The sequence below is a fragment of the Oncorhynchus tshawytscha genome, linkage group LG12 (genome assembly GCF_018296145.1).
Source record: "Oncorhynchus tshawytscha isolate Ot180627B linkage group LG12, Otsh_v2.0, whole genome shotgun sequence".
NCBI lineage: Eukaryota > Metazoa > Chordata > Actinopteri > Salmoniformes > Salmonidae > Oncorhynchus > Oncorhynchus tshawytscha.
Window position 1 is genome coordinate 27,230,142 of NC_056440.1, and position 124,584 is coordinate 27,354,725.

The 124,584-nt window shown below is 45.5% G+C and overlaps 2 protein-coding genes across 4 annotated transcripts; one reads left to right on the top strand and one right to left on the bottom strand.

The window, feature by feature from the left end:
- The first annotated feature begins 18,488 nt into the window (after positions 1-18,488).
- On the top strand, positions 18,489-116,836 carry LOC112248529 (EMI domain-containing protein 1). 3 transcript variants are annotated; one of them, XM_024417650.2, is made up of 17 exons: positions 18,489-18,933; positions 19,105-19,301; positions 33,882-33,995; positions 34,145-34,248; positions 84,673-84,783; positions 85,023-85,084; positions 85,366-85,498; positions 91,488-91,532; positions 91,642-91,731; positions 100,395-100,511; positions 105,768-105,857; positions 106,714-106,766; positions 106,913-106,975; positions 107,088-107,132; positions 107,441-107,485; positions 112,305-112,395; positions 115,245-116,836. In XM_024417650.2, the coding sequence occupies exons 2-17, from the start codon at positions 19,114-19,116 to the stop codon at positions 115,382-115,384; spliced, it is 1,491 nt and encodes a 496-aa protein (XP_024273418.1). In that variant the 5' UTR covers positions 18,489-18,933; positions 19,105-19,113; the 3' UTR covers positions 115,385-116,836. The 3 variants fall into 3 exon arrangements, with proteins under 3 accessions (XP_024273418.1, XP_024273417.1, XP_024273419.1); XM_024417649.2 differs by having other exon boundaries at positions 18,490-19,301; XM_024417651.2 differs by lacking the exon at positions 112,305-112,395 and adding an exon at positions 112,034-112,118 and having other exon boundaries at positions 18,493-19,301.
- On the bottom strand, positions 116,155-121,210 carry rhbdd3 (rhomboid domain containing 3). Its single transcript, XM_024417652.2, has 5 exons — positions 120,583-121,210; positions 120,097-120,480; positions 119,859-119,985; positions 119,438-119,683; positions 116,155-117,194 (listed from the first exon to the last, which is right to left on the bottom strand). Exons 1-5 carry the CDS (start codon positions 120,743-120,745, stop codon positions 117,026-117,028), a joined length of 1,089 nt encoding a protein of 362 aa, XP_024273420.1. The 5' UTR covers positions 120,746-121,210; the 3' UTR covers positions 116,155-117,025.
- Between the last annotated feature and the right edge of the window lie 3,374 nt (positions 121,211-124,584).

Genomic DNA, 124,584 nt, shown 5'->3' on the forward strand with positions numbered 1-124,584 from the left:
TTGCCCTGCTGAAGGAGGAACGAGGTGGGCACTCACTTAATTTCCCTCTTCAGTGTCTTCAACATCCCCTTTCCAGAGGAGTACTTCCATCTCATCTACTCCTCCATCCTCAAGACACACCAGGGTGAGACTGTCACAGCTTTTAAAATACAGCTGTTACCACCAAAAACAGCATTACCACACGTGAACTAAGAAGATGTTAGTAACACCAACAAGCTCATGTTAAGTGTTGTGTCATGTTAAGTGTCTGTCTCTGAACGTTTCTCGCCTACATTTACATTTTAGTCATTTAGCACGTCTTACAGTAGTGAGTGTATACATGTTCATACTGCAGGTTTCTGACGGTCACCCAGTTTGTGCGTGTGTGGAGGAACGAGTGCCTGAGGGTGTTCCTTGACAGACTCATCAATTAAATTGACAAAGCTCTGGTAAATTAATCTGCATGGTTCTGTTCTGCTTAATATTGAAAGTGATTTCAACATGAACATGTAACAACATGAATTGAGGTATTTAGATGACACTGAACAAAAATATAAACAAAATAGGTAGTTGGTCCCATGTTTCATGAGCTGAAATAAAAGATCCCAGAAATTTGCCTTCTGCAAAAAAAAGCTTATTTCTGTAACATGTTGTGTTGGTTTACATCTCTGTTAGTGAGCTTTTCTCCTTTGCCAAGATAATCCATCCACCTGACAGGTGTGGCATATCAAAAAGCTGATTAAACAGCGTGATCATTGCACAAGTGCACCTTGTGCTGAGGACACCTTGTGCTGAGGGTCACTCTAATGTGCAGTTTGTCACACAACACAATGCCACAGATGTCTCAAGTTTTGAGGGAGCGTGCAATAACATGCTGACTGCAGGAATATCCACCAGAGTTGTTGCCAGAGAATTTAATGTTCTGTTCTCTACTATTTGCCTCCTTCAACGTTTTAGCGAATTTGGCAGTACTTCCAACTGGGCTCACAACCACAGACCACGTGTATGGCGTTGTGTGGGTGAATGGTTTGCTTATGTCAACGTTGTGAACAGAGTTCCCCATGGTGGCGGTGGGGTTATGGTATGGACAGGCATAAGCTACAGATAACAAACACAATTGCATTTTAGCGATGGCAATTTGAATGCACAGAAATACCGTAATGAGATCCTGAGGCCCATTTTTTTATTGTATCTGTGACCAGATGCATATCTGTATTCCCAGTCAAGTGAAAGTCATTGATTGATTAGGGCCTAATGAATTTATTTAAATTGACTTATTTCCTCATATGAACTGTAACTTAGTAAAATCTTTGAAATTGTTGCATGTTGTGTTTTATATTTTTGTTCAGTATATACAGTGCATTTGGAAAGTATTCAGACCCCTTGACTTTTTCCACATTTTGTTAGGTTACAGCCTTATTCTAAAATGGATTAAATTAATATTTTCCTTGTCAATCTACACACAATACACCATAATGACAAAGCGAAAACAGATTTTGGGAAGTTTTTGCAAAATTATTTTTAAAAAATCAAAAAACATAAATACCTTATTTACATACACTACCGTTCAAAAGTTTGGGGTCACTTAGAAATGTCTTTGTTTTTGAAAGAAAAGCACATTTCTTTGTACATTAAAATAACATCAAATTGATCAGAAATACAGTGTAGACATTGTTAATGTTGTAAATGACTGTTGTAGCTGGAAACGGCTGATCGGAATATCTACATAGGCGAACAGAGGCCCATTATCAGCAAACATCACTCCTGTGTTCCAATGGCACTTTGTGTTATCAAATCCAAATGTATCATTTTAAAAGGCTAATTGATCATTAGAAAACCCTTTTGCAATTATTTTAGCTCAGCTGAAAACTGTTGTTCTGATTAAAGAAGCAATAAAACTGGCCTTCTTTAGACTATTTGAGTATCTGGAGCATCAGTATTTGTAGGTTTGATTAGAGGCTCAATAAGGCCAGAAACAAATAACTTTCTTCTGAAACTCATCAGTCTATTCTTGTTCTGACAAATCAAGGCTATTCCATGCGAGAAATTGCCAAGAAACTGAAGATCTTGTACAATGCTGTGTACTACTCCCTTCACAGAACAGCGCAAACTGGCCCTAACCAGAATAGAAAGAGGAGTGGGAGGCCCCGGTGCACAAGTGAGCAAGAGGACAAGTACATTAGAGTGTCTAGTTTGAGAAACAGATGCCTCACAAGTCCTCAACTGGCAGCTTCTTTAAATAGTACCCTCAAAACACCAGTCTCAACGTCAACAGTGAAGAGGCGACTCTGGGATGCTGGCCTTCTAAGCAGAGTTCCTCTGTCCAGTATCTGTGTTCTTTTGCCCATCTTAATCTTTTCTTTTTATTGGCCAGTCTGAGATATGGCTTTTTCTTTGCAATTCTGCCAATTCACCAATCAGACCTCTATGGTAGAGTGGCCAGACGGAAGCCACTTCTCAGTAAAAGGCACATGACAGCCCACTTGGAGTTTGCCAAAAGGCACCTAAAGGACTCTCAGTGTCACGAATCCCGCTTCCTGAGTCTGTGTTTGCCTGTGTTTCTGTCCTGGAGTGTGTTTCCGGTGTCCTGGAACGCACCCTGTCTGGTTGCCGGGCGAATTAGCTTGTTGGGAGATCATGTTCACCCGCACCTGTATCCCATCAGTAATCTGCACACCTGTCCTGATCATCACCTCTCCCCTTCAAAAGCTCTGACCTGACATCCATTCCCTGCCGGATCGTTAGCCATGAACAGTATGTTGTGCCCACGAACCAGCCTCCAGTTTATAGAGTTTGTTTTGTTTTGTTTTATTGTTTTGTACGTCTTGCTTGCCTTTAACTTACCGCCGTTTGTTTTGTCTACAGCCATTCACCCGGAACCCATACCCCATCCATGTCTGCTCGTCGCCAGTGTGTTGTTATCCATTGGATCTGCCTATCCACTCCCATCAACCCACCTCCGCTGCCCGCTCCTCCACCCGGAACTATCTACCTCCACGTTCTCATTAATTAATAAATACTCACCATCTTTATACTCACCTTGTCCTGGTCTGCTTCTGGGTCCAATTCTGGTAAACCCTGACACTCAGATCATGAGAAACAAGATTCTCTGGTCTGATGAAACCAAGATTGAACTCTTTGGCCTGAATGCCAAGTGTCAAATCTGGAGGAAACCTGGCACCATCCCTACAGTGAAGCATGTTGGTGGCAGCATCAAATCAAATCAAAATGTATTTGTCACATACACATGGTTAGCAGATGTTAATGCGAGTGTAGCGAAATGCTTGTGCTTCTAGTTCTGACCATGCAGTAATATCTAACAAGTAATCTAACAATTTCACAACAAACACCTTATACCCACAAGTGTAAAGGAATGAATAAGTATACGTACATAAAAATATATATGGATGAGCGATGGCCGAATGTCATAGGAAAGATGCAGTAGATGGTATAGAGTACTGGATATACATATGAGTGTAGGGTATGTAAGCATCGTATAAAGTGGCATAGTTTTAAGTGACTAGTGATTTATCCAATTTTTTATTACATCCTTATTACATCCAATTTTTAATTATTAAAGTGGCTAGAGATTGAGTAAGTATGTTGGCAGCAGCCACTCAATGTTAGTGATGGCTGTTTAATAGTCTGATGGTCTTGAGATAGAAGCTGTTTTTCAGTCTCTCGGTCCCAGCTTTGATGCACCTGTACTGACCTCGCCTTCTGGATGATAGCAGGGTGAACAGGCAGTGGCTCGGGTGGTTGTTGTCCTTGATGATCTTTTTGGCCTTCCTGTGACATCGGGTGGTGTAGGTGTCCTGGAGAGCAAGTAGTTTGCCCCCGGTGATGCGTTGTGCAGACCTCACTACCCTCTGGAGAGCCTTACGGTTGTGGGTGGAGCAGTTGCTGTACCAGGCGGGGATACAGTCCGACAGGATGCTCTCGTTTGTGCATCTGTAAAGGTTTGTGAGTGCTTTTGGTGACAAGCCAATTTCTTCAGCCTCCTGAGGTTGAAGAGGTGCTGTTGCGCCTTCTTCACCACGCTGTCTATGTGGGTGGACCATTTCAGTTTGTCTGTGATGTGTACGCAGAGGAACTTAAAAATTCCACTTTCTCCATTACTGTCCCGTCAATGTGGATAGGGGGGTGCTCCCTCTGCTGTTTCCTGAAGCCCACAACCATTTCCTTTGTTTTGTTAACGTTGAGTGTGAGGCTATTTTCCTGACACCACACTCCGAGAGCCCTCACCTCCTCCCTGTAGGCCGTATAATCGTTGTTGGTAATCAAGCCTACCACTGTAGTGTCGTCTGCAAACTTGATGATTGAGTTGGAGGCGTGCAAGACCACGCAGTCATGGGTGAACAGGGAGTACAGGAGAGGGCTGAGAACGCACCCTTGTGGGGCCCCAGTGTTAAGGATCAGCAGGGTGGAGATGTTGTTTCCTACCCTCACCACCTGGGGCGGTCCGTCAGGAAGTCCAGGACCCAGTTGCACAGTGCGGGGTCGAGACCCAGGGTCCCGAGCTTAATGAATAGTTTGGAGGGTACTATGGTGTTGAACGCTGAGCTGTAGTCGATGAACAGCATTCTCACATAGGTATTTCTCTTGTCCAGATGGGTTTGGGCAGTGTGATTGTGATTGCGTCGTCTGTGGACCTATTGGGGTGGTAAGCAAATTGGAGTGGGTGTCAAGTAGGGTGGAGGTGATATGATCCTTGACTAGTCTCTCAAAGCACTTCATGATGACGGAGGTGAGTGCTATGTGGCGATAGTCATTTAGCTCAGTTACCTTAGCTTTCTTGGGAACTGGAACAATGGTGGCCATCTTGAAGCATGTGGGAACAGCAGACTGGGATAAGGATAGATTGAATATGTCCGTAAACACACCAGCCAGCTGGTCTGTGCATGCTCTGAGGACGCGGCTGGGGATGCTGTCTGGGCCAGCAGCCTCGCGAGGGTTAAGACGTTTAAATTCTTTACTCACGTTGGCTAAAGGAGAGCCCGCAGGTTTTGGTAGCGAGCAAAGAAGTTGTTTAGTTTGTCTGGGAGCAGGACATCGTGGTCCGCGACAGGGCTGGTTTTCTTTTTGTAGTCCTTGATTGACTGTAGACCCTGCCACATACCTCTCGTGTCTGAGCCGTTGAATTGAGACTCTACTTTGTCTCTATACTGATGCTTAGCTTGTTTGATTGCCTTGCGGAGTGAATAGCTACACTGTTTGTATTCGGTCATGTTTCCGGTCACCTTGCCCTGATTAAAAGCATTGGTTCGCACTTTCAGTTTTGCACGAATGCTGCCATCAATTCACGGTTTCTGGTTGGGGAAGGTTTTAATAGTTGCTGTGGGTACAACATCACCGATGCACTTGCTAATAAACTCGCTCACCGAATCAGCGTATTCATCAATGTTATTGTCCGAAGACTATGCGGAACATATCCCAGTCCACGTGATCGAAGCAATCTTGAAGCGTGGAATCAGATTGGTCGGACCAGCGTTGAACAGACAGTCGTCTCAAATAAAACTTTGAAGGACCTCGGCGTTACTCTGGACCCTGTTCTCTCTTTTGACGAACATATCAAGACTGTTTCAAGGACAGCTTTTTTCCATCTACGTAACATTGCAAAAATCAGAAACTTTATGTCCAAAAATGATGCAGAAAAATGTATCTATGCTTTTGTTACTTCTAAGTTAGACTACTGCAATGCTCTACTACCCGGATAAAGCACTAAATGAACTTCAGTTAGTGCTAAATACGGCTGCTAGAATCCTGACTATAACCAAAAAATGTGATCATATTACTCCAGTGCTAGCCTCCCGACACTGACTTCCTGTCAAGGCAAGGGCTGATTTGAAGGTTTTACTGCTTTTCCTACAAAGCATTACATGGGCTTGCTCCTACCTATCTCTCTGATTTGGTCCTGCCGCACATACCTACATGTACGCTACGGTCACAAGACGCAGGCCTCCTAATTGTCCCTAGAATTTCTAAGCAAACAGCTGGAGGCAGGGCTTTCTCCTATAGAGCTCCATTTTTATGGAATGGTCTGCCTGTGAGAGACGCAAACTCGGTCTCAACCTTTAAGTCTTTACTGAAGACTCATCTCTTCAGTGGGTCATATGATTGAGTGTAGTCTGGCCCAGGAGTGTGAAGGTGAACGGAAAGGCTCTGGAGCAACGAACCGCCCTTGCTGTCTCTGCCTGGCCGGTTCCCCTCTTTCCACTGTGATTCTCTGCCTCTAACCCTATTACAGGGGCTGAGTCACTGGCTTACTGGTGCTCTTTCATGCTGTCCCTAGGAGGGGTGCGTCACTTGGGTGGGTTGACTCACTGATGTGATCTTCCTGTCTGGGTTGGCGCCCCCCCTTGGGTTGTGCCATGGCGGAGATCTTTGTGGGCTATACTCGGCCTTGTCTCTCGATGGTAAGTTGGTGGTTGAAGATATCCCTCTAGTGGTGTGGGTACTGTGCTTGGCAAAGTGGGTGGGGTTATATCCTTCCTGTTTGGCCCTGTCTGGGGGTATCATCGGATGGGGCCACAGTGTCTCCTGACCCCTCCTGTCTCAGCCTCCAGTATTTATGCTGCAGTAGTTTATGTGTCGGGGGGCTAGGGTCAGTTTGTTATATCTGGAGTACTTCTCCTGTCTTATCTGGTGTCCTGTGGGAATTTAAGTATGCTCTCTAATTCTCTTTTTCTCTCTCTCTTTCTTTCTCTCGGAGGACCTGAGCCCTAGGACCATGCCTCAGGACTACCTGGCATGATGACTCCTTGCTGTCCCCAGTCCACCTGGCCGTGCTGCTGTTCCAGTTTCAACTGACCTGAGCCCTAGGACCATGCCCCAGGACTACCTGACATGATGACTCCTTGCTGTCCCCAGTCCACCTGGCCATGCTGCTGCTCCAGTTTCAACTTCCACCTGACTGTGCTGCTGCTCCAGTTTCAACTGTTCTGCCTTATTATTATTCGACCATGCTGGTCATTTATGAACATTTGAACATCTTGGCCATGTTCTGTTATAATCTCCATCCGGCACAGCCAGAAGAGGACTGGCCACCCCTCATAGCCTGGTTCCTCTCTAGGTTTCTTCCTAGGTTTTGGCCTTTCTAGGGAGTTTTTCCTAGCCACCGTGCTTCAACACCTGCATTGTTTGCTGTTTGGGGTTTTAGGCTGTGTTTCACTTTGAGATATCAGCTGATGTAAGAAGGGCTATATAAATACATTTGATTTGATTTGAGTCTGAATACTTTCCAAATGCACTGTATGCTGTAGGTAGAGAACATTGAACAGCACAAGGCTATGTCAATAACTACATTTTGACAAAATAGATAGAACCTTATAGTCCCCAGCTCTCGAATTGTCCCCCATCTCTACTTGGCATAATTAAACAGCACCGTCAGCTGTCAGAACTTCATTGTGTGTCCAGTCTGGATCCTTGTCTTTGTGTCAGTGCTGACCTTTCCCTGTCACTGTTCTGTAGGAGATCCTGGAGGAGTACATTGAGAACAAGTCCAGAATGAATCTGGTTCTGTTTGATGACGCCGTGGAGCACCTGACCATGTGGAGGACAAAGCCAAGGATATCGAGGAGCAGAACAAGGTGATTGCTGTGGGGAAGAGGGATGCTGACTTGCTGAGAGCACATTGGCTGAGGCTCTGCCTGCCTGCCCTGGGCCGCCTGTGCCCCCCCCGCTCCCTAGTTCTGTGTTCCACAAGTTCAACACAGGCTGAATTCCAAATAGCACCCTGTTCCCTATGGTGCACTACTTTAGACTGTACACTATATTGGGAATAGAGTGTCATTTGGGAGGCACCCATAATGTACTGGTGACACTCATATCAGATAGCCGGGCCCAGAGTCTGCAGTCTAGTCCTGATGAAGTGTTACGTTGTCATCTGGCCCGTTCCCCTGCTCTTGGTCCTCAGGAAAATAGGAAAATTGTGTCATAGGAAAATTACAGATGATTTGGGGAAATGTCTGATGTTGATTAATGGAACAAGTTGCTCAGTGGCTTTAACTTACACAAAGCATAGCAGACCTCCAGGAGCAGGACTAAACTGAACTAAACACACCTGGTTCAGACCCCTAACCTCCTAGATAGAGGAGGCAGCTGTGGTTAGACACAAAACAATAAAAACATATTATAATTAAACACAAATCAAATGCACTCCCACACATTAAAAACATTAGCTGGGAATACGTTTTGTTTTTATGCCATCTGTTGAAGGAGGATGTAAGTACGAACCTAGTGTGACCTATGCTTTTTTCAGTTATCCTTATCCTAATTCGTTGAAAACTCCATTTCAACAGTGCTCCAAAGAACATAAATCCTGTTTTACAGATCTTGCATTGTTGTTTTTAGAGGCTGTATATTCCTCCCTTGGGGGGGGGGGTGTAGGATTTGCAAATCCTATTCATTGTACACTTAAATGATGGATAAAAACAAAACAAATATTTTCTGGTTTAGATCGTTTTCCAGCTCGACTCCTTTAAAGCTGGAATCCATGCTTGGTGAAACTGCCACGTCCGTTTGGGATATTATAACAACCTACTATAACAACAAATAACTTACTCCCGAGTGGTGCAGAGGTCTAAGTCACTGCATCTCAGTGCAAGAGGCGTCACTACAGTCCCTGGTTCGAATCCAGGCTGTATCACATCCGGCCATGATTAGGAGTCCCATAGGGCGGCCCCAGCGTTGTCCAGGTTTGGCCAGGGTAGGCTGTCATTGTAAATAAGAATTTGTTCTTAACTGACTTGCCAGGTTAAATATTATTATTATTTTTTAATTCTTCAAACAACGAACACTGTTTTTCCCCTCAGACATCATTGCTTACGCAATAGAACAGCAGAGTATGTACTGTGATTTCTTTTACCATGATGCCGGACTTTCCTCTCCTCCATTTCATCAGCAAAACAAAATAATAACAAATGTGCTGTGGCGAAACAGTGGCACTGTTTTACCTTATCCAAATTGCCTTAGAGCTCCATTCATGTCCATTGATTGTTGTTTTCCTGTCTTGTCTCTCTAGTTGTGCTTCTGTTTACTCGTCTGGCACGACACCGCTGTGCAAATCGTTTGTCAAGCCATCCAAGCAGGTCCAGGGGGTGTGTGAGTGCATCCTGGTTATGTGAGGCCAGGAGATCAGTTGGAAGTCAGCCAAGAGCATGATGGAAATGTACTGGGATGCCATCAACACCAGCCAGGTCAAGACTGTCAGAGGTAGGTCACTTCTGTTCTGTGGTGTTCACACCAAACAGGACAACAATAGGTCTAAGAAATCCATATTGCAAGTTTAACATGAGCCATAAAATAGCAAATATACCATTTTACATTAGTCTGACATATGTTCACTCTATTCGCCATGTGTTTCCCCTTGGCCAAGCTTCTTGGAGAACCTGAACACCAGCTTTGAGGAAATGCAGACTATCAGTAAGGCTGGTTCTGGGATATTCAAGTTTGTGGAGGCTGTCATGGGCTACTGTGACGTCGCCAGGGAGATCAAGCCCAAGAGAGAGAAGGTAACATGACCCAGGCAATATGATCGAGATAGTATAAACAGTGTACATTACTTTGACCGGCATTGGGGACCTTCCATAGTTATGAATCTCTTCTGTTTACGTAGGCATAACACTAGCCTGCACATGGCCCATGGCAGTTATATGGCACCAGCCAATGAGAATTAGCAGTGTTGTGTTAGTGGTTTTTCACTCCCCCTGGCTGTCTGTTGCAGGTGAGGTGCCCAGAGAAGAACGTCTTCCAGAGCAAGCGTGAGCTGGTGTGTATTCTGAACCATCCATAAGGAGCTGGGGGCGCTGGGGGACAAGTACAATACTGCCATGGGGAGATGCAGTTGCTGCACAAAGAGGCTGAGGTCATGGAGAGGAGGCTGATCGCTGCTGACAAACTCATCTCAGGCCTGGGCTCAGAGAACAAGTGGAGTGGATATATTCACACACAGAGAAGACAGCATGGCTTACAGACAGTTGAAAGGCTGAGGACCATGTTGACATGTTCCATTTTCTGACTACCTTTTCTGTATCTTCCAGCCCTTCCACTTCTTCCACAACAAGGAGATGGACTACAAGATCCCTCCTGACGGGCCCAAGGAAAATGATGTTGGTCAGTGGATTAAGTTCATCACTGATCTGATATGCAAACGACAAATGTAGCTTTTTACACACGAGCTCTGCGGCACGACCATTGTTGTTATTAACTTGTCATCATCTTCCATGTTCTCTGATTGACTTGTTATGTGTCACTGGGGAGACTGAGACCCTGCCACTGGCCAATACTACAGAGGCTCATGATCTCATACGTTCTTTCTAACACACATTTCATAGAATATGCAATGAGTGTACAAAGCATTTGGAACACCTGCTCTTTCCATGACATAGACTGACCAGGTGAATCCAGGTGAAAGCTATGATCCCTTATTGATGTCACTTGTTAAATCCACTTCAATCAATGTAGGTGAAAGGGAGGAGACATGTTAAAGAAGGATTTTAAACCTTTAGATAATTGAGACATGGATTGTGTATGTGTGCCATTTAGAGGGTAAATGGCCAAGACAAAATATTGTGCCTTTGAACAGGGTATAGTAGTAGGTGCCAGGCGCACCGGTTTGAGTGTGTCAAGAACTACAACGCTGCAGGGTTTTTCACGCTCAACAGTTTCCTGTGTGTATCAAGAATGGTCCATCACCTAAAGAGCATCCAGCCAACTTTGCACAACTGTGGGAAGCATTGGAGTCAACATGGGCCACCATCCCTTGTAGAGTCCATGCCCCAACGAATTAAGGCTGTTCTAAGAGTGAAAACGGGTGCAACTCAATATTAGGAAGGTGTTCCTAATGTTTGGTATAGTCAGTGTATATTATTAAAAGTTGCACTGTCTCAGTATCAAAGCAGCCATGAATATGCATGTCTCGTCATAAACAGATACAAAATACAACACTGTGTATACAGTATGTGCATGCATGCATGTTGTGTCTGTACTGTGTGTGTAGTTATGTTGTACTGAATGGTTCTTCTTCCAGGTGGATGAAGTGGAGGCCCAATGGGATGTGGTTATCTGGGTTGCAGGTCCCAGAGTCCTACCTGACTGCTCTGGTTCAGGCCACCTGCAGGAGGAACAGCTAGACTGCTCCACACTCTACACACAGGTCACCAAGTACAGCACTGAGCAGGAGGTCAACGTGAGACCTGGACAGGGTGAGAATCCTTTAACAGACACACACACACACTGTCACACCCTGGCCATAGAGACGCTTTTATTCTCTATTCTCTATTCTATGAAATGTGTGTTAGAAAGAACGTATGAGATCATGAGCCTCTGTAGTATTGGCCAGTGGCAGGTTCTCAGTCTCCCCAGTGACACATAACAAGTCAATCAGAGAACATGGAAGATGATGACAAGTTAATAACAACAATGGTCGTGCCGCAGAGCTCGTGTGTAAAAAGCTACATTTGTCGTTTGCATATCAGATCAGTGATGAACTTAATCCACTGACCAACATCATTTTCCTTGGGCCCGTCAGGAGGGATCTTGTAGTCCATCTCCTTGTTGTGGAAGAAGTGGAAGGGCTGGAAGATACAGAAAAGGTAGTCAGAAAATGGAACATGTCAACATGGTCCTCAGCTTTTCAACTGTCTGTAAGCCATGCTGTCTTCTCTGTGTGTGAATATATCCACTCCACTTGTTCTCTGAGCCCAGGCCTGAGATGAGTTTGTCAGCAGCGATCAGCCTCCTCTCCATGACCTCAGCCTCTTTGTGCAGCAACTGCATCTCCCCATGGCAGTATTGTACTTGTCCCCCAGCGCCCCCAGCTCCCTATGGATGGTTCAGAATACGCACCAGCTCACGCTTGCTCTGGAAGACGTTCTTCTCTGGGCACCTCACCTGCAACAGACAGCCAGGGGGAGTGAAAAACCACTAACACAACACTGCTAATTCTCATTGGCTGGTGCCATATAACTGCCATGGGCCATGTGCAGGCTAGTGTTATGCCTACGTAAACAGAAGAGATTCATAACTATGGAAGGTCCCCAATGCCGGTCAAAGTAATGTCCTATGGCATGTTCTATATTCTTACTTCTCCTACGTCCCATCCGTGTGTGATGTATCGAACCATGCAATAATAATGTCCTCCTGTAACTGTGAAAGGGGGAAATCTGGATGTAATAGGCACATGGGGATACAGATAATGCAGATCAATGCAACTGTCATTGTCTGGCTTCCCTGCCTTCCTGAACAGCTTTACCATACAGGCCACTTCCCCTGGGTCTATCAATTCCAACAAATGGAAAGGGAATGGTTGTCAAGTTAGGTTTTGCTGTGGCGCAGGCCTAACATTCTTCTTTCGCTACTGATCTGGCTGTATACTGAATCCATTCTAACCATAGGTTAGAATCCCCATAACCCGTGGCACTTTCTCATAACAGTCTGTATCAAATATGGGGTGGTGCCAAATCTTGACTAAGTGTCTCACTGTCTGAACTCATAGATTTTGGAAAAATGACCTGTCTATGGTGGCCACCTTCAAAGCAATTACATAGGTTGATTAAGGTTATCTATATCTTCTCATTGGTTCAAATTACCCCTATGGCAAAGAACTATAAACTCGTTCATAATTATCAATTACTCAATTTACCTTAAAATCCGTATCACAAATTACCTTAAATCATTATCCAAATGGCCCTCCCCTGAGGCTGATCAGACCCCAAAGGAAAAAGCCATGATAGAGGTCAAGAGTCATACCACCCTTTTACAGTCGTGTTACTCAATTGATATATTCCCAGAACATTCCCTTATCAAAATAATTCACGTTTAATTACAACTCAGAAAATTTAACGTCTCATATTCCACGTGTGTACGTACCCCTTTAAGATTTCGTGTCTATAGAAAAATGGAAATCTCCACAAACCCTCAAGCTAAAAACAAATAAAATCAAATGTATTTATATAGCCCTTCGTACATCAGCTGATATCTCAAAGTGCTGTACAGAAACCCAGTCTAAAACCCCAAACTGCAAGCAATACAGGTGTTGAAGCACGGTGGCTAGGAAAAACTCCCTAGAAAGGCCAAAACCTAGGAAGAAACCTAGAGCGGAACCAGCCTATGAGGGGTGGCCAGTCCTCTTCTGGCTGTGCCGGATGGAGATTATAACAGAACATGGCCAAGATGTTAAAATGTTCATAAATGACCAGCATGGTCAATTAATAGGTCTGGGACAGGTAGCACATCCGGTGAACAGGTCAGGATTCCATAGCCGCAGGCAGAACAGTTGAAACTGGAGCAGCAGCACGGAAGGTGGATTGGGGACAGCAAGGAGTCATCATGCCAGGTAGTCCTGAGGCATGGTCCTAGGGCTCAGGTCCTCCGAGAGAGAATTAGAGAGAGCATACTTATATTCACACAGGACACCGGATAAGATAGGAGAAGTACTCCAGATATAACAGACTGACCCTAGCCCCCCGACACATAAACTACTTCAGCATAAATACTGGAGGCTGAGATGGGAGGGGTCAGGAGGCACTGTGGCCCCATCCGGTGATACCCCCGGACAGGGCCAAACAGGAAGGATATAACCCCACCCACTTTGCCAAAGCACAGCCCCCACACCACTAGAGGGATATCTTCAACCACCAACTTACCATCCTGAGACAAGGCCAAGTATAGCCCACAAAGATCTCCGCCACGGCACAACCCACAACATATCCAGGACTTTTCAATTTTGGTAGAACCATGCCTCTATCTCACTCACTCGCTCCCTTCAAGATTACAGCCCCGGAAAACATTTCCACAGAAAGACAATGAAGCATTACTTTTCCCCCCCAAAAACCTTTGTCAAACTACCCCGATTCAGTAACCCAAACGTTAACTACAACCAAAACCTAATGATCATTCCATTTTACTCCTTCCAATCATTAGTTTTAAATGTCCTCAATGGTCATATATGAAACCCATTCAGTCCGTCTGCAGACAGTCTCCTAAAATTCTTAACAGGAATATGCTGCCATTAGATACCCACAACTGTGATTAATTTGCACTGTCCCTTTAAAATAAAATTAACTCAACCTGCAATCCCCTTTACCGACTGGACATGGTTCCACGTAATGGAAACAGATTATAATGTTTAGAATACGAATGTCTGATCTTGAACAGAACTTACAACATCAGTCAACATCTCTCAATCAAAATTGTACTGCCAGAAGTACAGAAAAGAGTCTGTACCTGAACAACTGTCAAATCAATTTGAGTACCGTTATTGTGTATTCTACTTTATGACACAGCTTTACGTTATTCCTCCTGCAACTCTACTCAAACTGAGCTCCGTTTTAAGTCTATCGCAAGAGCAAAAACAAACTTTCCAACTTTCTCTACTCCAAATGTTAAAAGTACCATGTACGGGCCTCCCGGGTGCAGGTTCTCAATCAGAGTCTATCGTTGTCTCTAATTGAGAACCATACTTAGGTAGCTTTTTCCCACATGGGTTTTGTGGATCGTTGTTTTCTGTTTTTGTGTCTGCACCAGAACTGTTTCGGTTTCATTTATTCTGTTGTTGTTTTTGTTCATCAGTGTTCAAATAATAAAGATGAACACGTACCACGCTGCGCTTTGGTCCACTCCTTCCAACAGCCATTACACACACACACAGTGATGCTTTGATACTGAGGGTGCTGTTTGTGTTCCCCCAGGCTGCTTTGTGTCAGGCCTGTATCTGGAGGGAGCAGACTGGGACTAAACCCATCCTCAAGGTCATTCCCATAGAGGCACATAACCTCAAACTACAGTTATTGGGCAGCACCACCTTATCTGTTTAGAATCTGGATATCTCGGATATCTGGCTGAGCTACTGTTCTCTCTAACTACTGTCCTCTCAAGCTACTGTCCTCTCTAGCTACTGTCCTCTAGCTACTCTCCTCTCTAGCTACTGTCCTCTCTAGCTACTGTCCTCTCTAGCTGCTGTCCTCTCTAGCTACTGTCCTCTCTAGCTACTGTCCTCTCTAGCTGCTGTCCTCTCTAGCTGCTCTCCTCTCTAGCTACTGTCCTCTCTAGCTACTGTCCTCTCTAGCTGCTGTCCTCTCTAGCTTCTGTCCTCTCTAGCTACTGTCCTCTCTAGCTGCTGTCCTCTCTAGCTACTGTCCTCTCTGGCTGCTGTCCTCTCTAGCTGCTGTCCTCTCTAGCTGCTGTCCTCTCTAGCAAATGTCTCTTTTGTCATTTTCTAACTGTGTCCATGATGTCAGTGTATATGTCTCTTAGAACACTCGGAGGACTCCAGTGTACAGTGTATATGTCTCTTAGAACACTCGGAGGACTCCAGTGTACAGTGTATATGTCTCTTAGAACACTCGGAGGACTCCAGTGTACAGTGTATATGTCTCTTAGAACACTCGGAGGCCTCCAGTGTACACCACGTTCATGAGGACGAATGTTTTGGGTCTGAGGCTTGTGTTTGAGGCAGACCTCTTCACCACTAAGCACATCCCCCACTGGGTTCTGCTGGAAGTCTGTCTGTGCATCAACGTCGACTGTCTCTGTTTTTGTTTTATATTTATATGTAGATCATTTAAAGACACATTTTAAAGTCTGATTTTATTATATCACTACAACACAAATAAATGTTTTGGAAACTATCACATATCACATTCGATGACATGCTTATAAACATACATAGTTATACATATATAGTACATAGTTATAAACATACTGTTACATAAATAGAAATCTTTCAGAAAATGGATTACTCCACAGGTGTTCTTATTATCGCTCTAACACTAGGTGGCAGCCCACCCCAGTCCCTGGTCCTCTCAGGGTAGTGTAGTAGAGCCCCACAGCAGAACTCCTGTCTCCAGTCAGTCCTCTGGAGAGGTGCCAGTGGATCTCAGAGCCTCTAACCCCTGCTATTTTTAATCTCTGAAGACAGATTTCTTTATTAAGTCCTCTGTCTGCTTTATTCCTTGTGACATTTCTAACGCCCAAGCATCTGTGCTCAGGTCACCCCGACCAACTGACGGGGGAGATAAATCCACAAGGAGAAGAAAGTCTACTTTGTATTCGTTTTAATTAAAATCTTAACATTATTTCTCCAGGTTATATTTCATTCTCCCTCCTCCTTTTCCCTGACTACATAGATCTGGCGTATTGGGGGAGGAGGCCCTCAATTCTGATTCAGACTGAAGGGAGACTTTTTAAAATAGATATCCCCACAGATTAAAAGTAGGTCTGAATCTGATCGTATAGGTCAGATGTGTACGTGCTGTCTCCATATGTTTGTACTTGAGTTCTTAGAAACATTTCATTTTTTTCATACATAATCCAAAATGTCTCAAAAGGAATTCAGTCAATGTTTAAAGATTAATGGATTATAGCTGTCGCATTGGGAAAACCAGGAGTCTGGAAAATGTGTATCTGAGTGAAACATTGACTAAAGTGCGCACTGTGAAACTTTTCCACAAACTTATCCTAGACCTCCTATATTCTTATCCTTTTTCATTATTTGACTAAGCTCTGGCTATAATCTTTGCCTTTGTTCTCTCCCTTAAAGCTATTCAGAGTGAGCAAATAGACTTTATGATATTGACTAATCTCAGGTAGTGAGGTGAGACAGCAGTCTGGGTCACAGAGGGGCTCCAGGGTGACCATGACATCAACATACAGCACATGTACAGGCAGTTCGGTCTGGAATTAATTGGCTAATTCACCCAGCTCAAGCTCTGTACTGTATAATCCCACAGCAGTGAACAGTGAGCAATGTGACTTTAGTCCTCCTGACAGTGTGGGGCAATGGTAAGAGAGTGGGAGCCAGGCCAGAGAGCACTCACTGGTTTCACTGGTACGCTGTCATAAAGCAGACAGCACTGTGGAGAGGAGCCGAGCAAGAAACACTTTTATTAGCCTACTCAGGAAGGGGGGGGCAGTAAAAAGTCTGTGTTGCCACTCCATAGAATAGGGAGTGGGAAAGGTCTACCTTTTAGTATATGTGCACAGCAAATTAGTCAAAGGAACTTCAGTAATTCAACCTTAGGGAGACAATAGGTAAAGGAACTCTTTATGTTTGATTGCACAGTGGAGAGAAGAAAAAAGGGTAGGAAAAAAAATGAAAACGACTCCCACCTCCCCCTTCAGAGGCCAAGATTATTTTCAGCTGCGAGGGACTGGAGGGATTTACATTAACCCTAAACTCTTCCAGTTCCTTCTTGGCACCGCTCTGCACCGGCCTGCTGCCTTATAATATGCCACCAGTGCCCTGAATCAAAAAATACCGCCACATCACTAGCCCCCCCGCTCCCGGTGTGATTGGGAGCAGGTGAGCCTAGGAGAGAGTAGACCAGAGCTCCTACTGCACTGCGAGGAGAGCCCTGCGCCAGTCCTAAACCATGCCCATCTGTGCCAGGGTGTCTCTGAGTCTGCACCCACCCTGTTACAGGCACAACTACAGACACTACATTAGGGAAGCTTGGCCAGTGGCCACCTAATGTGTGTAAGTGCTACCTAATCGCATCATCACCAATGCAGGAGTGAACCACCACACAACATAATGTGTGCCCTCAGGAGGACAGGATGCCAAGATGTCTGTCCTGTGTTGTGGTGTAACTGTGTGCTGGTATGAATCATGCTCTTAGATAGCCTCTCTTCCTATTTGGCGTCATGCCTGCCTGCAGTGGTGAACGCTACTGTGCTGCCCATTGGGAGACCTGAGAAGTGTAGTCACTCTGACCACAGATATAGATTACTGGTTTCCAGGCTGCCAGGTGTTTTGCTTGGAGCCGTCCCACAGCCCTGTGGTTAGTGGCTGTTTGGACAGAAACCCTCCAAGTTCCACCTCCACTGGGTACGGGAAAGAGGTTACAGAGAGCTAACCTCCCCTGCTGTCTGGCTCTGTCTGCCTGGACCATGCCCAAACATTGGTGTTTGCCCGCACGGGCTGCTGAGTTATGATGCTAATGGCAACCACATAGCTCAAGGCTGGACAAAGGCCAAGATTAGGTGGGAGGAAGAAGGATACAGAGAAAAGTGAGAACAAATAGCATCTCTAAAAGGGTTGGGGTCAATTTAATTTCAATTACAGTCAATTCAGGAAGTACGCTGACATTCCAATTCCAATTAAAGTCAATGCTTTTCAATTAGGAAAATGTGTAATTGGAATTTGGTTTACTTTCTGAATTGACTGGAATTTAAATGGAATTGACCCCAACCCCGGTCAATATAAACCAGATGACACAATGCAAAAGTGTGTCTGGCATATGGGTCTTTTGTCCTACAGTAAAGGATGCACATTAATATGACACTCAATGACAATCAATAGCAAAGACTTTAATTTAAGGTCATCAACACCACCATAATATTAAACTACAGTATGTGTATGTATTCATGTTTTATTATCATCAGTTTATTATCATCAGAATGCATGATCCTACTCACTTCTTTATTTCACAATCATGTGCACGTGATTCCCACGTGTACCATAGTAGACTTTCTAAACTAAATGATTACTGAGGAATATCAGTCACTCTGGGGTAGTTCAGTGTTTAGTGTAATGACGTGATGACAGATGCGTAAAGCGAATCCGTGTTGTTGTAGGCATGCCTTGTCCGCGGTGAAAGGTTGAAACGGGGAATGGGCAGGGTAAAAGACTGCAGGCTCTGCTTTTAAAAGACTCACGTAGAGTATAAAACTATAGTTTCTTGCCCATTGTGAGACGCTCGACACGAGACAGGCTACATTACGCACAGACGGGGGGAGGGAGAGTTGATATTGAAAAGAAAAGAGACTGACCAGTCACAATTCCAAGTTTACTTCGTCTGGTTGCTTCGGAACACTGCTGATAGATTTGGGCATGTGGGGAACTTTCGGCTAAGTCCGTGATTTTGGTTTTTGTGCGACATCACGGGGTGTCATTGTCACCTTTCTTTTCGTGGCATTTAAAAGACATCCACTTTATTTTTTGCTATTATAACGGTACGTGTAATTTATATATTTACATTTTATGTATTTGGTTGATGATGGAATGCGCTCCCTCTCGGTGACGCGAAAACCTGGACTTTAAGGCATATAAATATTTCACTCACTAGCTCTGCTTTCCAGTCAGCCTGAGCTTTTTAGGAACTTTTCTGCCTGTGCTTTTTTGAGGCCGCGGAAATGGGAGCGTGTCAACGGGACGTTGTGTCCGCGCTTTGCCGAAAAAGTTTCCGTTGGATTGTGCTGCTGCTGTGGCTGACCTCTGCAGCTCATGCCACCTGGAGGACGGGGCTTTACAAATATTCAGCTGGGACCCAACTCAACAGAGAGTCGTCCGCAGCGTCTCAAACCTCTATTTATCAAAAAAGGTATGGATACATGCATGATCATGTATTGTTGTTTATCTTCTAATTTCGTGTATTAGAGGCTAATTATAACATTTCATGGAAATGATGATGATACTGTAAGTAGGCTAGATCATCATAAGGCATAATAAATAAAACAAACGTGTCAAAGTCTCACTCAAAGGTTCTGTGTCCTTGAAGCATCCGTTCAGATGAACTACCTGCTTTAGTGAATAATGCATATTCACAATGTGACACATTCATAGACTGTGCTACATTTAATGTCCCTAAATAAATACTCTATCCACAACTCATTTTAGTTGACTAAAATGCTATTATTTATTTTCCAATATACTTATAATTAACCTCCTATTGTTATCAATTCCATCCATCTCCTCAAAGTCCCCTTTTCTGCCTGTTTATACAACCAACAATGACAGAGCTTCCCCATCCCTATCCTATCCATCTAGCAGGTCTCATTGTCTTCTTCACACTGGATTTTCCTTTTTCCTGTCCAAGCAGCACACTGTCCCATCCTCATTGTCTCTGCGTTCCTGCCTGGCCTGCCCACTGTCGCTCTGGGTGGCCTATTGGCTCCTGTCCTGTGAGAGAAGCGCTGTCTCTAAACTGTGCTCTAGTCTGTCCAGCAGCACCTCTCTCTTCTCTCCAACATCTGCTGCCGCTCAGCTGTCAGGAACCTCCTCACATCTGACCAGGCACAGTCCTCAGTCCTTTGAGGCTCTTCCACTAAGCCCCATACACATCCTTAACGACAGGCACAAACCACAAACTCAACACTCTCATCTGGGGAGTTCTACAATGGGAATGGGTAGTGAATGGATAATACTGGTCTGTTTTATGTTATAATAAAGTGGATCTGCTGAATAAAGGTACTATTTATCATTCTTTGCACAAATATACAAATATTTTGTGTGAACTCATAAGATCTCTGTTTAGTACTCTCTCTGTCAGTGTTTTGTATTTCACCCTTTGTGTGTTCCTCCCCTGTGATCCTCAGAGGTGAGTGTTCCACATGACAGCAGGGTTGTTGATGAGGGTGGTTCTGTGAGCAAAGTCCTCAGACTAAACACAGAGGGGGAAAACACCAGCTTCCCTTTAGAACAAGTTTTTCACAGAGCCCAGACAGCCAATGTGGATGTGATTAAGTTCCCCATCACACTAATATTTATGCTCTCAGGTTCTGAGTGGTGGGGGGCAGTGGGTGGAGGATCCTCCTGATGGGTGAAGTGTCCCTGGGAAGTGTCCAGATGGTGCAGAGAGATCCTGGTTTTGGTCCGCTGGTGCTGTGTTCACTACCCCACCCTGAGCCTCTCTCTGTCATTCATGTGCCGTGGTTGGTGGACATGTTTACTAAGAACATGCAGCTGCAGCCCTAATGCATCTGGACTTGGAAGAGGTGAAGTTTACAGTTTACTCGGCTGCTGTTTGAAGGTTACTTGGGCTAGTGGGGAAGGGAGGGCGCATGGAGGGTGGAGAGGGGGGTATTCTAGTGAGTCAGCCCTGGTCTGAGGATGGGATCAGTGGGTTTGACATGACATTAGAGGAGCTGCATAACTAATCTCCCTCCACCTGCTGTCTGTCTAGGCTGCTTTATGTAGACAGGCATGTTTATGGTGTGTGTCAACAAGACCAGTTGGGGGCATTACCATTAGCTCTGTGTAGGACAGAGGGCTGTCCTCTCCGCTCACATGGCCATAGTAGGAGCACTGTAACATTCCTAAAGGCCCAAGTCCTTTGTCCACATACAAGGCATTGAACAATGTATTGACAACAGAGGTACTGAGAGAGATAAAAGTTGATTTCAACAAGGGAAGGGTGGTCAAGAGATAATGAGTATTGGTCAAGAGATAACAATGACTGAAAGAAGTCTCCAGTCATACCTACCTAGTGCTAGATTCAGACCAGCAACCAGAACGGCATAAAAAGGAATCAAAATAAAGAGAGACCTGGACCAAGACCGCATCATGAACACGTCAGCAGTTGTGTAAAGCACATAAGTAAAAATACTTTAAAGTACTGCTTAAGTAGTTTTTTGGGGAGCTGTACTTTACTTTACTATTTATATTTTTTACAACTTTTACTTCACTACATTCCTAAAGAAAATGATGTACTTTTTACTCCATACATTTTCCCTAACAGCCAAAAGTACTTGTTACATTTTGAATGCTTAACAGGACAGTAAAATGGTCCATTTCACGCACTTATCAAGAGAACATCCCTGGTCATCCAAACTGCCTCTGATCTGGCAGACTCACTAAACACAAATGCTTTGTTTATAAATTATGTCTGAGTGTTGGAGTGTGCCCCTGGCTATTCATAAATTTAAAAAATTCCTAATATAAGGATTTTTAAATTATTCGTACTGTTTCTTTTACTTATGATACATAAGTATATTTAAAACAAAATACTTTTTGACCTTTACTCAAGTAGTATTTTACTAGGTGACTTTCACATTTACATGAATCCTTTTCTATTAAGGTATCTTTACTTGTACTCAAGTAGGACTATTGGGTACTTTTTCCACCACTGCACATCAGTATCACACAAACAGGTACATGACATACAATCAGGCCAAAATTACATGTACACGACACAAGCCAGAAAAATATCAGAGTGCAATACGTCAAGCATCAGAGCTTGCAAAAAAATCACATGGCTATTACATTTTTCCAAAATATTTTTGAAGTAAACCACTATGCATTCTTACAATAGAGGCATGCTGACTAGTGACAGCCAGTGGCAAGTAGAAACACTAAAGTATTAAAGCCATTACAGTATCAAAAATAATCGTACTAAACAACTATGCTTTCTTACAATAAGGCAATGCAACTAAATGACATTGGATAATAGCTAGAAACAACTGCATGCCCCAACAACCTGTTCAATAGAAATAGTACCACCTATGCAAATGGAAGGGGTTAACTGTACTTGAGTGAGCTCTTGACTTGTACCGTCCCTCTGTTGAGTAGCCAGCCCAATGCAGCAGTTTTTTCAACCGTGGCCTTAATGAGGGCTATTGGAGCCAAGCAGAGGGAAGGGTTAAGACAGCAGCTATTTCCTATGCTGCCTGAGGAGGGGAAGTCATAGTCTGACTGCCAGACAGCCTACTCCCTGTGGGACCTTTAGAACCTGACCCATCACCACCACCACTCAGCCTCACCACGCATTCTCCTGAACTACCCCCAACAGAGGAGCTGACAGTCACACACACACACACACACACACACACACACACACACACACACACACACACACACACACACACACACACACACACACACACACACACACACACACACACACACACAGGTGAACTCCAACCTGTTGTCTTGGCCACAGCTGGGCTGGATGAGGATGGGTCCATTCAGGCTCACTGTGTCAGACTGCTGTGTGATACCCACTTGTCTTCCAAAACGTTCACTGACCCAGGGCAGGGACGTTTATCCAGTATGGGAAGCCCTTTTGCCGGCTCTGCTTGGCCCCCTCCTCTCATTCACCTTGGCCTGACTGGCCCCTGACATGTCCTTTGAACCTGATTGAACCAGCAGCACAATAGGCCACCCCTAATGTCCCCAATTAAACTCTCTCATTCAACACCTCCTCTACACCACTGCAGTATTTCAACCCACAGAGCAGTGCCGTGAAGACCATGAAACTCTCTATATTAGTATTACTTATATCATCTTTACTTTTCTTTGCCGTTATCTTTTTCTATTGATCTCTTTTGCGTTTCTCTATCTCTATTAGTGTGGTTTTCTAAAAGAAAATACCCTTCTTATCTAACTCTGTGTTGTATTCTCTGATATCCTTGATAAAAAATCAGTCCTTCTAACTTTCCCTCTAGCTTTGTGCAGAATAATGTATTTCATTTGTCGACTAGATAGTCTAGAAGCTCGCTCTCATTCTTTCCAGCTCGTTCTCTCCAGTATCAAAAGTATCACAAGCTAAAATATACTTAACTATCAAAAGTAAAAGTGAAAATAATTTCAAATTCCTTATATTAAGCAAACCAGACAGCATCATTTTCTTGTTTTTTATTTATTTACGGATAGCCAGGTGCACGCTCCAACACTCAGACATAATTTACAAATGTGTTTAGTGAGTCCATCAGATAAGAGGCTGCAGGGATGACCAGGTATGTTCTTTTGGTAAGTGTGTGAATTAGACCATTATCAATGTCCTGCTAAGTATTTGTGCATACTTTTGGGTGTAAGGGAAAATGTATGGAATAAATATACATTAATTTCTTTAGGAATGTAGTGAAGTAAAAGTAAAAGTTGTCAGAAATATAAATAGAAAGTACAGATACCCCAAAAATCAACTTAAGTAGTACTTTCAAGTATTTTTACTTAAGTATTTTACACCACTGTTAATAAGGCTAGGGGTTCCTCGACAACATCCGCTGAAAAGGCAGGGCGCGAAATTCAAAAATATTGAAGTAAATGTTGGTTAATGCAACCGCTGTGTCAGATTTCAAAAAAGCTTTACGAAAAAAGCACACCATGCGAGTACGGTGCTCAGACACAAAAACAAGCCAGACAGATACCCGCCATGTTGTGGAGTCAACAGAAGTCAGAAATAGCATTATAAATATTCACTTACCTTTGATGATCTTCATCAGAATGCACTCCCAGGAATCCCAGTTCCACAATAAATGTTTGTTTTGTTCGATAAAGTCCATCATTTATGTCCAAATACCTCATTTATGTTAGCGCGTTTAGTTCACAAATCCAAACTCACAAGGCGCGGGCAAGTCCAGACGAAAGTTCAGACGAAAAGTCCAAAAAGTTACATTACAGGTCGTGGAAACATGTCAAACAATGTATAGAATCAATCTTTAGGATGTTTTTAACATAAATCTTCAATAATGTTTCAACTGGAGAATTCCTTTGTCTTTAGAAAGGAAAAGGAACGCACCTACCTCTCACGGGCGCATGCGAGACTGAGCTCATGGCACTCTGCCAGACCTCTTACTCAATCAGCTCTTATTCTCTCCTCCTTCACAGTAGAAGCCTGAAACAAGGTTCTAAAGACTGTTGACATCTAGTGGAAGCCTTAGGAAGTGCAATATGACCCCATTTACACTGTATATTTGATAGGCAATGAGTTGAAAACCTACAAACCTCAGATTTCCCACTTACCTGTGCCTTTGGACCAACAGTGCATCCTAATTGGTCCATCCTCTAACCCCTTGTCTGTCCTACTGGGGGCTTCCTTTGTGAATTCTATGGTAAAATGACCTCTGCCTCCTCCTCTCCTCTCCTCTCGTCTGGCTGTCTGCCAAATCTGTCTATTGTAATTTGTTCTCCACAAGCGCTTTTCAGAAATCTAGAGAAATTCTGTGAGATTTTTTATCATACTAAATTTCATATTTTTTTGCATTCTACCCTCCTCACACAGCATAGGGGTGGAGAAAGAGGGGAAGAAGGGGGGCTGGGATTCTTCAACTCTGTCCCAAAGGCAGAGAGTTATTGAGAGGGAGAGGGACTGAAACAGGAAGCTCAGTGGCGAACGCACCTGGACGTTATTCACCCTAACCTGGCCTTCTTCTGTACTCTGTGAGCCTGCTTGCCTCAACTACTTTTTCTTTCTCTTTGTATCTGAGGGCTTGGCTCTGGGGTTGTTCCTCTCTTTTATCTCTCTCACTCTCTCTGTTGTTGTTAATCTCTTTCCAATGTCTCTCTTAAAGCTTAAAGTGTTATTACCTAACTATATATGGTCTCGAAGGAGCCTCCTTGTGTTAACAGTCCCCAGCCACACTGCAGTGAGGGGACAACAGCAGCAAATCTCTTTTTGAAGAGTAGAATCTTGTCATCAGCATCACGCTCCCCCCTCTATTTTACTGTCTTGGCGAGATCTTTCTCCCTTATGGATTTCTATTTTCTTTCTCCTTCTAAACATTGGCTGTGATCTGTTTGAGTGCTCATGGTGCTTTGTGATTTACATGGTTTTGGCCCGGCATCAGGAGTAAAGGAGGGAGGCAGGGAGGGAAGCTGGCAGGAAGGGAGGGAGTGTGGGGTGTTTGCAGAGAGACCTGATACCCACTGTGGGCCTGCCTGCCTGCCTGGTGCCAGTGCCAGTTAAACACAGCCGTGCTGTTGGGTTTCACACCTTGTACCCTTGGGAACAGCTCAACGCTGTAGAAGGTTTGCACTAGAGGTCTTCACAGGTCCAAAAAGTTGGACCTGTTTCGAAATAGATCTGTAGCTTTCCCACCCGACCTAATGTGCATAAATATACTGTATATATTTTTAAACATAGACCCGTTCCGAAAAAGGCCCATTGGAAAAACAGACCCAAACAGACACGTGCAGGTTTGGATCCAAGAGAGCAGTAAACTTAGGTATGACATGTAAACAACAAATGCTGAGTGTTCATATTCATGTTTAAAGGACCAAATAATGAAAGACAAGCGCTGTAGTTTTAAGTTCCACAAAGTGGCTGTCGAAGAGGTGAAAACATTGCTGCTGTGTCACGCCCTGGTCTTAGTATTTTGTGTTTATATAATTATTTGGTCAGGCCAGGGTGTGACATGGGGTTATTTTGTGTTGTGTTGTGGTATTGGGGGTTTTAGTAGGTATTGGGATTGTGGCTGAGTAGGGGTGTCTAGCATAGTCTATGGCTGCCTGAGGTTCTCAATCAGTCAGGTGATTCTCGTTGTCTCTGATTGGGAACCATATTTAGGTAGCCTGGGTTTCACTGTGTGTTTGTGGGTGATTGTTCCTGTCTTTGTGTTTGCACCAGATAGGGCTGTTTCGGTTTTCATTATTTCATTTCGTTAGTTCAGTAGTTTGTGTTATGTATAGGTTTTCTTTCATTAAAATATATCATGAATCATCATCACGCTGCATTTTGGTCCGATCCTTGTTCTACCTCTTCGTCAGAGGAGGAGATAGAAGAGAGCCGTTACATGCTGTCTATAAATAAGTACAAACCACCTGTTACCGACACCTGGATGGTAAATTGCTAAACGTTGGTATCGGAATACATTTTGACTACATATTGTGTGTATGTACTGATATGTAGGCTATGTTTGATGTTTTAAATGTATGTATTTCAGTCCTGGACTAATACTATTCTGTACTATGTATTGTGTCGTGTTTCATGTGGACCCCAGGAAGAGTAGCGGCTGATGGGGATCCTTATAAATACCAAATATCCATTCATTTCTGAGAGTAGAAAGAGAGAGAAAGAAATCTCCCACCGGGCACTGCCAGCGCCATCAAATGACTGAAAATGGCCAAATGATCCAGTTACTTGTCCTTAAAACCCGCCTAAAACAAATGACAAAATATTTGTTGTGTTTCGTTGTGTAGGATATTCAAAACTTTATAGCCTATTGTTTTATTCATTTTTACTTTCCTAAAACAATAATTGTCCACCTCACGGTTCAGCTGTCAGAGATTTGAGCACTAAATGCATCAGGGCACTACATACAGATTTGCCTATAGGCTTAGGCATCTCCACTCTACAGTATATTTATATATTTTAAAAACAATTCTTAGGCATCTCCACTCTACAGTATATTTTAAAAATATAATGCTTAGGCGTCTCCACTCTACAGTATATTTATATATTTTTAAAATATAATGCTTAGGCATCTCTACTCTACAGTATATTTATATATTTTATAAATATAATGCTTAGGCATCTCTACTCTACAGTATATTTATATATTTTATAAATATAATGCTTAGGCGTCTCTACTCTACAGTATATTTATATATTTTATAAATATAATGCTTAGGCGTCTCCACTCTACAGTATATTTATTTTATAAATATAATGCTTAGGCATCTCTACTCTACAGTATATTTATATATTTTATAAATATAATGCTTAGGCATCTCTACTCTACAGTATATTTATATATTTTATAAATATAATGCTTAGGCATCTCTACTCTACAGTATATTTATATATTTTATAAATATAATGCTTAGGCATCTCTACTCTACAGTATATTTATATATTTTATAAATATAATGCTTAGGCATCTCTACTCTACAGTATATTTATATATTTTATAAATATAATGCTTAGGCATCTCTACTCTACAGTATATTTATATATTTTATAAATATAATGCTTAGGCCTAGCCCTAGAGAGATCGAGAGAAATATAGACATGCCGGCGCCATGTTCCTGACACCGACATGCATTTATACTTGTCAGATAGGCTACTATTGCTATAGAGATATAGGCGTACAGAAGGATAAGCATTATTGTTAGATTAAAGTCTGGTAGGCCTAAAACCTTCTTCCTCAGCTCAAGTTCAACTGTCGGAGTCAGTTGAAACACTGGTGCGCATTGCCTTCATAAGCCTGCATTAGTCAAACCTAATAATAGCCATACCACACCAAACCTTCACAAAAGTTTCTTAACTTTATTAGTGTAATACCAAAAGTAGACCTAAGTCAAGTCATACAAGCAAGTTATTATATTGCAGCATTAAATAAAGTTTTGCATCTCGCCCTCTTTGGTTTTTCCTTTTTATGGTTTTGAGTGCGAGTAGCCCCAGGCCTACCAGTAATTCTGTTATATTGCGGCAACATAACATGAACATAACATGAACAAAGAAAATGGCATTAGACACGTGTACCTTGTGCTGGGGACAATAAAAGTCCACTAGAATGTGCAGTTTTGTCACACAACCCAATGCCACACGTTTTGAGGGAGAGGGCAATTGGCATCCTGACGGCAGAAATGTCCACCAGAGCTGTTGCTAGAGAATTTTATGTTCATTACGCTACCATAAGCGTGTGAATTCCAATTGGTAGTTACGAACTTGTAACTCATCGCAGCAACTCCCCAACGGACTCGGGAGAGGCGAAGGTCGAGAGTCATGCGTCCCCCGGAAACATGACCTGCCAAGCCGCGCTGCTTCTTAACCCGAAAGCCAGCTGCACCAATGTGTCGGAGGAAACACTGTCCAACTGACAACCGAAGTCAGGTTGCAGGCACCCGACCTTTCACAAGGAGTCGCTAGAGAATGATGAGCCAAGAAAATCCCACCGGCCAAACCCTCCCCTAACTCGGATGACACTGGGCCAAGCATACGCCGCCCAAGGGGCTCCCAGTCATGGTTGGCTGTGACAGAGTCTGGTATCGAACCTGAGGCTGTAGTGGCACCTCAGCAGTACAATACAGTGCCTTAGACCGCTGCGCCAGTTGGGAGGCCATTTTAGAGAATTTGGTAGTATGTCCAATCGGCCTCACAACCGCAGACCACGTGTGACCACGTGTAACCACGCCAGCCCAGGACCTGCACATCCGGCTTCTTCACCTGTGGGATCGTCTGAGACCAGCCACCCAGACAGCTAATGAAACTGTGGGTTTGCACATCTGAAGAATTTCTGCACAAACTGTCAGAAACTGTCTCAGAGAAGCTCATCTGTGTGCTTGATGTCCTCACCAGGGTCTTGATCTGACTGCAGTTCGGCGTTGTAACCTACTTCAGTTGGCAAATGGCCACTGGCACGCTGGAGAAGTGTCCTCCTCATGAATGAATCCCAGTTTCAACTGTACCGGGCAGATGGCAGACACCGTGTATGGCATTGTGTGGGCAAGCAGTTTGCCGATGTCAATGTTGTGAACTTGGTGCTCCATGGTGGCGGTGGGGTTAGGGTATGAGCAGGTATGAGCTACGTACAACGAAAACAATTACATTTTATCAAAGGCAATTGGAATGCACAGAGATACTGTGAGATGCTGAGGCCCATTGTTATGCCATTAGTCCACCACAATTGCCTCATGTTTCAGCATTATAATGCATGTCCCGATGCTGCAAGGCTCTGTACATGATTCCTGGAAGATGAAAATGTCCCATTTCTTCCATGGCCTGCATACTCATCAGACATGTCAACCATTGAGCATGTTTGGGTTGCTCTGGATTGACGTGTACGACAGCGTTTCCAGTTCCCACCAATATCCAGCAACTTTGCACAGCCATTGAAGAGGAGTAGGACAACATTCCACAGGCCACGTTTCCTAGACGTTTCCACTTCACAATAACAGCACTTACAGTTGACCGGGGCATCGCTAGCATGGCAGAACTTTGACGAACTGATTTGTTGGAAAGGTGGCATCCTAAGACTGTGCCATGTTGAAAGTCCCTGTGCTCTTCAGTACGGGCCATTCTACTGCCAATGTCTGTCTATGGAGATTTCATGGCTGTGTGGTAATTTGGTAAATCTGACCACAATCCTATCCTCCTGATTCCTGTTTACCAGCAAAAATTAAAGCAGAAAGCACCACAGTCTATAAAAAAGTGGTCAGATGAAGCAGATGCTAGACTACAGGACTGTTTTGCTATCACAGAATGGAATATGTTCTGGGATTCTTCCGATTGCATTGAGGAGTACACCACATCAGTCACTGGCTTTATCAATAAGTGCATCGAGGACATCATCCTCACAGTGACTGTACGTACCTACCCCAACCAGAAGCCATGGATTACAGGCAACATTCGCCCTGAGCTAAAGGGTAGAGCTGCCGCTTTCAAGATGCGGGACTCTAACCCAGAAGCTTATAAGAAATCCTGCTATGCCCTCCGACGAACCATCAAACAGGCAAAGCACCAATACAGGGCTAAGATTGAATCGTACAACACCGGCTCCGATGCTTGTCTTTTCTGGCAGGGCTTGCAAACTATTACACACTACAAATGGGAAGCACGGTCGCGAGCTGCCCAGTGACACGAGCCTACCAGACGAGCTAAATCACTTCTATGCTTGCTTCGAGGCAAGCAACACAGAAGCATGCATGAAAGCATCAGCTGTTCAGGACGACTGTGTGATCACGCTCTCCATAGCCGAAGCCGACGTGAGTAAGACCTTTAAACAGGTCAACATTCACAAGGCCGCGAGGTCAGACGGATTACCAGGACGTGTGCTCCAGGCATGTGCTGACCAACTGGCAGGTGTCTTCACTGACATTTTCAACATGACGCAATCTCTGTTGCACTCCACACTGCCCTTTCCCACCTGGACATAAGGAACACCTATGTGAGAGTGCTATTCATTGACTTCAGCTCAGTGTTCAACACCATAGTACACTCAAAGCTCATCACTAAGCTAAGGAACCTAGGACTAAACACCTCCCTCTGCAACTGGATCCTAGACTTCCTGACGGGCCGCCCCCAGGTGGTGAGGGTAGGTAGCAACACATCTGTCACGTTGATCCCAAACACTGGTGCCCCTCAGTGGTGCGTGCTTAGTCCCCTCCTGTACTCCCTGTTCACCCATGACTGCACGGCCAGGCACGACTCCAACACCATCATTAAGTTTGCAGACGACACAACAGTGGTAGGCCTGATCACTGACAACGATGAGACAACCTATAGGGAGGAGGTCAGAGACCTGGCCGGGTTGTGCCAGGATAGCAACATATCCCTCAACGTAACCAAGACTAAGGAGATGATTGTGGACTACAGGAAAAGGAGGACCGAGCATCGCCCCCATTCTCATCGACGGGGCTGTAGTGGAGCAGGTTGAGAGCTTCAAGTTCCTTGGTGTCCACATCACCAACAAACTAGAATGATACAAACACACCAAGACAGTCATGAAGAGGGCACAACAAAGCCTATTCCCCCTCAGGAAACAAAACATATTTGGCATGGGTCCTCAGATCCTCAAAAGGTTTTACAGCTGCAACATCGAGAACATGGTTGCATCACTGCCTGGTACGGCAACTGCTCGGCCTCTGACCGCAAGGCACTACAGAGGGTAGTGCGTATGGCCCAGTACATCACTAGGGATAAGCTACCTGCCATCCAGGACCTCTACACCAGGCGGTGTCAGAGGAAGGCCCTAAAAATGGTCAAAGACCCCAGCTACCCCAGTCATAGACTGTTTTCTCTACTACCGGATAGCAAGCGGTACCGGAGCGCCAAATCTAGGACCAAAGGCTTCTCAACAGCTCAACCCCCAAGCCATAAGACTCCTGAACTGGTAATCAAACGGTTACCCAGACTATTTGCATTGTGTGTGTCCCCAACCCCTCTTTTACGTTGTTGCTACTCTCTGTTTATCATATATGCATAGTCACTTTAAGTATACATTCATGTACATACTACCTCAATTAGCCCGACTAGACACATTGGCTACCCGGACTATCTGCATTGTGTCCCGCCACCGACCACCCGCCAACCCCTCTTTTACGCTACTGCTACTTTCTCTTTATCATATATGAATTGTCACTTTAACCATACCTACATGTACATACTACCTCAATTGGCCTGACTCACTAGTGCCTGTATAGAGCCTCGCTACTGTATATAGCCTCGCCACTTTTATATCTTTTTACTCTGTTTTTTAATTTCTTTACTTGTCTATTGTTCACCTAATACCTATTTTTTACTTAGAAATGGCACTGTTGGTTAGGGCCTGTAAGTAAGCATTTCACTGTTTTACCTGCTGTATTCAGCGCACGTGACAAATAAACTTTGATTTCATTTGATTTGCATTGGACCTTTAACCCTACTTGACCACGGCTCTGTCGAGGCTGAATGGTACTACTGTGTGACTTCACCTGGCTTCGGGAAGGTGGAGGCTCTGACAGTGTTAAATAGGTAGGGAAAAGTGACAGTAGCTGTTGTCGTGGTCTGTGTCAGGTGGATCAGTGTTTCCCCTAGGATTTTTTTCAGCAGCGGTGGCAGAGTTAGCAGGGGTGGGTGTTTTCCTGGGGCATACGTCTCTATAGCTACACAGTAGATGGTGCGCCACTGACTCTGCTTAAAGCATATTGGGAAACCTCTGGGTGGATGAATAAGAAGCAAGAGTTTAGCACTAGCATCCAGAAGTATGTTAGTTAGACGAAAAACATGGAAAGAAAGACTTCATTGTTCTGCTTGTGCTAATTCACCATGAAAGAGATCATTGTGTTTGCACAATTACGCATATTAAGTGTGTAGGTGGGAGGAAGACCTGTGCTCACGCATGGCCACTAGGAGCTGCCAACAGTGTCCTGCTGCATCCCACCTCCCCTCGTCTGTCTTCTAACGCCAATAAGTTGCATTTAGGATTTTATGCCCTTGGAAATTGCTCAAATAGTTCAAACTGGTTCCCTATATCATACAGCCCTACTAGGGGCTTGTGTACGGACACCACAGCATGTGTGGATTGTTACTGTGAGCTGTTTTAGGGCTGCTCAGCATCTTATGCCCTTGGCATTGTCCAGCAGTGTACACACACACACAGTCTCACACACATTCAGTACAGTCATTGGTTGAAACATTGTGACTCCAGTGTTACTGTATCACATCTATTCAGCCCTAGCCATATGAGGGTAATCAGGGTATTTGTGCACTTCATTGTTAATAAAAGACTGCTAACACATGTTTTGTGGAATAGCCTCCGTATGTTCCTCATACATTACATTTCTCTAAGTTCCGCTCCATGTTTCCTTGATTTATGGTTGTCGGGATGGGGGATGAGGAAAAAATATGATTTAATCCATTTTAGATTAAGGCTGTAACGTAACAAAATCTGGAAAAAGTGAAGGGTTCTGAATCCTTTCCGAATGCACTGTAGGACATGTTTAACGAATACCATGGAGAGGTTTTCCCCTTTATTTCTGAGTATTGTTTCCCTTGTTAGCATTTTCTTCCGACCAATAATGCAGTGATTGAAACCATCCCATAGCTCCTCTCCTAATCCGACTCAAATATCTATTCTACACGGCACAGCCCAGGGAAACAGATCTAGTCCTGGTTGACTAACATGGACAAGAGCTGGTCCAGGCTAACTGATACACTACTGCACTGACTCCCTGTTCTTTGTCCTTGGCTGCATATGGTTCAAAAGAGGTCCGAAAACCAAGAGCTTCGCTAGTAGTGAGAGCTTAAATGTGTATAACTTATTCTTAAAAGACACATTTTGACTAATGAGGGCTTCAGCATCTGGTGTTGACCTGTGACCTCTGGGTAAGCTGTTTTCCTGGCAGGTCATCCCGCTCTCAGCCTTTCCAGCTGTGCAAAGCAATTCCTGATAACGTATTACGAAAGGAGTCGTCTTGGAAAAGGAGTGGGCCTATGACCTACTATTAGCCTGTGTTTGAAAACTCACTCTATTCTCTGTGTGAGACCCTGCCCCCTCTGGTCCCCCTCAGTGACTCTGCCTCTTCTGAGACCCAGGCGGGAAAAAGCCAGCGGATGTGTATTGATAGGGGAAAGACCGCAATATAAACACAGCCTACAATGCACTCCCGCAAGTGTCACGGCTGATTGAACTCATGTAAACACCATAAGGGCTTTGAAAAGAAAGAGGGCAGAGAATGAGAAAAGAGATTCAAATCCCAGAGTAGACGGCTTACTGAGTGCGAGGGCACGGCTATTTCCCTTTGTGTGTGTGTGTGTGTGTGTGTGTGTGTGTGTGTTTGAGAGAGGGAGAGAGAGATTGCAGGGTGTGTGTGTTTTTATCAGATAATGATATGACCACCTGTGGCTTGTATTTTTTCTTTGTACAGGTGTGGAGCCAATAGTGTGTTTCTGTTACCCTTTGTCTTGTTGAATTTGAGTGTGCATGCTAAACCTGCTCTGTGTGTCCCACTTTCTCCCTCTCTCTTCCTCTTTCCTCTCTCTCAGGAACTGGTGTCCCCATACGGTCACTAAGACGGTGACTTGCCAGGTGCAGAATGGGACAACCCTGCAGCGTGTCTACCAGACATGTCGCTGGCCACAGGGATGCACAGGGGGCAGGTGAGTCTGGGACCTCTTATCCAAAACACTGCATGTCAAAACCTCACCAAACACACCTGACATCTACACCTTGATGAATGAGCCACAAGATCAGAGGAACTGTTTCCTCCATACACTGTTTGTGATGTTGGCCTGTGTGTGTTCCCCAGCTACCGGACAGTGGTCAGACCCTCCTATAAGGTGGTGTACCGTACCATCAACTCTCTGGAGTGGAAGTGCTGTCCAGGCTACAGCGGCACGGCCTGTGAAGAAGGTAAGAGGGCAACAGAGGTCAACATCTTCTGGGATTTATGTACTTACCGATTTCTCTGTTCTTCTCCAGCTGAGCACATCTCTGTACTTATCTGTACATCTCTGTACTTCTCTGTACATCTCCGTACTTTTCTGTACATCTCTGTACTTCTCTGTACTTCTCTGTACATCTATGTACTTCTCTGTACATCTCTGTACATCTCTGTAAATCTCTGTACTTCTCTAGTTTCTGATCCCTGTAGTGCCTTTCTCTCCTCTCTCTGCATCTCCCTCCCCCCTCAATGCTCACAACTGAAAACACATGAATGTGAACAGAACAATGAGGACATGAGATTTTGGTGCGAGGAGAGAGAGAGACCAGAGGAGGTGATGGTGATTAAGGGCTGAGGTAGTGAATCCTAGGCATGTGATATGTAGTTCTGGAGCCTGGTTCTGACGCAGCTCTGAGCGGGGGCCAGCCCCTCAGCCATGTTGTGGTCGGAGAAACCATGAAGACCAGACGGCTGCCAGGACTGCCTTAGCTCTCCCCCACTTCCTCCTTCTTTCCACTCTCACTTCCCCTTCTCACTCTCTCTCGTATGGTTCACTTTCTCACTCTCAAGTTTGATATCTCTCATTTCTCTCTTTTTTTGTCATCCCTTTCTTCCTGTCTGTAAGTTATCTTTTCTCACTTATCTCAAGTTCAATAATGTATCTTTGTCTTCGTTCCATTCCCCATTTCAACATATCTCTCTATCTATATTTTCCTCTGTGTTATCCAGTATCCCCAGTTCCTCACTGTTAGCCTCTTAGGGGTTCCTCAAAACTAATAAATGAGTAACATGGATAAACACTAGGATATCCCTCTGTTTGCCTGCATATCAATACACTCACTCGCCAGTGGTCTAGAGAAACCTCACATCAGCATTTTAGGGCAGAGCCAACAGCCTCCAGTTTATTAATCTTTTAGGTTTTTTAAGTGTCCAACTTGACTGTTATTGAATTGCATAAGGTCAATTATTTTGTATGGTTTTGCGTTTTATGGTCCATCTGCAAGTATGGTTTCATCCCCTTAAAATGCCAACACTCTGTTATTGCTATTCTGATCCTTTCAACTCCAGTAACTCCCCCTGCCTACACTCCACACACACTTCTCTTCACACCACTCACCCAGAACAGAGCCTAATAATTTCCCTTGGCGCTGGCTGGCCCCCTGTCTGGTGTAGAGGGTGGAGTGACTGTTTGCCCCAGGACCCAGGGCTGATTACAATAACCCTTTACTGTGATAAAACGTTGAGTTCTCAGTGGTGTTGACATGGGACTACTGTTTCCCTCACCAGCCAGCCCACTCCTTCCAGGTGAGCTAACAGTCTCTCTGGGGGGCTCACAGGGGCCCACTACCTGCTGAAGGGTGCTTTAATAGGGCCTCATTTGGGAGAAATTACCCCACTTTTCCCACCAGCAACCCCTTTACACATGTGCCTAGGGCTGTGGTGGTCACGAAATATAGTCAGCTGGTGATTGTCAAGCAAATAACTGTCGGTCTCACAGTAATTGACCGTTAATTAACATAACACATTTAGCATCTCCTGGCTTCCACACAGTGGCCTACAAGCCACTGAAGCAGACCTTTGGAACATCTACATTTTGAAAAGTCTAATAAATCCATATAATATAGCCTACACCTTCACAATAAATCCATTCTTTATTTTAGACAGGTCAAAAGAAGCATGATATGAAGAAAATGTAGTCTATTTCAGAAGAACAAAATAGCATACTCTGAGATGTCCTTATGTTAGGTCCTGATCTGGCTATGCCAAATGGCTTTGGGCTATACTAGTTCATTTAGCAGACAAGATTTGCTTAGTATCTTGTGGCATTATTTGATATTATTTTATAGTATGAAGAATACAATTGAACAAAGCTGAATGAGATATAAAGGATATTTTCTCCAAAAGATTTGAGGGAGTGCGCACATGCAGCTATTCTGGGTTGAGTGGTTAACGAAGATATACGTACTTCTATATGCTTAATTTTTTGTTATAAATGTAATTTTAGTTGTTCTACATACGTTGGGCTATATGTTTTGATTTTCAATACACTGTAATGCTGCGTGATGCGACTCTAATGATTATTTGAAAAAAGTTGCTTGAAGGGCATGTGCTCTGCTTTGTTTTTTTGCGCAGGCGGTACACACTCAGTCTCTCATTCACAATTTGGCAAGCACTTGATAATGCCTCGGATTTCACAGCGGCATCCCCTATGTGTGGATGTAATGCACCCTACAAAATCCATGCTTTTTTAAGGCCAATGGCTGCGGTGCCTGGGCCCGGAGTGCTGCATTGTGCCCTTCTCCATGAGTGCTGCACGCTTTGAAGCACCTCTCACTCACATGGCTCTCCATCCGTCTTTCTCACAGGCTACAAGTGAAGACAGGCACATCAGGGATGCAACTGCATGCGTCCTTATCCAATTCCGAGGTACATATTGAAGATATTGGAAGAATTGTCCACATTTACTTTCCGTCAGCCGACAAGATAAGTAGGCCTAATGAACAGCAAAAGCACTAGCCTTTGTCAATCTACTATCCCCCAAAGTACAAAAGTCGACCCATTCTTTTCTGTGCGAGAAATAAAAATTACATACATAGTCTGGGACAGTTGTGGGATGCGATGGATCCCAAATGAATACCACTAGCATCAAAAATACTTTTTTACGCAATGTGGCTGACACAATATCAGAACGTTTAGCTTGAAATGTTGATAAACTATTTCTTCACATTATAAGCGTAGCAATGCGCACATGGCAGGAGGCTATAAGCGCAAATGTTCCATTAGCGGGAAAACACTATTGTCAAAAGTGACCACAAATGTGATTATGCATGGAATGGTGCATTTTTATGGTGAAAATGATCTTCCCCAAACGTGAAACTCACATGCTGCTTATATACTGTATATACACACACACCAGTTAGGCTCTATTGTACACCCCTTGTATTGTAAAGCAGATGAATGTGCTTAATTTTAAGAAGTGTTTTGGCCACTTTAGTTGTGATACAAACCTTTTCAAAAAATATAGTCCTACACTCTACATGAGGTGTGCCACTATGATTAGAAAAAAATGCAAAAAAAGGCATTGTTTCTTTTGCTGGGCATCATTCATTCTAGATTCAATCTTGTCTTTACATATACTAAATAATATATGTGTGAAATTTGTTTTGATTTAGAATGGACCATTATCATGCACCTGTCTTGAAATACATGCCCTCTATGCACTTAAATAGCGAATGGAGGATGCTTTTCCCATGGTTTATTTTCATGCCAGCCAGGTAGCCTGTATTCCTGTTGTAAAGATACGCAATGTGCTTAATATTAGGAAAGTTGAGAAATAAAAATAGTAGGCCTAGCCTATAGAAAGCTGATGGGAGCCTCCTCTTTTTAGTAGAGGCCATCCCTCTGTTTTCTCATACAATTGCATAGCCTACAGAAATGTTGCACAACATGAGGTCATGGGCTCTCATGAAGTGTTTGAATCGATTACATTTGCATTGATGACAGAGTTATTAGAGGGACAATATAGTGCTGAGTACGAGGCAGTTAGCAAGATTGGTAGGCTATTAATAACCATCAGCAGCATCAGAGCTTGGAGAAGCCTAATTACCGTGACTACCTTCATGAGTCGTGACAGCCGGTGTGGCGGTAACATGGTCACCGCAACTGCCCTACATGTGCCTACACATGTTGACACAAGATGTACCGGTGGAGGCTCCTCAGAGGAGGAAGGAGAGGACCATCCTCAGTGAATTTCATAAAAACACAATTTTTAAAACATTGAAAAAGTTATACTTTTTAGATAAAACTATACTAAATAGAATCACGTCACCAAATAATTGATTAAAACACACTATTTGGCAATGAACGTCTACAGTAGCCTCAACAGCACTCTGTAGGGTAGCACCATGGCGTAGCCGGAGGACAACTAGCTTCCGTCCTGCTCTGGGTACATTGCCTCAATACAAAACCTAGAAGGCTCATGGTTCTCACCCCCTTCCATAGACTTACACAGTAATTATGACAACTTCCAGAGGAGGTCTTGCATCATGAATATGTTGTCCACCCAATCAAAGGATCAGAGAATTAATATAGTACTGAAAGCATAAGCTACAGCTAGCTAGCACTACAGTGCAGTGCATACAATGTGGTAAGTAGTTGATTCAAAGAGAGAGAAAGATAAAAGTTGAACAGTTTTGAACAAATCCATTTCTTCCAAAATGAAGGAGAAGCAAGTGAAAGATAGATACATCATTTATTTTTTTACTTTCAGTTTCACTTACTTAGCTAGCAAATGCAGCTAGCTTGTTTAACCTACTCAAACACCCTGCTCAAAAATAAGGATGCTATATTAGCTAGCTGGCGATGACTATCCAACAAAACACGAGAACTCTTCAAAATCAAGGTAAGCTTTTGGTTTTACTAATTTATTGCTACCGGGGCCTGCCGGTGTAAGAGCTAAACTGCTTACTGACTGTAGACTGTAACGTTACTGTAACGTCTATTAGCTATGTTGACTATGACGTTACTTTAGGTAATATGGTGACAACGATGTAGGCTGTGTGTAGTGGTTATGATATGGTTTGGCTTGGAAAGATTTTTTTCACCTGGTCACATACAGCTGATGTGTTGTGCATTGAAGTCTACAAGCGAAGGGACAAGGTGATAGGAGGAGAGAAGGAATACAACTCTGCTATGAAAGTGAACTGTGAAATGTGATCAGAGGTGTATTCATTCTGCCGATTCTGTTGAAAAGAGTTTCTTAAACGGAAGCAAACGGAACAAAACGGGGATAAACGTACCTACATTTGTCGAATAGAAACTCTCGTTTGCAACTGTTGGACTACACCTTATATCAGCTAGATGCAGGCAAGACTGTGCAAGGCTGTGTTTAATGTGTCACTGTCTGTCCATGTGTCACTGTCTTTTACCTTAAATGTATCTCTCGACCTGTGTGCACCTACTTTGTAAACTTTCATTCATAGGCTAGGTTGTAGCAACCTCGTGATGACTATAGGGACATTTTTAGTATCATGTAGGAGGCTAAACCTCTCGCTGTTACATTGAACTGGGTGAATGGGATATGAATGACAGTCATCCAATATGCTATAAATATAGGCCATTCTCATGAAAAAATAAATCTTAAATGTCACTGACCACCACTGAGGTGTACATATGTCAGAAGCCCTTTGATACAGCATATGAGACACTCAAAAACTCCCACACACGCATGGACAGACTACCGAGATACACACACACACACAGACAACACACGCACGCACGCACGCACGCACACGCGCACACACACACACACACACACACACACACACACACACACACACACACACACTGTCAAAAGACCTAGAATTATCCAGTTAAGTAGTACTAGAGGGCCATGGTGGGGGTTTGTCTGGGGGGGTTGAGACAGAGACAGGGATGCTGAGATTAGACACTTATGAGAGCGCCGTTCCGGGTGTCTCAGATCACAAGCAGCGCTGAGTGGAAGTGTCAGCTCCTATTCAGAGAGCCCTACCATGCAGCGGGTGGATAGCATCCAGGACCGCCGTCGGGACTGTGTAGGAGAGGCCCCTGCCAGCACCCAACCTGATACCCCTCCTCTCAGCCCCCTCTTCAACTACCGTAAGGACAAATAAAAACCAGCGACACTGGATGACTGGAGATGGGACAGCACATGCACATAGTGTTGCCAAGGGAAGTTAGTGCAGCATTCTCAGTTGATGCAGCATTCGAGTGCGAGGTCAAAGATGAGCTGTGTGTGACGTTGTTGTGATTGTTAGGCTCTAGCTTTGCGGATACATGGCCTAGAGAATGTATTTCTGTGTTTTAGAAACATAACATAGATGTATGTTATTAATTATTAGTTGAAGTGGACATACGGGATATATCTTTGGTCTGAATTTGAACTAATGTGATGTCCTGTTCTCTTGATCTATGACCCATTCAAAGTTCCAGTTAAGAGTAGTCTTAGGTGTTCCCCCCTTCCTTCCATCTACACACTCCCTCTGCTGCCTGTCTGCTGTCTGCCTCTCACAGACTGTGGAAAATGTGCATGATCCTTTGATTTACTTTACCTCCCCTAACTTCTCTGTACTGTACCACTACCCTGACTGACCCCCCTCCCAGGGCTGGTCTGCATTACTGCAGCCATCACCACAGCAGACAGGCCAGCTGCAAACTGGGACTGGGACTGGGACTGGGGACTGGGACTGGGATTCTCACTGGGAGGGTGAGACTGAATGATGACAATCCTCCTCACTCAGAAAAGCCAGAGCGGTGAGGGTGCTGTATTCGTAGCGTTGATTGTTGAGGGTTGTTTTCACTTTTGTTCCTTCACTCACTTAGCTGAGTTCTTTCCCTTAAATGTGTGTACTCTCTGACCTTGTTAGGTGCTTTGGAGTTTGGTCCCCTGCCTGTTGTCAGAGTGGCTGACTAGGGTCCAGTCTGTCTGGTGTGTCTGACCTAGAGATAACACGTCTCTGTTTTAGTTTAGAACCTCTTGAAGTGTTTCCCCCAGTCCCAATGGCCCGGGTGCAGAGTGCCCAGACCCAGGATGAGTGAGTGAATACTATTGGATGGGTTCAAGTCACTCAAGTCACTCCAATCAGAGGATCCCGTGGGATCCTGTGGCCCGTTGGCTTCACCACATCCAGCCCATGGGCTCCAAAAACAAAACATTACATCACACACAGGCTGATAACAGACAAACCCACTGAGTCAGAGAGAGTCTACGTGGAGTAAGATAACACTGTATTAAGACAGCCACCCCTCATATTTCTCTCTGTTTCTCAAGCCCCCAACCAAATCTCGAGCCTTGGCTGAAATTCCAAACCAGTGGTGTAATTACCTCATCGTAATTGTTTTCTATGAGGTTGGGGAGATATTGTCTTACTGCTGGACCTGCAACACAATGGTCTTTATCTCTGATTGAGCTTGAAAAAACATTTAAGTATTTGCAGATGGAGGCACTTTTATAAACTGCGAGAGAACATGGATATAATGTATGCCTGGATCACATCACCCTTCCAAGCAACACAACTCTTGTTTTCACTGGGGATATCCCAAGTTACAATACATCAAATAACGCTATCAAAATTATACCCCATTTTATTACAACAGAATATCAAACATATTCTGTATTCCTTATATTTGATTATGACATTGGAGTTTATGGTTGACTTCAGGAAGCATAGAAGGGAACATACCCCGATCCACATCAATGGGACTATAGTAGAGAGAGTCACGAGTTTTAAATTGTTCGGCGTCCACATCACCGAGGACTTTCATGGACCAACATCACCACCTCCCCTGTCAAGGCGCAACAGCGTCTCTACTTCCTATGGCGGCTGAAGAAATACGGCATTCTGCCCCGGGTCCTCTCAAAATACTACGGCTGCATCATCGAGAGCGTCCTGACCGGTTGCATCACAGCCTGGTACGGGACTTGCTCTGTCCACGAAAACAAGACCCTCCAGCGGGTGGTGAAGATGGCCTAGTACACCCCTGGGATCGTGCTTCCACCCATCCAGGAAATCTACTGGAAACGGTGCCCGAAGAAGGCCGCAGCATCATCAAGGACCCCACACCCCAGCCACAAGCTGTTCACTTCTTTACCATTGGGCAGAAAGTATTGGAGGTCTGATACCAACAGGCTCAGAGACAGTTTCTATCTACAAGCCATCAGACTGCTGAACACTTGAACTGGACTGACCACCTGCTCTGATTCTCCGCATCTTAGCACACATCACAGCTGCTGCTACCAGACTCTTATTTTACTGCTCAATTTATACTTTTGCCCCCCATCCCCTCTTCTCCAATACACCTGGAAATATTGGACTTTAACCTGTTGCGACGAGCAATCCCGTATCCGGGATCCTATTTATAGCCTCAAGCTCATTACCATAACGCAACGTTAACTATTCATGAAAATCGCAAATGAAATGAAATAAATATATTTGCTCTCAAGCTTAGCCTTTTGTTAACAACACTGTCATCTCGGATTTTCAAAATATGCTTTTGAACCATAGCTAAACAAGCATTTGTGTAAGAGTATTGATAGCCTAGCATAGCATTAAGCCTAGCATTCAGCATGCAACATTTTCACAAAAACAAGAAAAGCATTCAAATAAAATCATTTACCTTTGAAGAACTTCAGATGTTTTCAATGAGGAGACTCTCAGTTAGATAGCAAATGTTCAGTTTTTCCAAAAAGATTATTTGTGTAGGACAAATCGCTCCGTTTTGTTCATCACGTTTGGGTAAGAAAAAAAACGAAAATTAAGTCTTTACAACGTGAACTTTTTTTCCAAATGAACTCCATAATATCGACAGAAACATGGCAAACGCATGGACCTGGAGATTACGCAATAATTTCGACGGAGGACACCGGGCAGACACCTGGTAAATGTAGTCTCTTATGGTCAATCTTCCAATGATATGCCTACAAATACGTCACAATGCTGCAGACACCTTGGGGAAACGACAGAAAGTGCAGGCTCATTCCTGGCGCATTCACAGCCATATAAGGAGACATTGGAACACAGGGCATTCAAACTCTGGACCATTTCCGGTATGAAATTTCATCTTGGTTTCGCCTGTAGCATTAGTTCTGGGGCTCTCACAGATAATATCTTTGCAGTTTTGGAAACGTCAGAGTGTTTTCTTTCCAAAGCTGTCAATTACATGCATAGTCGAGCATCTTTTCGTGACAAAATATCTTGTTTAAAACGTGAACGTTTTTTTATCCAAAAATTAAAAGAGCGCCCCCTATCTTGAAGAAGTTAAATTGTGCCTTCCTGTATTATACTGATGCTAAAATGTTTATTCTATTCTACTGCCATTTACTTTATGTTAGTATTCTTATGTTGTACTATTTCGTATTGCTGTTACATTGTTGAGAAGGAACCTGCAAGTAAGCATTTTGTTGGACGATGTACACCATACGTATCCCGTACATACAACTAATAAACTTTGGAACTTGTAATGGAGGTCATAGTCTCCCTGGCATATACTCTGTGATAGTATTCCTGTCTCCCTGGCATATACACTGTGATAGTATTCCTGTCTCCCTGGCATATACACTGTGATAGTATTCCTGTCTCCCTGGCATATACACTGTGATAATATTCCTGTCTCCCTGGCATATACGCTGTGATAGTATTCCTGTCTCCCTGGCATATACGCTGTGATAGTATTCCTGTCTCCCTGACATATACGCTGTGATAGTATTCCTGTCTCTCTGGCATATACGCTGTGATAGTATTCCTGTCTCCCTAGCATATACGCTGTGATAGTATTCCTGTCTCCCTGGCATATACGCTGTGATAGTATTCCTGTCTCCCTGGCATATACGCTGTGATAGTATTCCTGTCTCCCTGGCATATACGCTGTGATAGTATTCCTGTCTCCCTGGCATATACGCTGTGATAGTATTCCTGTCTCCCTGGCATATACGCTGTGATAGTATTCCTGTCTCCCTCAGGTCAGGTGTGTTAGTTGGCCTCCTGCCCGTTTCCCCTGCTGTGATTGAGTTATGTGAGGATAGAGTGTGAGAAAGAGAGGATGACAATGGGAGGTTCCAGTTGATATCACAGACTGAACATGATTTATAAAGACAGACACGTGAAACAACACAACACCGGGCAGCTTACTTCAGGAGGGGGCCGCAGGCAGCACATTGAGACATTAGGGAGGCAGTGGAGGCTGCTGAGACACATAATAATGTCTGGAAATGAGTTAATGGAATAGCATCAAACACATGGAACCCATGTGTTTGACATATTTGATACCATTCCACTCCAGCCATTACCAGGAGCTCCAGCCATAACCAACCTCCTGTAAAGGGAGGAGGTTTTGCTGAATTAGTGCGGCTGAAAGAGCCCCATCAAGCCATGTTTCTCAGCCAAGCGGAGGCTGCGGTTTCTGGGCTGCAATTACGGCGTGGCCGAGAGGCAGAGGCTCGGCATCTTTAATAAGCCGCCAAAATGTAATCTGTGTTTTCACAGCTCAGCTCGGCTTATCAGAGGCCTACACTCTAAGCCCCTCACTTTAAACATCGCTGGGCTGCAGCTTGCCATTAGCAAGGGGAGTGTGAGAGTACGTGGGGGCTGGTGTGTTCAGGGTGTGTGTGTGTGTGTGTGTGTGTGTGTGTGTGTGCGTGTGTATACATGAGTGTATATGTGTGGGTGGGAGAGTGAGGTGTTGAGCATTTGTATGATGAAGGATGCAGCTGTTAAGCGTGATTAGCCGTTTTAATGACTGTAGTTTTTAGTAGCTGTAAGTGGAAAGACCCCAGTGTGAGGTCACGGGTGTGGGAGCCGCACGAGACCAGTTCCTCTCTCTCTGAGTGCTGACCACTCCCACTCCTCTTGGATCACACAAAGGAACACTGTCAAAAACAACATATTATGACCCAACATAAAGCCACCACTTTCCAGAGCTGTCTCTGAAGTGGCCCTTCTCTCTCCTCTCAACCACCCCCCTGGTCCCACAGTCGCCTTGTTTGCATTAAACAGGTTTTAAAACCACTGGAACACTGACACGTGACATACACATACACATACACCCAAACACACTCACACATACACATACACCCAAACACACTCACACATACACATACACCCAAACACACTCACACATACACCCAAACACACTCACACATACACACTCACACATACACATACACCCAAACACACTCACACATACACCCAAACACACTCACACATACACATACACCCAAACACACTCACACATACACGCAAACACACTCACACATACACACTGATTTATTTAGAAGGAAACGTAGACACACACGTCACGAATTACACACATAAGCACTTTCAGATGCACACACACACTCCTGCACGTACACGAACACACACTCACCGTCAGCCACAAAACACTATTAGCACAGACACACATAGCCATGAAGGCATCCTATACATCCACACAGACAGGCATGCTCCCAGCCGTATGCAGACAGGCCTGTGCTGCGGAGATTCATGGCTGTGTAAATGGCAAGCGACAGCAGCACAAGTGCTGAGCCCAAATTGGAAGCAGCTGAAGCCAGGCAAGGCAAGGGGAGGAGAGCAAAGGGTCCCAGATGAGATTAGAGACGAGAGAGTCCAGCCCCTGGCACCTCGCTTCTCCACTCAGAGGGGATTAGTCACAACAGTCATTCATTACCATACGACACCAGCCGATTTATTAGTGAGACCAGCCATCAATTAACTAAAGCAAACAGGGGAAAGGAAGCTATTTTTCTCTCTCTGTCTGTTTTGCGCGCTACTCTGTTGTTGTGTGTTTGTGCTCATTTGTTAAGATGGAAATGGTAAAGAGTTGTTTTTGACTATTTCAAAGTATATCTTAGAGGAAACCAACTATTGCCACAGGTCAGATGAAGGTTGAGATTCCCTGTGCTGCAGGACAGTTTATTTATGGTTTCCCTGGCTTCCCTGGAGTCCCAAGGCATCGTGGATGATTGAAAAGCATGCTTCTTCTTCTGGGGAAATGGACCCAGCAGGCAGAAATAGAACTGTGTGCATGCCTGCCCTCTCCAACACACACACACACACACACACACACACACACACACACACACACACACACACACACACACACACACACACACACACACACACACACACACACACACACACACACACACACACACACACACACACACACACACACACACACACACACACACACACACACACACACACACACACACACACACACACACACACACACACACACACACACACACACACACACACACACACACACACACACACACACACACACACACACACACACACACACACACACACACACACACACACACACACACACACACACACACACACACACACACACACACACACACACACACACACACACACACACACACACACACACACACACACACACACACACACACACACACACACACACACACACACACACACACACACACACACACACACACACACACACACACACACACACACACACACACACACACACACACACACACACACACACACACACACACACACACACACACACACACACACACACACACACACACACACACACACACACACACACACACACACACACACACACACACACACACACACACACACACACACACACACACACACACACACACACACACACACACACACACACACACACACACACACACACACACACACACACACACACACACACACACACACACACACACACACACACACACACACACACACACATACCACACACACACACACACACACACACACACACACACACACACACACACACACACACACACACACACACACACTCACACTCACACTCACACTCAATGAAAACACTGGGGGAACAAACATAAATTGGGTTTAAACATCACAGATATCCACACTCACACCATCTCCCTCTCTCTCTCTCTCTGTGCTGTACATCCCTGATGAGTTCACCTAGCCCAGCGCTGGCTCCCAATGGGATTGCCCTCCCTTCGTCTGTGGATCTCTTTCATTTCGTCTGTGGACCTCCACTCATTCCCTCAAGTTGGGGCGGGGTAGGCCGTCATTGTAAATACGAATATGTTCTTAACTGACTTGCCTAGTTAAATAAATTAAACCTAAACTATCTTTTCTCTTTTCTCAATCTATCTTCTACCTCTCTCCTCACCTTACCCTGTCAGTCTCTGCACTCACTTCTTCTCTCCTGTCTTCTTGCATCCTCATTCCTCGCCTCTCCTCGTTCCTCTTATCCTTTCGTCTGTTCCTCTCTTATCTCTACTTCTCTCTTCCCTCGCGCTGTGCAGTGCGTCAGTCCTGGCTGCCTCTCAATCCTCCACACTGCCAACTCTCTCTCTCTGACTGATCCCTTTATTATTTTATTACAGCCCTGGGCAGCTGCAGATATTAATCCAAATTAAATCGAATTATGCCCCTCCCTCCTCCTCTCCTCTTTCCTCCCTCCCTCCTGCAGTTGTCCAGATGCTGCAAAGCAAAATGTTTAGTATGAAACCAGCATGGAAACTATGCTAGCAGTTGCTATGCTGGTGTTGTGTATCATAGTGTATATGCAGTATCTGTTTGAGGTTTTGCATACTCCCAGAAGTCTTAATTGTCTGATTGCACATTCGTCATCTTTACATGAGTTCATAAACATATACAACGCCACATGAAAGGGACTCAAAGAATTGTGGTCCAATTGGTGTGGATTGAGAAAGCAGCCATCTAAACCAAACCATGCCTCCCACTACTACACTCCCCTATCCCAAACCACAGACAGACAGACAACCACAACAAAGCATTGGGCTGCGGTGGATGGATGGGTGGTGTTCAAGGATCATTTCAAGGACCTCCCAAAACCCATCGTCTTGCTGTTCCTCTAAAACCCAGTCCTTCAAACCTGCAGCCACTGGATATAGGTAGACTCCGGTTGCAGTCGCATTGCTATCCCCACTCTGCCCTTTGTGAACACTATTTACTGCTCCTCTCGCCTGCGTATGTGGTGGACTGAGGTGGTGCTGAGTCAGAAAGAGAGAGGTTTGGTGATGTTAGTGATTCATTATGGGTTGGAGCTGGAGAAGGGGTTTTGGATGAGCTGCACTTGCACACAGGCTAATTAGAGACAAGCCTGGTTCTGTGAGCAGCAACCAGAGACTACAAAGGACAATACTTCCCTCTGGCCTCTGTGGAATCAATCGCCTTGACTGGGGGAAAATGACTTCACCTCATAGGCTGGAACAGGGAACAGTGGAAGGTATAGGAGTGTCTCTAACGATCCGATTACTGGAATACAGTATGAGGCCAAATTAGGGGTGTGAACATTTAAACGTTTAAATGAAGTTGGGATCCTTAAAGCTGCAATATGTAACTTTCTGGGCGACCTGACCAAATTCACATAGAAATCAGTGGAGGCTGCTCAGGGGAGAACGACACATATTAATGGCTGGTATGGAGTAAATGGAAGGGTATCAAAAACATTGTTTTCATTTGTTTGATACCATTACATTTAGTCCATTCCATCCAGTAAACTCCATTCCAGCCATTATTATGAGCCGTCCTCCCAAGTCTAAGAAGCGGTAGATATGCTCTAATGGCGATATTTCTATGCTTCTTGTGCTTAAATTTTGTTTTTTGTGCATCTTTTACTTTCGGTTTTGTTCACCAGCTTCAAACAGCTGAAAATATAATACTTTTTTAAATGGAAACTCTGTTTCACAGAGGTTTAGATGGTACAATGATTCTCTACGCTATAATTGCTTGTTTTGTCACATAAACTGAAATTAGGTGAACTATTCACATTTTTGAAACCAGGAAATGGCGATTTCTGCATTGGGCATCTTTAACGTTAAGAAAACTCCCTAGCCGACAATATGCTATAAAGGGTAAAGTTGTGTAATTTCAATAAAAAGAGAGGAAGAGCTAAACTAAGCTACTTTGGTGACTCACTCTCCCTCGCGCTGGCTCGCCTGCTTTTGCTCGCCTGCTTTTGCTCGCCTGCTTTTGCTCGCCTGCTTTTGCTCGCCTGCTTTTGCTCGCCTGCTTTTGCTCGCCTGCTTTTGCTCGCCTGCTTTTGCTCGCCTGCTTTTGCTCGCCTGCTTTTGCTCTTCGCCAATGATTGCAAGTGTGTATTCAGTCTTCAGTCTGTTGCGTGTAAAATATCTTCTCCTATTAATTGATGTTAGGCCCTGCTTTACTGAAATTGCACGATACAGCATTCCATTGTGAGATACAGCTTTTGATTGCCGATAGATAGGCCTAATGCACGTGACTGTCTGCCTGGTGGCCGACCTGCTTATACTGTGCCCCTCACCTCTCTTTCCATCCCTCGCTAGCTCGCTATGAAAAGATGTGGGTTCTCGGAAGTATGGCAACTAATCAGTGTTAGGGTTAGAATTAAGCTTAGAGTTAGGGTTAGTTTTAGAGTTAATGTTAGGGTTAGAATTAAGCTTAGAGTTAGGGTTAGTTTTAGAGTTAATGTTAGGGTTAGAATTAAGCTTAGGGTTAGGGTTCGTTTTAGAGTTAATGTTAGGGTTAGAATTAAGCTTAGGGTTAGGGTTCAGACGTAGAGTTAGTTTTAGAGTTAATGTTAGGGTTAGAATTAAGCTTAGGGTTAGGGTTCAGACGTAGAGTTAGTTTTAGAGTTAATGTTAGGGTTAGGGGTAGGGAAAATAGGATTTTGAATGTGACTGAATTGTGTGTCCCCACAAGGTTAGTTATACAAGACTGTGTGTGTGTGTGTGTTGTCAGGCCCTGGCTGTGAGCTCAGTGTGAATGAGTGAGAGGATCATAAACACCTGAGGAGGCAGGAACACACAGCTCTCTCATTAGGCTGTATTATGTTCCTGACCAGAGTGGAGCGGGGGAGTCCACTGTTGGCTCTGCATGGCCGTGGAAGGCAGGCGGGGGTCCAACCATAACACAGGGCCATTAACCCATTCTGGATGAGTCCCAGAGGGTGGCAGGGCGGGGCAGGCGGAATGCAGGCCTGGGATTGGAGGTTCAGGGGTACGTCCTCTTGTTAATGATCTCACCCTGCAGAGACTCTCTGGCCAATAAGTTCTCACAGTTTCACTTCAGAATTAGACGTTCATCCATGTTTCTCAAACGTCAAATTTCTAAGTTGTCCCAAACGTCGAAACTCAAAGTGTTTTTAAGGTTAAGTTTAGGCATTAACTCAGTAATCTTAAGGTAAGGGTCAAAAACAACTGTCACACTCTGACCATAGAGAGCCCTCATTTCTCTATGGTGTTTAGGTCAGAGCGTGACTAGGGGGGTGTTCTAGTCATTTATTTTCTATGTGGCTGGTTTGTATGGTTCCCAATTAGAGGCAGCTGGTAATCGTTGCCTCTAATTGGGGATCATATTTAGGAAGCCCTTTCGCCCACCTGCTTTGTGGGATATTGTTTTGAGAGAGTGCATGTAGCACTTCAGTACTGCATGGTCGTTGTTTGTTTCTTGGTTTGTTTAAGTTTCACAAAAATAAAGATGTGGAACTCCAATCCCGATGCGCCTTGGTCCGTCTCTCCACACGACCGTGTCAACAACTTTCTATGGCTGGATTCAAACTTGCAACCTTTTGCACCAGAGGCAGATTCTATGCTTACACCCATCCACAACACCCTAGCAAAACTGAAACCTACTTGAAGGTAACAGCGCTCACTGTTGCCCCTAGTGACTGGTTTCCATGTCAACTCCTGACGTCGTCAGCACGGATGGGCATCGAATACTGACTTGTATCACGTGTGACCTGGCTGCTCTGACGTATCACGGGTGACCTGGCTGCTCTGACGTATCACGGACACACTGCTCTGACGTATCACGGGTGACCTGGCTGCTCTGACGTATCACGGGTGACCTGGCTGCTCTGACGTATCACGGACACACTACTCTGACGTATCACGGGTGACCTGGCTGCTCTGACGTATCACGGGTGACCTGGCTGCTCTGACGTATCACGGACACACTACTCTGACGTATCACGGGTGACCTGGCTGCTCTGACGTATCACGGGTGACCTGGCTGCTCTGACGTATCACGGACACACTACTCTGACGTATCACGGGTGACCTGGCTGCTCTGACGTATCACGGACACACTACTCTGACGTCACGGGTGACCTGGCTGCTCTGACGTATCACGGGTGACCTGGCTGCTCTGACGTATCACGGGCACACTGCTCTGACATCACGGGTGACCTGGCTCTGACGTATCACGGGTGACCTGGCTGCTCTGACGTATCACGGGCACACTACTCTGACGTATCACGGGTGACCTGGCTACTCTGACGTATCACGGACACACTACTCTGACGTATCACGGACACACTACTCTGACGTATCACGGGCACACTACTCTGACGTATCACGGACACACTACTCTGACGTATCACGGACACACTACTCTGATGTATCACGGGCACACTACTCTGACGTATCACGGGCACACTACTCTGACGTATCACGGACACACTACTCTGATGTATCACGGACACACTACTCTGACGTATCACGGGCACACTACTCTGACGTATCACGAGCACACTGCTCTGACGTATCACGGACACACTACTCTGACGTATCACGGGCACACTACTCTGACGTATCACGGACACACTACTGACGTATCACGGACACACTACTCTGATGTATCACGGGCACACTACTCTGACGACTCTGACGTATCACGGACACACTACTCTGATGTATCACGGACACACTATCACGTATCACGGGCACACTACTCTGACGTATCACGAGCACACTGCTCTGACGTATCACGGACACACACTGACTCTGACGTATCACGAGCACACTGACTCTGACGTATCACGGACACACTACTCTGATGTATCACGGACACACTACTCTGACGTATCACGGACACACTACTGACGTATCACGAGCACACTGCTCTGACGTATCACGGACACACTACTCTGACGTATCACGGACACACTGCTCTGCATCACGGGCACACTGCTCTGACTTATCACGGACACACTGGTATCACACACTACTGACTCACGGGCACACTGCTCTGACTTATCACGGACACACTGCTCTGACGTATCACGGACACACTACTCTGACGTATCACGGACACACTACTCTGACGTATCACGGACACACTACTCTGACTTATCACGGACACACTGCTCTGATGTATCACGGACACACTACTCTGATGTATCACGGACACACTACTCTGATGTATCACGGACACACTACTCTGATGTATCACGGCACACTACTCTGACTCACGGACACACTACTCTGATGTATCACGGACACACTACTCTGACGTATCACGGCACACTACTCTGACGTATCACGGACACACTACTCTGATGTATCACGGCACACTACTCTGACGTATCACGGGCACACTACTCTGACGTATCACGGACACACTACTCTGACGTATCACGAGCACACTACTCTGACGTATCACGGCACACTGCTCTGACGTATCACGGGCACACTGCTCTGATGTATCACGGGCACACTACTCTGACGTATCACGGGCACACTACTCTGACGTATCACGGGCACACTACTCTGACGTATCACGGGCACACTACTCTGACGTATCACGGGCACACTACTCTGATCACGGGCACACTACTCTGACGTATAACGGGGCACACGTATCACGGGCACACTCTGACGTATCACGGGCACACTACTCTGACGTATCACGGGCACACTACTCTGACGTATCACGGGCACACTACTCTGACGTATCACGGGCACACTACTCTGACGTATAACGGGCACACTGCTCTGACGTATCACGGGCACACTACTCTGACGTATAACGGGCACACTGCTCTGATGTATCACGGGCACACTACTCTGACGTATCACGGGCACACTACTCTGACGTATCACGGGCACACTACTCTGACGTATCACGGGCACACTACTCTGACGTATCACGGGCACACTACTCTGACGTATCACGGGCACACTACTCTGACGTATAACGGGCACACTACTCTGACGTATCACGGGCACACTACTCTGACGTATAACGGGCACACTGCTCTGACGTATCACGGGCACACTACTCTGACACAGTCACACCATCCTTCTCTTTCTCCAGCCCTGAACCCATGACCTGGGAGTACAACACACTCCCTGACCATCACTTGGAAATCTCTGTACCACAGATCTAATCCTCTTCACCAACAAATGTCTATTCTCTAGTGAGGCAGAAGGCAAAAGACAGTGCTAAAGTTTGGTTCTGCCAAAGTCCCCGCCCCTCCATTCTGGGCTTGAAGGAGAGAATATATGTGCGTGTGTGTGCGCGCGTGCGTGTGTGTGTGGATACATGCGTGTGTGGTTTGTGTATGTGTGTGTGTGTGTGGTGTGTGTGCATATGTGGGTGTGTGTGTGTATGTGTGTGGGTGGGTGGGTGCAAGTGTGCATGTGTAAGGATAGTATGATGGAGTCCAGAGGACTCTGAGGTGTGACAGTGAAGGAGTCAGGACAGAGGAGATATGAGCTCTTTCTTAAATGATGCATGTCTTACACGCTGTATTAACGTAGGGTAAACCCGGCAGAGGGAAACGCTCCTCTGTCTGGTGTGTGTGTGTGTGTGTGTGTGTGTGTGTGTGTGTGTGTGTGTGTGTGTGTGTGTGTGTGTGTGTGTGTGTGTGTGTGTGTGTGTGTGTGTGTGTGTGTGTGTGAGAGAGACAGAGAGAGTGAGACAGAGAGAGGGAGGGAGGGAGAGAGAGAGATAGATAAGAGGCAGATAGAGAGAGAGGCAGAGAGATAGGGAGAGGCAGAGAAGCAGAGAGAGGCAGAGAGAGATAGAGAGAGATGAGGTCTAGACATAGTATAGTCTCAGTGCTACTGGGTGGGAGCAGAGCAGGGCCTCCCATCACAGCCCTGTCTATCTGCTGCTGTCGTTGTAGTGAGGCAGGGAGAAGGGTGGCTGTATTATTTATTTTGGCTCACCTCCATGTTGTCTGTCTGAAGGGTTCACCTGACAGGGACTGCACTATCTGGGTCTGAGAGACAATGGGACGGTCAGTCAAATAACTGCTTATTCTGGAGATATATACCTGCCTCTCACCTAATGAATTAAATTAAATAATGCCCTGGTTCTCAATCATGCATTCATGCAAAAATAAGTCTCTGAGTATCATCAGACTGTACACAAATCTCTCTCTGTCTTAGTCTCCTTAAAGATTATTATTCCTTCCTGGACATAAATCCTTCATTACATCCTATTTATAAATGAACTGAAACCTTATTCCCAGCTAATGCGTTTTGTATGAAACCTCCACTTTGGCTGTGTAAATCTAGCTGCTGGTGTAAACAGAGACACATTCAGACTGTGTTACTGAAGCTGTAGCCAGATGGGTTCAGAGACTGTTGAGAAGTGCTGAAAGTCCAAGCTCAGTTTAGATCCTCCTCTCATCTCTCTCCTCCTCTCTTTCTCCCTCTCTCTCAGACAGGTAATAATCTATTCACCCCAGTTGTAGATGGAGAGAGAGAGGAGCTATTTTGGCAAACTGTAATTCCTTTCTCCTGACTGCACCTGACAGAACAGAAACCTGACCCACTCCTAACAGTACAGCAGGTTTCATAGAGTTGCGGTGTTCCGTAGTGTTCCATAGAGCTCCATAGTGTTCCATTGTGTTCAATATAGCTCCATTGTGTTCAATATAGCTCCTTAGTGTTCCATTGTGTTCCAAAGAGCTCAATAGTGTTCCTTTGTGTTCAATATAGATCTATAGTGTGCCATAGTGTTCCATAGAGCTCTATAGTGGTCCTTTGTGTTCAATATAGATCTATAGTGTTCCATGGTGCTCTACAGTGTTCCTTTGTGTTCAATATAGATCTAGTGTGCCATAGTGGTCCATAGTGTTCCATAGAGCTCTATAGTGGTCCTTTGTGTTCAATATAGATCTATAGTGTGCCATAGTGTTCCATAGTGTTCCTTAGAGCTCCACAGTGTTTCATTGTGTTCAATATAGATCTATAGTGTACCATAGAGCTCTATAGTGTTCATTTGTGTTCAATATAGATCTATAGTGTTCCATAGTGTTCCATAGAGCTCTATAGTGTTCCATAGAGCTCCACAGTGTTCCATAGAGCTCTATAGTGTTCCATGGTGTTCCATAGAGCTTTATAGTGTTCCATAGAGCTCATTAGAGTTCCATATAGCTCTTAAATGTTCATTTGTGTTCAATATAGATCTATAGTGTTCCATAGTGTTCCATAGAGCTCTATAGTGTTCCATAGAGCTCCACAGTGTTCCATAGAGCTCTATAGTGTTCCATGGTGTTCCATAGAGCTTTATAGTGTTCCATAGAGCTCATTAGAGTTCCATATAGCTCTTAAATGTTCATTTGTGTTCAATATAGATCTATAGTGTTCCATAGAGCTCCATAGTGTTCCACAGAGCTCCATAGTGTTCCATATTGTTCCTTAGAGCTCCATAGTGTTCCATTGTGTTCAATATAGATCTATAGATTTCCATAGAACTCCATAGTGTTCCTTAGAGCTCCATAGTGTTCCATTGTGTTCAATATAGATCTATAGTGTACCATAGAGCTCCATAGTGTTCCAATATAGATATATAGTGTTGCTATGGAAGCAGCCAAGGAGCCTGAGGGTTCTATCACAACATGCACCCTCGCCCCCCTTTACACCCTCATCCACCCACAGAAATATGGTAAAATGCTTTAGTGCTGAAATTGCTGTAAATTACTTTAGCATCTCATCTCACCACCAAGTGATGTAATTTATAATTACAAATCTTTTATAAAGACCATTTTAATATAGATGGGAGTATAATGACTTTAAAATACTTATTTTAACATGATTGTCCTAAATTGTCACTTGTGATTTTTACAGATTTCATGAGTAGTTTAACAGGCTGCTGATAAAACATAGATAGTCTGCTAAGTCAAGGACCTTGTTCTTATTAAACTCTACCAAATATATCAAAACATTTTATACTCCCTGAAAAAGGACTTAGGAACTTCAGTTCAATTATACCTTCATAAACCCATAAACCCAAAGTCCCAACAAAGAGTTGAAGATGGAGAAAGGGAAAGACAGGATGAGTGTGTGGACTCTTCACTAGTCTTCTTCCTCTTCCCACTGTTGTATCGTTTAGATTAGAGTTACTGTCCAACGGTTTGTATGACAGCTGGATCCAGTATCACCCCATCACTCAAAGCTACGCTCACCATGTAGACACATACTCACACACTCTCACTTATCCACATCCACACACCCTGTCCTGCTTACAGTACCAAACATATGCTGTCACATTCTCTCACTCAGAGACACATGAACACACACACTCTCTCTGTCTGTACCTGGATGCCACTATGTTTGATTTATGTTTCTTGTCTCACCAGTTCCTGGGCCAGGAGTCAGTGTGAGAGACAGTATACTATATATCCATTCTGCTTTACTACATTACACTACCATACGCCTAGGGACCTAGGTCTCTCCCAGCCAAGACCTCTGGGCCTCCTCCAGAACACAACACACACTGCCAGACACATCAGGAGGACACACACACAGAGGAGAGATACAGTGGAGCAGACAGAGAACGTTATGGCTGGATGTTTTATAAAGTCTCTGTACGTGTGTCACAGCACTGCGTCTGGCTGAGTGAAGAGTGCTAGTCTCTGGAGCGTGGAGCTGAGCTGGGCAGGTTTCCATTGTGACGGCTTAGTGGGACTGGGACCACTCCAATAAATCACACCGACCCCAGTAACCATGGGGGGTCCTGCCTGCACATGATTTAGACCTTATAAACAGTTACAGTTAGCAGCCAGAAAACACTACTTTAACTGCAAGTCTCTAATAACTCGTAAATGCAGGAGATTTTCTCTGGTGACCATGTTTGCGTCCAATAAAATCAGGTAATGAAATTATACCCAGTCCCCTACCCTACTAGATATCAATGATTTGATAATATTACACCATGTTCCAATTTGTTAGTGTTTCTTTATTATGTCCCCCCCCCTGCTACATGAAAGCATATGGCTAACATCAATGGGTCATTCACAATGGTTCACCCTTCCACCAAGGCTGATGTGTGTGGGAGGGAATGTAGTACTTAGTGGTTAAGGGCTTAGAGTGGGGGAGCATGTGTTCTTTTGAACCAGTGTGCTGAGATAAGGGCCCCGTCCCACACGTATTCCCCTGCTGGGCCCCTGAGGGTGAGCTGACCCATGTTGACCCTGAGTTGTGATCAAACAGACCCTTTTTTATTAGCTGACGAGAGAACAGCTTTCCACAGATGGATGGCTCTGGATATATATATATATATATATATATATATATATATATTCATTTCCCTTCGTTGTCGTTTTCTCTACAGTAAAGCCAGTGATAGTTCTATTTTTTGTTCCTTTTCCGTTTAGATCTGCCTTCTCTATTGTCCCTCTCTCCTGATCCTCTAATCCTCTTCCACAATCCTGCATAGGAACCTCCGCTCTGTGCGTGCGTGTGTGCGTTCATGGCGCACGCGTTTGAGTGTGTGTCCTTTATCCCTGCATGTCTTCACATACACAGCTCTGTCTGAAGGCATGTTGTGCTAATGTGCTTTTCAGAGATAAGATAAGACCCTCATCATTCTGCCTGCTGGGAAAAGGAGGGAACAAGAAGGGGGCGAAGACACCATGAATAGAATCCTCCCGCATTCTCTCTCTTACTCCTGTCCTTCTTTCACTCTCATTCAGTTTCCCTGCCTCAATTTCTCTCTGTCTCTTCCTGTGGTTGACGTGTAGTGTTGAGGTGGTCCAGTGTATTGAGAGAGCAGGCATGTGTCTCCATCCTGCTGTTATTGAACCCCAGCCTCAGCTGTATTGTTGCCTGGCGCTTGGGCTGAGAATGAATGTCAGAGGAAGGCTAGATCACTTTATCACTGCAGCAGCATCTCAACAGCTCAGGCTGATAGATGGAAGGGAGTTGGAAGAAGAGAGAGAGGAGAGAGAGAGAGACTGCAAGAGGGAAAGGGAGAGAGAGGGAGAAAGAGAGAGAAGGGGAGAAAGAGAGAGAAGGGGAGAGAGAGCAGCCGTCTCTATGGGCCTCTCTCGGAGTCCTCTACTGGCCTTGGTGTATTTCAGCCAAGACGCTGAGAAAGCCCAAACCCCCACGTCTGCTATAAGACTCTGAGAGCACTCATCACACGCTTAATAAATTCGACCTTTAAAATAAACAACTCCCTCTTTTAGCCACAGTAAAACAATAATGACAGGGAGGGGTGCATGCGACAAGGGCATTTTGTGTGTGTGTGTGTGTGTGTGTGTGTGTGTGACTGGTGAAATTTTACTGGTGGCTACACCTTGTTTTATTCACGCTTACATTTACATTTTAGTCATTTAGCAGACGCTCTTATGCAGAGCGACTTACAGTCCGTAGGCAACCACCGTGATCTTGTAGTGGATGCGAGCTTCGACTGGAAGCCAGTGCAGTGTGCGGAGTGGGGTGACATGGGAGAACTTGGGAAGGTTGAAAACCTATGCTTCTAGGATGCAGAGCAGCTTAGGCATCTAGACACACACACACACACACACACACACACACACACACACACACACACACACACACACATGCACACACACTGCTCTGGCACTTTTCTCTCCGGTTACTTAAGTGTCTACATTGCAGTCTGCCACTGAGTAAACACTCATTTGGACACTTAACTCTGAGAAAGGCCCCATGTTGAACCAAGTAGCCATCCCCAGTCCTCTCTCCTGATCCACTGGCCCCCGCTGACCCCTTCTCCCCCAGCTCTTCTCTCCCTCCCCAGCTCTGCTCTCTCTCCCCAGCCCTGCTCTCTCCCCAGCCCTGCTCTCTCCCCAGCCCTGCTCCATCCCCAGCCCTGCTCTCTCCCCAGCCCTGCTCCATCTCCAGCCCTGCTCTCTCCCCAGCCCTGCTCCATCCCCAGCCCTGCTCCATCCCCAGCCCTGTTCTCTCCCCAGCCCTGCTCTCTCCCCAGCCCTGCTCTCTCCCCAGCCCTGCTCCTCTCCCCAGCCCTGCTCCATCTCCAGCCCTGCTCTCTCCCCAGCCCTGCTCTCTCCCCAGCCCTGCTCTCTCCCCAGCCCTGTTCTATCCCCAGCCCTGCTCCATCCCCAGCCCTGCTCCATCCCCAGCCCTGCTCCATCCCCAGCCCTGTTCTATCCCCAGCCCTGTTCTATCCCCAGCCCTGTTCTCTCCCCAGCCCTGCTCTCTCCCCAGCCCTGTTCTATCCCCAGCCCTGCTCTCTCCCCAGCCCTGTTCTATCCCCAGCCCTGCTCTCTCCCCAGCCCTGTTCTATCCCCAGCCCTGTTCTCTCCCCAGCCCTGCTCTCTCTCCCCAGCCCTGTTCTATCCCCAGCCCTGCTCTCTCCCCAGCCCTGCTCTCTCCCCAGCCCTGCTCTCTCCCCAGCCCTGCTCTATCCCTTCCTCTGTCATGTTTTGGATGCCTGTCCTCCCCTTATCATCCCTTTGTGCTCTACACAGAGCATGCACACTTATCTCCAATGGTGCAAAACACAAACAGCTTGCGGGCCAGAGGGCTCTCTCTATTCCTGTCTGTCATGGAAATCAGATGAGAGACAGACCCACGCGCCTCTCTAACACTGTTCATGAGAGGGGGGCTGGGGTGGCTGGTTCAGATCGGGATGAGATAAAAGGTGTAGATGCATAGATCTGTAGCACAAAGGACCAGTGTGGAGATTAAATGAGATGAGAGGGCTTCCATCTGGGCTGATATCAGTGAGACAAGAGCAGCACACACAGAGAAATAAGATAACACTATACAACCATCCACACACACACACACACACACATTCTCAGTATTTGTCTTGACTTACCCATTCATTAAATGCCAGGGAGGGGGAGTTGTGCCAGCTCCTGCCTGCCCGCCTGCCTGCCTGCCTGGTCGCGCTCACCTGGTGCTGAATGCTCAGGTCCTTTAAAGGTAAATTAACTGCGATTCATTCTTCTCACAAAGCCATTGGATTTAGTTCAACTAGCAGAGTTACACTTATGAAATAACATATGTATTTATCTTATTACAATAGTCTTGTTACATTTATTCAGTGCCCACATGTTACCCACCAAAACAGCAGAATGTGTTGTGATTATTATTAAAGTGTGTTCTGCACAGACCTCCCAGTCTATTGTATGGTTCATTTGTGTCCATATGCCAATGTGCCAACTATTTGAATGACTCCTATTATCTCTCCAATCTGTTTGTTGTCATAGAGCAAGTGGGTGTGTGGGTGTGTTCGTGCACTCATGCGTGGGCATGTGTGTGTGTTGAAGTCTGTCACATTGTTGTGCTATATTTAGGTTGAGGTAGAGATGCACCAAATATCTAAGGCTATACGTGGATAATCCATTGAAATTCCTGCACGCAAAGAACAAGGTTGTGAATGTGTGTGTGTGCTTGTGTGTGGGTGTTTTCCCTCTGTGTGTGTGTGTGTGTATGTGCGCATGTGGACACACTGAACTGCCATGTATCATGTGTTGGTGAAGGGGCCTGTAGGCGCAGTAGAAGCAGGTCTATTTCCAGAGTGTGCCCAGGGGGGCCTCATAAAGCCATGCTAATCTTCCTCTTGTTTATCTCCATGTGTTCCCGGCCAGAGGGAAGAGAGACAGACAGAGTGCTAGGATCTCTGCCAACTCCACCTCTAGTTGAGCTGCTTCACTTCCTGACTTTTACACTGTCTATTTTGATGATAAAGACTTGTCATTGCAGAACAGAGGAAAACCCTTCAGTTAGACATACTATTGAGAAATCTGCTCTTTCTCTCTCTGTGTCCCTCTGAGAGTACCTGGGTAAAGGTCTAAAGCACATGTCAAACTCATTTTTATTTATTTATTTTATTTAACCTTTATTTAACTAGGCAAGTCCGTTAAGAACAAATTCTTATTTACAATGACGGCCTTCCCCAGCCAAACCTGGACAACTCTGGGCCAATTGTGCGCCGCCCTAGGGGACTCCCAATCACGGCCGGATGTGATTCAGCCTGGATTCGAACCAGGAACTGTAGTGATGCCTGAGATGAGATGCAGTGCCTTAGACAGTGCAGTGCCACCCGGGAACAATTCCACGGAGTGTCTGCTGGTTTTTGCTCCAACCTTGTACTTGATTGATGAATTAAGGTCATTAATGAGTAAGGAACTCCCCACACCTGGTTGTCTAGGTCTCAATTTAAAGGAAAAAACAAAAACCAGCAGACACTTGGCCCTCCGTGGAATGAGTTTGACACCCCTGGTCTAAAGTAATGCCCTTCTATGACAGTGGTTCACAACTGTTTTTTCCTCGGGACCCAAATTGAAACAGGTTGTCTCAGATCCAATATTTATGCGCCAAAATGCAATCTGGAAAACTATGTTTAATGCTATATTGATAGTAAATGTACCAATTATATGACAAGGGAACAACACCTTTTTCATTGTCAATCATTCCATTTTGCCCATATTCTTGATGAAGAATGTTAAGCTCACTGGTTTGAGACCACAAAATCAATAAAATCCGCTAAATTGCGCTGGTAATAACTCTATGTTGAAAATACATTGATTGAAGAAAAACAGTTGAGGTTATATAAAAAATATACAGATCTGGAAAACATTGAGACCACTGCAAAATTATCAGTTTCTCTGGTTTTAACATTTTTGTTTTATTCTATAAACTATTGACAACATTTCTCCCAAATTCCAAATAAAAATATTGTCATTAAGAGCATTTATTTGCAGAAAATGACAACTGATCAAAATAACAAAAAAGATGCCGTGTTGTCAGACCTCGAATAATGCAAAGAAAATAAACACAATACTAATGTTTTAACTTAGGAAGAGTTCAGAAATCAATATTTAGTGGAATAACCCTGATTTTCAATCACAGCTTTCATTCATGAAATTTGGTGGCGGATCGGTGATGATTTGGGGATGCTTCAGCAAGCCTGGTATCGGGCAGATTTGTCTTTGTGAAGGCCGCATGAATCAAGCCACGTAGAAAACTCGCTGTTGACGTTGAGACAGGTGTTTTACGGGTACTATTTAATGACGCTGCCAGTTGAGGACTTGTGAGCCGTCTATTTTGCGAACTAGACACTCTAATGTACTTGTCCTCTTGCTCAGTTGTGCACCGGGGCCTCCCAATCCTCTTTCTATTCTGGTTAGAGTCAGCTTGCTCTTATAATCTCTACCCGGCACAACCAGAAGAGGACTGGCCACCCCTCAGAGCCTGGTTCCTCTCTAGGTTTCTTCCTAGATTCCTGCCTTTCTAGGGACTTTTTCCCTAGCCAGCATGCTTCTACATCTACATTGCTTGCTGTTTGGGTTTTAAGGTAGGTTTCTGTATAAGTTGAAAATAAAAGAGAGCCGCACACTCCAGGAGCTCAGATGCAATAATTTAATTACCAGCGTTTAATTTAATTACCAAATCTAAATGATTTCTTTATTCAGACGAAAGGTACTGCAATGGGATCCCCCATGGCTCCTAACTATGCTAATTTGTATGTGGGTTACATGGAGAAACAGTCTATTTTCAATCCTCTCAAAAATGTTTTCTTGCCTCACATCATTATTTGGAAACAGTATGTTGATGATATTTGTGTTCTGTGGAGGGGTGATGCAAAACAGCTCCAGGCGTTCCATGCTCCAGAACTCCTGTTCTGAGCATCTGAGATTTACTATGCAATCTGATACACGTCAAATCAGTTTTCTTGATCTTCTGATCTTGTGTGAAGATAATGTTCTATACACTGATCTTTACAGGAAGCCTACTGATCGTAACAGTTTGTTAAGGGCTGATAGTTGTCACCCACTTCCCTTGTAAAATAGTTTGCCCTACAGCCAATTCTGTCGAATCAAAAGAATTTGCAAAAAACAATCCGATTTGGACAGAAATATGGCTGAGACGCAAAGAAATTCACGGAGACGGGTGTTTCATCTACAAGAATGATCAGATTAATATTGCCATTGAGAAAATTCAAAATAAAACGAGACATCTCGCAAAAAGACGCATTCTTGCGTTCTAACTACCCGCTATTCAAAGTGCTCTGAACAAATTAAGGGAATTGTTCACAAACATTGGCACATCCTAAAATCCGATGATCGTCTCGGTAATGTGTTTTCGGACCTTCCCTTGGTCGTATTCTCACGGGGCAGAAATCTCAGAGACCAATTGGTAAACTCTGATTTACCACCCCAAGATATTCCTGAACAACATCTATTTGCGCCCCTACTGGATGGAAATTACAAATGTAATGGCTGTGCTCAATGCAATGACACTTATAAATGTAGATCCTTCAAACACCCACAAACAGGGAAATCGATCCCAATCAAAGGTGTTATTACGTGCTCCACTAAGGCAGTTATTTATCTTATAACTTGTCCTTGTGGTAAAAAATATGTAGGTAAAACAAGGCGTGAATTAAAAGTACGTATCTCAGAGCATCGTAGTGCCATTAGGTGTAAAAACTTTACTTATCCGGTTGCGGCCCACTTCTTGGAGGCAGGCCACTTGATTTCGTCTCTGCGTTATATTGGCATCAAACATGTCACCCTCCCTAGGAGAGGGGGTGACCTTGATAATTTATTGTTAAAACGAGAGGCTGCCTGGATCTTTAATTTAAAGACCCTTGCTCCCTTCAGGTCTCAACGTAGACTTTGATCTGAAGTCATTCTTGTGATTATTGTGACTTTGCCATTGTAATTGTTTGTAAGCTTGTGTAGTCAAATTAATCTATGATTGTATGTTATCTATTTGTTTGTATGCTGTTCTTTGTATGACATTTTAATATTTGATTATTAACCAATGATATTAGGCCACTCTTGGCCATGATTACAGACACCTGTGTCTTTTGACACTATATAAACGAGTCATCCCACAGTGTTTGGGATTATACCCTGATGAAGACAGCTTGGCTGGTAATTCAATTATTGCATCTGAGCATCTGAGCTCCTAGAGTGTGCGGCTCTCTTTTATTTTCAAGTTTTCTACTCCGCTAGCCAGCACCTCGTCTTAATAGGTGTGCGTTTATTTTTATTCTAGGTTTCTGTATAAGCACATTGTGACATCTGTTGATGTAAAAAAAAGCTATATAAATAAATTTGATCGATTAAAGAATTCTAGATTAAAATCAAAATAATTTCTCATTTGTGTTCCTTGTTTGTGTAACCTCCAGTAACGGAGGTCTAGAATAATTTATTGCGTAAACCCAGACCCAGGGCCAATCTGTCAGTCATCACAGCTGAGGTTAGCAGTGACACGAATTAGGTCAGATTTGACCCCCACCGGGTGTGTGTGACCTGTGTTAGTGTCTCATGTTTTTGCCGTGGTGTCAGGTTTCCATGTCCCCCTGTCAGTCTCAGGTGAGTATGGGCTCAGTGTTCCTCACACCACCACCCTGGAGGCCACAGACCAATCAGCTTTGATCCCGCCCCACCGCCACTGGGAGTAAATGGGTTCTAATCCCCAGAGAGCCCTATAAAACACAGAGGAATGCCTGGCACACAGGAGACCATTCAAGCAGGGATTTCACAGAAAGCAGCTCAGTCTCATGCGACCATTACCCCGCTGTGTGTGCGTGTCCGTGCGTGCGTGTGTCCGTGCGTGCATACATGTATATACTGAAGAAAAATATAAATGCAACATGCAACATTTTAAAATATTTTACTGAGTTACCATTCACATGACTGGGACTCCAGTCTAAGGCACTGTATCTCAGTGCTAGAGGCGTCACTACAGACCCTTCTTCGATTCCTGTAACAATTGTCTTCCTCTTCTGATGAGGAATAGGATGGATCAGACCAAAGTGCAGCGTGGTCCGTATTCATAATAATTTTAATATGATGATGATGATTTTATTTGGCCCCCCAAGTTTCCTGAGCAAAAAAAATCAGCTCTAAGTGATTTTAATTTTGGAAATCTGTTCCAAAAATATTCCTATGCATAATATACCATATATATTTAGAAAGTGTTCCATAGGGATACTGGCCCATGTTGACTCCAATGGTTCCCACAGTGGTGTCAAGTTGGCTGGATGTCCTTTGTGTGGTGGATATTTATCAGTGGAGGCTGCTGGCTTCAATGTGGTTGATACCATTCCATTGACTCCATTCCAGCCATTATTATACATACACTGAGTGTACAAAACATCTTTCAATGACAAACTGACCAGGTGAATCCAGGTTAAGCTATGATCCCTTATTGATGTCACCTGTTAAATCCACTTCAATCAGTGTAGATGAAGGGGAGCAGACAGGTTCACAAAGGATTTTTAAGCTTTGAAACAATTGAGACATGGATTGTACATGTGTGTCATTCAGAGGGTGAATGGGCAAGACATGAGATTTAAGAGATTTAAGTGCCTTTGAACAGGGCATGGTAAGTGGTGCCAGGCACACTGGTTTGTGTCAAGAACTGCAATGCTGCTCGGTTAATCACAATCAACAGTTTCACATGTGTATCAAGAATGGTCCACCACCCAAAGTGGCACAGCGGTCTAAGGCACTGCATCTCAGTGCTAGAGGCGGCACTACAGACATTGGTTCGATCCCAGGCTGTATCACAACCGGCCGTGATCAGGAGTCCCTTAGGGCGGCACACCACTAGTCCAGCGTCACCCGGGTTAGGGGAAGGTTTAGCCGAGGTAGACCGTTATTGTGAAAAAGAATTTGTTCTAAATTGTTCTTAACTGACTTGTCTAGTTAATTAAAGGTTAAATAAATAATAAATATAAGGGACATTCAGCCAACTTGACAACTGTAGGAAGAATTGGAGTCAACCCTTTCGACACCTTGCAGAGTCCATACCCCGACGAATTGAGGCTTTTCTGAGAGCAAAGGATGTGTAGTCCTGTGAGTGTGCATGGTCTTGTGAGTGTGCATAGTCAGTGCAAGATACGATTCATGCAGATAGTCTGGGTAACCATTTAATTAACTATTTAGCGTTCTTATGGCTATTTATCAGTCTTCTGGCTTGAGAGTAGAAGCTGTCTCAGAGCCTGTTGGTCTGAGAGCCGATGCTCCGGAGTCGTGTGCCGGACGGGGGCAGAGGGAACAGTCTACGGCTTGGGTGGCTGGAGTCTTTGGCAATTTTTCGGGCCTGACACCGCCTGATATAGAAGTCCTGAATGGCAGGGAACTCGGCCCCAGTGATGTACTGGGCTGTCTGCACCACCCCCTGTAGCACTTCGAGGGCGGTGGGCGGTGCATTTGCCATACCAAGCGATGATTCAGCCAGCCAAGATGCTCTCGATGGTGCAGCTGCATAACTATTTAAGGATCTGAGGGCCAATGCTAAATCTTTTCAGCCTCCTGAGGGGGAAGTGGCACTGTCGTGCCCTCTTTACGACTGTGCAGATGTGTGTGGACCATGTTATGTCCTTAGTGATGTGGACGCCATGGGCTCCACTACAGCCCTGTGGATGTGGATGGGGGTGTGCTCTCCCCTCTTTCTCCTGTAACCCACCATCAGCTCCTGCTATTCTTCATATTATCTAGTGGAAGAGAGATACTTTTCTTTTAGATGTAGCTATTCCTTACTGCGTTTTTATGCACTAAGGTTTTACAGTCGGCCCAAATCGACTGTGACGTTTTTATATTTGAAGAATATATAGGCTATCTAAATCAAAGCCTCTGAGACCCAGCTATCTGTCCGCTGTAGTCTGTGTCTCTGTCAGGACCACAACAAAGATCTTCTACTGTTAACATAATTACTGGCTGCCTTACTGCCTGGCTGGCTGGCCCGCAGACCCTGTAACCATCCAGTCTTCCATTTCTGTCTTCCATAGCCACAACCTCTGCTAGGAAACCAGAGGACCTAGAGTGCAGAGTTGTATACATAGATGGACCATAAGTGCTATTGTACATGTCAGTGTGGTGTCATCTCTGCCTGAATACTTGGGAGACTTATACATCAGCATTATGTCTGGAACTACTGATGCATAGCACTGAATTTACAATAACACAATGAATATAAACCAGGAAGTACTGTGTACCTAGCACTCTTTCCGGGCACTCTCCCTCTGCTCTGTACAAGTGTATCGGCTTTCCTCTTCCTCTTCTTAGGAGGAGTAGCAAGGATCGGACCAATACGCAGCATGGTAAATGTTCATCTTAGTTTTTTTAATAAGCATAATGAACACTGAACAAAACAATAAACGACCACGTGAAAAAACAAACCGAAACAGTTCCGTGTGGAACAAAACACTGACACGGAAAATAAGCACCCACAACTCAAAAGTGAAACCAGGCTACCTAAGTATGGTTCTCATACTAGTCCCATTGGAACATTTCAATTATGGCCTATAATGTGGAGGAAGCGAAATGGGCAATTCCCTAAAAGTAGCTGAATCTGCTTGGTCCCCCTCACCGCACCTGTCCCTGCTGTTTGGCCTCCCTCAATGTGGCTGTTTCAGCTGATTGGCCCCCCTCAAAGTGCTTGTCTCTGCAACTTGGTTCCCCCTCATTGTGCCTGTCCCTGCTGCTCCCCCCCATTGTGCCTGTCTCTACTGCTGTGCCCCCTCACCACGCCTGTCTCTGCTGCTTGGCCCCCTCATTGTGCCTGTCCCTGCTGCTTGGCCCCCTCATTGTGCCTGTCTCTGCTGCTTTGCCTCCCTCATTGTGCCTGCCTCTGCTGCTTGGCCCCAACCTCACCGTGCCTGTCTCTGCTGCTTGGCCCCCTCAATGTGCCTGTCTCCGCTGCTTGGCCCCCCTCAATGTGCCTGTCTCTGCTGCTTGGCCCCCTCAATGTGCCTGTTTTTGCTGCTTGGCCCCCTCACCGTGCATGTCTCTGCTGCTTGGCCCCCTCACCGTGCCTGTCTCTGCTGCTTGGCCCCCTCACCGTGCCTGTCTCTGCTGCTTGGGCCCCCTCACCATACCTGTCCCTGCTGCTTGACCCCCCTCACCATACCTGTCTCTGCTGCTTGGGCCCCCTCACCGTGCCTGTCCCCGCTGCTTGGCCCCCTTCAATGTGCATGTCCCTGCTACTTAGCCCCCCTCACCATACCTGTCTCTGCTGCTTGGGCCCCCTCACCATACCTGTCCCTGCTACTTGGCCCCCCTCACCATACCTGTCTCTGCTGCTTGGCCCCCCTCACCGTGCATGTCCCTGCTACTTGGCCACCCCTCACCGTGCATGTCCCTGCTACTTGGCCCCCTCACCATACCTGTCCCTGCTACTTGGCCCCCCTCACCATACCTGTCTCTGCTGCTTGGCCCCCCTCACCGTGCATGTCCCTGCTACTTGGCCACCCCTCACCGTGCATGCCCCTGCTACTTGGCCCCCTCACCATACCTGTCCCTGCTGCTTGGCCCCCTCACCATACCTGTCTCTGCTGCTTGCCCCCCCCCTCAGTGCACTTGTCTCTGCTGCTTGGCCCCCCTCACCGCGCCTGTCCCTGGTGCTTGGCCCCCCACCATACCTGTCTCTGCTGCTTGGCCCCCTCACTGCGCCTGTCCCTGGTGCTTGGCCCCCCTCACCGCGCCTGTCTCTGCTGCTTGGCCCCCCTCACCGCACCTGTCCCTGCTGCTTGGCCCCCTCACCACGCCTGTCCCTGCTGCTTGGCCCCCCTCACCGCGCCTGTCTCTGCTGCTTGGCCCCCCTCAGTGCGCCTGTCTCTGCTGCTTGGCCCCCCTCACCGCGCCTGTCCCTGGTGCTTGGCCCCCACTCACCGCGCCTGTCACTGCTGCTTTGCCCCCCTCACCGCACCTGTCCCTGGAGCTTGGCCCCCCTCACTGCACCTGTCCCTGGTGCTTGGCCCCCCTCACCGCACCTGTCTCTGCTGCTTGGCCCCCCTCACCGCGCCTGTCCCTGGTGCTTGGCCCCCCTCACCGCTCCTGTCACTGCTGCTTTGGTCCCCCTAACTTCACCTGTCCCTGGTGCTTGGCCCCCCCCCCTCACTCACCTGTCCCTGGTGCTTGGCCGCGCCTGTCTCTGCTGCTTGGCCCCCCTCACCTCGCCTGTCCCTGGTGCTTGGCCCCCCTCACCGCGCCTGTCACTGCTGCTTTGCTCCCCCTCACTGCACCTGTCCCTGGTGCTTGGCCCCCTCACCGCGCCTGTCCCTGGTGCTTTGCCCCCCTCACCGCACCTGTCCCTGGTGCTTGTCCCCCCTCACCGCGCCTGTCTCTGCTGCTTGACCCCCCTCACCGCGCCTGTCCCTGGTGCTTTGCCCCCTCACCACGCCTGTCTCTGTTGCTTGCCCCCTTACCACGCCTGCCCCCCCTCACCGCGCCTGTCCCTGGTGCTTTGCCCCCCTCACCGTGCCTGTCTCTGCTGCTTGGCCCCCCTCACCGCGCCTGTCCCTGGTGCTTTGCCCCCCCCCCTCACCGCGCCTGTCTCTGCTGCTTGGCCCCCCTCACCGCGCCTGTCCCTGGTGCTTAGCCCCCCTCACCGCGCCTGTCTCTGCTGCTTTGCCCCCTCACCGCACCTGTCTCTGCTGCTTTGCCCCCTCACCGCGCCTGTCCCTGGTGCTTTGCCCCCTCACCGCGCCTGTCTCTGCTGCTTGGCCCCCCTCACCGCGCCTGTCTCTGCTGCTTGGCCCCCTCACCGCTTGTCCCTGCTGCTTGGCCCCCTCACCGCGCCTGTCTCTGCTGCTTGGCCCCCCTCACCGCTTGTCCCTGCTGCTTGGCCCCCTCACCGCGCCTGTCTCTGCTGCTTGGCCCCCTCACCGCGCCTGTCTCTGCTGCTTGGCCCCCCTCACCGCGCCTGTCTCTGCTGCTTGGCCCCCTCACCGCTTGTCCCTGGTGCTTGGCCCCCCTCACCGCGCCTGTCTCTGCTGCTTGGCCCCCCACCGCGCCTGTCTCTGCTGCTTGGCCCCCTCACCGCTTGTCCCTGGTGCTTTGCCCCCCTCACCGCGCCTGTCTCTGCTGCTTGGCCCCCCTCACCACGCCTGTCTCTGCTGCTTGGCCCCCTCACCGCTTGTCCCTGGTGCTTTGCCCCCCTCACCGCGCCTGTCTCTGCTGCTTGGCCCCCCTCACCACGCCTGTCTCTGCTGCTTGGCCCCCCTCACCGCTTGTCCCTGGTGCTTTGCCCCCCTCACCGCGCCTGTCTCTGCTGCTTGGCCCCCTCACCGCGCCTGTCTCTGCTGCTTGGCCCCCCTCTACCGCGCCTGTCTCTGCTGCTTGGCCCCCCTCACCGCGCCTGTCTCTGCTGCTTGGACCCCCTCACCGCGCCTGTCTCTGCTGCTTGGCCCCCCGCACCGTGCCTGTTATTTAACCTTTATTTAACTAGGTAAGTCAGTTATTAAGAACAAATTGAAAAGACAAAAGACCCCCTGCGGCAGGGATGGGGGCCTGGGATTAAAAGTATATAATATATAATATATATAAAACACACATATCTACAAGAGAGACAACACTACATAAAGAGAGAACTAAGACACACAACATAGCAAGGCAGAAACACAACATAACAACAACATGGTAGCAGTAAGGAAGGTTTATGGTTTGCTTTTGGAGCAGACTATCACAGAAAGGGGAGTTGGAATAGCTACGTCTGGCAACCGCCGCCTGGCTTGGGGAGCTGTGCAGTCACTCTCATATAGTCAGTCAATGCATTAAAGCAAAACCTTTGTTTTTCGTTGCCATGGATACAGTTGCGCTGTTGTCATAGGGGGCTCTTGATTTTTGCTGGTTATTTAGGTGCGTGGTGACGGGAGGGGAAGCTGGAAGTGTTTTAAGCCTTTTATTAATAAGCCTTGCCCTCATCTGCTCTCACGGACAGATCAGCTCTCTCTGTAGGGAAAACACAGTGCTATGGGCTGATGGAGCAACACCAGGCCCCAGAGCTATAACAAGTGATCTGGGTTTTACTGTGGCATATAAACTATGTGTGTTGGAGTCGACTTGTCCTTCAAACATTTAGGCCACAGCGTTTACTCCCACAGAACCTTCTGTATATAGCATTAGACATGGGGCAGGATGTTTAGCTGCATGGCTGGACTGGGCTGCTTTATGCTTGGCTGGCGTTGTGGGCAGAGTGGGCTCATTTTACTGTGTCCCAAATGGCACCCTATTCCCTATATAGTGCACTACTTTTGGTCAAAAGTAGTGCATTACATAGGGGCCCTGGTCAAAGTAGTGTACTAAATAGGGAATAGGGTGCCATTTGGAACTTAGCCCATGTCACCCCCCAGGGTAATGAGCAAGGCCAGAGTACAGGGTTCACTGGCCAAGAATTCCCCCAGCGTCGTGTTGTTGCAGGGTGTCTTAGTGCAGAAAACCAAAGTGTGTAAAATAGCCCTCATCTCTGTTCTTACCTGGGTTTAAGATCAGGGTTCTTACCTGGGTTTAAGATCAGTGTTCTTACCTGGGTTTAAGATCAGTGTTCTTACCTGGGTTTAAGATCAGTGTTCTTACCTGGGTTTAAGATCAGTGTTCTTACCTGGGTTTAAGATCAGTGTTCTTACCTGGGTTTAAGATCAGTGTTCTTACCTGGGGTTAAGATCAGGGTTCTTACCTGGGGTTAAGATCAGTGTTCTTACCTGGGGTTTAAGTTCAGTGTTCTTACCTGGGTTTAAGATCAGTGTTCTTACCTGGGTTTAAGATCAGTGTTCTTACCTGGGTTTAAGATCAGGGTTCTTACCTGGGGTTAAGATCAGTGTTTTTACCTTGGTTTAAGATCAGTGTTCTTACCTGGGGTTAAGATCAGGGTTCTTACCTGGGTTTAAGATCAGTGTTCTTACCTGGGGTTAAGATCAGGGTTCTTACCTGGGGTTAAGATCAGTGTTCTTACCTGGGGTTTAAGTTCAGTGTTCTTACCTGGGGTTAAGATCAGGGTTCTTACCTGGGGTTAAGATCAGTGTTCTTACCTGGGGTTTAAGTTCAGTGTTCTTACCTGGGGTTAAGATCAGGGTTCTTACCTGGGTTTAAGATCAGTGTTCTTACCTGGGTTTAAGATCAGTGTTCTTACCTGGGGTTAAGATCAGGGTTCTTACCTGGGGTTAAGATCAGTGTTTTTACCTTGGTTTAAGATCAGTGTTCTTACCTGGGGTTAAGATCAGGGTTCTTACCTGGGCTTAAGATCAGTGTTCTTACCTGGGGTTTAAGTTCAGTGTTCTTACCTGGGGTTAAGATCAGGGTTCTTACCTGGGTTTAAGATCAGGGTTCTTACCTGGGTTTAAGATCAGTGTTCTTACCTGGGTTTAAGATCAGTGTTCTTACCTGGGTTTAAGATCAGTGTTCTTACCTGGGTTTAAGATCAGTGTTCTTACCTGGGGTTAAGATCAGGGTTCTTACCTGGGGTTAAGATCAGTGTTTTTACCTTGGGTTAAGATCAGTGTTCTTACCTGGGGTTTAAGTTCAGTGTTCTTACCTGGGGTTAAGATCAGGGTTCTTACCTGGGTTTAAGATCAGTGTTCTTACCTGGGTTTAAGATCAGTGTTCTTACCTGGGTTTAAGATCAGTGTTCTTACCTGGGTTTAAGATCAGTGTTCTTACCTGGGTTTAAGATCAGTGTTCTTACCTGGGTTTAAGATCAGTGTTCTTACCTGGGGTTAAGATCAGGGTTCTTACCTGGGGTTAAGATCAGTGTTTTTACCTTGGTTTAAGATCAGTGTTCTTACCTGGGTTTAAGATCAGTGGTCTTACCTGGGTTTAAGATCAGGGTTCTTAGAATAAAAGCTACAAACTTTCCTTTTCTCACAGTTTTCAAAAATGTTCAAGCCAAGAGTGCAATACACTACATGCCTCTTAAGGCACTTCTAATAACTGTGTGTATATTTACTATGTATTGTCAAATTTAGCTAATCAATTCCTCAGTGGGTGTGATTTTGTTTTAGAATTTATGCATCGTGAGCATGGACTTCATATCTGTTAGGAGTGTGTATTGGAGGTGAAGTCAGGTGCAGGAGAGCAGTGTAGTGAACAGGAGCACTATTTATTCCGGTCCAAAATGACAGCCCAAAGTAACATAAAATGTGCCCGAACACGGAACATAGACAAAAAGTAATGCGCGTAACAATATCCACAATTCCAAAATACACGTAACACAAACAATCTTACACAAAGACATGATGGGGAACAGAGGAATAAATACATACGGATTGATTGGGGAATGAAAACCAGGGGTGAAGGGAACAAGACAAAACAAATGGATACATGAAAAATGGAGCGGCGATGGCTAGAAAGCTGGTGACGTCGACCTCCGAACGCCGCTCGAACAAGGAGAGGAGCCGACTTTGGCGGAAGTCGTGACAATATCTCATTGCAAAGTATTAATACATAGTAATGTATAGTAATGCACAGTACTGTACTTGCTGTGTCCAACCTCAGTGAGCAGGGAAAGGCTGTGGTTATATGTGTCTGTGTATGTGGTTTTATCTGTGGCCGTGTATGTGGTTATATCTGTGGCTGTGTCAGTGGTTATATCTGTGGTTACATCTGTGGTTATATCTGTGGTTATATCTGTGGCTGTGTCTGTGGTTATATCATCGGCTGTGTCTGTGGTTATATCTGTGGTTATATCTGTGGCAGCAACATCCGTAGCACGCGCTCCAGCAGGTATATTTCACTGGTCACCCCCAAAGCCAACTCCTCCTTTGGCCGCCTTTCCTTCCAGTTCTCTGCTGACAATGACTGGAACAAATTGCAAAAATCACTGAAGCTGGAGTCTTGTATCTCCCTCACTAACTTTAAGCACCAGCTGTCAGAGCAGCTTACCGATCATTGCACCTGTACATAGCCCATCTGTAAATAGTCCACCCAACTACCTCAACCCATATTGTTATTTATTTTTTTGCTCCTTTGCACCCCAATATCTCTACTTGCACATTCATATTCTGCACATCTATCACTCCAGTGCTTAATTGTTAAATTGTCATTATTTCGCCACTATGGCCTATTTATTGCCTTACCTCCCTAATCTTACTACATTTGCACACACTGCATATAGACTTTTCTATTGCGTCATTGACTGTATGTTTGTTTATCCCATGTGTAACTCTGTGTTGTTGTTTGTGTCGCACTGCTTTGCTTTATCTTGGCCAGGTCGCAATTGTAAATGAGAACTTGTTCTCAACTGGCCTACCTGGTTAAATAAAGGTGAAATATATATATATATTTAAATATATATATCTGTGTCTGTGGTTATATCTGTGGCTGTGTCTGAGGTTATATCTGTGGCTATGGAAATGGTGTGTGTATGGAAGTGAGTAGGCAGGCCGATTCCTGGACCCAGTTATTTTTGGAACACTTGTTTGTTGAGCCGTTTGTGGCTGTGTGTTGGCTGAGAGGACTGGGTTTTAATTGCTGTGCTGTGTCAGGACAAGAAGGGAGGATGTCACAGACGGTCCCTCCCTGTCATTCTAAACACACAACAGAGGATAGTGTGGTTTCACCCAGGCACTGTCAGTAGTACAATGCTCCTGGTTTTAATGGTCTCCCTGGTGACCATTAAAGGGGAATGAGGGGAGGGGGAGGAGGAGGGAGGGAGGGAATGCTAAGACACATCACAGGACAATACTCTTCTTGGGTTCAGAGAGAGAGAGACATTTCCTCAGAGAGAGATGTACATTTCCTCAGTGAAAACAATGTACTGAGCAAATGTCAAATTGGCGTTTTACTAAATTATCGTACAACAAGACGGTGCATATTCATCCTGCACACCCTAATTTGACAAAAAAAACAAAAAAAAACAAAGGCAAAATCTTGTCATGCTTTGTTGATTTCAAAAAAGATTTTGACTCAATTTGCCATGAGGGTCTGCTATACAAATTGATGGAAAGCGGTGTTGGTGGGAAAAAATACAACATTATAAATCCATGTACACAAACAACAAGTGTGTGTTTAAAATTGGCAAAAAACACATTTCTTTCCATAAGGCCATCGGGTGAGACAGGGATGCAGCTTCAGCCCCACCCTCTTCAACGTATATATCAACGAATTGGCAAATTAGAACTAGGACAGGCTGCAGCACCCGGCCTCACCCTACTAGAATCTGAAGTCAAATGTCTACTGTTTGCTGATGATCTGGTGCTTCTGTCCTTGACCAAGGAAGGCATACAGCAGCACCTAGATCTTCTGCACAGATTAATTCAGACCTGGGCCCTGACAGTAAATCTCAGTAAGACAAAAATAATGGTGTTCCAAAAAAGGTCCAGTTGCCAGGACCACTAATACAAATTCCATGTAGACACCATTGCCATAGAGCAGACTAAAATGATACATACCTAAACATCAGCATCACAGGTAACTTTCACATGGCTGTGAACGATCTGAGAGACAAGGAGAGACAATTCGACATCCCAATTAGGATCTGGCTAAAAATACTTGAATCAGTTATAGAACCCATTATCCTTTATGGCTGCGATTTCTGAGGTCCGCTCACCAACCAAGAATTCACAAAATGGGACAAATCAAATTGAGACTCTACTTGCAGAATTCTGCAAAAACATCCTCAAATATTAAAAATATATCACAATCCAGAAAAGAGCCATTAAATTCTACAACCACCTAAAAGGAAGAAATTCCCAAACCTTCCATTACAAACCCATCATCTACAGAGAGATTAACCTAGAAAAGAGTCCCCTAAGCAAGCTGGTCCTGGGGCTCTGTTCACAAACACTAACAGACCCCACAGAGCCCCAGGAGAGCAACAGCAACACAACCAGAACCAACCAAGTCATGAGAAGACAAAAAGATAATTACTTGACACATTGGATAGAATTGACCAAAAATAGAGCAAACTGGAATGCTATTTGGCCCTAAATAGAGAGTACACAGTGGCAGAATACCTGACCACTGTGACTGACCCAAAATCAAGGAAAGCTTTGACTACGGACTCAGTGAGAATAGCCTTGCTATTGAGAGAGGCCATTGTAGGCAGACCTGGTTCTCAAGAGAAGACAGGCTATGTGCACACTGCTCACAAAATGTATGAACATATTAGAGATACATATTTCCCTCAGATTACAAAGACCCACAAAGAATTTGAAAACAAATCCAATTTTGATAAATTCCCATATGAATTGGGTGAAATATCACAATGTGTCATCACAGCAGCAAGATTTGTGACCTTTTGCCACAAGAAAAGGGCAACAACAAACACCATTGTAAATACAACCCATAATTATGTTTATTTATTTTCCCTTTTGTACTTTTACTATTTGCACATTGTTATAACACTGTACATAGCCATAATATGACATTTGAAATCTCTCTATTCCTCTGAAACCTTTGTGAGTGTAATGTTACTGTTAATTTTTTTTATTGTTGATTTAACATATGTGTCCTATTCCAATATATCTTTTTGAATTTAATTGAGAGAGGAGGGAGACGGTGATGAGGGAGGCGTCTGCATGCAGGTCAGCTGGGGTCACGAGACGGGGGCATGAAAGGAAGGAGATTTTATAGTTTTCCAATGTTTTTGTGTCTGTCTTAATAAAAAGTGATGTTGGGATTTGGTAACGTCAGCCTTTGCCTCACGTATTTATTGGACATCTGTTACTTTCAAGCGGAGGAAATGTTTAAAAAGCGTAGAGCGAATTTGTGGTGCAGCCCATCCCAACCGCACACCGTCTCAAACGCAGCATGCTTCATTTCCCCAGATGTGCCTGCTGCTAATGTTTGCCACTTTACACAGACCACAGCGTTGTTTGTTTTCGCGGCACCAAGATAATTGTTTCCATTGTTGCCGTACACTAACAATCCCTATGTTTTGGGGGATGAAGGGGAGAGCATTGTCTTATTATGTTTCTACTTTTAAACTCCGCTTTTTTAACCATGTTTAGCCTTGCATTTTCACATCTGTTTGTTGGAATATAGGATTTCAGAATAGTTTTATTTCCTGTGGCTTGTTCTATGAACACACCCAGTTGTTGTTGTTGTGGGCATCCAGACATCATGTTGGTGAGATTAAACTTACTGAGAGGACTGACAGAGTGCTGAAGCAGATAAGAGAAAAAAAGAAAGGGATATTTTGGAGAGAGAAATAAAGTGGTCAGGCAGCAAGAGACGGAGGTACTGTAGTTAGTATACTCAAAGGTCAGAGGGAAAGTGAGGGGAGAGAGAGATTATGAAACAGCTCATGGTTTCTGTATTCACTATTATAGTCGTTATTATTTATGAGAGCGCCTTGGAGCGATTCTCAGCAGTGAAAACTGTCAGGGGGGCCAGAGGACTGCACTCTAGTATAGGTAACCACAGACCAGGCAGTTGGGAAATAATAACCAGAGGGTCAGAGAGGAGTGGAAGGAGAAGTGGGAGGGGAGCGAAATTAAGTTAAAGGCTGTCCATAGCAACCAGTCAGTCGGACAGGGTCCCAGTAGGAGCAGATGTAAATGTTCTAGACAGACAGATAGACAGACAGACAGACAGACAGACAGACAGACAGACAGACAGACAGGCAGGCAGATAGACACCAGTGCATCATACAGCCAGGCCAGGCTCTACTCTGTAGCTGCCCGCCAGGGAGAAGGTCAGGGGGGGGCAACCAGGCTCCACAGAGCCGTCTGGGACCCTGCCCCTGCCATCAGCCTCACCACAGGTATGGGAGAGAGAGGGAGGGAGAGGGAGAGGGGGCAGGAGAGAGGAAGAGAGGGGGCAGAAGGAGCAGCCCCTGTCTGGGAAGAGGAGGCGGGAGATTAGAGGTCCGTCTGCGTGCACATCTGGATGGAATAGATGAGCTGACAGGGCTGACAGACCAGCACTACACTACTGTAGGAACTTCTGTGCATTTGCGTGTGCACGGGAGCTTGTGCGCGTGTATGGATGCGTGTGTGTGTTTGTGTGTTTGGCTGTGCTCCATATTATGGGACAGCTTGGGCATGGGCTGCTGTTTTGGTCCCGTACTAATCTCTCGTGGACAGATTCATGTGTAAATGGGAAGTGACAACTTTTCAAGATTTTTACTTCTGGGTGACCGAGATTAGTCCCGTACCAACCACGCTCTAACAGCATCGAAGTGAACCCATACACATGCGCAGACACTGTGTGTGACAGTATGTGAGTGAAGTCTTGCATCTCACTTGTCGCAATTTCTGCAGTGGTACTCGTGGCAATGTAATTAAAGCTGAGTCTACCTTTATCATCTTAACTGGAATCAGAACACACAGGTGTGTTCTAGAACAAGAGGAAAGCATTAGAATGAAGTCAGTAACTGCAACCACACAAGTTCCAACACTCCATTGAGTGGCCAGGCGAAGTGTTTGTTAAAGATCCCAGGCAGTCTTAGTCTGTTCTCAGACCCATTAGTCTGGAGGCCAGGGATCTCCTGTCTGACTGTCTGGTCTGCCTGCCGGCCTGCTGGTGTTGACTGATGAAGTGAGATGTGTCTGTAGGAGGTGAGAGCACCTCCCTGACCCCCCCCCCCACCACCACCACCACCACTCCACCCCTCACCTCAGGGTCCTAAAGGCCACGTCTGGTTTCAGTTGCAGTTTGGCTGGCCCAACACCTCTGCAGCAGGTCTGCTCACATCAACAACCTTAGCAGTGTGTGTTTGTGTGTGTAGCCAAATATGTGTGAGTGTCCGTGGAAAGACTCTCTGAGCTTAACCTACCCTTATAGTGAATTCTGGAGATAGTCCATGTTGGCCCAAGGACCCCCCCTTCCCCTTCCCCATACAACTGCCCCTAATTACAGAGTCCCACAGGAACCCAGCGGGCACTGCAGTGTGAGAAGAAATTGTGGGCCTCACCACTGCAGGCTGAGGTGGGGGGTCACTGGAGAGTGGCAGTTCATGATGTAGGCCACCCCTCCCTCTCAGCCAATCACCTAATAAAAGCAAAGCTGGAATCCTGGGAAAGCACTATAAACGCTGGGGTGCAGGGCAGTTTTGGGTTGGCCCACTGAAGAGGAGTCTCGGGTTGGTCACAGTGACGATACCATGGTCCCAACGCAATTTGGGAGATGGAAGCCATGTGTAGAGAGAGAGCGAGCGAGAGAGAGAGAGAGAGAGAGAGAGAGAGAGAGAGAATGAGAGGAGGCAGAGAGACAGAACTGGAGGAGCATCACCCAAACTTGTTATCATATGCCCTTTTTAGTCACACTAATAAACCAGTGAAACTGCTGGGTCAGAACTCATAGACAAAGGGTAGCCAGCCACTCTGTAAGGAATATTCGCAGGATCATAATTTTGTCTAAGAGGAATGCATCTACAGATGCATCCAAATCTTTGTCCACATGCACCAGTGGTCTTTAGTCTTCATGAAGGCTTCAACAGCAGCGTGACAGATAAAAACTCCCTGGCCTGGCTGGTCAGCAGCACCCGGTCACTCTCTGAGCAGACAGAGATGGATCAGATCAGGACGATTCCTCCCCTCCCCAGCCCGGCCCAGCCCTGTGTTGTCTGGATGGTCTGTGTCCACAGCTGCTCGCCGCTCCCTCAGACCCCATACCTCCTTCTGGGAACCTCTGGCTCTGAGCTAAACCAGTCTTATGAAACTCAAGCTAAAGAAGGAGGAGGAGAAGGTGTAGCCAGAGCCCCAGTCCCATCTGACAGAGTTCATTCTCAGGTTCTGACCTGTGCTGTGGTAAAATCACATAGTTTAAATGTACACCTCGTTGTTGATTAAACTCCATCAAGGCCACCACTGAGACGAGATGTGTGTGAGCTTGCATATAATCACCCACCCACCATTACAGACCATATGTATTGAGAAACAAAGAGACATTTTAGCCATAGAAATACCTCCAGAAGACAGGCCTTCCTAGCACGAGGGCTGTCTGTCTGCACATGGCTACGTCTTTTGCATATCAAAGAGAGAATAAATAAACCAGGGCAAATAATGAGCTAAGGAGAGGGAGCCTAGAGTGAGTTGGAGCATTAATGGGCTCTGTAAAGAAAAGAAGGAGGAAATGTGCTCTCTGGGCAGGCTAGGCTGGCTGGGCTGGCTGCAGAATGGTCTGGTTTATTTTCACTGGGAAAGTAACACTGGAGGACTGACCTTGGACCATTAAACACAAATACACTCACAAATACACTCACAAATACACACACAAATACACACACACACACACACACACACACACACACACACACACACGTTTGTTGTACTATCCTTAAGGGGACCAAAACATGTATTCCCTAACCCCTAACCTTAACCTTAACCCTTAATGTACACTACCGTTCAAAAGAGCGGGGTCACTTAGAAATGTCCTTGTTTTTGAAAGAAAAGCTTCTTTTTTGTCCATTGCAATAACATCAAATTGATCAGAAATATAATGTAGACATTGTTAATGTTGTAAATGACTATTGTAGCTGGAAACTGCTGATTTTGATTGGAATATCTACATAGGCCCATTATCAGCAACCATCACTCCTGTGTTCTCTTTGGCACGTTGTGTTAGCTAATCCATGTTTATTATTATTATTTATTTATTTTTCACCCCCTTTTTCTCCCCAATTTTCATAGTATCCAATTGGTAGTAGTTACAGTCTTGTCTCATCACTGCAAGTCCCGTACGGACTCAGGAGAGGCAAAGGTCAAGAGCCATGCATCCTCCGAAACAAAACCCAACCAAGCCGCACTGCTTCTTGACACAATGCCCATCCAACCCGGAAGCCAGCCGGACCAATGTGTCGGAGGAAACACCATACAACTGGCGACCGTGTCAGTGTGCACTGTGCCTATCCCGCCACAGGAGTCACTAGTGCACGATGAGACAAGGACATCCCTGCCGGCCAGACCCTCCCTAACCCAGACGATGCTGGGCCAATTGTGCACCGCCCCATGGGCCTCCCGGTCGCGGCCGGCTGTGACAGAGCCTGGACTCAAACCAGAATCTCTAGTGGCACAGTTAGCACTGCGATGTAGTCCCTTAGATCACTGCGCCACTCGGGAGGCCAAAAGTTTATAATTTTAAAAGGCTAATTGATCATTAGAAAACCCTTTTGCAATTATGTAAGCACAGCTTAAAACTGTTGTCCTGATTAAAGAAGCAATAAAACTGGTCTTCTTTAGACTAGTTGAGTGTCTGGAGCATCAGCATTTGTGGGTTCGATTACAGGCTCAAAACTTTCTTCTGAAACTCATCAGTCTATTCTTGTTCTGAGAAATGAAGGCTATTCCATGTGAAAAATTGCCAAGAAACTGAAGATCTCGTACAACGCTGTGTACTACTCCCTTCACAGAACAGAGCAAACTGGTTCTAACCAGAATAGAAAGAGGAGTGGAAGGTCTCGGTGCACAACTGAGCAAGAGGACAAGTACATTAGAGTGTCTAGTTTGAGAAACAGACACCTCACAAGTCCCTATCAATGTCTGTATTTCGGATTAAGTTGATGGTATTTTAATGGACAAAAAATTTGCTTTTCTTTCAAAAACAAGGACATTTCTAAGTGACCCCAAACTTTTGAACGGTAGTGTATATGTATATGTGTATTATGTGTGTATCGTTTTTTTATTTATTCCTAGGTATTACTACATTTCACTACACCTGCGATAACATATGCAAATCTGTGTACACGACCAATGAACATTGATTTAATATGACACACACACACACACACACACACACACACACACACACACACACACACACACACACACACACACACACACACACAAGCCTGCTGGTTGGTGAGACTTTGTCTCACAGGAAGAGGATGGCTCCCAGCCCCCTCTCCCTGTGACTGTGTGCTGTCAGGGGCCTCCCCCAGACTGCCATGGAGGGCCCTCAGGGGCTGCTTAAAGGGTGTTGGAGGGAGTTATTTTGGTAACTACAGTCACAGAGCAGGAAGGCGTTATGCTCCTACTGCCAGTACTGACACACACACACACACACACACACACACACACACACACACACACACACATATATACGCCAGTGGAGGCTGTTGAGCGGAGGACGGCTCATAATGGCCGGAACGGAGCAAATGGAATGGCATCCACCACCTGGAAACCATGTGTTTGGTGTATTTAATACTGTTCCAATGATTCCACTCCAGTCATTACCACGAGCCTGTTTTCCCCAATAAAGGTGCCACCAACCTCCTGTGACACACACACTCAGAGCTGTGGATAATTGTATAACACTAATGAGATTTTAATTAACCCTGACACAGCAGTGGTGTGACCTTCACCCCTCTCCCTCTGTCTCCTGAGAGAGTTTCACCAGGCAGGCCAGGCCAGTGGGGAGGAAATGACTTGTCAGTGTTTGTAAACAGTGGAAAACTCCCCCTTGTGCTGTGCTCTGTGTCCTGTCCTGTCCTGTCAGCCACAGAGCCTGGAACCAGACACAGAGCTGATGTCAGGACAACCTCTCCTCTCTCCACAGGGGTCTCTTCTAATGAAGAGCTCTGATTCAAACCTTGATTAGGGCCCAGAGCATCACAGGGTCAAGGGTCAAATGCACTCAGGCAAGTCTCTCTGACCCCCCCCCCCTTTAGCCGAGAGAGAGAGAGAGAGAGAGAGACCAGTCACAAGCCCCGACATTGTTACTCTTGGCCCAGATGAATAGATCACACTCAGCACATCCAAGTCAACACACACTGCTTCACAGACACTGTCTATGGGAATATAGGGAATAAGTTGACTTGTTATCCTGTGATTTCTCAAACTTGAGACATGGGCAGGCAGAGTGAATGAAAGAGAGAGTGAGAGAATGGAAGTTGGGGTGTGTGGGGGATGGTTGTCTGAGTGCCAGAGCCAGCTGAACGTTTCATACAATGTGTTTAAGTGTGGGAGGGTGGATCTTGGCACGTGAATGGTCTATAATCTAAAGAGAAAAGAAATGCTGTCTGTCGGAAAGGGAGTCTGGGTTAGAGGTGCTTTCAGTGCGTTCTGGAGCAGGGGTATATTATCAATTCCGAGCCTATTTGAAATCGGACACTGTCATCATTATTACCTGGTCTCCATAGGACATCTCCCCTACCATACACACACACACACACACCCTCACATAAACAGGCAGACAGACGGACATGGAGCAGAACGAAGACTGTGTTATTTCCCCACTCGAAGTTCGCCTCTAATTTTGCATTCTTACTGAAATGGAAGATAGGGCTTTTAGCAGTACATCTTTACACATTCCTCAGAACATACCATTGATTTACAGTCTCAGCTCGAACCTTGTTTCATTTCCACATGCGCTAGTAGTAACCCACTGAGAAAGCCTTTCAACCCAAAACATAGAAAATCAAATCCACAAAGATTGAGGGCAAGTGTCTGGAGCAGGACCCATTTACACTGTTAATTTCCCTTTCTCCTTCTCTCTCTTTATGGGCCCTAACTCTTTCTGTTGTGCTCTCTTTTGTCCTCTTTTGCTTTCTCCCACTGAACTCTGAACAGAACATGAACTCTTTGTACTGTATTTCTGTCTGTGCTGTCACTGACGAGCATCAGTAGCACATAATATATATTACAGTAAGTGTGGCTGACTGTGTGAATGACAGAGAGAGATTGAGTGAGCTCAGGCAGTGTTGGCCAGTGGTTTGCAGTGTGTTTGGCTCCAGCTGACTCTGAGAAGAGGTGTTGGCTGGCGTCTAACTAGGTGCTGAACTCAGACTCTTGTTTGTGTCCGCAGAACCTGGGTCATACAGACACAACAACACTAACACACACAGAGGAGACAGTGTGGAACTCCACAAAGGTCTGCCTATTTAAAACATCCCCAACCCGCAGGAACACAAACTCCCACAGGCGAGATAGAACAGAGCACTCAGAGCTGAAACTGTTTTTATATTCAATCAAATCATACCAACATGAAAGCAGTTTGGCCAAGTGTAGCTTTTGTTGTGTGTGAATTTGATACAATTGCAGTGTACCAATAATTTGATCACTCTTTTGTTGCTGAGAATCTTTCTGCACAGCAGGAAATGCAAACTTGTAGTGTATTCAAGGTATAAAAAGGCTTCTAAAGTTTGTAATTTGATTTGCCCTAAGAAAAATGTATCCATTAATTATAATCCACATAATAATTCACATTTCCCGTTGTTGCAGGATTATTTCCTTGCTGTAGCAAACTGGCTCAAATTAAGATCCTACTTCTATAGGATGTTTACAGTATGGTATTTGGTATTTTATTAGGATCCCCATTAGCTGTTTCTATAGCAGTAACTACTCTTCCTGGTGTCCTCACAAAATATGAAACATGGCATAATACAGAAAATAGACAAGAATAGCTCAAGGACAAACTAAATAAATTAAAACAAGAAAAATATAACTGAAAGGTTCTGTACTGACTCAATAGTGACTCAATTCAGTAGCACTAGACTATGAGTTATACATTCATATCAGTACATACATACACATCAAATCATTTGTTTAAATAGGGGAGAGGAATTGAAGTGCTGTGAAGCTGTTTTTCAAGGCCAGGTTTGCTGTTCACTTGAGCAATTTGAGATGGAATGGAGTTCCATGTAATCATGGCTCTATGGATGGGATACAGGACAGAGATAAAAGTCACGCCTGCTCTAGCATTATCATCCCTCTTTCTATCCATTCCTCCATCCGTCCATCCCTCTCCCTTGTGTTCCTCACCTGCTAGCCCACCCTGACAGTGGTGTTGGTGAGGTCACCTGGTAGAGAGAAGCTCCCTGTCTCCTTGCAGTCACAGGACACTAGATAGTTTTTGTCCAGGGCTTTCAGAGCAGAACTCTCTCATGCAGTCCAACTAGCCTGCCACTGTGCTTCATCATAATCAGAATGACAAATCATGTGAATAAAAATAATGGAATAAAAAAAGAATACTGAATTGACAAGGGAATATTGGCACCACTGAGCATTCTGAAATTGAGTGAAAATACTTTTGGGAGGGTTGGTATTTTCTTGTTGATGTGGACTGATTGTGCTGTTGTCTGGAAGCCTCACTGCTTATAAGGGCCATTTGCATGACTGACTTAGTGCATCATAACGGAATGACGACTGTATGAACTCACTGTGTGGTCTACTGAAATGACTCCTCTTCAACCTCCCCTTCCTCTTCTGCTACAGAGTCAGGAAACCAGCTGGTGGCTCAGGAGGCGGTGAGGAAGCCGTCCACTCTCCGCCGACCTCCTGCCTCTGCCCGCACAGAAGCAGGAACAGGGGAGCAGCTCTCCACCAGTAAGAACCAGGACCCTAACACTCTCTCATACTGTACTATGACACCTGGAACCATATTTCTCTTTTAAATATCATCAGATTCAGAACACCTGGGATCCAATTTATCTCCTTTACAATGTTTTGCTTTAACACTCAGGCCCCATGTTTCTCATATTCATTGAAGTACATTTTTGGAAGTGCTTTTTGCAGATATTGACACTTGTCCACGTATAGTATTTTTTTCTTTGTCTGTTCTCCAGATTGCTTCAACTGTAGTCGATTCACAGCCCTGACAGACAGACTCCGCTCACTGGAGGAAAAGGTACAGTCATGGCCTCCTCTACTGAAAACTGTGCTGCAGCGAGAGGCTACAGTCTCTGATCATGAGTCCATTTGAAAGGCATTGGCATTTCTCTGATAGATGAAAACACACATGCACACTACAATAAATTGTAAAGTATTTTATCTGTATTGTCTTTTTCGTTATGTGTCGGACCCCAGTAAGGCTATCTGTCGGCACTGGTGTCGGATAATGGGGATCCTAATAAAAATGTAAATTAAAACATCTCTTCAAATTTCTCTCTTTCCTATTTTATCCAATAGGTCCAAGTGCTGTCCTCTCCTGCCTCCACTTCTCACCGCCACCTACAGGGTGAAGAAGGAACGGCACCAGAGTCTTCCTCACAGACAGGGGCTCCACAAACCAAAGGAGCCCCTGGCGAGCAGGGATCCGTAGGTACGTACAAGTCACCTATACACATAGATGGGCAGGTTTTAGGAACAACCATGTATTCCTACTGATTTGAGTGAAGCGGGTTATGTTTGATAATTTCTTAGAAAATCACTCTGCACGGCTCTCTTTGTGTGCTGTAATTCGTTCTCCATTGCATCTCAAACAGCTCTCCTCCCCCATATCATATTTCTTCTGTCGCTAAAAGAGAGACGTGCATGCACGCACACACACACACACACACACACACACACACACACACACACACACACACACTAATTTCCAGTTGTCTGCGCTGCTCTCTTTCAGGGTTCTGTTGTATGGAAAGTGAACACTTCAGGGCATGAAAGCCCTCTCCTTCCCTGGAGCTCAGCCCAGCGTTGGCTGCAGCTAGAAAGATAGAGTGTTCTGCTGGTGCACTTTCAAAAGGCTTTTCAATAGTGTATCAACTTCCATCCAATTACATTCAAATCTGTTTTAGCCAAAGGCTCTCTTAGGTTAAGATCCTCACTGGCCTTCTGAGGCCTGTAGAAGTATGTAAATGCACCATTATGTTTGTCCTGCCACACAGACAATGTTTGTGGGTCAGTCTTAGTAGTTTTGAGAGAGAGAGAAATTATCTGCTCCGTGTATACAGTACCAGTCAAAAGTTCTGACACACATACTCATTCAAGGGTTTTTCTTTATTTGACCATTTCTACATTATAGAATCATAGTGAAGACATCAAAACTATGAAATAACACATATGGAATCATGTAGTAACCAAAATAGTGTTAAATATATTTATATTTGAGATTCTTCAAAGTAGCCACCCTTTGCTTTGATGACAGCTTTGCACACTCTTGGCATTCTCTAAACCAGCTTCACCCGGATTGCTTTTTCAACAGTCTTGAAGGAGATCCCACATATGCTGAGTACTTGTTGGCTGCTTTTCCTTCATTCTGCGGCCCAAATTCATCCCAAACCATCTCAATTGGGTGATTGTGGAGGCCAGGTCATCTGATGCAGCACTCCATCACTTTCCGTATTGGTCAAATAGCCCTTACAGAGCCTGGAGATGTGTTGGGTTATTGTCGTGTTGAAAAACAAATGATCGTCCCACTAAGCACAAACCAGATGGGATGGCGTATCTCTGCAGCATGCTGTGGTAGCCATGTTGGTTAAGTGTGCTTTGAAATGTAAGTAAATAACTGACAGTGTCACCAGCAAAGCACCCCCACACCAGCACACATCCTTCTCTATGCTTCACAGAGGCAACCACACATGCAGATATTATTCGTTCACCTATTCTGCCTCTTACAAAGACCCAGCGGTTGGAACCAAAAATCTAAAATTGGGACTCATCAGACCAAAGAACAGATTTCCAACAGTCTAATGTCCATTGCTCATGTTTCTTGGCCCAAGCAAGTCTCTTATTATTATTATTGGTGTCCTTTATTTTTTGTATATATTTAACCTTCATTCAACTAAGCAAGCCAGATAATTTACAATGATGTCCTCCGCCTGCCAAACCCGGACGACGCTGGGCCACTTGTGCACCACCCTATAGGACTCCCAATCACGGCTGGATGTGATACGGCCTGGATTCAAATCAGGGACTATAGTGTCGCCTCTTGCACTGTGATGCAGTGCCTTAGACCACTGCGCCACTTGGGAGCCCTTTGGTAGTGGTTTCTTTGCAGCAAGTCGACCATGAAGGCCTAATTCACTCAGTCTCCCCTGAAAGATTGATGTTGAGATGTGTCTGTTACTTGAACTCTGTGAAGCATTTATTTGGGCTGCAATTTCTGAGGCTGGTAACTATAATTAACTTATCCTTTGCAGCAGAGGTAACTCTGGGTAATCCTTGGCAGTCCTCATAAGAGCCAGTTTCATCATAGCGCTTGATGCATTTTGCAACTTTTTTTTTTAGCAAAATGGCGCCGATAGAGATGGTCGGCTCACTTCGAGTCCTTAGGCTGACCCAAAACAACAGCGCCGCAGAAGGGGCAGACGGAGCGGCCTCCTGGTCAGGCTCCGTAGACGTGCACATCGCCTACCGCTCCCAAGTATACTACTCACCAATGTCCAGTCTCTTGACAACAAGGTTGATGAAATTCGAGCAAGGGTTGCCTTACATCAGAGATTGTAACATTCTCTGTTTCATGGAAACATGGCTCTCTCTGGATATGTTGTTGCTTCATGATTAACGACTCATGGTGTAATCATAACAACATACAGGAACTCAAGTCATTCTGCTCACCCGACCTAGAATTCTTTACAACCAAATGCCGGTCATATTACCTCCCAAGAGAATTCTCGTCAGGTATCGTCATAGCTGTGCACATTGCCCCTCAAGCAGACACCAAGATGGACCTCAAGGAACTCCACTGGATTCTATGTAACTGGAAACCATATATCCTGAGGCTGCATTTATTGTAGCTGGGGATTTTAACACAGCAAATCTGCGAACAAGGCTATCTAAAATCTATCAGTATATTAATTGCACTACGCGCGGGGTAATACCCTCGATCACTGCTACTCTAACTTCCGCGATGCATACAAATACCTCCCCCAGCCTCTCTTCGGCAAATCCGACTACAAATCCATCTTGCTCCTACTGTCTTATATGCAGAAACTCAAACAGGATGTACTAGAACCATTCAACGCTGGTCTGACCAATCGGAATCCACGCTTCAAGATTGTTTTGATCACGTGGACTGGGATATGTTCTGGTCAGCCTCAGAGAACAACATCGATCTATACGCTGACTCGGTGAGTGAGTTTATAAAGAATGCATTGGAGATGTTGTACCCACTGTGACTATTAAACCTACCCTAACCAGAATCCGTGGATGGATGGCGGCATCAGCGCAAAACTGGAAGCGCGAACCACCACCGCATTTAACCATGGAAAGAGGTCTTGGAATATGGCTGAACATAAACAATATAGTTATTCCCTCCGCAAGGCAATCAAACAAGCGAAATGCCGGTACAGGGACAAAGTGGAGTCGGAATTCAACGGCTCAGACACGAGACGTATGTGGCAGGGTCTACAGGAAATCACGGACTACGAAAAGAAAACCAGCCACGTCCCGGACACCAACGTCACGCTTCCAGATCAAGTAAACACATTCTTTGCCCGCTTCGAGGATAATCCAGTGCCACCGTCGCGGCCCGCTAACAAAAACTGCACCCTCCCCCTCTCTCCTTCTCTGTGGCTGACGTGAGTAAAACATTTAAACGTGTTAACCCTCGCAAGACTGCTGGCCCAGACGGCATCCTTAGCCGTGTCCTCAGAGCATGCACAGACCAGCTGGGTGGTGTGTTTACAGACATATTCAATCGCTCCCTATCCCAGTCTGCTGTCCCCACATGTTTCAAGATGACCACCATTGTTCCTGTACCCAAGTAGGCAAAGTTAACTGAACTAAATGACTACCGTCCCGTAGCACTCACCTCTGTCATCATGAAGTGCTTTGAGAGACTAATCAAGGATCATATCACCTCCACCTTACCGGCCAACCTAGACCCACTTCAGTTTGCATACCCCCCCCCAACAGGTCCACAGACAATGCAATTGCCATCACACTGCACACTGCCCTATCCCATCTGGACAAGAGGAATACCTATGTAAGAATGCTGTTAATTGACTACAGCTCAGCATTCAACACCATAGTACCCTCCAAGCTCATCATCAAGCTGGAGACCCTGGGTCTCAACCCCGCCCTGTGCAATTGGGTCCTGGTCTTTCTGGCGGGCCGCCCCCAGGTGGTGAAGGTAGGAAACAACATCTCCACTTCGCTGACCCTCAACACTGGAGCCTCACAAGGGTGCGTGCTCAGCCCCCTCCTGTACTCCCTGTTCACCCACGACTGCGTGTCCATGCACGACTCCAACTCAATCATCAAGTTTGCAGATGACACAACAGTAGTGGGCTTGATTACCAACAATGACGAGACAGCCTACAGTGAGGAGGTGAGGGCACTCAGAGTGTGCTGTCAGGAAAATAACCTCTCACTCAACATCAACAAAACAAAGGAGATGATCGTGGACTTCAGGAAACAGCAGAGGGAGCACCCCCCTATCCACATCGAAGCGACAGCACTGGAGATGGTGGACAGTTTTAAGTTCATTGGCGTACACATCACAGACAAACTTAAATAGTCCACCCACACAGACAGTGTTGTGAAGAAGGTGCAACAGCACCTCTTCAACCTCAGGAGGCTGAAGAAATTTGGCTTGTCACCCAAAACTCTGACAAACTTTTACAGATGCACAATCAAGAGCATCCTGCCGGGCTGTATCACAGCCTGGCATGGCAACTGCTCCGCCCTCAACCGCAAGGCTCTCCAGAAGGTGGTGCGGTCTGCACAACACATCACCGGGGGAAAACTACCTGCCCTCCATGACACCTACAGCACCCGATGTCACAGGAAGGCCAAAAAGACAACAACCACCCGAGCCACTGCTTGTTCACACCGTTACCATCCCACTAGTCACTTTAAACAATGCCACTTTAAATAATGGCACTTCAATAATGTTTACATATCTTACATTACTCATATGATATGTATATACTCTATTGCACCTTGCCTATGCCGGCTCGGCCATCGCTCATCCATATATTTATATACTGTATACATATTCTCATTCACCCCTTTAGATATGTGTGTTGGGAAATTGTTAGATAACTTGTTAGATATTACTGCACTGTTGGAACTAGTGGCACAAGCATCTCACTACACTCACATTAACATCTGCTAACCATGTGTATGTGACCAATAATAGTTGAGTTGATTTGATTTGAAGAAACTTTCAAAGTAATTTCTCTTTGCTTATTTGAGTTGTTCTTGCTGTAATATGAACTTGGTCTTTTACCAAATAGGTGTCACGGCTTTTTCCTGGGAAGGAGAGGCTGACCATATCGCAGTGTGGTTATAGTTCATGGTTCTTTAATAAGAAAACTCAAACATGAACACAACTACAAAACAAGAAACGTGAAAACCGAAACAGCCCTATCTGGTGCAGTAAACACAAAGACAGGAAACAATCACCCACAAAATACCCAAAGAATATGGCTGCCTAAATATGGTTCCCAATCAGAGACAATGATAAACACCTGCCTCTGATTGAGAACCACTCTAGGCAACCATAGACTTACCTAGACAACTAAACTGAACACAACCCCATTAATCTAATAAACCCCAGACAAGACGAACACAATAAATCACCCATGTCACACCCTGGCCTAACCAAAATAATAAAGAAAACAAAGATGACTAAGGCCAGGGCGTGACAATAGGTCTATATTCTGTATACCTCCCCTACCCTGTCATAACTCAACGGATAGCCTCAAACGCATTAGGAAGGGGAAAAAATCCACAAATTAACTTTAAACAAGGCACCCCTGTTAATTGAAATGCATTCCAGGTGACTACCTCATGAAGCTGGTTGAGAGAATGCCAAGAGTGTGCAAAGCTGTCATCAAGGCAAAGGGTGGCTACTTTGAAGAATCTCAAATATAAAATATATTTTGATTTGTTTAATGCTTTTTTGGGTTACTACATGATTCCATGTGTTATTTCATAGTTTTGATCTATTCACTATTATTCTACAATGTAGAAAATCGTAAAAACAAATGAAAATCCCTTCAAACTTTTGAATGGTACTGTACGTTTTGAGTTTCACTACAATATAGGAGCTTTAATTTCGCAGAATCTGCTGCCCTGTGTGGGACTCTTGGGTTTTAGTCTCCCATGACTAGCTAAGGGGTTTGTTCCTCTCTGGCACCTCTGTGGCACTAATTAACATCTCAGTGCTTAGTCTTTCAGCCAGTCTATCTAATCCAGTCCACGGCTCAGCTGCTCTGCCTTCACCTGTAACCCTTCACCTCAGGAATCGCTCAACGTCTAGTCCATTTTTCCACACAAGGCAATGGAACCCCTTTCTCTCCCTCTTTCCCTGGGCCCTTGTCTGCTCTCTGACACCTGTCTATTTCTTCCCAAACACACAGGTCCACAGGGCGATAGAGGCAGAGACGGTACCCCTGGACAAGATGGTAGGTTTGAGGTGTCAAGTCAGTCATTGCTTTGTAACACAAACTCTTATTTGTGGCTGTATCAGTATGGCTCAATGGTTACTAGTGTCTGTCCACTGTCTTTGCTCAGGGAAGCTAGGGTCTCGGGGACTGCCGGGCCCCAGTGGCCCCAGGGGCGAGGCTGGGATGAGAGGCCCTTCTGGGACCACAGGACTAGTGGGTAAGATACTTACTGTAACTAGACAATGACAGAGTGTATGATTTATAACAACCACTGATTTTGTAAACCTCCAAATGTGTGACAGTCATTCCTTTTGGCTGAAATATGATAATAACAGACTGTACTCAGTAGATGTATGTTTCATGAATAACAGACACATTCCAGATTTCCAGTTGATTAAGCAGGGTGCACCGATGTCAAACAAATGCTTCTTGTCTTACAAGACATTGACACTGTTTGTCAATAAATACGCTTGCGGTAAAGATGGTGAAGATCAGTGTAGGGACAGGGGGATTGTGTGTGTACCCACCCACTTAACCCATTGTCTCCAAGACAACTATGACAGTACTCTCTGTCTGCCAGGGCAGACAAGAACCCGGAGTGTATGTCACTACCTGTTGACTTAAGGCCTGAAACAATTGTGGAAAAGTCACTCAGATCTCAACAAATTGCATCATGACATCCTGCATCAGAGTGTTTGTCTTTCTGTGAAACCACTCTGCCATTCCACAAAGCCATGTGTAGTCCATAAAAAACACAGCAGTTCCTCTGCGGACAACATGGTGATAACTTACAGACTTTTCAACCATAAGACTTACTAAATACAAAGTTCGCTGATTCAGCATGGTTTCCAGCAGCCCGCCAAAAATATTTCTCTTCAGACTACACAAAACTCCCCTATGGCTCGCAATACTCGCTGTTGTTCCTGCCTGCTGACTAACCAGATTCGATTCGTTCAGCAACATAAAGAAAAGCATAAATCTGTTGCTTATATTCGAGGGTAAATGGTTACGGACAAATAATAAATAACAGTCCGAAAACAAGAAATCCCTAGGCATTCCTGAGCAGCTATGAGTTTAATGACAATAAAATACAGAGTAATAATTTTGTCATACATGTGCTCCTGTAAGTTGCTCTCGATAAGAGCGTCTGCTAAATTACTCAAATGTAAATGTAGAATGTTGGAGCTGGTGGCTGTGGTTCTGGTTCCTCCCTGTATGGAACAAGCAGACAGTGTACCCCTCCCTCTCTGAGGGACATATGACCCTGCTGCTGCTTGGTAGAAATGAGATGTAGAGCAAAAGTTAAGCTACAAACCCACTTTTTGAGAAACACCATGTGAATCCAATCTGAAATGAACATGAGCTATGTATAAGTCCTGTCTCCTTATGTCTTCCATATGTCTGTGGTGTTATTGTTGTCCCCCATGATGAAATCTGGGAGGGAACTGTGGATCTGTCTCCATCCGTACGTACATTCGTTCGTACATTAGTCACATGCGATATCTCAGACAGCACTGGGCTGATTTTGACTAAACTTGGGTGAATGATGTGTCTTGCCATAGAGAGCCGGCATTTACAAAATTGCACTGATTGGCCCAAGGTGGGAGCTGTAGTAATTCACAGAAATGTGTTAGTCACAAGATGCATCAGTGGTGGACGACGTGTTTATTGTTGCTTGTTTATAGGGTTTCTATTACAAACAATTTGCTCCCCTATATGTTGAAATCTTTCTGTACATTGCACATACTAGAAATGATAACATTGACAAAAATGTGTTTGATGTTACTGAAACCCTGAGCCTTATGAGAGCATGTTTGGTAGCAAGAGTTTAGGAGGAAGGGAAATAAATGATCTCAGCAGTGGTGTAAAAGTGGTTCAGACAGATTCATAAAGAGTCAAGGGGAGACTGTTGTCACACTCAGGGACTTCCGCAGGGAGGGAAGCAGCGTGAGGTTGGAGTTAGGGTTGAGGTGTGTGGAGCCGTGCACTGATGTATTTTGGGTTGTTTTTCCCTGAATCAGCGCATAGACAGGACATGTGTTTCCTGTACAGAAGAACTACGATTTCCTTACACGCATGCACGCACACAGGCACCCAGACACACGCACACACACACACACACACACACACACACGCACACGCACACACACACGCACACACACACACACACACACACACACACACACACACACACACACACACACACACACACACACACACACACACATGCACACACACAATTTTACTCACACCTTGATACTGTAGCCCACAGCTGCTCCAGGGCCCCATTATCCTGCTGGAAAAATAGAGCCTAGTTTGCCTTAACGTCATGCTAACACACAGACTCTGGAGATGGAGCCACTTTGACTACCCAGCTGTGCCACTGTGCTGCTGACCATGGGTTATGGTCCTTCAGGTGGAATTGAGTGTGTGCAGAACCACAACACAGCCAGACTTTGCAGTGACCTCACCCATTACAACCAGCATGTCCAGAGATACAAACTCTCTCATCATCACCCAGTACCTGGGCTTACCTCCGCTGCACCCGCACCCCACCATACCCCTGTCTGCGCATTATGCCCTGAATATATTCTACCATGCCCAAAAATCTGCTCCTTTTATTCTCTGTCCCCAACGCTCTAGGCGACCAGTTTTGATAGCCTTTAGCCGCACCCTCATTCTACTCCTCCTCTGTTCCGCGGGTGATGTGGAGGTAAACCCAGGCCCTGCATGTCCCCAGGCACCCTCATTTGTTGACTTCTGTGATCGAAAAAGCCTTGGTTTCATGCATGTCAACATCAGAAGCCTCCTCCCTAAGTTTGTTTTACTCACTGCTTTAGCACACTCTGCTAACCCTGATGTCCTTGCCGTGTCTGAATCCTGGCTCAGGAAGGCCACCAAAAATTCTGAGATTTCCATACCCAACTATAACATTTTCCGTCAAGATAGAACTGCCAAAGGGGAGGAGTTGCAGTTTACTGCAGAGATAGCCTGCAAAGTAATGTCATACTTTCCAGGTCCATACCCAAACAGTTCAAACTACTAATTTTGAAAATTACTCTCTCCAGAAATAAGTCTCTCACTGTTGCCGCCTGCTACCGACCCCCTCAGCTCCCAGCTGTGCCCTGGACACCATTTGTGAATTGATCGCCCCCATCTAGCTTCAGAGTTTGTTCTGTTAGGTGACCTAAACTGGGATATGCTTAACACCCCGGCAGTCCTACAATCTAAGCTAGATGCAAATCATCAAGGAACCCACCAGGTACAACCCTAAATCTGTAAACAAGGGCACCCTCATAGACGTCATCCTGACCATCTGGCCCTCCAAATACACCTCCGCTGTCTTCAACCAGGATCTCAGCGATCACTGCCTCATTGCCTGTATCCGCCACGGAGCCGCAGTCAAATGACCACCCCTCATCACTGTCAAACGCTCCCTAAAACACTTCTGTGAGCAGGCCTTTCTAATCGACCTGGCCCGGGTATCCTGGAAGGACATTGACCTCATCCCGTCAGTTGAGGATGCCTGCTCATTCTTTAAAAGTAACTTCCTCACCATTTTAGATAAGCATGCTCCGTTCAAAAAATGCAGAACTAAGAACAGATATAGCCCTTGGTTCACTCCAGACCTGACTGCCCTCGACCAGCACAAAAATATCCTGTGGCGGACTGCAATAGCGTCGAATAGTCCCCGCGATATGCAACTGTTCAGGGAAGTCAGGAACCAATACACGCAGTCAGTCAGGAAAGCTAAGGCCAGCTTTTTCAGGCAGAAGTTTGCATCCTATAGCTCCAACTCCAAAATGTTCTGGGACACTGTGAAGTTCATGGACAACAAGAGCACCTCCTCCCAGCTGCCCACTGCACTGAGGCTAGGTAACACGGTCACCACCGATAAATCCATGATTATCGAAAACTTCAACAAGCATTTCTCAACAGCTGGCCATGCCTTCCGGTTTCCGAGCCGGTCATGGGTGCACCTCAGCCACGCTCAAGGTACTAAACGATATCATAACTGCCATCGATAAAAGACAGTACTGTGCAGCCGTCTTCATCGACCTTGCCAAGGCTTTCGACTCTGTCAATCACCATATTCTTATCGGCAGACTCAGTAGCCTCGGTTTTTCGGATGACTGCCTTGCCTGGTTCACCAATTACTTTGCAGACAGAGTTCAGTGTGTCAAATCGGAGGGCATGCTGTCCGGTCCTCTGGCAGTCTCTATGGGGGTGCCACAGGGTTCAATCCTCGGCCGACTCTTTTCTCTGTATATATCAATGATGTTGCTCTTGCTGCGGGCGATTCCCTGATCCACCTCTACGCAGACGACACCAGTCTATATACTTCCGGCCCGTCCTTGGACACTGTGCTATCTAACCTCCAAACGAGCTTCAATGCCATACAACACTCCTTCCGTGGCCTCCAACTGCTCTTAAACGCTAGTAAAACCAAATGCATGCTTTTCAACCGTTCGCTGCCTGCACCCGCACGCCTGACCAGCATCACCACCCTGGATGGTTCCGATCTTGAATATGTGGACATCTATAAGTACCTAGGTGTCTGGCTAGACTGTAAACTCTCCTTCCAGACTCATATCAAACATCTCCAATCGAAAATCAAATAAAGAGTCGGCTTTCTATTCCGCAACAAAGCCTCCTTCACTCACGCCGCCAAACTTACCCTAGTAAAACTGACTATCCTACCGATCCTCGACTTCGGCGATGTCATCTACAGATGTCATCTACAAAATTGCTTCCAACACTCTACTCAGCAAACTGGATGCAGTTTATCACAGTGCCATCCGTTTTGTCACTAAATCACCTTATACCACCCACCACTGCGACTTGTATGCTCTAGTCGGCTGGCCCTCGCTACATATTCGTCGCCAGACCCACTGGCTCCAGGTCATCTACAAGTCCATGCTAGGTAAAGCTCCGCCTTATCTCAGTTCACTGGTCACGATGGCAACACCCATCCATAGCACGCGCTCCAGCAGGTGTATCTCACTGATCATCCCTAAAGCCAACACCTCATTTGGCCGCCTTTCGTTCCAGTTCTCTGCTGCCTGTGACTGGAACAAATTGCAAAAATCGCTGAAGTTGGAGACTTTTATCTCCCTCACCAACTTCAAACATCTGCTATCTGAGCAGCTAACCGATCGCTGCAGCTGTACATAGTCTATTGGTAAATAGCCCACCCATTTTTACCACTCATCCCCATACTGTTTTTATTTATTTACTTTTCTGCTCTTTTGCACACCAATATCTCTACCTGTACATGACCATCTGATCATTTATCACTCCAGTGTTAATCTGCAAAATTGTAATCATTCGCCTACCTCCTCATGCCTTTTGCACACAATGTATATAGACTCTCTTTTTTTCTACTGTGTTATTGACTTGTTAATTGTTTACTCCATGTGTAACTCTGTGTTGTCTGTTCACACTGCTACGCTTTATCTTGGACAGGTCGCAGTTGCAATTGAGAACTTGTTCTCAACTAGCCTACCTGGGTAAATAAAGGTGAAATAAAAAAATAAAAAAATGTTTACCAAAGCAAAGTGAAAATGAATCAGCGAGGTGTCAAATCCAATTAGAGCTGTAATAACACATTACAAATGACCCTCTTCTATGCCAAGTTATTCATAGTTGATAATACAATCAATGATAGCTGTTGTCAGTTGCATGTGTGTGTGTGTGTGTGTGTGTGTGTGTGTGTGTGTGTGTGTGTGTGTGTGTGTGTGTGTGTGTGTGTGTGTGTGTGTGTGTGTGTGTGTGTGTGTGTGTGTGTGTGTGTGTGTGTGTGTGCGTGCAAAGCATTACCTCAGGAAAGTGCAAACAATGAGGTCAGATCTTGTTGTGGTGGGGAGGTGAGGCACTTTGTTTGGGTTTGTGGATGGAGCAGGCCAATCCAGCTGGGCCACAGGGACAAGTCACATCTCAGCTTTTCTTTCTCACCTTTTTTCAACAAAAGGAGAAACCGATGTGGGAGGGAGAGAGAAACACTTTCACGAGCTGGCTTGTTGGGACTGGTTATGCACACACACACACACAACCGTGAGCGCTCTCACACTCCGGCTCATGCAGATGCAGGCAGTATTTAATTTATTGTGCACCAGTGCCGCTAATATGCTCCAACATTTAATAGTGTTTATTTGAGTTTTCCCAGGTCCTCTTTTGAGCTCCCACACAGCCATTAAGAGCCTGTTAATTAAAGCTGAACAGCAGTCAGTCGCTCAGCCCGCTCTCTCCTCTCCTTGCCTGATGCTGATGTTAACCACCAAGCACGGAAACCTAATACACCATGCATCGCTCACTTCCTCTCTCCCTTCACATTCTCTACTATACATCTATACAGCCCTGTACCCTACCAATTTGTCTAGGTTCACCAGGGCTCCCCTGCCATTGTGCGGCATGCCAGAAAAGGCAACACAGGGTGAAACCTCTTCATCATGGGTTCACCTATCTGGTGCCCTTTGAAATGATGAAAATCCTCAATGAAAAATCTAATGATATACCAAAAGAGAATAAAAATTTCTCTCCGGACACCGGGCACTTTCCCCACTGCACTAAAAACTGAAGAAACGTCTGAAGAAAAGTAATCTAGATTCTTCAGCTCTTAGCAATTTTCGGCCAAAATACCTTCCATTTTTAAGCAAAATTCTGGAGAAATTGGTTTTCATACAGCTAAATCATTTTTAAAGTGCCAACTGTATCTTTTTAAAATTCCAATCTGTTTTTTGTAGTTTTTGTGCCCACCACAGCACAGCCTTAGTTAAAGTGGTAAATTATCTAAGAGTCAACACAGATGCCAAACAGCTCTCTGTCCTTGTGGATTTAAGTGCTGCATTCGACAGTGTTGACCATGGTGTCCTTCTGGACAGACTGGAGAGGTGGGTTGGCCTCTGGTCCAGCTCTAAATTGGTTTAGAACCTATTTAGAACCTACCTACCTATTTAGAACCTATCTATTCTAAAATGCATATCACATGTGGCGTTCCACAAGGTTCCGATTTTGGGTGCGGTACTGCTCAGTTTACATATGTTAACCCTTGGCAGCCTTGTAAGAAAGCACAGCATATCATGACTCAGGATATGACCCAGATGCAGACACAGGATGCGGATAGTACAGTTCTCAATCATTTATTATAGCACGTGGCAAAGGGCAGGTCGAGGACAGGCAGGTACAGGACGACAGGCAGGCTCGGGGTCAGGACAGGCAGAGGTTCATAATCAGGTCAGAGTCAGGCAGGTACAGGACGACAGGCAGGCTCGGGGTCAGGACAGGCAGAGGTTCATACTCAGGTCAGAGTCAGGCAGGTACAGGACGACAGGCAGGCTTGGGGTTAGGACAGGCAGAGGTTCGTAATCAGGTCAGAGTCAGGCAGGTACAGGACGAAAGGCAGGCTCGGGGTCAGGACAGGCAGAGGTTCGTAATCAGGTCAGAGTCAGGCAGGTACAGGACGACAGGCAGGCTCGGGGTCAGGGCAAGCAAAATGGTCAAAATTGGGAAAACTAGGAAACAAACACTTGAGAAACAGGAAACTGGGAAAGCATGCTGGTAAGACCTGACAAGACAAGACGAACTGGCAACAGACAAACAGAAAACACAGGCATAAATGCTCAGGGGATAATGGGGGAGATAGGCGGCACCTTGAGGTGGGTGGAGACAAGCACAAAGACAGGTGAAACCGATCAGGGTGTGACACAGCATTGATTTTCACTACTATGCAGACGATACAAAACTTTACATTTCTGTGTCACCAAAGGATTTTAACTCCACGGATAAATTATTAGACAGTATTAGTGATTTAAATACTTGGATGGCTCACAACCTCCTCCAGCTAAATCAAGACATGACGGGAGTACTTATTGTTGGAACCAAAGCACAGAGAGAGAATCTGGCCGCACATTTTAATTCACGGGCAATAAAGATAAAACAGCAGGTAAAAAACCTAGGTGTCATTTTTGATTCTGAACTCAATTGTGAATCACACGTGACCAAAATAGCTTTTTACCACCTGAGGAACATTGCCAAGGTGCTGTCATTTCTCTCTCAGGCGGATACAGAGAGCTCATCCATGCTTTTATTACAAGCAGGCTTGACTACTGTAATGCTCTCCGGTCTGGTCTACCCAAGAAAGCCATTGGTCAACTGCAAAACATACAGAATGCTGCAGTGTGGGTACTGACCAAGACCAGACGGAGAGGACACATTACGCTGGTTTTAAGGTCTCTGCACTGGCTGCCTGTGAGTTTTAGAATTCATTTTAAGATAATTCTATTGGTTTTTAAATCAATCAACGATTGTGCACCCCAATACAGGTCAGACATGCTCTTAAGTTATGTACCCAGTGGGTCCTCAGGTCATCTGGCACTGGCCTTTTAAAGCCTAGGACCAAGAGGTATGGAGAGACAGCCTTTAGTTACTATGCCCCCAGCCTCTGGAACAGCCTGCCAGAGAACCTGAGGGGGACTAAGAGGTATGGAGAGACAGCCTTTAGTTACTATGCCCCCAGCCTCTGGAACAGCCTGCCAGAGAACCTGAGGGGGACTAAGTGGCATGGAGAGACAGCCTTTAGTTACTATGCCCCCAGCCTCTGGAACAGCCTGCCAGAGAACCTGAGGGGACGAAACTGTGGACATATTCAAAAGACATTTTAAAACACACTTTTTTAGCTTTGCTTTTCCTTAGGGTGCTTTTTAGTCTTATTCAGTTTTTATTGGTATTCTTAGTTTTTTAATCCTAAAGCTTGATTTGATTTGAATGCTGTCCCAATGCTGATTATTGCTTTTGTCATGGAGTTTTTTCCTACTCTTTCCATTGTTGTCATGCCAATGCTGTCCCTCAGTGAAACAGTGCGGTGTATCTCCCCTCCCCCAGGACCCAAAGGTCCATCAGGTCTCCCAGGAGAGAGGGGTCTACCTGGGCTTCCTGGACCTCCTGGACCCCCTGGAGTCCCGGCCCCAGCCAGCGCCCGCATCCCAGAGCCTGACCGGGGTAAGAGAGGCACCACTATACCCTATAGACATATCCCTCACCACACACACTCAATTAATCAGATTAACAGTTGTGTTATGGAACACTCAAAGAATTTGTTTATAAATATATTCTTGGTGGGGCAAAATATTATTTTATTTTTCATGCATGGGCTACTACCAGCTTATTACACAACATACACTTATTATTACTTTCCTAGCTACAGTATACATATTTCCCTTGCATGTTACATAATTTATGCAACAGCATACAATACATTTTGGACTCACCTTGTTGTGCTGTGCTCACTTGAACAGGAAGGTGGGGCGGCGGTTCTTCGTGGGCACATTTTGTCATCAAACTTTGTCATCAAAGTTATTCTCTGGATTTATTATATTTTCAAGACAACTCGGATCTCTGAAAAAGGTCCAATCATGATGACGTCAGTGATCTTCAGGTTGGAGCTCTAGAAAGAGGCCCAAGTTCCCGACTTGGAATTCCGAGTTGGATGACCGTTCAAAACATATTTTCCCAGTAGGAGATCGTTCCCAGTTGTCTTGAACTCACGGAAGTCAGATTTCCCTGTTCTGAGTTTCCAGTTGTTTTGACCCCGCGGTCAAAACAACTGGAAACTCAGAACAGGGAAATCTGAAGTCATGCTGGATTGACATCATGGCCAATGTTGAATGTTTATCCTTTTAAGTTTGGAAAAGAGACCCACACACCCATTCCACTGAATAGCAGGCTAGTGATTGCTTTGCAATGCTTGCAATTAGCCACTGATTCCTTCAAAATTCCTTCAAAATCACTCATTGTTGAATTTGCGATTTTCAACATGTTGTGTAATGTCCAATGGCTGATGAGCACCAATACGTTTTATCTATAATATCTATAATTTCTCTTAAAAAGGATTTGCCAGTAGATTGTCAACTAGATTCATGATAAAGACAACTAGATTCCTAGATAAGATTTTGAAGGTATGATGTCGACATGATCAGTCCAATCAAAGCTGCTGTAGATATAAGATGATTTGACATTTTATCTGTGGCCAATGACCTTGAGCCTTATTGGATGGGCACTTCTAATGTAACTATATGGCAGCGCCCAAGGGGCTTGAATTTTCGAGCTCTACCCTTAGATTTGGTGGTAATGTATTGTCCCCATGACTGACAGAACACTGAGCCAATAACGGCACAACTAGAGAACATTACCAACCCCTACGGTCCATATTTTCCACTGGCTACCCCACCACAACAGAAAGCACTGAGTTAGGCTGAAACACCTGCAATTTGGAGCTGCCTTACTCAAGAAAGCCAGAAAGAGACAACATTTGTATGCAGCTTAATTAACTTTTTTTTTACATTGTTTGCCCACTGATATGTTACACGTATTAATGCCAAAATAACATGCAAAACAGGCATGCCTCACCTGCCCTGAATGACAGGTAGCCACTGCCCATGGGTAGGCCAATGTGCTTGCCTTACAGCCCTAAGTGCTCCATACCACCATCGCTCATGCCCATCTGGGTACAATTTTCCATTCAGTGGGTATGTGTGAATATGGTAGACCATTCTAGTGCAGCTCATGAGTTTTCACACCCAAGTATTATGGACTTGGAGATGTCCCAGAAGAAAAAAAACGGATGGATAGTCAGCCCCTGTCAGACAACCACCCTCACCCCTCCTCTTCTCACAATAGGTGGTCTTTTTCTGGGCCAAACTGGAGGAAGTGACCTCAGTCCGCACATAATCAATTCCAAAATGATTGGAGCTGCAGAAACAGTAGTTTTCGTGAGAGGTGCGGGCTGAGGATTCTACCTTGCTTAGATCTTTAAATAGGTGATACTGTTTATTTCCACTGAGAATCAACATGTTCCCAATGTCTATTACATTACATAGAGTCATGATGAGCATCTATTTGAGTTGGGAGGGAGGGGGAGGGAGGGAGGGAGGGAGGGAGAGAGAGAGAGAGAGAGAGAGAGGGAGAGAAACTGAAGGAGAAACAGAGAGAATTGCAAAGGGAATAAAAGTAAGGATATTAGAAAGAGACAAATGTATGCAATGTGTTTTAACGGACGCTCCCTCTCCCTCTCACCTGTCATGTGTGCCTGCCAAAGGCCTGAGAGGAAGGTGATTGAGTGGTTGAGAGGGTCTGAGTCTGGGGAGAGAAAGAGAGTGGCAGTGGCTTGACCCAAACGTCACATGCTGGGATAAGGACCTGTCCGCCGCTGATGTCACTCAGCCACTTCCAGATGTGGAGTTGAACCAGCTGGGGGGTTCATAAAGCCTCACTTAAGGGTTGGAGCCCAGGCAGTGAAAAGGGATGAGGACTGAGAGTAGGAAATGTGTTAGGAAATGTGTTGAACAGTGGAGCCCAGGCAGTGAGAAGGGATGAGGACTGAGAGGAGGAAATGTGTTGAACAGTGGAGCCCAGGCAGTGAGAAGGGATGAGGACTGAGAGGAGGAAATGTGTTGAACAGTGGAGCCCAGGCAGTGAGAAGGGATGAGGACTGAGAGTAGGAAATGTGTTGAACAGTGAATCCCAGGCAGTGAGAAGGGATGAGGACTGAGAGGAGGAAATGTGTTGAACAGTGGAGCCCAGGCAGTGAGAAGGGATGAGGACTGAGAGGAGGAAATGTGTTGAACAGTGGAGCCCAGGCAGTGAGAAGGGATGAGGACTGAGAGTAGGAAATGTGTTGAACAGTGGAGCCCAGGCAGTGAGAAGGGATGAGGACTGAGAGGAGGAAATGTGTTGAACAGTGGAGCCCAGGCAGTGAGAAGGGATGAGGACTGAGAGGAGGAAATGTGTTGAACAGTGGAGCCCAGGCAGTGAGAAGGGATGAGGACTGAGAGGAGGAAATGTGTTGAACAGTGGAGCCCAGGCAGTGAGAAGGAATGAGGACTGAGAGGAGGAAATGTGTTGAACAGTGGAGCCCAGGCAGTGAGAAGGGATGAGGACTGAGAGGAGGAAATGTGTTGAACAGTGGAGCCCAGGCAGTGAGAAGGGATGAGGACTGAGAGGAGGAAATGTGTTGAACAGTGGAGCCCAGGCAGTGGGAAGGGATGAGGACTGAGAGGAGGAAATGTGTTGAACAGTGGAGCCCAGGCAGTGAGAAGGGATGAGGACTGAGAGGAGGAAATGTGTTGAACAGTGGAGCCCAGGCAGTGAGAAGGGATGAGGACTGAGAGGAGGAAATGTGTTGAACAGTGGAGCCCAGGCAGTGAGAAGGGATGAGGACTTAGAGGAGGAAATGTGTTGAACAGTGGAGCCCAGGCAGTGAGAAGGGATGAGGACTGAGAGGAGGAAATGTGTTGAACAGTGGAGCCCAGGCAGTGAGAAGGGATGAGGACTGAGAGGAGGAAATGTGTTGAACAGTAGAGCCCAGGCAGTGAGAAGGGATGAGGACTGAGAGGAGGAAATGTGTTGAACAGTGGAGCCCAGGCAGTGAGAAGGGATGAGGACTGAGAGGAGGAAATGTGTTGAACAGTGGAGCCCAGGCAGTGAGAAGGGATGAGGACTGAGAGGAGGAAATGTGTTGAACAGTGGAGCCCAGGCAGTGAGAAGGGATGAGGACTGAGAGTAGGAAATGTGTTGAACAGTGGAGCCCAGGCAGTGAGAAGGGATGAGGACTGAGAGGAGGAAATGTGTTGAACAGTGGAGCCCAGGCAGTGAGAAGGGATGAGGACTGAGAGGAGGAAATGTGTTGAACAGTGGAGCCCAGGCAGTGAGAAGGGATGAGGACTGAGAGGAGGAAATGTGTTGAACAGTGGAGCCCAGGCAGTGGGAAGGGATGAGGACTGAGAGGAGGAAATGTGTTGAACAGTGGAGCCCAGGCAGTGAGAAGGGATGAGGACTGAGAGGAGGAAATGTGTTGAACAGTGGAGCCCAGGCAGTGAGAAGGGATGAGGACTGAGAGGAGGAAATGTGTTGAACAGTGGAGCCCAGGCAGTGAGAAGGGATGAGGACTGAGAGGAGGAAATGTGTTGAACAGTGGAGCCCAGGCAGTGAGAAGGGATGAGGACTGAGAGGAGGAAATGTGTTGAACAGTGGAGCCCAGGCAGTGAGAAGGGATGAGGACTGAGAGGAGGAAATGTGTTGAACAGTGGAGCCCAGGCAGTGAGAAGGGATGAGGACTGAGAGTAGGAAATGTGTTGAACAGTGGAGCCCAGGCAGTGAGAAGGGATGAGGACTGAGAGGAGGAAATGTGTTGAACGGTGCACAGATGTGTAGGTTGACAGAAGAATTCTAGCTGTGGGTAACTTAAGGTTGGCATTGAGAATTCTGAGACTGTGAACTGTTTCTTTCACATCAAAGTGAAAGCAGCAGATGCAGGGGTTATGTGCTAGGCTTCCTTTGGAAAACCCTGGCTTATTGGCTGTCCCGTCTGGATCTGGAGGCTGGAATCTCCTGCAGCAGAATTGGACTGAACCCTCCAACTTTAAGCTGGGACAGGGTCACAGGTAGAGAAGAGGAGGATAAGGGGATGTAGGAACCCAGCCATCTTAGAATATCATATGCATTACATTGTAGAACACTGTGGGGTTGGAAAGTACATGGACAGAGACTCACTATCAGAGAGGGTGTTGAAGTACAGGAGCTGGAGATGAAGATAAAATCATGTTTCAATAGAGACAGACAGGCAGGTGGACGGACAAGCAGACAGGTAGGCAGGCAGACAGACAGACGGACACCTCTTTTCCTAGGCTATTGTTAGGAGGGTTATGTGGGGCTGGAACAGGGATCAGAGTCAGTCTGGCAGCTGGAGGATGTGTTTCGTTGACAGTCCTTCCCCTCACTGTGGTACTCCATCAGCACAGTGCTACCTGTCAGCCTGAGGCAACCCTTTAAAACCACACACTTCCACCTATCACTGGACATTTCCTACCCCTCTCCCTCTCTCTTTCCCCACAGATAGATATAGGTCAGCTCAGAAGTGCTCTGTCAGCACAATGTCAATGGAGGTGACACAAGTCTTTCTTAATTAATACTGTACCATGTGTACCTGTAGGACATGAAGTACACATACAAATGAGTGCAAACAATGTGATAATTATGATATTCAGCCATATATATATATATATATATATATATATATATATATATGTATATTACATTTACCTTTATGAAAGATGGACAGTGTAAAGGTTTGATACTTTATGGTGCTGAAAGAAGCCTGAACATTTGTGCGAGAACATCGCCCCCTGTAGGTACTTTTCAGGTATGTGGTTCAGCCCTCGTTTGTCCTTTTTATTAACCACTCAATCTTCTGTATTCCAGGTCAGGGCAAGGAGCTGCTCCTCTCTAACACCTTCCCTGACCCACGAGGGATGCCTGTCCAAGGCCCACAAGGCCCTGCTGGACCTGCTGGTCAGTATGTCTGTTTTTCTCTCCTGGTCGCTAGCCACTAGCCAGTAACATATTGGTTTCATTATCCTGTCAGTGTAGTGATTAAATTGAGTATTAATTTGGGTTAATACTCAAAAGTCTCCGTTCTCTGTCAGATTCACTGAAACACAACTCCCCTGTCCTCAACTCTCATCTGGAGATGCCTGACTTCCTCTTTAGAGGAAGTTGGATTTGCTCCCAGTCTCTCAAATGTTGGATTGATTTGTTGTTTGCCTGTCCCTCTTGCCTCAGTTTGCATCAACAGTGTTCCATCAAATCATGTGTCAAGATGAGCCTTTTCCATTCTCATTTTGAAAGTGAACTGTGAGTGAGCTTCGGCCAGCTCCTATTATTGATCGGATTCTGGATAAGACTTATCCAGCATCACTTCTATCATGACCAAACAAGGAAGATTTAAGGGTGTTCATTATAACATTATAACAAGCATGTCATATTTGTAATGGTTTGCCAAGGCCAGTAATTCTATACACACCTATGGTGGGGGTAAGAATAGAAAGACAATGTGGACACAGTTGTTAGTATTCATCTGAGATTTCTGGATATTTTCTTACTTTGTTTATAGTGGTTTATGTCATAGTCCAAATACCTTTGCATAATCCGATTGTCTTCACCCTGCATCTGTTCCTCAACACACATGTAACATGAAACCCTTTCCTATCGTTCATCCATAATTCATCATTTTTTCCTCCTTTATTTTGTCTCTCTTTTCATTCTCAATTTGCCTTGTGTGTCTGAGAAGAACCTATCTTGGCCTATAAAGGCAACCTGACCGAAAGGCTGCCTATTAGGTTGATGCTCACAGTCCTTATGTATACAGGTCCTCCAGGCCCCAAAGGCCCCGTGGGACCCCCTGGCCCAGCAGGACAGAACGTAAGATTTTGCCTTAGGATTATAGTGGGCAGTGTGTAATGGTGCAATGGAAATAATAATCATATGAGTGAGATTAGATCCACTTACTGTCCACTTTAACAAATGTGTATGTGTCTGTTTGAACCTTTTCTCCTGTCTCTCTACAGGGGAAGTCGGGTGCCCCCGGGTTACAGGGCCCGGTGGGGCCAAAAGGAGAACGTGGGGAGAGAGTGAGTACCATGCACAGGCCAGGGCCCAACCACACCTAATGTTTCCTCCCCATTCTTTCCATCACCTAGATAGAGAGACAAAACTCCTTCTAACTTGCCTCTGGCTTCCTAGGGTCCTCTGGGTTATCCAGGAGAGAGAGGTTTCAGAGGAGAGCCGGTAAGCCACCTACTTCCTGTCTAGCTGTGGCCCTAATGAGTGTGGCAAAAACCAACACGTCGCACCTGATTACACCATGGTCAACTATACAAACCAGTGATCTCACAAACTCGGAGAATGGGTTTTACTGCTGCTTTTTCATCAAAAGAAAGGGAAAGGGAGATACCTAATCAGTTGTACAACTGAATGCATTCAACTGAAATGTGTCTTCCGCATTTAACCCAACCCCTCATAGTCAGTACTTTCATGCCAGTGATAACTAGTTATCACTAGTGTACCATTACTCTTGACTCAATGTTTCTATACAGGGAGTAGCAGGAGCCAAGGGAGAGCCAGGACAGAAAGGCCTGCCGGTAAGACCACCAGAGATGGGGCCGTAGCTCACCCTGTGCCTCACTGACTCTCACTGGGCTGTATAGGACCAGGAGCCAGGAGCCAGGAGGGGAAATAGTGGCCCTTTCCCAATGTCTTTCCTTGATTCCTTGTGTCTTCTATCCTTGCGTCCTTCTCAAAACTCATAGGAGGAGAATGTCTGAGGGGAGGAACCTTGGGTCTTCTCCTCCAATGGGGTTTGATAAGGATGCGAGGAAAGAGGATGCCAGCAATTGAGAAAAACACATTGAGAAGTAGTCAATTTCCCCACTGTATGCTGTGTAGACAATTATTCTGTGTCTGTCTAATCACTTATTTTCCTTTGCCTCTATCTCATTTTACAAGAACAATCTAAATGTAAGGGATTTATGAACCAAGTCACCGCTTGGTCCTTTTTATGATCCATGTCCAATCACCACATTTACATATTTATTATTTTTATCAAGTTTACTTTCCACTTATCTATATTGTTATTGGTGTTGTCTGCAAATCGTCCTGCACTTGTTTTAAAAAGTACTCAATTACCCATAGTATGTCAGTTTGCGGCATGTGGGATTTGTTTTTTTGTGGTTTTTGTTGTTTGTGTGGGCTCTGTTATGATGTTGTGATTATTGTGTTTTTTTGGTCCTCGGGGTGTGCTGTGGGGTGCTGCCCCTTGTTGAAAACACTGTCCTACTCCTGTCTGACCCTAAAGCTGCCTGACTCCCTCTGCAAGCTACTGTCTCCATGGTTACCTTTCACAGTCACATTCTGAGCATCTGACGTTGGCATATACACACACACACACACACACACACACACACACACACACACACACACACACACACACACACACACACACACACACACACACACACACACACACACACACACACACACACACACACACACACACACACACCCACACACACACACACCCCTGCTGTTCCTACATCACACATACTAAGTCATTTGCTGATTGAGGGAAAGAAAATAGAATCTATAAGAATCTGTGTCATGTAATACAGCATTGTATTGAGGATCAATATTTGGTCATGCCATGCTTTTACAAACACTTCTACCAATGATATAAATGATGCCAAGGATGACATGTTCATATGTCAAGTCAACTTGTGTACAGCACATACTGTTTATACATTGTATAAATTAACGTTGGTATGTGTGGAATGTATATGCCAAATCACTCCATATAGAGTTATTGTGGGAACCGTGGTGGTGGGTTAGTGCTGGGTGGACTGGGGTTGGAGATGTGAGTGGATACAGCTATCCTCCAGTGTCCCACAATGCATGGCTGCATGGTCCCATCCTTAGTTACTGCACTGTTTGCCATGTATCTCTTGCTTGCCAAACTTATGTGTAAACGCTTTAACTTAGTGTAACAATTCATCAATAACACAGGAACCAGGCAAGGTCACTCTAAATTGTATCTCAAACCAAAAATATATTTCTTATCTCCTCAATGGTCTCACAATAGCCCCGTTATCCTTTCAGCTCTAATATGCTCCTCATCAATCAACCATGACTCAGAGGATCTTGTTATTGTGGAATCGTACAAACTGGACAAACACAAACACACTGGACATTAGTCTTTGATATGATTTATTGATATAGCTTAATGAAATCTTGCCTTTTGTTCCGTAGAGGTTTGTCCTTTGCTCGTTAATCAGTTTATTTCTTGACCCAAGAGAAATATACTCAGGCATCCATACTAACGTCATATTGTGCATGCATTCTTTATCAACTGTCACTGACATGATTGCTTTTGTCTGTTTTCTTTGTTTATTTTTTTCAATGTTTCATATTTATTTATTAGGGGTTGACTCATAAAGCCAGTGGGTCTTTCTTGACAAGTAGATATTGATCTGTTTCTCATTTTAAACAGACTCAATAAAAATAGTAAAGGTTTACTGGCTTTATTTGGTGAGCATGATTTAATTCAGTGAGTGATGGATGGGCAGCTATTGTGAACTCAGCTCTAATAACCGTTATATAGATACAGTATACTGAGACTTCAGAAGGTTATTTTCAACCTTTTTAGAAAATCCCTCTGAAATGCAACTGAAACTTGCCTGGCTGAATAGCTGCTCATCTTGATAAAGTCCAGAAGGAATGCAGATGGCATGGTCAAACCTGAAGCCCTGGGCCGTCTCCTCCACTTCTGTTATGTCAACAACATGGGAATGTCCTGTGATGTGCATGCTGTTTTTGCACAGCATGGCAAAGACTGGCCTGGTATGGCAGCATGGCCAGAGAATGAGGGAGACAGAAAGATACAGGGGAGGGATAAGGTACAGATGTAGGATCTTAATTTGATCACTATTTTGTGGCTGAGAATCTTCCTGCACAGCAGGAAATGCAAACTTATAGTGTATTCAAGGTTTAAAAAGGCTTCTAAAGTTTGTCATTTCCACTTTAAAATGTCAGACTTGATTTGCCCTCACAGAAAATGTATCAATCACTACAAAAAATGTTCATTCACATAATAATTCACACATTTCCTGTTGCTGCAGGAAAATGTTTTCCTGCTGTAGCAAAGTGTCTCAAATTGTCAGGTCTACTCCCGCTCCACCTCTCTGGCACTCGTTGTCATCAGTTTATTCATTATTACACACACCTGCCACCATCGTTACGCGCACCTGCGCCTCATGAGACTCACCTGGACTCCATCACCTGCCTGATTACCTCCCCTATATTTGTTACTCCCTTTGGTTCTTTCCCTAGGCGTTATTGATTCTGTTCCTGTGTTATATGTCTGTACGCTACTCGTGTTTCTTGTTTTGTTCCATGTTCGTTTATTTATTAAATTCACTCCCTGTACTTGCTTACCGATTATTAGCTTACTCGTTGGAGAATAACGGATCTATTTTTTTTCTTCTTTTTACTGGTGATGTTTGGTCCAATGGCGGCTGCTGACGCAACCCGGGATGCCTCAGCTAGCTCATCAGGCTTCCATGCCTCAGCTGGCTTGACAGGTTCTCAAGCCTCGGTCGGCTCGTCAGGCTCCCATGCCTCGGTCGTGATTGTCAGGCTTCCATGCCTCGGCCGGCTCGTCAGGCTCCCATGCCTCGGCCGGCTCGTCAGGCTCCCATGCCTCGGCCGGCTCGTCAGGCTCCCATGCCTCGGCCGACTCGTCAGGCTCCCATGCCTCGGCCGACTCGTCAGGCTCCCATGCCTCGGTCGGAATCGTCAGGCTCCCATGCCTCGGTCGGGATCGTCAGGCTCCCATGCCTCAGCCGGCTCGTCAGGCTCCCATGCCTCGGTCGGGATCGTCAGGCTCCCATGCCTCGGCCGGCTCGTCAGGCTCCCATGCCTCGGCCGGCTCGTCAGGCTTCCATGCCTCGGCCGGCTTGTCAGGCTCCCATGCCTCGGCCGACTCGTCAGGCTCCCATGCCTCGGTCGGGATCGTCAGGCTCCCAAGCCTCGGTCGGGATCGTCAGGCTCCCATGCCTCGGCCGGCTCGTCAGGCTCCCATGCCTCGGCCGGCTCAGGCTCCCATGCCTCGGTCGGCTCGTCAGGCTCCCATGCCACGGCCACCTCGTCAGGCTCCCATGCATCGGTCGGGATCGTCAGGCTCCCATGCCTCGGCCGGCTCGTCAGACTCCCATGCCTCGGCCGGCTCGTCAGGCTCCCATGCCTCGGCCGACTCGTCAGGCTCCCATGCCTCGGTCGGGATTGTCAGGCTCCCATGCCTCGGTCGGGATCGTCAGGCTTCCGTGCCTCGGCCGGCTCGTCAGGCTCCCATGCCACGGCCACCTCGTCAGGCTCCCATGCCTCGGTCGGGATCGTCAGGCTCCCATGCCTCGGCCGGCTCATGCCTCAGACTCCCATGCCTCGGCCGACTCGTCAGGCTCCCATGCCTCGGTCGGGATCGTCAGGCTTCCATGCCTCGGCCGGCTCGTCAGGCTCCCATGCCTCGGCCGGCTCGTCAGGCTCCCATGCCTCGGCTGGCTCGACAGGTTCTCAAACTTAGGTTGGCTCGACAGGCTCCCATGCCTCAGCCGGCTCTACAGGTTCCCGCGCCTGGTCCTCGGGACCGTCCCTCTGGTCGGCGCCGCGCGTCAGGGAGGGGTTACTGTCACGTCTACTACCGCTCCCCCTTTCTGGCACTCATTGTCGCCAGTTTATTCATTATTACGCATACCTGCCACCATCGTTACGCGCACCTGCGCCTCATGAGACTCACCTGGACTCCATCACCTTCCTGATTACCTCCCCTATATCTGTAACTCCCTTGGGTTCTTTCCCCATGCGCTATTGATCCTGTGTTATGTCTGTACGCTACTCGTGTTTCTTGTTTTGTTCCATGTTCGTTTATTTATTAAATTCACTCCCGGTACTTGCTCCCGATTAGTAGAGTACACGTTACACAAATGAAGATCCTACATCTGTAAAGGGTGCGGGCTGGGTGCGTGGACTGGTTTTAACCTTCTAACTGCTGTATTAGTTTGATAGAGAAAATGACTTGCACCTTGGCGAGCAATTTGTTTGGCTTGTGCTCCTTACCTTGACGGCTATATCTATCTTCACAGGGGGACGGGATACATCAGATCAGAGAAGCGCTGAAGATCTTAGCTGAGAGGGTTTTAATCCTCGAGACTATGATCGGTATTCATGGTGAGTAGGAGGCCTGAGGCAGCAGGGTCAGCTTTAGGCAGGGGTCAGACGAGGCTGGGTGTCACCCCACCCTCCACTCCTGGGCCGTGGGACAGTGGGTATGGCCAGTCAGACAGCCCCAGGACCAGGCCTGGTGTGTCCACTCCCCACCCCTCACCCAGTCCCCTTGTCACTGTTCTCTGATAGGACATTAGTTTGAAGATGTTTCAAGACTTGCAGGCAGACCTGGAGCTTCTGGCTCGCAGGGTGACGCTGCTGGAGGCTATCATCTGGCCAGGTAACGCTGGTAACCATCCTCACCCCCAGGTCACACTAGTACATTATCTACTACATTAGGCATGCAAGAACCATATGAAAAATATATATTTTATGTCTGTTTTGATTTAAGAGTTGTTTGTGTAACTGGACTCGCATTAGTGGGCACCTACTAGTACAATCTTATTAATTCACTAAATAGCTGATGTAACTCAAAGATTTAGACTTGTCTAGATCACTTTCATAGTTAGGCAAATCATAATGATGGATACAGTGCATTCTGAAAGTATTCAGACACCTTGACTTTTTCAAACTGTTGTTACATTACAGCTTTACTCTAAAATTGAAAAACAAATCCTCATCAATCTACACCCATATCTCATAATGACAAAGCAAAAATGGGTTTTTAGTAATGTTTGCAAATGTATTAAAAATAAAAAACTGAAATATTACATTTACATAAGTATTCAGACCCTTTTCTCAGTACTTTGTTGAAGCACCTTTGGCAGTGATTACCTGCTCGAGTCATCTTGGGTATTATGCTACCAGCTTGGCACACCTGTATTTGGAGAGTTTCTCCCATCTTCTCTGCAGATCCTTTCAAGCTCTTGTCAGGTTGGATTGGGAGTGTCGCTGCACAGCTATTTTCAGGTCTCTCCAGAGATGTTCGATTGAGCTCTGGCTGGGCCACCCAAGGGCATTCAAAGACTTGTCCTAAAGCCACTCCTGTGTTGTCTTGGCTGCATGCTTAGGGTCATTGTCCTGTTGGAAGGTGAACCTTCGTTCCTGTCTGAAGTCCTGAGTGCTCTGGAGCAGGTTTTCATCAAGGATCTCTCTGTACTTTGCTCCGTTTATCTTTCCCTCGATCCTGACTAGTCTCCCAGTCCCTGCCGCTGAAAAACATCCCCACAGCATGATACTGCTGCCACCATGCATCAGCGTCGGGTTGGTGCCAGGTTTCCTCCAGGCATGACACTTGGCATTCAAGCCAAAGAGTTCAATCTTGGTTTCATCAGACCAGAGAATCTTGTCTGATGACTCCAAGCGGGCTGTCATGTGCCTTTTACTGAGGAGTGGCTTCCGTCTGCCCACTCTACCATTAAGACCTGATTAGTGGAGTACTGCAGAGGTGGTTGTCCTTATGGAAGTTTCTCCCATCTCCACAGAGGAACTCTGGATCTCTGTCAGGGTGACCATCGGTTCTTGGTCACCTCCCTGACCAAGGCCCTTCTCCTCGATTTCTCAGTTTGGCCCGGGCGGCCAGCTCTAGGAAGAGTCTTGGTTGTTCCAAACTTATTCCATTTAAGAATAATGGAGGCCACTGTGTTCTTGGGGACCTTCAATGCTGCAGAATTTTTTCAGTAAACCCTCCCCAGATCTGTGACTCAACACAATCTTGTCTCAGAGCTCTACGAACAATTCCTTCAACCTCATGGCTTGGTTTTTGCCCTGACATGTACTGTCAACTGTGGGACGTTATATAGACTGGTGTGTCCCTTTCCAAATCATGTCCAATCAATTGAATTTACCACAGGTGGACTCCAATCAAGTTGTAGAAACATCAAGGATAATCAATGGAAACAGGATGCACCTGAGCTCAATTTCATAGCAAAATTTATGTAAATAAGGTATTTATGTTTTATACATTTGCAAACATTTCTAAACCTATTTTCGCTTTGTCATTATAGGGTATCTGCGTAGCTTGAGGAGAAAATGTATTTAATACATTTTAGAATAGGGCTGTAATGTCACAAAATGTGGAAAAAGTCAAGGTCTCAATACTTTCCAAATGCACTGTATGGCAAAATCATATAAACTCAGCAAAAAAAGAAACGTCCCTTTTTCAGGACCCTGTCCTTCAAAGATAATTCGTAAAAATCCAAATAACTTCACAGATCTTCATTGTAAAGGGTTTAAACAATGTTTCCCATGCTTGTTCAATGAACCATAAACAGCTAATGAACATGCACCTGTGGAACAGTCGTTAAGACATAAACAGCTTACAGACGGTAGGCAATTAAGGTCACAGTTATGAAAACTTAGCACACTAAAGAGGCCTTTCTACTGACTGGAAAAACACCAAAAGAAAGATGCCCAGGGTCCCTGCTCATCTGCGTGAATGTGCGTTAGGTATGCTGCAAGGAGGCATGAGGACTGCAGATGTGGCCAGGGCAATAAATTGCAATGTCCATACTGTGAGACGCCTAAGACAGCACTACAGGGAGACAGGACGGACAGCTGATCGTCCTCGCAGAGGCAGACCACATGTAAAAACACCTGCACAGAATCGGTACATCCGAACATCACACCTGCGAGACAGGTACAGGATAGAAACAACAACGGCCCGAGTTACACCAGGAACGTACAATCCCTCCATCAGTGCTCAGACTGTCTGCAATAGGCTGAGAGAGGCTGGACTGAGGGCTGGTAGGCCTGTTGTAAGGCAGGTCCTCACCAGACATCACCGGCAACAATGTCACCTATGGGCACAAACCCACCGTCGCTGGACCAGACAGGAGTGGCAAAAAGTGCTCTTCACTGACGAGTTGCGGTTTTGTCTCACCAGGGGTGATGGTCGGATTTGCATTTATCGTCGAAGGAATGAGCGTTACACTGAGGCCTGTACTCTGGAGCGGGATCGATTTGGAGGTGGAGGGTCTGTCATGATCTGGGGCAGTGTGTCACAGCATCATTGGACATCATTGACTGCTGAAAATTAACACAGTTGACAGTGATAGGACATTTCTTTTTTTGCTGAGTTTAAATGCTTTATCATATGTAATAATGTGCTCTATTAACTAACTATTTTATATTTATGTCTCATATGTATGCATAGGGTAGCATGGCCCCAATTCTTTGTTTCTTCAACAGAGCCTGATCTAGGGTCTGGAGATGGTCAATACGGGACTGCGTCCCCAGGTGGTTTCTACAGGGATAAGCGAGCAGGAGCCGAACCCTATCGGCTCGTCTCCCCTCCTCTGTCCTCAGACACCAAGGTTCAGGGGAAGTAGCATTGTTCCCTGCTGCATCTCTGAGGATCACAGGCTGGGTTTAAGTACCCCCTCCCTTAGGTCTCTCTGGCACTCTACTGATCCAGACCTTATCTGATACCCTCTGTGGGCTGTACCATCAGACGAAAGGTGGGGGACACCTCAGGGAAGCTCCACTGGTGCTCCGGAGTCTGCCCACCTCCATTGGGAACCAGTACCAGCCACCTTTACCCCAACATACACCTCCTCGTAGACCCATGGCTCCCGCTGTGTCCCATCCCTGTTCCCCCTGTGTCCCACCAATGTGGCTACAGCTAGGAAATATTTCAAGAAAATATCCTATAGGCCTCTGGAAAACATGCAAACATTAAAAAGCTTGATATGTTAAATGGTGCTCAATCATCTGAAAACAATTCTGGACTATAAGGGTCATTGCAGGATAGTATAAATTGCAGTAAATTAAAGGAGGAATTAAGTGTAAAAGAAAAGACTGGCTCTGAGAATTTGTTTGGACTGTAACAATGTTGGGAATCTGAGGTTTACTTATTTAAATATATTGAGCATGTACAGACTGCAAGGCAAACATACACAAAAAACTCTTCCTCTTATATTCCTTTTGTTTTGTTTCTATAAAATTGTGTTAGTCCTTGCTATGTAGTACACTTTAAATTTGAAGACATGGCACACCTTTCCTATTGAGATGTCAGTTAGTAGTACTGCATTGCTTATCAGTGCACAGCATTTGTCTTGGTGTCTGATAACCATCCCTTTCAATCAAACAAATCCAACAAGAGATTTAATGTATTTATTTTATTCACATTTTATTGTAGATTTGTTGGTGCACAAAAAAAATGCAGTTATGTGTTTCTATACTCTTAGACAGTATTAGTTCTCAACAGCAGTGCTGGAATACAAAACTCATACCCATATAGCTAAGTATCTCCTTTACCAAAACTGATATGTGATCAAATTCCTGCATTTATTTCAAACCCCAAACTGCAGCTCCTGCATAAACTGGCAGTAGTTGACTTATTTTAAACCCACAAGCTAAAGCAATGACATCTCTAAGAACCCCCACTCATGGGACAGGTGTATCTTTCTCCTACAACAGCTTCAGTCCTACGCACACACACACACCACACAGTAGTACAGGACCTGTTGATGCAACTTGAATACATTTTTGTGTAACTTTGTACCACTATTACATTCTCATACTTAGACTGATTTCTCTGTCACAGTAAAAAAAAACTTCCTTCTTTGATAATTTGTTTCTTTATCTTATAATAAAAATGTTGTGAATTATTTAAAAAAAAAGATAAATAGAAGCTTATTGTTTTGTATGCTGATATACAGTATGTAACATCATATGTATTTTCCATTTTGGGCATATTTGATATTGCTTGCTAATGTGTTATTGTGCTAAAATAATCTTCTAGATGGTTTTTATAATAAATAATTGTTTTGCTTTTTTAACAGGCCAATTGTCATTTTTTTCATAATGACATTAATTTGGGTACTCGTCTTTTCCTTTTAGCCCACAAGGTACATTCAGCTCAGCAAAGTTCAGCTCAGCAAAACTCAACAAAATATCAATATCATCATGCTAAATCACACCTTCTGTTCCAAGGTCCAGTTGGTCACCATGTGCTGATCTGACAGGCCTCAGGTATTTCTTGGTGGCAGGGGGATCTTCCCTTTGGATGTCATCACAGCCTCCTCCCCAACTCTGTCATCAATGAGCAGGGAGATGGCGCCATCTAGCTGTCTAGTTGCAGCCAGTGCCACCACAGCTTTATCTGTAGGAAACCCCATCTTCTCCAGTTGCTGAAGCCTGAGAGGGGAAAATAATGTTTAAAAAAAATAAAAATACATATACCGTACCAGTCAAAAGTTAACACACCTACTCATTCAAGGGTTTTTCTTTATTTTTACTATTTTCTACATTGTAGAATAATAGTGAAGCCATCAAAACGATTAAATAACACATCTGGATCATGTCGTTACCAAAGAAGTGTTAAACAAATATCTTATATTTTTGATTCTTCAAAATACCCACCCTTTGCCTTGACAGCTTTACACACTCTTGGCATTCTCTCAATTAACAGGTGTGCCTTGTTAAACATTTATTTGTGGAATTTCTTTCCTTCTTAATGCATTTGACCCAATCAGTTGTGTTGTGACAAGGTAGGGGGGTATACAGAAGATAGCCCTATTTGGACCATATTATGGCAAGAACAGCTCAAATAAGCAAAGAGAAATGACAGTCCATCATTACTTTAAGACATGAAGGTCAGTCAACCCAGAAAATTTAAAGAACTATGAACGTTTCTTCAAGTGCAGTCACAATAACCATCAAGCGCTATGATGAAACTGGCTCTCATGAGGACCGCCACAGGAAAGGAAGACCCAGAGCTACCTCTGCTGCAGAGGATAAGTTCATTAGAGTTACCAGCCTCAGAAATCGGCACCTCAGATTGCAACCCAAACTAATTCTTCACAGAGTTCAAGTAACAGACACATCTCAACATCAACTGTTCAGAGGAGACTGCGTGAATCAGGCCTTCATGGTCAAATTGCTGCAAAGAAACCACTACTAAAGGACACCAATAAGAAGAAGAGACTTGATTGGGCGAAGAAACACAAGCAATGGACATCTGTCCTCAGGCTGATGAGTCCAAATTTGAGATTTTTAGTTCCAACTGCCGTGTCTTTGTGAGACGGCGAGTAGGTGAACGGATGAACTCAGCATGTGTGGTTCCTACTGTGAAGCATGGAGGAGGTGGTGTGATGGTGCTTTGCTGGTGACACTGTCTGTGATTGATTTAGAATTCAAGGCAAACTTAACCACCATGGCTACCACAGCATTCCACAGCAATACGGCATCCCATCTGGTTTGCGCTTAGTGGTACGATCATTTGTTTTTCAACAGGACAATGATCCAAAACACACCTCCAGGCTCTGTAAGCGCTATTTAACCAATAAAGAGACTGATGGAGTGCGGCATCAGATGACCTGGCCTCCACAATCACCCGACCTCAAACCAATTGAGATGGTTTGGGATGAGTTGGACCGCAGAGTGAAGGAAAAGCAGCCAACAAGTACTCAGCATATGTGGGAACTCCTTCAAGACAGTTGGAAAAGCATTCCAGGTGAAGCTGGTTGTGAGAATACCAAGTGTGCAAAGCTGTCATCAAGGCAAAGGGTGGCTACTTTGAAGAATCACAAATATAAAATATATGTTTTAAACTTTTTTGGTTACTACATGATTCTATATGAGTTATGTCATAATTTTAATGTCTTCACTATTATTCCTGTAGAAAATAGTAAAAAAAATATAGAAAAACCCTTGAATGAGTATGTGTGTCCAAACTTTAGACTGGTACTGTATGTTTTGCTCAGAATGTATTTTCTTTGATGATATATTTGATCACAGCTTGCATTAGGCCGGAATCAAAGTTAAGCATTATATGACAAATTACAAAAATGATTCTTTAAAAAAAATATAGTACATACACTGAGTGTACAAAACATTGCTCTTTAGGCCTCTCGAGTGGCGCAGAGGTCTAAGGCACTACATCGCATTGCTTGAGGCGTCACCACAGACCCGGGTTCAATCCCAGGCTGTGTTGCAGCCGGCCGCGACTGGAAGACCCATGAGGCGGTGCACAATTGTCCCAGCGTCGTCCAGGTTAGGGAAGGGTTATGATAAGTGCCTTTGAAAGGGTTATGATAGTTATGATAGTAGGTGACAGGCAAACCGGTTTGAGTCTGTCAAGAACTGTAACACTGCTGGGTTTTTCACGCTCAACAGTTTCCCATGTGCATCAAGAATGGTCATCCAGCCAACTTGACACAACTGTGTGAAGCATTGGAGTCATCATGGGCCAACATCCCTGTGGAATGCTTTCAACACCTTGTAGAGTCCATGCCCTGACAAATTGAAGCTGTTCTGTGGGCAAAAGGTTGTGCAGCTCAATATTAGGAATGTGTTCCTAATGTTTTGTACACTCAGTGTATAGGCTGCCACAAATGTGCTCTTCTATACTAGTAAATGTCAGAGTAAACCTGACTGACCTCAGAAAGGACACTGAGGACTTTGGCACCTCAACTTTGGTCCCTGGTTCCTCAGGAGCATCCTGTAAGGAGGCCAATATCCCCGCCCTCAGCATCTGCTCCTCCAATAACTGGGCCTCTGACACTGCTGCAGACCCGTCCAGCAGCCAATGAGGAACAGACGCTAACCAAGGCTGTGGGTTCACGGGTGGAAAGTCCTCCAAGGGGGTTCTGTTAGAGGGAGCTACCTGAGGGAATGGCCCAGATCTGTAATAAACAAAGTCTCGTTGTTTCATTTCACTTTGTCCTGCATTCATTGTACAACCCTGCACATGTGACTATTAAATCCTCTCATCTCACTCGTGCCACCAACTCCATTCCCAGAATAGGTAGTAGTAAATCAGACTTCAACAAGCTACTGTAACTCATGAGTTGTTCTCACCTCTGTGAGGTGTTATAGGTGGGAAGCCTTAGCCTGGAGTAGTAAGGAACATAGGCCCAATCAGGGAGGAAGTTGAAAATCCCTATATTCTCTATTTTCTGCAAAACCCCAATAAAGGATGGACGATCTTTAAACAAAGTTAAGGTACATAATCACAGAATGTAAAAGATATGGCAGAGACAATGGGGACAAAAACACGTTCCAATAATTTGTTGTATTTTTTGGCAGAGAAGGATACAGTTGTGTCCTATCAGTATGGCACAGAAGTGGAGCAGGCCCGGTGTGCTTGGAAGCAACACCAAATTGAGGAGTAAGAGAAGCCAGGGCAGGAACCAAACTGGTACACATCTGAGCAGCTTCCTTTGGGTCACCTGACGACACTGGGCTGTAAACAGAGCCAGTTGAGTGGCAGAGGAACCACAAACACGACTAGCCTCATCCCCACTGATGAAGAGTAGGATGGCATACAGTGGAGGCAGGAGAGCTATGGAGAGGAGTGAGAGGGCAAGAAAAGCCACTGTGCCCCAGCGTCGCTCCTGGCATGGTCCAAGCAACAGCAGGAGAATTGCGTTGTAGAGAAGAGAGGGCAGCTCCTCATGACTAAAGGCATAGAGTGACAGATCTGTGTGTGAGAGAGGGAAGGTTACTTTCTATTTTCTATTCAGGGGTAACAAATCAAATTCCATACCTGCTTTACTCTAGGTGTGTCTGGCAGATTACCTACCTCGGCACCCTGGGTACTGTCCACCTGGGCCTAAACTCAGACTGGCTGGAATACCACCAAGCCACATCAGCCCCATCAGAGCTAACAGAAACGTTGTTCCAAGAAAGAATCCCGGACGATTCGAGCCAAACCAAAACCATATTGAGCAAATACGGTCAACCATTGTAGCGGACTTACTAGTGCTTGTCGTAGAAGCACTGTAGTAAGCTCTCTAATCAAACACTTTCCCCATTCAAACGATATTCCGGACACACGAAGTTCTAATATGTTTTATGTCCAATAAAGACAATGGCACATATTTGACTTGAATATTTCTAAATATGACAACGCCATCTTCGCTTTATAACTGACAATATTCGCTTCATTAACTGACTGACAATATTCAAAATAAGATTGCACGACGTATCAGAAAGCGAGCATGATAGCAGCGAGAGGATTCCTACTTGTCCAAGTGTGTTTGTCCAAGGGTCGAAAGATGTACAATAAGTGTAAGTTACTTCAATGACATTTCGTTTTTAGTGTTAAAATTCATAAATCATGAACACTCAAGTATTTCCTTAGCCGATAGAAAATGTGCCACTTTGCAATGTATCAACACTTCCTGTTTACGTTCTTGGACGAGTTCATTCACGACTACCTTAACGTAAAGCCTCCTATTAAATCGAGTTATTATAATTGACTACATACGGAAAATATTTGTGGGGTGTTTCTGTAATTATTTGATTCATGAAATGTTTCTGCACCCTGATTTTGTAAATGTGTTGGTACCCACTGAAATATGGTGTATGCCAGAGACACAGATTGCACCATATCTCAGTGGATTACCACAGCCACAAAGTCATACACCCCTTATTTCTACAATGTATTTGATTAAAATCAGATTTCAAACCTAGCCCTAACCACACTGCTAAACGTATGCCTAACTTTAAATTAAGGGAAAAAACGTTTTTGTTTTCATGAATTTGTTTCGATATAGATGATTTTGACTTTGTGACTGTGGTAACTAGTGAACACCTTCTAGTCGGTCTTAAAAACCAAAAAACGATTCGTTCAGTCATTCCTATGGGGAAAATGAATTGGGAAAGAATCGGTTGGGTTGCAAAGAAGGTTTGGGTGTAAACGCCGAAAATAAGGTCTGAGGTTAACACAGGTTTAGGATATCTTGGATATAGGATATCTATGCAGTGCCTAGCTCCACTCCTATTCCCCAGGCGCTCTCTTTTGATGACTTCTGTAACCGTAATAGCCTTGGTTTCATGCATGTTAACATTAGAAGCCTCTTCCCTAAGTTTGTTTTATTCACTGCTTTAGCACACTCTGCCATCCCGGATGTTCTAGCCGTGTCTGAATCCTGGTTTAGGAAGACCAACAAAAATTCTGAACTACAACATTTTCACACAAGATATAACGGCCAAAGGGGGCGGTGTTGCAATCTACTGCAAAGATAGCCTGCAGAGTTTTGTCCTACTATCCAGGTCTGTACCCAAACACTTTGAACTTCTACTTTTAAAAATCCACCTCTCTAAAAACAAGTCTCTCACCGTTGCCGCCTGCTATAGACCCCCCCTGCCCCCAGCTGTGCTCTGGACACCATATGTGAACTGATTGCCCCCCATCTATCTTCAGAGCTCGTGCTGCTAGGCAACCTAAACTGGAACATGCTTAACACCCCAGCCATCCTACAATCTAAGCTTGATGCCCTCAATCTCACACAAATTATCAATGAACCTACCAGGTACCACCCCAAAGCTGTAAACACAGGAACCCTCATAGATATCATCCTAACCAACTTGCCCTCTAAATACACCTCTGCTGTTTTCAACCAAGATCTCAGCGATCACTGCCTCATTGCCTGCATCCGTAATGGGTCAGTGGTCAAACGACCTCCACTCATCACTGTCAAACGCTCCCTGAAACACTTCAGCGAGCAGGCCTTTCTAATCGACCTGGCTGGGGTATCCTGGAAGGATATTGATCTCATCCCATCAGTAGAGGATGCCTGGTTATTTAAAAAAAAATGCCTTCCTCACCATCTTAAATAAGCATGTCCCATTCAAGACATTTAGAACCAGGAACAGATATAGCCCTTGGTTCTCTCCAGACCTGACTGCCCTTAACCAACACAAAAACATCCTATGGCATTCTGCATTAGCATCGAAAAGCCCCCGTGATATGCAACTTTTCAGGGAAGGTAGAAACCAATATACACAGGCAGTAAGAAAAGCCAAAGCTAGCTTTTTCAAGCAGAAATATGCTTCCTGCAACACAAACTCAAAAAACGTTCTGGGACACTGTAAAGTCCATGGAGAATTAGAACACCTCCTCCCAGCTGCCCACTGCACTGAGGATAGGAAACACTGTCACCACCGATAAATCCACCATAATTGAGAATTTTAATAAGCATTTTTCAATGGCTGGCCATGCTTTCCACCTGGCTACCCCTACCCCGGTCAACAGCACTGCACCCCCCACAGCAACTCGCCCAAGCCTTTCCCATTTCTCCCTGTCCCAAATCCAGTCAGCTGATGTTCTGAAAGAGCTGCAAAATCTGGACCCCTACAAATCAGCCGGGCTAGACAATCTGGACCCTTTCTTTCTAAAATTATCTGCCAAAATTGTTGCAACCCCTATTACTAGCCTGTTCAATCTCTCTTTCGTGTCGTCTGAGATTCCCAAAGATTGGAAAGCAGCTGCAGTCATCCTCCTCTTCAAAGGGGGGGACACTCTTAACCCAAACTGCTACAGACCTATATCTATCCTACCCTGCCTTTCTAAGGTCTTCGAAAGCCAAGTCAACAAACAGATTACCGACCATTTCAAATCCCACCATACCTTCTCCGCTATGCCATCTGGTTTCAGAGCTGGTCATGGGTGCACCTCAGCCACGCTCAAGGTCCTAAACGATATCTTAACCGCCATCGATAAGAAACAATACTGTGCAGCCATATTCATTGACCTGGCCAAGGCTTTCGACTCTGTCAATCACCACATCCTCATCGGCAGACTCGATAGCCTTGGTTTCTCAAATGATTGCCTCACCTGGTTCACCTACTACTTTTTGCCCGCTTTGAGGACAATACAGTGCCACTGACACGGCCCGCAACTAAAACATGCGGACTCTCCTTCACTGCAGCCGACGTGAGGAAAACATTTAAACGTGTCAACCCTCGCAAGGCTGCAGGCCCAGACGGCATCCCCAGCCGCGCCCTCAGAGCATGCGCAGACCAGCTGGCTGGTGTGTTTACGGACATATTCAATCAATCCCTATCCCAGTCTGTTGTTCCCACATGCTTCAAGAGGGCCACCATTGTTCCTGTTCCCAAGAAAGCTAAGGTAACTGAGCTAAACGACTACCGCCCCGTAGCACTCACTTCCGTCATCATGAAGTGCTTTGAGAGACTAGTCAAGGACCATATCACCTCCACCCTACCTGACACCCTAGACCCACTCCAATTTGCTTACCGCCCAAATAGGTCCACAGACGATGCAATCTCAACCACACTGCACACTGCCCTAACCCATCTGGACAAGAGGAATACCTATGTGAGATTGCTGTTCATCGACTACAGCTCGGCATTTAACACCATAGTGCCCTCCAAGCTCGTCATCAAGCTCGAGACCCTGGGTCTCGACCCCGCCCTGTGCAACTGGGTACTGGACTTCCTGACGGGCCGCCCCCAGGTGGTGAGGGTAGGCAACAACATTTCCACCCCGCTGATCCTCAACACTGGGGCCCCACAAGGGTGCGTTCTGAGCCCTCTCCTGTACTCCCTGTTCACCCACGACTGCGTGGCCACGCACGCCTCCAACTCAATCATCAAGTTTGCGGACGACACAACAGTGGTAGGCTTGATTACCAACAACGACGAGACTGCCTACAGGGAGGAGGTGAGGGCCCTCGGAGTGTGGTGTCAGGAAAATAACCTCACACTCAACGTCAACAAAACAAAGGAGATGATTGTGGACTTCAGGAAACAGCAGAGGGAACACCCCCCTATCCAC

What these genes read in the sequence shown, in the direction of transcription:
- LOC112248529 (XM_024417650.2), top strand. Translation starts at nt 19,114, where the DNA reads ATGGGAGCGTGTCAACGGGACGTTGTGTCCGCGCTTTGCCGAAAAAGT. An exon ending in TCCGCTCACTGGAGGAAAAG is followed by an intron (nt 85,085 to 85,365) that starts GTACAGTCATGG and finishes TTTATCCAATAG; the next exon opens with GTCCAAGTGCTGTCCTCTCC. An exon ending in AAGGAGAACGTGGGGAGAGA is followed by an intron (nt 106,976 to 107,087) that starts GTGAGTACCATG and finishes CTGGCTTCCTAG; the next exon opens with GGTCCTCTGGGTTATCCAGG.
- rhbdd3 (XM_024417652.2), bottom strand. Translation starts at nt 120,745, where the DNA reads ATGGTTGACCGTATTTGCTCAATATGGTTTTGGTTTGGCTCGAATCGT. An exon ending in CATACTGATAGGACACAACT is followed by an intron (nt 119,986 to 120,096) that starts GTATCCTTCTCT and finishes CTTTGTTTAAAG; the next exon opens with ATCGTCCATCCTTTATTGGG. An exon ending in TCCTCAGTGTCCTTTCTGAG is followed by an intron (nt 117,195 to 119,437) that starts GTCAGTCAGGTT and finishes TTCCCCTCTCAG; the next exon opens with GCTTCAGCAACTGGAGAAGA.